The sequence below is a fragment of the Pituophis catenifer genome, unplaced genomic scaffold, assembly GCF_029215685.1.
Source record: "Pituophis catenifer annectens isolate HBS135680 unplaced genomic scaffold, rPitCat1.0.hap2 SCAF_4, whole genome shotgun sequence".
NCBI classification, from domain to species: Eukaryota; Metazoa; Chordata; class Lepidosauria; order Squamata; family Colubridae; genus Pituophis; species Pituophis catenifer.
The window spans coordinates 37,514,516-37,658,694 of record NW_027256884.1 but is presented as its reverse complement, the minus strand read 5'-3'; the positions used below and the strand labels follow the sequence as shown (position 1 = coordinate 37,658,694).

The window sequence follows — 144,179 nt, the reverse complement described above, 5'->3', positions numbered from 1 at the left end:
ATAAAATTGTCCCATGATGGATCAAGTGAGTTGATAATAACACTTTTCATTGTTTGGTCTGAAATCACCTCCCCCCTCAAATGCAGCTCAGCTCTTATTTTGTTTAAAGATATTAAATGCTCACTTATGGAAACCCCTGGTTTTACCCTAGATGAAAAGAAATCTTTAGACATCCTTGTGGTGGTAGCTACACTGTCACTGTGAAACAAATTAAACATGCATTGAATAATTTCTGAAACAGTCAGATTTGGCTTAATGCTATGATACATTGCAGTAGACACACTAGATATTATTAAGAAAAATGCTCTATGGTGTAAACAATCTATTTTTAGAGTCCAAGGTCTTTCTGGGGGACTAGTGATAAAAAACAGTAAGTTTTCCTTCATAAAGACAACCTGGAGCTGTTGATACCACTCTTGCAAATTAACGCCATCAACCCTTAGCTTTGGGAAGTCACTGGGTAAATTTCCGACATTATTGGATCCATTACTTACAACCTGAGGTAGTCCGTGGTCTCGTAAATGTAGAAAATTGCAAAACGGCGTGGGGATGCTCGCAACGAGTCTGCATGGTCTTCTTGCCAGTTCATGTCTTCCCGGACCGTCTGCGTAGTTTTGCGCATGCGCGTTGTCCATTTCTTCTTTGGAGTCGTCGTGGAAGGTTCTCCCCATTGCGGCTCGCTCGTTCTGCTCCTCTTCAGACGAATCAGTCTCTGGTTCGGTTTTGGGAGTCCTGACGACGGCGGCTGCTCTTCCTCTTCTTTTGAGGGCGTTGGTGCTTGCTTCGGTCTGTGGCGTAGGGCGGTACCGGCAGGGCTCTCTGGGTTCGGGCGTCGGCGCTTTCGTAGTCAGGATGGGAGCGGGCAGATCGTGAGGCATCGGCTTGCTTGCTCGCTTCTTCGGTAGTTTTTTAGCAATTTTTAGTTTTGGCCCAAATGCAGCAAAAAGCGTTTTCATTGCTGATTTTATTTGGTAGTTTGTTGAATCATCTTCACTTTCTGATTCTGATTCTTCTGAGGTGTTTGAATCTTCTTTTTCATTTTCGTTGTCTGATAATGTTTTTCGCGCCAGAAATTTTGAATTGAGCATTTTGATTGGCTCTGCTTCGCTCACCTTGGAGGCCTGTTGAAACCAAGATGGCTGCCATTCAAAATTTCGCGCGGGATCACCGTTTTTCTTCTTCGTAACGACTTTCTCTACAGTCATATCACTCACTATTTTTGGATCTTTAGACTTTTCATTAGTGATGTTTTTCCCTCTCGCTGATCCGCTGTTCTTCAGCATATCTTGGAGTTTCGCGATGAGGCTTTCATCATTCTTCTGGCTCTTTAATAGTTTTAATATCTCTGACCTGAGTTCGTTATTCTCTATTTCGATTTCTTCCTGGTCATCATTTTCATTTATTATTTCTTCGTCTTCAGTGGTGTATTCTTCGGATTCTCTCGAAATTGCGTTTGTGGATTCGTTGATTATTTCTTGTTCTGTTTCCATTTCTTTGCAGTAGGCCCTGGTGTTGGGCCTGTCTTTCTTAGACATTTTTAAGTTTTTATTGAGTCAATTAACCATCCTCTGCTACCAGCTTGTTGCAATATTTTCAGGATCAGACTCAATAATATTAGTAAGAGTAAAGGTTTAAATATATTTCCTTTTATTTACAATAGGCATTCTATATTCACTGAATATTCACAGATAGAAGCCTGGAAAATGGTACAGGCAGCTCCTTATATACACAATGGGAGGAGCTATATGTGGGAGTGGTGAATTATGAATACATTAATAAATGAAGAATAAGTTAACCCCTGATACCCCGTTCATATACTATTTACACATTAGAGAATAAGGCATTTACATCTGACAGAGCGGTAATTCATCACAACTTTCTCTTTTGGGAGATAACACCACAGTGCCCATTAAAACATCTGGCAAACTAACTTTATGTTGAGAAGTCTGGAAAGATGGTATTCTTCTCTCCCACCCACCCACCCACCCCAAGACTTTCCTTATATAATATTTTTTATATATAACGGCAGAAGTGGGGAAAACTAGTTCATACTTTTGCCATTCTAGCACAGACGTTTGCTTTATTCTTCTTTATTGACAAGACCCAACAATAACAGATTTTACTTGACTGGGCAGCACAGTATTAGTCTTGTAAATACTATGGTAGTATTTAAGCAGAAAAGAAGAGCAAGTAGAGTTAAGTAGGAACCTGCATGAAGATCCAAGCTCTTTTCATTTGATTTTTCCTAGAGCTGTCTCAAAACAAGGTCTTTGGTGGGAAGGTTCCTTCCTAATTAGCCAGGCTAGAACTGATTAGTGTTCAGTCTAATCAGGGGAGAGGGCTTAAAGTATCTGTTCTCACTCCCCCACAAGTAACTTGTAAGTTACTACATAAAGAAAAAGAAAATGCACTTAGTATGGGCAAGGTTTTGGTGACCAAGGACTGCACATAACATTTTAGTAAGGATGCCATGGTCTGCAAAGTAGATGGGACTGCATGATACCTGTGGGTGATACTCAGTTTGGGAGTACATTTATTTAGCCTCTAATTTTCATCTGCTCACCCATCAGGAAGTTGGGTCATTAGTTCTGTGTCATTATGATCAAAGAGGTATCCAAAAAGACAATTCAAGCTTTGGGGCTATAAATTACCCCTCCCTGCACTGTCAAATTCAAACCACAGTGGTGTGGAATCTATAGCAAGATAAATCAGAGTGTATTCTGTTCTGGTTTTAATGTGCTATGTGAATCCTGCCTTTGAATCATGCTCCCATTAGGCCTAGAGCAAAATGTGTCACGGGGAGAATGCAATTAAAACCTTTCAACTCACAGAGTGACAAAGCACTGCCACAAATCTATGACATTTTCATATACTATTTGTCCATATTATATTGGGGGAAGGGTTTTGATCAGAAATAAATGGATCAACTGAGCATTACAGTTAACTAACAATATTATCAGATTCCTAGTGGTTTAACAGGAATGTCCGTTCTTCCTTCTAAACTGGGCTGCTAAGATGGAGAAAAGAAATGCAGGTAGATTTTTGTGTGATGGACAAAAATATAGAATACAGAATAATAGAGTTGGCAGAGTCCTTGGAGGTCTTCTAGTCCAACCCCCTGCTCAGTCCCTATATACCATTTCAAAGAAATGGCTATCCAGCCTCTTCTTAAAAGCCTTCAGAGATGAATCACCCAAAATTTCTGAAGGCAAGCCATTCTGCTACTCAATTGTTCTATTAGGAGATTTCTCCTTAATTCCAGGTTGCTTCTCTCCTTGATTAGTTTCCATTGTTTCTTGTCTTGCCTTCAGGTGCTTTGGTAAATAGGTTAATTCCCCCCTTCTTTGTGGGACCCCTCAAATATTGGAACACTGCTATCATGTCACTCCTAGTCCTTCTTTTCTCCACACTAACCATACCCAATTCCTCAAACCGTTCTTCATATGTTTTAGTCTCCAGGCCCTTAATTGTCTTAGTTGCTCTTCTCTGCGCTCTTTCCACAGTTTCAACATCTTTTTTTATAATGTGATGATCAAAACTGGATACACTATTCCAGATGTGGTCTTACTAAGGTTTTATATAGCGATACTAACACTTCACATGATCTTGACTCTATCCCTGTGTTTATGTAACCGAGGAGTGTATACTGCTGGCTAATATTTAAGTGATTGTCCATTGGGATTCCAAGATCCCTCTCCAGTTACTGCTTTTGAGCCAGGTTTCATCTACATTGTACTTGTACATTTGGTTTTTCCTGCCTAAGTGTAAAACCTTAGTTTTTTCTACATTAAATTTTATTTTGTTGGATAAGGTAAAAGGTAAAGGTTCCCCTCATACATATGTGCTAGTCATTCCTGACTCTAGGGGGCGGTGCTCATCTCCATTTCAAAGCCGAAGAGCCAGCACTGACTGAAGACATCTCCGTGGCCATGTGGCCGGCATGACTAAACGCCAAAGGCGCATGGAACGCTGTTACCAACCCACCAAAGGTGGTCCTTATTTTTCTACTTGCATTTTTTACGTGCTTTTGAACTGCTAGGTTGGCAGTAGCTGGGACAAGTAATGGGAGTTCACCCCGTTAAGCGGCACTAGGGATTTGAACCGCTGAACTGCTGACCTTTCGATCGATAAGCTCAGCATCTTAGCCACTGAGCCATCATGTCCCAATTTTGTTGGATAGGGCCCAGCAAAACAAAATTCTGGTACTGCAAAACTAATGCAAGAGTGAGCATGTTCCATAACATTTAGAGTATGTCTCATTGGTCATTAACCAATTTTTTATCCAGCTGCACTTGGTGAAAACTTGACATAGATCATCATTTCAGCATTGTTTTTCTGAAATTTACATTATTTGGCCATTGCAAAAGTTACTGGGAGAGAATGCTGTTTCATGAATGTAGTACTATCAGCAGAAGTACCAGTTAAGACTGAGGCCTCACCCGAATCTTTTACCAGCCTTAAACTAAAAAAACCATTCCCCCCACCTCTTTTAAATTGGAATAACAAATATAAAAGCTTTTCTCATCACCAAGGATATTGTCATTGCAGAGGGCAAAGATCAAACTATCTAAGATATCAAATTATCTCTGCTTCAACCAGGCTCTGAATTCACAAGGCTGGGAATTGCAGGATCTGAGAATCAAAGCTGATGTATATTTTAATTTAGATATGAAAATAAGAGACTGGAGACCACAATAATAGATTTTTATTAGAAAAAGTAGTTGTTCCTTGCTAGAAATGAACTTCATGGCTATGGGTATTTCCAACTCATCCTTTTCACAATCCATTGTTTATTGGCATGTGTTCATCGTGTATGAATCTGTTGCTGTTTAACCACTAAGATATTCTGAATGAGTTATGTAGAATTAAAATGCAAATAGAAAATGGTACAATGCCTACAAATTACACTAAAGCAGTAAGAGAATGATGCAAGAATGTAGACATAATTTATTACATACACATAGAAAAGAATTATATCTTTGAATCACCTGGTGACTTCATGGACATACAGTATGTCTACAGTCTATAATTTGCTTTATTGCACCATGGAGTAGATTCCTAAAGGCTTCTTCCAGAATTATTTTTTGACTTTCCAGGCTTACCTACAGCCTAGAGGTCTCTATGCTTGTCCTTGCTTAGCTTCTTGATTCAGACACTTCTGTATAAATAATAGGATAGTTGCCTGAAATCAACAGCCCTATAATCAAAAGTAGATTAAAATAACCTCCTAAACTAGAGAATGAGTTACCAAGATGATGTACCGTGAAATGATAGCACATTTTTATTTCCAGGCATAATCTTTTTGGAGACGAGACTGACCTTAATGCAGGAAGTAAGTTTAAACTGGGAAAAGGGATCCTTTAGAAACCAATCATTTAAATAACATTTAAGTAAGCGCATAGAAATAAGTCATCCACTCTCTTGTATATTTCTCTTAGTTGAGCATCTGAATGTATAGTAATGCATTTACTTCCCAGGGCATGCGCGCCAGAAACCCGGAAGAGCAACAGGCGAGGCCACACATGCCAGGTAACATGGCTCTGCATGCCACTTCAGACACACGACACATGCCATAGGTTCACCATCATGGCTCTATGTGATTTTCACAGGCTATTCTATTTTGTATATCTTTGTATAGATTTTAAGCTTCTTGTATTTCATTAACATTTAATCCCCCATAATTTCTCTTTGTGCATGCTTAATGGCAGAATAAATGTGTTAATTCAAAATGGTGCAAAGTCTTTTGTTGCCCTCACTAACCAAGGCAACTTATTTGATTAAATAGTCTGACAACACTCATACTCAGCTGGTACTCACTTGATCAAATTGTAACAATGATAATTTATTCATTTAACTGTAAAGTATTTGTTCTTTGTATATCGTTGGGAGTGACTACTATGAGATTACTTTGTATTTGAAAATATACCATCATTTCTCTGGGTAGAGCACTACATAAATCTTTCAACACAGTTTCTAGAAACACAGAGAGGTTTCACACACACACACACACACACACACACACACACACACACACTTTGCTCTCTGAAAGGATAACATGCTGCTTGAACTGTCACGCTGAAGTAAACTGAGAATTTCACTCTAGGAGTAGGAGGCATTATTGATCGGTGCTAAAATTAAAAATGATGTCACCTTCATTATTCCACAGGTAAAGGTAAAGAAGTAACAGATATTGGCATCAGGTGGACCACTGATCTCCAAAAAACTAAGTTCCTAGTTAGATGGAAGACAATTAAAACATCCCAGAGCTATAGGCTAGATTGAAAAATTAAAAAATAAAAGCCCAACCTGGAGGGAAGCAATGGCAAACCAGTTCTGTACCGTTACTAAGAAAACAGCATAAATATTCATGTAGTCTGTAAGACTTGATTGAGGCTTAGTGCCTTGTGGAAACTTAAGTATGATTGATGGGTTAGAATAATGTGGGAATCCAGTTGCAAATAGGAACAAGTGTGTTTCTCTCAGTGACACATCCTTTTTGGACACAACTGTCAATTATCTTTATGACAGAAATCATATCTGAACACCTTTTTGGTGATCCATGAGAAGAAACAATGAGGAAACTACCTCAAGCATATGTACAGTTTTGGCATTTCCTATTGAATCACCAGTCACAAAGTGCCTAGGATGAATTTCCAGATTAGTGAATCTGACAATTCCAGATACCTGTTGCTTTTTTATGTGCCTGTATATTGCTACACAGTGTTGTTTCTCTGAAAGTTTTATTATAATTGTCGTTAAACAGTTAAAGGGTTTTCCCCCAATTTTTTAGCTTGCAAGTCTTAAGAGATATTTCACATCTGCTTGTTGCTCCTTTATTTGGAAGAGAGACAAGAAAAGAAAGAGAAGAACAGAAGGGAAAAAAAAGATTTTTGAAATTAGAATAGAATAGAATTTTTTATTGGTCAAGTGTGATTGGACACACAAGGAATTTGTCCTGGTGCATATGCTCTCAGTATACATAAAAGAAGAAAGAAGAAAAATAGGAGGAAGGAAGAAACATATGAATAGAAGAAGTGATAAATTGCGGAGGTAAAAAAGACCTACTGTATCTAAAATTTACTGTGGTTGATGTCCCACTGCCTCCTGCAAAAATCTTCTTCAGAAAGGGAATATTGGACACTTTCAAGAAGTTATTAAAAATGACTTGATCAAAAGCCCAACCCTTTATTCGGGTAAAATCTCCCGTTGACTACATATCTATGTAGCAATAATCTGAATGCATGTTCATGACTGTATTACAAATATGATTACCATTGTCTTCACCTGGGATGTTTTCCCCTTATTCCACTGTAGCTTCCAGTCCACAGATGTTCTGATGGTCTTCTTCCCAAATGCTAATTGGATCCAACCCTGCTTTGCATTTTGAATGCAGCTAAGGTTCAAAACCCTGCTCTAAATCTCAATCCGTGAATCCATGTAAAGACATTCCAGACACATACCTCATCTTTGTTGTATGTTGTGAATGAGATAATTGATTTCATTGTCAAACTGCTCAGGAATTGGATTCAGGCAGGATCTACCTTCCTATAACTTCAATTGACTAATGTCTGAAATGATAGTTGTGGCCTTATTTTATGTGACTCCATTTCAGATTCATGAAAAATGCTATCCTACAACCCTTTTAATCATGCCTTGTCAAATTTAAGATGAATTAAACCTAAGGAAGACTATCTTCCTCACTTATATCCCAAATATGATGAAGTTTTAAGTCCATTTCTCTATAGTGTTATCATTGCTACCCTATGTATTAGCAATAAGGACAGGCTTATAATGGTCTGAATGAAAAAAATCTGCAACATCTCCCCAAAGTTAAATTGTTCATATGGAAAACATGTGCTTTTAAATTTCTTCTTTTGATTTTTCTTTTTTTGAGAAGTTAAGTTGACTGATGTTTAAGGAAATAACTATGAATAGCTAGCAGCAATAGGAGAAAAGATTGTTACTTGTGGATAAGGATTTGCAACCGAGTAGAGATTTTGCTAACCTGTATTGGCAAAGTCAGAGCCAGTTTGGTGTATTGATTAAGGCAGGGGTCCCCAACCTCTGGTCCGTGGCCTGATACCAGTCCGTTCAAGCAGCAGGCAAGCACGCAAGTGTGTGAAGCTCTATTGCCTTAAATGGCAGACAAGTATGCAAAACCATCCCCCCTCCCCACCATCATCATCACCATGGAGCTGGAAAGGTTGGGGACTGCTGGGTTAAGGCATCAGGCTAGAAATTGAGAGACCACGAGTCCTACTCTTGTCTTGGCCATGAAGCCAATTGGGTGATCTTAGCAGGTCCCTTTTTCTCAGCTCTAGGAAATAGACAATGGCAAACCACTTTTGTAAAATTGTGCCCCAAAAATTGCAGGGACTTGTTCAGGCAGTCTCCAAGAATTGGAGTTACCCCCCAAAAAACTTGGTAAAATAATTCTTGTTATCACCTTATTTACTTTAGAAATGAAGCTAAAACAGCAATTATCTCAGACAAGTCTCTATAAATTTTAATAATTGATAATAGCATCTTCAGCAAATCTGCTTCTAACTTTGAATAATTTATAATAGCATCTTCTAGCATCCCATTTATTCTTTCATTTTTCTGATACAAAGCCAGTTTCTGGGGAAAGCAAATCTCGCTGAAAGCTACTTTTTAATTTGTTTGTTTGTTTCATGAAAAATTATGTTACTGTGAAGAAATGCTTGTTTCATGTTTTTTAACTTATTCAGAAAATGGGCAAAATGGTTCCTTTAATTCTGAAATTTGTCTTAAATTGTTTCCAGTTGCATCTTTCTCTCTTACATAACTTAGCTTAATATATTTTTTTTCATTAATGTCTTTATTTGACTTTTAACATTTCATAGCAGCTAATGAGAGAGCAAGTACTTTAATACACACACAGGCAAGATTTTTGTAGAGAGCAATCACACAGCACAAAGCAGCAGCAGAAGCAGCAGCTGTGTAAGAAACACAGTATTGTGTGAAGGAATGCCACAGAATAAGCAAAAGAACGTGGAGCTGCCACCCAGAAATTCCATATATGAAAGCATTGTAATTCACTGAATGTGAGTAACTCCCCATGTACAGATCAGCATAAGCATCAACTGGCTGAAGGTTGTATTCATGTGAATAATAGTCAAAACTATCCTTCTGGCCTAACAACTTCCAAGTGCAGCCTTTAATGCTGGAAAAGAAGTAGGATGTTCATTTTTAAAAAAGAAACCAGTACCCTTTCACACTCTCAGAGGGGTCATATAACAGAGCTATGGATTTGCCAAGTAATTTCACTGTGGAAGCAGAAACATTCACTGTAATTTTCCAGGGATTTCTGTTCAGCTGGGTGCCAGAGTTTACCCTTTAGATGTGAATAGAAAACAATGTTCAAAAGAAGTAAGCTATGCACACAGCACTGTCCCTACTTCTGTTCAACATTGTTTTCTATTCACATCCAAAGGATAAACTCTTTGAAGGAATGGATCCATCACAAACTTACTTATTGTGCAAATTATGTTGGTGCTCTATACAAGTTCAGTTAAGATAAATGAAATACTAATCTATTTATTGGGATTACTATCATTAGGTATGAATATAGAGGAAGTAGTATTGAAGTCTGCAATGCAAAGAAAATAGTGTTGAAATTGGTTACCTACTTTAATTTATTCAACAAGTTATAACAAATCATTATCACTGTAGTGTGTAAACTCAGCTAATTCTGATGCCCAAATGCTTGAACATTAAAAGTTGCATGCTGTAATTGTTTTTGTATTTCCTCTCCTCCATAATTGCCTTTTTACAAAAAAAAAAAAATGATGCATATTTTACAGCTGAAAGCAGGACTTGATCTTATGATATTATCCAAAAATACTATGCCTCAGGTAGGAAAAGCATATCTGTAATAATTATCATTACATCAAATTTGTCTAATTACCTTAGGAATGATTAGCATTTTTTCAGGGCCCTCATGCCATCAAGGACAATCTGTTGTGGTTATTCACGATGACTGAGCTTCTATAATCATGGAAAATTATATGATGTTATAGTTGACAGTTCAGGGGATCAGACTCAACAAACTATGTAATCATTTCACCAAAGAATGGCTGTATAGTGATGGTTTTCAACTTGAAAATTGGAATATCGTGTTGAAAAAGGAAGATCATAAGCATTATCTAAGTCATTTCTAAACATTTTTTTCCATCGTATATCCTTTTCTTTGCTTGTCCCAATAAGATGATATCATACAGATTATGTTATGTGTAACTGTATGCTTATGCATTACATAATTACTTCTGGAACTAAAGAAGCATTTGCCCAAACATGTGCTCAGGCTAATGTCTCAGAGTCAGAAGTTGCAACTCCGGTTCTATAGCACCTTCCTGCATGAGTGGTAAATGAATCACTTTTGCAATAAACGATGACATTGGACATGGGCCTCATACCATAGCTAATAGACAAGTACCAGTGGAAGACTACATGGGAATTACAGAAGAGTTACTAGAAAACTCAAAAAAGATTTTGTTTTTTAATAACATTTACAAGATATTACTGCATTCTTTCTGATCTTTTGCCATTGTAGTCTAATACGATTATCCTCCTACGGTAGATAAAAAGAGACATGTATCTAGTGGGAGAGAGGAGAACAGAAATGAGAATTAAGGTTCAAATGCTTATTTTTATCATTTTGTATACCAAGATATATTCAAATTAAGTGATGAAATATTTTATAATCACCATTCTTACCATAGTAGTTCTTGCAATGGTAGTTCCTACTTGTACAATACCAATGGTCTTTAAAGAAGATTCTCTTTCTCAAGCTTAGGCTTGGCTTAGCAGGAATGCTAGTAACAAATGAGAGTTTACATTTTGTTTATTGAGTATAATCAAATGTCAAAAATATTTTCTGATCTTTTTACTGAGACTTTGAACTTATTGAGTATTTTGAATCCCAAATGGCCGTCATCTTGGACATTTCTAATCCAGAAGTTCTGTTTTAATATAAGTGGTATCCTATAGCTTCTAGAAAGGATGTGGTGGCTCAGTGGCTAAGACGTTGAGCTTGTCGATCAAAAGGTCAGCAGTTCAGCGATTCGAATCCCTAGTGCCGCATAATGGGGTGAGCTCCCTTTACTTGTCCCAGCTTCTGCCAACCTAGCAATTCGAAAGCAAGTAAAAAATGCAAGTAGAAAAATAGGGACCACCTTTGGTGGGTAGGTAACAGCATTCCGTGTGCCTTTGGCGTTTAGTCATGCCGGCCACATGACCACGGACAGCGCTGGCTCTTTGGCTTTGAAACAGAGATGAGCACTGCCCCCTAGAGTCATGAATAACAAGCACATATGTGTGAGGGGAACCTTTACCTTTACCTATAGCTTCTATTTAAAATGGGGTTTCTTAAATTTTTTGCCATCCAACCCACCTTTAATATAATCTTAATGTACATGCTTCCCTAGAAATCCAAACACCAAAATAAACATAAATGGATAACTACATTCATTCAATCTTTATTACGGTCACAGACCAGAACAAAAAATTAAACATTAAAAATAAAGTAAAACTGGATAGAACCAAAAGAACAAAGCATAGTAACATGTTACAATTGAGAATGAAATGATCAGTGGGTGCCTAATTTTACAGACAATATAACAAAACATAGCTACATTCAAAGAAACTGAATCATACTGATCTGACAATAGTTGTTGTACATCAAACAACTATTTGTTTCCAGAATATTTAATCAAGGAAGGTGTTAAACGGGTCCAAGATTATGACCAATTCAGATGCAAATGACACAGTAAATCTGAAATCTTCATTTAAAAACTCACCCATGGTTAACAGGTAAAAATCCTAAAGGAGAGTTCTTGCTGTATGAATATAGCAGCAAGGAGTAAAAGAGGCAAATGAAAAGATAGCTAGGAATAAATGTAGTTATAACATGTATTTAGATTTTGGATTTTAAAGGATTAACACTGCAATGCCATGTACTGTACATCTACTTTATTTCATATTGTAGATGGACAATAGGATAATCTATGGTACCTAAGGAAGTTTTTTTAAATATTTCAGTTGCCATCCTGTTTCCACTTCATATTCTGTCTCCTTTCCTCTATTCTTTTTACTTAGTACATTGCCTAGAACAAATCATTCTTGACTAAAGTGTGAATTTATCACTTGCAGAAATGAAGGAATGACAATAATGATAATGATGATGATGGTCATCACCATCATCCTGACAATCATCATGTCATTTTTCTCCCCAGATTGTCCACTCTTGCCTTAGAGGCTTGATGTACAATCAAAACCTGAGAGTGAATTCTGAAGAGTCTATATTCTCTGATGAGAGCATTCTAAAGATAGAAAAATGAGAATATAACATCCTTCAGAATGTGGAAGATCTTTGGATCAGTAAACATTAATCACAAATCATTTGAACTTCACTCCTGACTTCAGCACACATAAAATCACAATGATGTTGCAATTGTTATTTATTTCAAAGTGTCATTGTATGTCATATTATACAGCAGTCTGTAAAATATGCCAAAGAAACTACATTCTCTAACTAATGGGGCTAAATGAATAAAATAATTTTATCTATAGATTAAAGTTGCCACATTCTTCCTCCTTTTAAAAAGTGGCCTGCGTTCCCAAATACTATAGATATACACGTCCCCGTAATACACTAAACTAAAATGTGGTGTTTGTTCAGTTTGGCTCAGCATAAGATATAAATTTTGTCATTGTAGTTTGAAAATCATAGTTTGGTTTCTCATCCTGTGTAAACAGCCTTCTATGACATATTCAACAAACCATACCTAAGTGAATGGCTTAATCGTTTGGCACAATGTATGAAATCTTTTTCTGGGTGAGTGCTATTGTTCATTGAGCTCCTTAGAAAAAAAATATACCCTCTATCTTAGTTGTTTTGACAAGCTTAATGTGTTAATATGGTGATCATATTATGATATATGCTGGTCAGAGTCACTTGTTGAGATGGGTGGCTATAGAAATCAAATAAACAAACAAATAAAATTATATCTCCTGTTGAATAAAATACCTTACTAGTGGCAGAATAACTGTTTAGTGTGCATAAAGTATAGGACAGCTCTCCTCCATAAATCATTTTGAGCCCTTGAAGGAAAGGTGATATACTAATGTAAAGATGATGATGATGATGATGATGATGATGATGATGATGATGATGATGATGGGGAAGGGGAGGAGGAGGAGGAGGAGGAGGAGGAGGAGGAGGAGGAGGAGGAGGAGGAGGAGGAGGAGGAAGAGGAGGAGGAGGAGGAGGAAGAGGAGGAGGTCAGTCAGGAGGTCAGTCAGTCTTTGGCATCTCCAAAGCTGCCTGAAGCTATGGAGATTCCAGATGCAGAGTACTCACCTATATGTGTCAAACAAGACAATCTGCAGCAAAATTCTGTTTTAACACAAATATGCATATAAAAGATTTAATGGATCAGTGCTTGACCTCAAAGCAGATTGAGTTCATTGTAATTTTATTTGAATGCATTGTAGTTGAATAGGGCTGGGCTGAGCATGAGCTAAAGTTCAGAACCCTCCATCCTGGTGGTCTTTAGTAATAGTATCACATGGGTGTGGGTTTATAGCATAGTCCAGTAGATGGAAATGTTTTTAAAACAAAATAGTTTGTCGATTTCATTTGTTGGCTCTAATGTAACAGAAATGTAGAAACCAGTTACTGAAAGCATGAGATATGGAGGTAGTAGATGAGGAAAATATTATTTCTGTGTTTTCTAATGGAATAAATACCAATAAAGGAGAATATTTGTAGTTCAGGGTTGAAATGAGGGGTCCTTGGTGCTCTCCGAGCTTGATTGTTTTCATGCAGGCATTTCATTACCCAAACTAGGGAACATCCTTAATGCTAGATGATGTTACCTAATTTTGGTAATGAAATGTCTGCAAGAAAACAGCCAAGCCCAGAGAGCACCAAGTAATGGAAACCTAAGGGGGAGGGGAGCATAAGATAATTAACTTTGGAGGAAGTAAAACCATTATTAAGTTACAATCATTTTATCTACAGGAAGACTCTTGTTCTGTTGTGTATGGGGAAAAATAACAGAGATCTTGGAAAGGCTCCAATCAATATGAATCTGATATCCTCCAGGATCTGGTTTCTTCCAAATATGGAGTCATGCTAGACAGGCATTTTGAGAAGTGAAGTCTAATGTATTTGGAGGACTAGTTGGGAAATCTTGCTGTAGATACAGCAGTAGGCAGTTTGAAATGTTCATTTTCCAACTCCTGTAGCTACACTCTAGCTACAGTACTTTGAATTTATTTATTTATTTATTTATTTATTTATTTATTTATTTATTTTATTCAATTTGTATCCCGCCCTTCTCCTAGGACTCAGAGCGGTGCACAGCCAGAACTAAAACACATACCAATACAAAATTTAAAATTTTTAAAAGAATTATATGACTTTGGCCCAAAATTTAAAACATTCAAACTAAAACCCATTGACAATTTAAAAGGCTAAAAAGGGGGGGGGGGTGTTTCACGCCAGCCCTGCTTGATGGAAAAGAAAAGTTTTTAGGGCACAGCGAAAGACCCGGAGATCCGATATCCTTCGTATCTCCGGGGGCAAATCGTTCCAGAGGGCAGAAGCTGCCAAAGAGAAGGCCCTCCCCCCAGGGGTCGCCAGCTGATATTGCCTGGCTGACGGCATCCTGAGGAGTCCCTCTCTGTGGGAACGTACTGGTCGGTGGGAGGCTATCGGCGGCAGAAGGCGGTTACCTAGTTTGGGTAATGAATTAATGGAAGCACTGAGAGGTAAAGAAGGACAGTGTTTCTGTACCTATATAGTTGTAATAGAAATATATTAATTCAGTTGTAAAATTTAATAGATTCAGAAAAAGGAGATAAAAACCTACAGTAGAACTAGAAAGGGGCTTTAGGCCATCTAATACAATCCCTGCTCAGTGCAGGAATCCAGATTACAGCATTGTAGAGACATGGCTGTCAGCTTCAGTTTGACTACAGTTTGAAGTGGAGTTTATCAGCTTCCAGTCAAACTGTTCTTACTATTTGGAAATGTTTCTCTATAAAAACATCTAAAAGTCGGCTTTATTTGACAATGAATTGCACTGAGGAAGTGGCATTTCTTTTGGAATTAATTTGCTTTAGGATTGCACTGTATTAGGTGCATAGAAGAATGTCAGGGTATGTGACTTTTGTCATTCCTCCTTTGCAAGTAGTATGAGGCAACTACAAAGGATTACTACTTTTGCATAATAATTTATGGCTTTGTTTCTTCTCCACACTTTTAGGCTAACTTAACACCCTCTATTTTAAATTACTTTTCCTATTTGTGTGAGGTTTGTTTGGTTAATTTTGTTTTGTGACATGCTGCATATTCCAATACTGGGGAAAAAAACTATTAAAATCCATTTATAATTAGCTTAATTCTGACATTTAAAAATGGTTGAGATAACTGTGCAGATATTTCTAAAAAAACTGCATACACTTTGTCGTTTATTTGGCTCACAAGTGTCACCAGTTTTATAGCAAGCTTTCTGAATATAAGTATGTAAATTATATGGTAATCTGTCTGGTGACTACCAAATGTCTGTAATCCACAACATGTGCTTTGGAGCATGACTAAATATGGATGGTTGTCAAATGAATCATTTTATTGATTATTCTCTGCCAAACTGTTCACATTTAGATTAGATTATGTCAAAGATACCCAATCAAAAACAATCATGTAAAACTTTTTACAGTTTAAAATCATATGCACTTCAGTTTTATTTGCAATTCTTTGTGTTTTGTTTATTAATGAAATTTACATTTCATTAAAAAGGTCCCCTTTCAAAATGAGTAACATTTCATGGGATGAGAGAAAGTGTGCAGTTTATATCAACATTATACAAGTGCCATAAAATTGTCCTATCTTCTTATGAGGACGCGTTGTTAAGTAAATTTGCAAATTGTCTTTTATTTTTTGGATTTTTTCCCCATAAATTTCAAAAAGAAAGAAAGAGAAGAAAGAATTGACACTGGGAATTAGAAGAACCAGTGCTTTACACCTTACAGCACTCTTTCCTTCTTAATAATCCCTCAAAGAATTTCTCCATTTGCTGTTCCTATTTGTACAAAAAAACATATGGTTTTTTTTTCTAAACAATGATAGCAATTTTGAAAGCATGGTGAGTTTTCAGACTTTTGTGTTTAAAAGAGATGTCCAATTTTTGCAGTCTCTTAGTTGGGGAAAGAGGATTGTTCCCTTTTAACACAAGGCCATTAAACAATATCTACTTCAGCATTTTGTCTGATGAAATAAATATAAGGAAATTGTTTTAAAAGACATAAGCCCTATCTAGCCTAAGAATGCTACTCACAGTGATGTAGAAAATTGACATAACTTCGGCATGCAAACTGTTCTCAAGCAACAGAATCAGCTATGACTTTGATCAGCAAGTTTAAACCTGTTTGTCTGATAAACCGTCAACTCACTGCATAGCACATAACACTAGTCATGTGTGAAACAGAGATCTACTTTTTCATGTTGAGGACAGAATCAACCTAGTCCAGAAGGTCACAGGAAATGGAACAGAAAGGAGTAAAAATGAGCTGGATATATACAAGGGTCTATTATGCATAAATTCAAGAAGATATGATAGTAGGAAAGAGCAAATAAATAAAAATCAAACAAAAAGGAGCTTCCCCCCTCCCCGCCCCTAAAATCCCAGTATACAGTATGGGCATTTTATTGCAGGAAGTTTATGAACGTTTTGTAGCACCACTGGACTTCAACCAATTGTTGTAAGAGATTCCATGACACAGTCTCTCTGAGTTTGACAAAACAGAATGGCCTATTCTCAACACTAATTTCTGAGATTTATTTTTCATGGATGCTAGAGTTATCAAATCTTAGAAGGCTGAAAATTCATATACATGTTTCCAGATTTATTTCATATTTCAATAAAATGTTTAAATGTTGTGAAATACCATGTTATGCCACTTGAAGAGAAGAGCAGTGCACCTGTTCCTGAAGAAGTTATCTCTTCCAATCTTCCATTTTGGGGGAGGATTTAGGACAAGGTGGCATAGTGACAGTTGCAGACACTCCCAGATCAAGCAGCTTATCTGGATTCCTTTTACTCAGAATTAATATCTGAAGATGGGATGAAAACCACGTTAGTGTAAAACTATCGGGACCTGAATGGAGGCAATGCAACTAGATCTCTTGATGGCATTTCATACTTTTGACAATGGTATCCCCCCTGGACCACTTGTAAGGGTTAGGAGTGTATGTCACTGATTCATTGTTGCTTCATTTCTTCCTGACTGGGCTGCTCCAAATAATAGTTATGGGACAGAAGCAGTCAAAGAATGTGTGGCATGTTCCCTGTAATATTTAACACCTACATGAAATTGTTGGGAGGTTTTATATCCACCCTGGGCTGAGCTAGAGTTGGAACAGAGGATTTTATTCCATGTCTGGGGGCTATGAGAGTTTGCATTGGGGGGGGGAAGACGGACAGACAGAGGTTTGTCTATGCATAATTTGGCTTCCTTGCAACAACCTCTATATTAGATGTGGATGATGAAGTAACCATCCCCCAAAGAAACAAGTCCATGACTTGAGAGTCGACCTGGATCCACACCTTTTGCTTAATAAGCAAGTAGAGGCCATAGCTAAGGAGGCCTTTGCCAAACCTCAGCTGATGTGTCAGTTGCTGCCCTTTTTGGAGTGGGAAGACCAAGCAAAGTGATTCATGTTCATATCACATCAAAGTCAAGATACTGCACGAGATTCCAAATAATGTGATTTCTTTAAAAGATTAAGGGAATGCAGTAGATGCAGTATATCTTGATTTCAGTAAGGGATTTGACGAATACCCTGTGGGTATTGTGATTATCAAGGTTTGAGTTGGAGGAATACCAATTAAGTTAATCTATCTAAATTAGTCCTTAGGTCTTCATTCTTCAATATTTCTATAAAGACCAAGAAGAAAGGAGGCAATGATTATCACAGTTTCAGATGATGCATCTGAAAGTAACTAATATCCTAGAAGATAAAAAGAATATTCAAAATCATCTTGACAGGATAGAGAAATGGGCTGAAAAACAGAATGAAATTTAACACAAACAAGCATAGGGAATATTACCCTTTGTATTGTGATAAAGATCTTAGAAAAGGATGCATAATAATAAAAGACTGAATATGAGTTGACTGTGATCTGGCTGAAAAAAACATTAAATGTAATTTAGATCTTGTTAATAGTTTCCAAATCATAGCAAGTTGTTTTTCTCCTTGGTCACACCATACTTTGAATACTGTGTTTGGTAAGGGGCAACATCCTTTAAGAAAGTTTTAGACAAACTGGAACAATTTGAAGAATTGAAAATGGAATGATCTTGGAAGAAGTTCAGGGAACAAGCAACTATGAGGAAACATTGAAAGAGTTGATAGAAGGACCTGATTCCTTTGTTTAAAAAGCTGAAAGAATGTCACACATAAGGATGGAATGCATTTCTACGTCCATTACAGTTGTTTATTAGAAAGTATGTTCTATTGGTCTGGTTTAAAAGATAAGAAAGATTGAGAAAGAAGCTTAAGGACTTTGAAAACAGAGAGCACACCTATTTTGCAGAGTGAATAGATACCAATCACCCATGCAGCATGCCAAAGATGATATAAGTATATATCATGGACAATTACGTTACTGGTGACAAAAGACATGTTGTCTTTTCTGTTTCTCCAAGAGCTGTTCTGGCTCCTGTTCGCCTTCTTAATCTCACAGCCAATCTCTTCACAGATAGGATGCTGCAACCATGGGTAACAGACAAGGTTTCATCTGCCTGTCTGTTGGTTTCTTGTAATTTGAGGAAACATCCTGATGTAATGTAACCATGTTTCTAAAATCAAACCCTGCTTTTGTTTTCCCAACCTACTTGCCAGAAAAATACAATCTGAAAGCTCATATTTTTTTTTGTGTGTGTGTGTGTGTGTGTGTGTGTGTGTGAGAGAGAGAGAGAGAGAGAGAGAGAGACTTTGACTGGTTCTGCTTAAAGTATTGCCCAGTTGTGGACTTTCTTTTAGATAGATCAATTTGGGCAAGATTGCTTTTAAGGTGCAATGCACTGAAAAGTTCCTCATCAGCATTATAAAGCATGCAAGAGTAAGTGCCCTTCCCTTAGACATTTTGCCCAGAGCAATTTGGGCTTACTCATACATAGGGTTTGGTCCCATTAGGAGATCTTGATCTGCTTTTATGTTCTTCTCCCATAGCCCTCTACAGCAGACTGTTGTTAGCTGTATATGACTCAGATGAAACTCAGATGAAGAACTGTCAGAAATGAACTGTTCTTGATTTCCATTAAAAAATGACTTGCCCAAGACATACTTAAAAATTATATACACTGTAACTATATACTATATAGTTACATATATTATATACTGTATATAACTATATACATACTTAAAAGTTTATACACTGCTCAAACAACTAAAGGGAACACAAAACTACTGCATGTAACGAACAAAGTATTTAATAAGGCTATTTCATTCATTCAGATCTCGGATGTCTTCTGCTTGTGTTCCCTTTATTTTTTTGAGCAGTGTACTAAAATGTCAGATGATGTACATTTTCACATACAATTTGTAGCTTTTCTTTTTTTTAATGCAAATAGCATTAGGGAAAATCTACACTGGAATAGATGTGTGTGTGTGGGGGGAGTTAACCTTGACTTACAACCATTCATTTACTGACCATTCAACAACACTGAAAAAAAAGTGACTTACGACCATTTTTCACACTTATAACCATTGCACCTATAACCCACAGTCACGTGATCAGAATTTGGACACTTGGTAACCAGTTCATGTTTATGACCGTTGCAATGTTCCTGGGTCATGTGATTACCTCTTTTGACCTTCTCACAAAACAAAGTTAATGGGGAAGCCAAATTCACTTACCAACCGTGTTACTAACTTAGCAACTGCAGTGATTCACTTAACAATCTGGGCAAGAAAGGTCATAAAATGGGGTGAAAACTCGTTTAACAACTCTTGTCAGCAACAGAAATTTTAGATTGAATTATGCTGGTAAATTGAGGATTATCTGTATTTCTTCTACTGATGCAGTCTGAAGGAAAATCTCATTTCTGAAACTGATAGATCTTTGTAAGAAAAGGAAGATTTGAACCCAGAAAAAGTTGCAATTGATATGTTTCCTAGCATCACTTATCCATATACTTGTGCCAAGCAGAGAATGACACATGTACTGTGATGGTAACTGGTTCTTCTTCTGGGAGATTGCTTTAGTCTGTTTTCAGGTCTTGCAGCCACTTTGCACTGGTGTTACGTGTTCTCTTTCTCCCATGTGTTCTTCCAGTACTGCTCAATTTCTGCTGTTAGTGACTCTGCTGTCTTATTGTGCTGCAGTTGAAATGTACTTTGAATGGGATTTTTTTTAGAGGCCAGGGCAATAGCACTTAGACTTATATACCACTTCATAGTGCTTTGCAGCCCACTCTAAATGGTTTACAGAGTCAGCATATTGCCCCCAACAATCTGTGTCCTCATTTCCCTGACCTCGGAAGGGTGGAAGGCTGAGTCAACCTTGAACTGGTCAGGATCAAACTGGCTGAGACACAGGGGTGGGTTCTACTTACTTTTACTACTGGTTTGCAATGGGGCTATGTGCTCGCTTTGCTCGCGCATGCGCAGAAGCATTCTGATGAAGTCGGGGTCAGTGGGCAGAGCCTCCCACCGGTTTTACTACCGGTTCTGTAGAACCAGTGCGAACTGGGGGCAACCCACCACTGCTGAGACAGAGTCAGCCTGCAATAATGCATTCTAACAACTGCGCAACCACAAGTCTTCAATAGCCAAATCTTATTTTTAATTTCCACACCCTTATGTAATTCTACCAGTTTACTAATCTCTAAGTTTCCTTGATAATTTCATTTTCCAGAAGTAGGGGGTACATACTGATATACCGTGTTTTCCTGAAAATAAGACCCTGTCTTATATTTTTTTGAACCCTGAAATAAGGGCTTGGACTTATTATCGGGGGGGTCTTATTTTGGGGGTGCAGGAGGTGGTGAGCATGGCCACCTCATGGCTGCTGCTGTGTTGCGCTGCCACTCGTCAGCTGTTCGCTGGGGCAACCAAAGATGGAAATTTCCTCGGCATTCTTGGCACTCGCCCGCCTCCCATCCATCCATCCCTCTCGCCTGCAAACTCCTGCCCCGCTCCCACCTCTCCGTCAGGTGACCCCTGGCAGTCCCAGACGCCTAAAGCCTGCGCCCACCCAGTTCCCTTTTCCATAGCACCCGGCTCTTTATCAAAGGGGGTGGCATGTGGGGCAGGGGTGCAGCAAGATGTGTGGAGCGAGACGAGGCTCGCTCCTCTTGCTGTCTCTTCTCCCCCCCTCACCAGGGGCCAGGGAGAAGCAAGACATGTGTCTTACCTGCCTTGCAGCTCTGTCGCGTGTCTTGCTGTTGCCTGCAGGCAAACACGTTGTAGGGTAAAACCAAACTTCTTGTGAGTTCAAGAAGTTTGATTGAACTCACGAGGTTTTTTTTAACCCTACAACGTGTTTGCCTGCAGACAACAGTGAGACACACGACAGAGCTGCAAGGCAAGTAAGACGCGTGTCTCGTGTCTCCCCAGCCCCACCTCTCCCCACCTGCCACCCCAAATTTCATCCAATTTGGGCAGGGATGTGAAGCCCTGCCATGCCCGGCGAGAGAGGAAGGAGATGGCAAGAGGACCGAGCCCTGTCTCACTCCATGCGTCTCGCTTCTCCCCCATCCCACCTGCCATTGCCCTCGATAAAGAGCCGGGTGTTGTGGAAAAGGGAGCCAGGCGGGCATAGGCTTAGGGCATCTGGGGCTGCCAGGAGTCGCCCAGTAGAGAGGCGGAAGAGGGGCGGGAGTTTGCAAGCGATCGCTCCCCCTTTGCCTTCTTTCCCAAAAGTGCTGGCCACGCCCACTCCATCACTAAGGCTTATTTTCAGGGGAGGGCATATATTTATGCCCACCCCAAAAATCAGGCTTGGCCTTATTTTCGGGACATGTCCTATTTTCGGGGAAACATGGTACTACTGTTCTTGATCATATAGCCAAGCATTTCGAGGGCTAGAGCAGCTGTAGCATATATGTTCATTGGTTTGAGTTATGGTGCTTATAGGGATTGTCGTGAAGGTTCTATTGGCATCTTCTAGCATATAATCTGATATTTGTCCACTGATCTTGGTAATCGGTCTTAAGGTAGCTAGTTTATCCATGATCTTATACCTCACATCAGCTGCTGGTCTCTGTAATAGAGGAGGTGGCAGAGACATTCCATCTTGAGGTGTTGGCTGCACATCCAGTTGTTTTTCTGGGTCTTCTTGAGTCCAGAATGTAATGTGTAATTGGTCTATCTCAAGTTGTGAGAACACCTTCCTTTTCACTATGTTGAATTGTTGGGTAACTAGCCATTTCTCAGTCAGTGTGAATGTAGGTCTTCTGTCCATCCATAGTTCCCTCATAAGTTTCATATATCTCCTCTCACTAGTTATACTGTTGTAGTAGTATTCCATCAATACTAGTCTCCCCCGTCTCATTTGTGTATGATTTGTTCCAGTAGCTTACTTATCATCATATCGTTCTGATTGCTCAACATTTGATGTGGACATTGTTAATGATCAGGTAAGTATCAGCCACAATTTGAACTTCATCTCCCATGACAAAGGTACATTCTTACACCATGCTATCCAACCAGTTGCTATACACACAGGTTTACAAACAAGCATAAATATGTAATACCAGTAACAGTAATAATAAAAGCAATAAGTGCCTTGGGTGCAATTCCAAAACATCTGGAGGACCATTTGAACACCATTGACTTCAACAAAATCACCATCAGTCAATTGCAAAAGGCAGTTTTATTTGGAACAGCTTACATCCTGCCATGATCCCTCCTATGATACCTTTAGCATCATAAAAAAAAATTGGCTTGATTGTATTTGCTTATTGTTTTGTTTATCTGAAGTTTTTGCCTGACCCAGGCTTTCTGAATGGATTACCAAATCTGCATTTCTATCAGCTGGCCGCCTTAGTTGCTACTTAGGGCAGGAAAATGGGCCAGTTTCTGCCTCCCTTAAGTCCCCCCTCCCCATTTCTCCTTTAGGGGAAATATTCTATCCTGCCTTTTTAATATTCCCCCAAATATTTCATTCTTGGGAGGGGGGGCTTCCCACACCATGGTCTGAAATAGTTTTATATTTCACAAAGAGCAGTTTGCCTATTATACGTGATTTAATGTTCTTCCCATATCTATTCCAATTTCTCTTCATCAATTGCCATTCAGGATGTAAATTACATTTCTGCATACAGTAACATACACCGCAACACACATGCAAGTCACACACAAAATACCTTGTTTGATTTCAGCTTAGTGGTCCTCTAAACTCAGCCATTATGGATTTTAAGGGCTTTAAAAGGGTCTAAAGTTTATGCCTTAATTTACGGAAATCCCTTTTACTTTTACGGGGGTCTTACAATTTACTCTGAAACAAAGTCATGAAAGATAATTCCAGTGAATTCCTTGTACTTATTTTTCCAAATACATATATTCAGCAGCCTTCCCAATCAGTCTATTATCCAGGATGGGGACAATGGCAGTTGTAGTCCATTCCAATTCAAGGGCAAGAGTGAGATGCTGTACAACTGTGCGTGCTTTTTCTTTCGAGACGAGCGTGCAGAAAAGGCATCAGAGCGGGAGGAGGGGCGTTAGGGAAAGCTCAAGTATTAACCCAAATAGTTAATTGCACAAGGATTGAAAAGTGAGCATCTGGATTAGAAGTGAAGCGACTATGCCTGGCACGATGGATAAAACGGCTGGAGTGAAGTTATTAGAGAAGTATCGTGATGATTGCTAGTCGATTAGGCGTGTAAATAAAAGACCCCAAAACTCCCATTTTAAAACGACTGAACTTCTGAACTTCCATGCTTGCAAATATCGCGCACTTTATGAGAACTCGAAAGGAATGTTACAGGCAGAGATGTTTTTTCGGAAGCTTAACCAACTGGAAACGCTATCTTTAAATAGAAAATCCATGCTCTTACAAAACATAACGAGAATTTACTTCCGGAGCACGTCCTTTTTTTTTTTTTTTAATGGTTTCAGAGGCATCCACTTGCAGCCATCTGCCCTTTCTAAAGATGATGGAATGGCTACCAGCCCGTCCCTGGCCTGTGGAGCTCTTTGTAAAATACTGTATGGGTTAGTAGTGCTTTGCCCTTATCCAAGATGGCAACCCTTCCGTTCCCATTTTTTTATTTTATTATTTTGGTCCGTCCCGGAGGGGCGGAGCCGATCTCGAAGCACGCCCTCCGGCCCTCCTGCTTACTGATGAGCGCGGAGCCAAGGGTGTGTCTGCGTGTGTCATGTGCGCGCGCCGAATGCTCGCGCCTCGGTCGCGGCTGCCTCCGGCACGCGCCCAACGACAGAGGGAGGAGTGAGCGAGCGAGCGAGTGAGAGACGCGGCAAGAACCGCCTCGCGCACCCTACGGGCCAAAGAAGGGCCCGCAGACAGACGCGGAATTCTCAGGCGCTGAGGCGGCAAAGAGCGTGATGGCGGCGACGGCAACGACGGCGGCAACAAGGCTGAAATGGGAAGCGACTCCGCGCTCCACCGGGTCTTCCTCTCTTCCCGCGGTGACCGAGAGCCTAGCGGCGACCACGGCAGTCCCCTGGCTAGGAGTAGCGCTGCGGTTATTGGTCGCGCTGCTTCTCAACGCGGCCCGGGCCGACAAAGAAGGTGAGGAAGAAGCTGCCGATGGATATAACCTCCTTCTGGGGCGTTTATTAACCGAAGCATCGTCCCCTTAGCTAGAGTGGCCCCGGGGGAATCCGAGGGACGCGGGCGATGCCTTCGGAGTCTCTCTCCCTCCTCCTTCCCCAGGTGCTTATAAACATCCAGGATTTCAGCGGGTTTCTTCCTTTTTATTGCCTGGCCGCCTCTCTTGTTGGATGGTCCTGTGCGGTTGTTATTTGCGGGTCCTCCCCAACGATTTCCGTAACATCGCGTCAACGTTGTTGGCAGGAATTACAACAATACTGTTTTTACGCCCCCTCCCCTCCCCTCCCAAAGTTTCTGCGTCTTGGGTGCTGCCGTTCCCTAAACCGCTTGTCTCTGCTTTTCCACCCTTCTCGGAGGTCCCTTACGATTTCTTCTCGGAAATCATTTACTTCGTTTTCTTCTTCCTTGGCGCTGTAAGTTCTCTCTCGTCCCCTCCCAGCCGGGCTGCCAACTCACTGCCCGGCCCTCTTAGTTGCTCCACCCGGCTGGGGACCTGCCTCCCCTGGGCTTGACTTTCCCCACTTTATAGCCGGGCCCGTAGTAGCTGAAGCTGTGCTTGTTTGGTAATAAAAAATGAAGTTGCTGTTTTTTTTATTCTTTATGTTTTATATCGGCGATGGGAATGGAAGAGGAATTGCTCTTAGCCTCTCGACTAAATTCTAAAAACTGAAACAGTTACTGCACCATTTACAGCCAACCTTAGACTTGGCTTGCTTGTTTAAAATTACTCTAAATTATTTCTTCAGGCCACCCGAAGCTTTCTTTACCTCACTGACTAGCTCTCCTTCCTGTCCCCCCAATCGAGATATTTGTGAAAGTATAAATTGTGTAATACTTACTACCTTTGCTGCTTGGTTTATGATGGGTGGGAGTGATACCTGGTTATTGTAATGAAGCACGTATTCAGGTTGTGAAGAAATTTCTAGGCTAGAGGGTATAGAAAGAGTCTTATCATATAATATTTGGTCTTGGCTTTAGTGGTTGATACCAATGCAAGAGGAACATGAAATGAGGGAAATGTCCCCTCAAGCGTCCATTCCATTTTTTTTAATTATTTAATTATTTAATTTTTTTTTTAATTTGATTTATGTGCCGCCCTTCTCCGGAGACTCAGGGCGGCTTACAATGTGCTCAGCAATAGCCTTCATCCTTTTGTATATTAGCATATATTAACATGTATAATAAGCATATATTAACATGTGTGGACATTCGTAACTTGGAACTTCTAATTTGTTTTAGTGTTTATATTTTGCAGCTGCTTATGTGTAAAATATAAATTATTGTTTAAGGCTTTATCACAACTCAGGAAGAGTTTTGGCCCTGTTATCAGTTTGTTTGTCAGCTGATTTTTGCAGCAACCATAGAAGTGACTTTAAGCCAGGAGTTTTTGTCCCAGAAAGTAAATCATAGGTACTCTTGGAGAAGGTGCATATCAAACAAATTGCTACATGTGAGCATTTTTCTACATGTGAGCATTTTTGATAACAATCTTTAAACACATTATGAAGATGAATCAAAATAAAATATTTAAAAATCTATTGAGAAGTCTATATTTTAAATCTATTGAGTAGTCTAAATTTTAACTTAGTCAGGGAAACTTTAATTAAGGAACTAGAACCTGTATTGTTTACTGATTAAAAATTGTCAGAAAAATAAAATGTTGATTATATTTCTACTTTCTGATTCTATAGCTGATTTTGCAGAATAGTAGTTGTCTTGTGAATGGCTTGTGTAGATTCTGTTTGAATAAGTTGCTGCTTCATTCTGTCTTAATAACGTGCCCTCACGCTGCCTTCATGTGTTGCCTGGAACTTGCAAAGTCAGCAGTTAGCTCATTGTTCATTTCCTGCCTTCTGATTATTTATTTATTTATTTATTTATTTATTTATTTATTTAAAGCATTTATATTGGTGCCCAATTCAAACATGTAATTTTGGGATGCATACAATAAATAGATAAACAATGCATACAATAAATAGATAAACAAAAATATAAAATAGTATATACAATCAGATATAAACAACTGGCAGCCAGAAACTCAGATTTATTGCCTTCTTTTTTTTATAAGAGCTCTAATCATTCTTACCCAAATGCTCAAGGAAAGGTTTTCACTGCCTTTGTAAAGGCCTAAAGAACTGGGACCCACCATAGGGTTGAGTGGAAATAACTCTAGAAGGCAGGCACTGCCCTGGGAATGGTATCCCCTTAGGTCTCGTCAGATGACATTATTTTAAGAATGTGCCTACCCCAAAGTGTGCCTACCATATGGGAGCATTTGGAATGGGTAGATGCCATCAGGAGAAAATGGTGCTGCAAATAATAAGGCCCTATGCCAGTCTTATAGGTGATAACCAGCTTCTTAAATCCCATTTAAGCTTCTGGATAGTTTTCTGGGCAATCCTATATAGAGCTTATTGCAGCAGACCAATGAGGAGATGACTCAGGTATGAGTGACTGCAAGTGGAACTTTGGCATGTTGGTGTACAAGATGAAGTTATGAAAATGTCTCTAGTAGTTTATAGTAGTTTCCAGGCATACTATTTGAAATTGGTATTTTATTGTACCAAAAGCTGGCATATCATTGTTCAGAAGTCTTGACATGATATTTAATATTTCATAGCTACTGTGAACAAATATTTCTACTTCTGCATATCCATTTGAATAGTTCTATGGTTCCAATATCTTTATTTAAGGCATTTTGGATCCTCTATTCTGTATTCTTTAATGAAATTTATAAGGCATTTCCATCAGTTCGCTTATTTCTTTTAAAAGGGTACAGAAGATATTCTTAATGCTGGTACACTTTTTCAAGCTATCTGACTTTAACTGGATTATTTATCAGTCTTGGCAGTTCATTACTTTTAATTTTGAGTTGTAATGTCTGCTATTGATAAATGTGTAGGCAATTAGGCAATTACTTGCACATTGATTTAGATTTTTACATCAAATTTTAAATACAAGTTTTAGTAAAAAGGGAAAAACGTATTTAGAATGATATATCTTGAATTTGAATTCTTTTAATTCTTTTAATATAAAGGTAAAGGATTCCCTGTCCAGTCTAAGATGCGGTGCTCATCTCTGCTACTTGGCTGAGGGAGCCAGCATTGTCTGAATACATTTTCTGTGGCCATGTGACCAGCATGGCTATACATCAGAGTTGCATGGAATGCTGTTATTGAAGTGGTACCCGTTAATCTACTCGTGTTTGCATGCTTTCAAACTGCTAGGTGGACAGGAGCTGGGGCAGGAATGAGAGTTCATCCCATTGTGTGGCGCTCAGGTCTCGAATCCAAGGTTCAGCTTTTCAGCTGACAAGCTCAGCGTCTTTAACTGGTGAGCCATTGCGCCCCCTTCTTTTAATGTAGATAGACAAATTGAAAGGTATATTGGTATTGCCTGTGACCTGACGAGATGCAGCACAAAGCAACTCACTGTACCTCTGAAAATGCCAGCCACCGCTGCTGGCAAGACGTTAGGACAAAAGAAAACTAGATCACAGCTATTCAGCCTGAAAGCTCATTACTGTTTCAAACTAAAACATACTTTGGAGATTGCGTTTAACTTTATCAATTAAACTGCTAAAAATATTAAGACAATAATGGCAGGATGGACATTTATCTGCTTTGTCTGAATAACAGGTTGTATTGCACTTGGAGGGAAGAAACCTGATTCAGTGATACATGTGTTGATAACCTCAAGGCTAGACTACTGCAATGTATATTTCATGCAACAGTTTTCAAAGATGGCCCAAAAATTGCAGTTGGTCCAGAATGCAGTGATAGAAGGCAAGTGTCATTTCTTGGAGATGCCACATTGCTCTTATGTTGGAAGAATTCACTATTACTATCGTAGTTGCCTATACCCATATTCTTTAATTGTTCCTCAGAGGATTTAGTTTCCAGTCTCCTGATAATCTTGGAGGCCATCTGAACAAACTCTGGTTGATTGATGATTTTTTAGATGTCTATGCTAGAATGGAATACTATCTTGCCCTCATTTTGGGCAATGTCAAAATCCTAGGGTTTCACAAGAACCTGATTGCATTTCTTGGAATGATAGTGTTAACTCAGTTTTCTTCATTATAGCTTTATCATTTAATAAGTGGTCCAGAATTATTTTTTTTTAAAAAAAAAACAACAGATTGTAAAATTTGAAAAAGTTTGAAAAACTATATTAGTGGGTGGGTGGGTGGGTGAAGAGAGGAAATACTTTAATTTAGATTCCTGAATTGAAGAACTAGGTGAGCTCCTAAATGGTCACTTCTAATTATTAAGATTCTATTAATTTATCCCTGTGGTTCACTCTCAGGCTTGCCATAATTTAACTCATGATACAGATTTAGATGTCATTCTGGATATAATTGTATTTTAAGCTGTGGTTATGAAACTGAATCCAGATTAGGTTAGAATTCCAGTTTAGATTGCATGTTAATTTGTTCATGTTTCCTCTCTCTTTCCTATTTTATCCTTTCAACAATACTGCTCATTCAGCATAAGTACTTGATGATTGTGTATAGTTTTGGAGTTGATCTTCCTTATCAAACTGTTAATGTTTTATTGCCATTGCTGGATATGGTATTACAGTATAACTTACTGTTTCTTTTATAACTGGTGTAGTAGTTAAGGCATCAGAACAGAAACCAGGTGACTGTGATTTCTAGTCCTGCCTTAGGCATGAAAGCCAGCTGAATGACTTTGGACCAGTCATTCTTTCTCAGTCCAACCCACCTTACAGGAGGTTGAGGGAAAATAGGAAGAGAAAGGAGTATTTGGTATGGTCCACGATTTATATCCCACTTTGTTTACAAAAATACTAAAGGTTAGATATAAATAAATAAAAATTGTTTTGTTATACACTCCTGCAATTAACTTCTGGCTCCTTTTAAATTAGATTTGGATAGATATCATATTTATATTCAAGTACTGTATCCAAATTTTGTCTTTTAAACAATTCTTTGTTTTTAAATTATACATGAAATAATATACAATATTGTTTTTTATTTTATCAAAATATTTTAATACAAAACCTATTACTCATGCATAAACATTGATATAATTGTTTTTTAAAATCCATTTCTCTACGAATTGTTAATAAGATAACAGAAAAATGGGGAAACTGATATGTCCATGCTAATTTACAGAAGGAAGAAATATAGCAAAAACAATGTAATGCAATTACTATTTTTCATCTTATCCCAGTACCTTCATGTGTTTCTTTGTTATTTAACAGCTGGGAACTGGCTCATAGATAATTCAAATATATCTTTTGGTTGGTTGAGGCCTTGTCTCGCTGTGAATACTGTATCTAGCTATTATACTGAAGTTTTTTGCATTGCCTGAGAAATAATTATTCTCTTTGGATAAGTGTTTAAAGTCTACCTGTCCCCCAATCCTCACATTTCTTGCCATTTTTCAGCTCTAAAATATTCTTAATACATAAATCCTCCTTATAAACAGTTTTCCCAAACAACAGCATTTCCTCACTATGGCCCTTCTTTCAATAATGGTTTATAGCAGGGGTGTCAAATTCACGTCATCACTGCATCGTCATGTGACGTATTGGGACTTTTTCCCCCTTCGCTAAACCAAACTGGGGCAGGGCCAGCATGTGACACATCTGGCCCGCAGGCTGTGAGTTTGACATCCCTGGTTTATAGGATTTCTTTTTCTACAGTACAAAATAAAGAATTAATGATGAGCAACAGAATAAGATACTGGCACTAGCAACAGGGCGTTAAGACATGAATAGTTATTTTAAGGATAGTTTGGTAGAACTTGAATGGATGATGGTTTGGGCAGGTCTTTTAAGACAAGCTGATCTGCTTAAACAGCAAATGGAAGCCATGGCCTACTTTAACTAAAATGCCTTGATGACAGTAACTCATGTTATAATCACCACTTGGTTGGATTGTTATAACATGCTCAAAGGGGCTACCTTTGGAGATACTCAGGCTTGCAGCTGGTATACAATGCAATTATTAGATTGCCAACTAGATAAGCTGGACAGGCAGGAATAATACCTATTTTGAAATTGCTGCATTAGTTGCCTGTAGTTTCTAGGCTTAAAACAGTGCAGGTTATTACCTTCAAAGGTATTTCTGGTGCAACATTAGGATATATCAGGAAATGCCTTGGCAGAATTGAACCTGACTTTCTAGTCCAATCATTAAGAGAGGATATATTGCAGGTCCCTCTGCTATATGAGATGCATGATCAGGTGCAAGCCTTCTCAGTGGCATCCCCCACTTTATGCAATACCCTTCTCCCAGTAGAACACAAAACCCCAAATCTGCTTAAACAAGAAAAATAATTGATTTGAGCATTTGTTCAGCCTTTAGATTAAAGGATTTAGGAAGTTTACTGATTGGTTTCTAGTATTTTTTTTTATTGTCTTATATATATATATATATATAGTATTTTTCGGTGTATAAAAGTGGGTGGAAATCTCTGTGCATCTTAAAGAGCAAATGTTGCTGAAACCCCTCCCACCCGCCGGCCCCCACCTTTAGCCTCTGCCTTCCAGCAGTTTGCCTTCTTGCAGCAAACAGCCTGGTCAGCTTCAGCACAGCCTGATTTAGAACGAGCAGCTGATTGGCGGTTGGATCGACCCCCTGATCAGCTGTTCCAGGCTGCGTGGATCGCCATAGCTGCCATCTCCACGCCCCCCATTTTCTGCCTCCATGCATCCGTTTTTGGGCTCCGCATGTCCCATTTTCTGCCTCTGCACGTCCCATTTTTGGCCCATTCCAGGCAGCAGGGATAGGCAGCAGGGATAGGCAGCGGTGGCAAAGAGACTGAAATTGGGATGCACGGAGACTGAAAATGGGGCACACAGAGGATGAAAATGGAGGCCGAAAATGGGGCGTGTGGTTGTCAAAAATGGGGTATGTGGAGGCTGACAATGGGATGCACGGAGGCCGAAAATGGGATGCATGGAGGTGGCGATTGGTGGCGGTGATATGGGCGAATGGGCAGTGACAATTCCCGCAGCCTGGAATAGCTGATAGGCGGTATTCCGGGAGGCCAATCCAACCGCCAATCAGCTGCTCATGCTAAATCAGGCTGTGCTGAAGCTGACTCGACTGTTTGCTGCAAGCAGGCAAATTGCTGGGAGGCAGAGGCAGATTTTTTTTTCTTGTTTTCCTCCCTAAAAGCTAGGTGCATCTTATAGTCCAGAGCGTCTTATAGTCCAAAAATACAGTAATTTACTACTTTATTAAATTTGTTTCACCCATCTCATAAGAGATGACGCTGGGCAGCTTAGAAACATTAAAACTAGTGCACATTAAAATAATAAAACAAAAACAATAAATAATAATACCAGTAAAAGATGGAGAGAAGGGGAACACAAAGGATACATGATGAGAAGTCTCTTTTCCTGAAAAGTGGAAAATTCTTGACTGATGGGGTCTGCAGCATGCTTCCTCTACTGATACAGGTTGGCCAATCCCAATGAGGTGAGATGGTTCTTCAGCTAACTTGGTCCCATGCCTTGAATTGTAGCCGGAAACAAATAGTAGCCAATAGCAATAGTACTTAGACTTATATACTGCTTCATAGTGCTTTTACAGCCCTCTCTAAGTGGTTTACAGAGTCAGCATATTGCCGCCAACATTTTACCCACCTCGGAAGGATGGAAGGCTGAGTCAACCTTGAGCTGGTGAGATTTGAACTGCCGAACTGCAGTTAGCAGTCAGCTGAAGTAGCCTGCAGTACTGCATTCTAGCCACTGCACCACCTCGGCTGTTAAAGCAACTTGCAGAACAGTGGTGTAACATGGGCCAACCTAGAGGCCCCAAGAACTGCCTATGTTGCTGCATTCTGCACTAGTTGTAGCTTCTGAATACTGAACCCTGACAGGAAGGGGTCCAAAAAATCAGTTTCTTCCTCTAAAACTGCCAAGCAACCATCTTCTCTAAAACGGGAAAGTTGGAAACTAGACAAAAATTGTCCAGACAAGTGGGGTGAAGAGCTGGGGTTTTCTAGGAGGGAACAAACCAGGACCTCCTTAAAAGACTGCAGGAATGTCCCTTCCTGCAGTGAAGAATTAATTTCACCAACAAGGAGGGCTAAAGATCTAATTGACAGGTGTTTGCACTGACAGTATTGAGGATCCTGTTCACTTCATCAAGATCGAACCATTTCCATATAACTGGGTAAGGCCTATCTCCAGGCATATCACATGTAGGAGCACCACACATAGGTTCCAACTGGGGATGAATCTGAACAGCTCTGTCAGGTGTTGAAGAAATTCCTCTGTGCCACCCTGAAGATGATCATCTGACCCCCCTGTCCCAGGAGGGACTAGGTAATCCTGAACAGGGCTTCCAGGCAACATTCTGTGGATGCAATAAGAGTGGAAAGATAATGATATCTTGCCACTTTTACCGCAACAAGATAGGCCTTAATGTCAGCTCATTTCCAGTCAGAGTTATCCCGCATGTGGCGACTATCCTGAATTCGACCTGAGATGATCTGAGATAGGCCCATGGCTGCCATGATAGTCATAAACACCTGGGTCACTTCTGAGACCAAACCCAGAAATGACAGATTGAAGTCTCCCAGAACCATAAGCCTGGGGAACTCCACTGACAGCCCCCATATTGTCTCCAACCATTCAAGTAGAAAGGTTGCAACACAGCAGGAAGGCTGGTTACAATAGTTTCATTTTTGTTTTGCCTTTGTTGTACTGCACCCACAATTGGTCAGAATTGGGCAAGTTTTAAATATTGTAAAATAAATAGGTTACAAAGTTCACTTGAATGAAATTTTTGTTTCTTTTTCTTACAGCTTTTATCCAATCAGATAGCATAATAGAAGTCTTACGCTTTGATGAAGGAGGCTTATTACAGGTAAATATTCATTGTTAAATAGAATTATATAGTAACATTTCTTCAAATAGCCTGCTTTACTAGTTGCATTATTTTCTTTAATAAAGAAAAAATAATGGTGGAACAACTGGTCAGACTTGATTTCCTTTTCAAATGGTCTCTTGCAAGTCCACTGTGTTATTTTGCCAATAAGTATATTTCAGCAAGTGTCTTTTTTGATGCCGAGATAAAATTTTAAGTGACTAGCTGGATTTTTGGTACAACGATTTTTTGGGTGAACTCCCAAATTATTACTCAGCTAACCATGGTTAAAACAAACCATAGCAAGTTATGTGAAGTTATCTGATATTTGTTAGTTTGTTTTCAGAGAGAATTGTTTTAAAAATTTGTATTTCACTTTTTATTTCAAATGATGCTATTATAAAAAGATTTAAAAGGTAGTCCTTTACTTACAACAGGGCTGTCAAACTTAAGGCCCAAGGGCCAGATCTGGGCTACAGGGTGCTTAGATCTGGCCCATGGGACCATTCTGGAAATAGCAAAGAATTGGCCCGTGGTTCCTCTGCCAGCGAAAATGGAGGCCACTACAGCTGAAAACAGAGCTCACGAGGGCTATGTGCGGCCCTTCTGGGCTCCATTTCTACTGGCAGAGAGTTGCAGGAGGCCATCGCATCTGGAAATGGAGCTCGGGAGCCTGTTTTCGCTGGCAGAGTGCTCAGGCCACCAAAGGCACCACCGACACAAGTGACGTCAACTGGCTATGCCCACTCTGGCCTTGCCCACCCTGGCCCCCCAAGGTCAAACACAACCCAGATGCGGCCCTCAATGAAATCAAGTTTGACAAGCATGACTTACAACAATTCATTTAGTGATTGTTTGAAGTTACAACGGCACTGAAAAAAATGAGTTATGACCGTTTTTTACAACCGTTGCAGTATCCCCATGCTCACGTGATCATTTGCTTGGCAAATCACTCATTTTTATGATGGTTGCAATATCCTGGGATTATGTGACCTTCTGAAGTCAATGGAGAAGTCAGTTTCACTTAACCATTTTATTAATTTAAGAACTATAGGGATTCACTTAACAGTGGCAAGAAAAGACATATAATAGAGCAAAACTCACTTTACAAATTTTTTGCTTCGCAACAGAAATGCTGGGCTCAATTGTGATTGTATTTGATTTCAAAATAGTTTTTAAAATTAATTTATCCTGGCTCATGAAAAGGAGATGATTCTTTTTTATATTTAATGAGTGCATTTTTGGCAAGATTTTATATAGCAGTGTTTCTCATTGAGCTTGAGCTTCTTCATTTACCATTTTTGGTGGCTGTTTTCCACTTTCTTTTTCAGTTTTTTCTCCTGTCAGAAAACTAGCATTATAATGGATGAAAGAGGCTTGAGTGTGCATGAGGGAGGGGGGGGGGAATGTGTCTCACAGCATACAGGTAGCTCTCAAGTTCATTTAGTGCCTGTCCAAAGTTACAATGGCACGGAAAAAAGTGACTTATGGCTGTTTTTAACACGTACGACCAATGCAGCATCCCCGAGAATGGAGGCTTAGAGCGGTGCATGCGTCCCTCCGGGCCTCCGTTTACAGTGGCAAAGGGCTTTCCTTAAAGCCTTTGCCAGTGAAAATGGAGGCCCGGAGGGACGCATGCACTCCTCCCAGCCTCCGCTCTTGGCGGCAAAGGCTTTTTGCAACAACAGTAAAGGCTTTGCAAATGGAGGGAAGGCTTCGTCGTTTCAGGCCTTTCCTCTGTTTGCAAAGCCTTTTACCACAGTTCTCATCTTACAACATGCGGGGCCATGTTGTAAGTACTTGGGGGTGGGTGGGTTATTTCATAATTTCGAATGGTCGCTAAGTGAACTGTCATAACTCAAGGATTACCTGTACTCAAAAAATTATTTTTATGTGAATATGTTATATGAACAGCAAAATTATTAAACACCATATTTATTCAAAGGAAAGGTGTTTTTTTCCCTGTAAAGCGTGACCTTTGAAAAAAGGTTGGTTGTCTTTCTCAGAATACTGGCAGATATTGAAAGGAAAAGTTTGCTTGTGATTGAGATTTTGTCCATGCATCTGCACATTTTTTTGAGTCTTCAATTTCAGTAGGGGAAAAACAATTTAAATGGCTTCCCTCTTTCTTCTGCTTATCTCTTACATCTTTCAAATAGCATAACTTTATTCAAGTATTACCAAAAGGTTAAACCTCACTACTGTAACTCTAATATTGAAGATAAGTCAGCCCCACCCTAGTAAAATGTTAACTCTTTTTATAATTCCTGACAAGCACTTTCCTCTACTTTCTCTTTCAGTTACCTCATTTTTATTTAATCAGTTCATTTTCCCCTCAGTGCAGCTATCCTTTATAATTTCCTACTCTCTTTCTACTAAGAGGGAAAGAAATTTGCTTCTAATTCCAAATATATATATATAACAATCTAATCCATCAGTGGGTTTTAATGTTATATCATTAAAAATTATAATACTTATTTCATGGAGATTTCATATCCATTTTGTAATCAGGACATGATTATTAAACTTTAAGTATACTTGGTTAAAATAATCAAGTCTATATAAAAAAAGAAAATAGTGAAACTATAACTGATAAACAGTGCATAAGTAATACTCTAAATTATATGTAGATCATATCTCAAGTTAAAAAATAAACTCTAAAATCTGAATGTTTTAAATGTGAAACAATTTCTGTATAAAATTTATGCTATACTTGTTCCTAATACATCCTCCTATGACGCCCTTATATGTAGGATGAGCATTGTTCTTTTTTCTCCTATTTTCTCTTTTCCATTTTCTAACCAAAAACTTGTATTTTTATCCCAGTACTGCTGAGTTAGCTTAAAATGGGTGAAGGGCCCGTTTGTAGTGGTTAATATGCTTGCCTAGAAACCAGGAGACTATGAGTTCTAGTCGTGTCTTAAGCAGGAAAGCTGGCTGGGTAACTTTGGGCCAGTCACTCTTTGGCAGCCTAACCCACCACACAGGACTGTTGTTTGAGGAAACGAAGAGAAAGTAGTATTATATATGTTCACCGCCTGGAGTTACTTATAAGGTAATAAAGACAGGATAAAAATATAAATAAATAGCTTTTGATGAGGAATTTTGTCAAAAGATTTTAAAAGTAAAAATATGCAGCATTTATTGTTCATCTACTAGTTTAATAGTATGTGAGATTAGACATTCTCTAGTTACAAGTGCTCCTCAATTTACACTTTTGTTCAGTGACCGTTTGAAATTGTGACAGGACTAAACAGAGGGACTTATGTACCCAAAGTTACAGCCACTGCAATGTCCCCATGGTCACATAAACAAAATTCAGGTCATTTTGGGAGTAGTCACAATTCTCAGACCACATATGAGTTGGGAAAGTTCAGTATGTGCCTGGGCCTGCACCAAGCCTTCCAGGGTCTCCCCCACCCCATGCTTTACTTAACAACCACAACATGGAGAGCAGGGATTGTGGTCATCAAGTGAGGCAATCATTTTGGTGCCTTGCTTAACAACTGCAGGTTCCATTACAGTCGCAAGTTGAAGACGTCCTGTAGTGGGATAGACAGCTGATATTTAGTTTTAAATAATTGGAATATTTAGAAGTAATTTCTTTAAAAAATGCTTTTCAATTGAAGTTTTCTATTCTTTTTTAGACTGAGACAGCTATTGGTCTCAATTCATATCAACAGAAAAGGTAAGTTGTTTGCTATAATAGAATATTTGATTTAGTTAAGCAGTTTTTTCAATATCTTTTTGTAATTTGAATTATTTTGACAGTTTGATAAATCTACCACGTTGTCTCCATTACTCTTATTATTTTTCTAAATCTATTTATGATAATGGTGGCTAAGATTGCCTTTTATAAGTTTTAAATTGATGCTTTTGTGCAGACATATTGCAATATTGTTTATAGGTGCTTTGTAACCATTCACTTGAATTACGGCAAACACAGTATGATGGACTACTTTTCAAAGTAGTTTCTAAACTTCAGTTCATCAAAATGAAAGTTTCAAAGTTTGTAATGGGATTAGCTAATTTAATCATATCACACTTATTTTTGGTAGTTGAATTAGCTGCCAATAAATAATCTATTTCCAGGACCTAAAAAAGGATTTGGAGACTAATTTTTAAAGTTCTGAATGGCTTACAGCTAGAGATATGCAGGTATTCATGCTTGTGAAAAGGTGCTCTGAAGGGTCTGTGAGCATTCCTCCTTAACCAAGATCTCCCTTTTTTCAGCTCTCACTACAGGCACATAGTGCCAGGAAAATACATATTTCAATTAAGGAACTGAGAACAGAGTATTACATTGTGCAACAGTTCCTAAACACAAGTGCATTTCTTCTCAGAATCACAGAAATTTTAAAATTAATTATGTTTTATTAGCAATTAAAATTTACCTCATAGCAAGCAAGGTTTTCATTTTTTTAAAGTTATGTGTTCAGTGACGTTGAACTAGCTAAAGAAGAAGATACAAAGAAAAAAGTAGCAAATTATAATTAAATGACTTCTGATTGAATATGGCAAAATATTTTCTACACACATACACAAACGTTTTGAATTTTTTTGCATAAAGTTATTTTTTTAACATGTCAAAGTTTCATTGTCAATTAAACAGTGTGTTGTCTGGGTATAAATAGTTTGAAAGATAGTAATGATGTTTACAACAATATTTGTTACATTGATATTAATTCTGTAATAATAAAAATAGTAACCATATTTACTTCTCTGTTTTAATAAATCTCTCCTATTTCATTAATCTTTTTCTTATATTTCCATGTTTCTAACTTCTGTTGTTGTTAGAGATAAAATAAATCCCATATCATAAAATATGCAGTTTGTTCCTTTTCCTTAATTGCAAGTGTTAATCTATTCATTTCTGCATATTCTAATATTTTTTTAATCACATTTTCATCTGTAGGGATCTTTTCACTTTTCCATTGTTGTGCAAATACAATTCTGGCTGCAGTTAATACATGTAGGCTCAAATACGTATTTCCCTTATTATAATTATCCGGTAGACTACCCAACAGAAATATTTCTGGTTTTAAATCAGTATGTTGCTTTATCATTTTTTCCAACCATGTATATATTTTTTTTTGCTTATGGGCATGTCCACCACATATGATAGTACAAACCAGGTATCTGATAGCATTTCCAGCATTTAACCAACATATCCTTAAACATATTTGCCAATCTTGAGGATGAGAAGTGCCATCTATAAAACATTTTATATAAGTTTTCTTTATACCGTGTTTCCCTGAAAATAGGACCCTGTCTTATTTTTATTTTTTTTTGAACACTGAAATAAGCCTTATTGCCATGTGCTTAAAAGCCTGATTGGGCTTATTATCAGGGGATGTCTTATTTTGGAGGAAACAGGGTAATTAATGAGGGAGTAGTAAATAGCTTGACAATGGTTTTTTATCAAATATGAGTACAAACAGAAGTGGTTGAATCTGTTGCCTATCATCACCTCCCACATTAAGGTCTTATAACTCATAACAGACTTCCCCTCACGATAATGAAACCAAATATAACCTCAAATAATGAGATAATGAGATGGGTCTCACTGGCTCATCGTTCTTGGGAGAATGGAGTATGGGTCCTTGAAACTTGTATTTTCCAAAGCTGTTTGGGTACAATGTAGAAGAAATGAAAAAATATGTCTCCCATTGTGGAAGGGTTTACTAAATCTGGAGAAATATTAAGTTGTGTAAATGTTGCTAGGAATGGATATTATGTGGTCTATAACTTGTTGAAAGTGGCAGAAATAGTGAAAAGTTCACTTTGGTGAGGGTATATCATAGGTAATTGATTCAAGAACTTGAATCTGGTAGGGATTACTCAAGATATGTAAGTGGGGATGGGGACAAGAATGAATGAGCAATTAATAAGTGTAATTGGGTATTGTAACAATAGCATAATATTCATAATTGCATGCAGAAATGTGCAGTTGGTATAAAATCTATTAGAGTGGTTTGGTCATATAGAGAGAAATCTGATAGCAATCCCGTAATATTTTGCAGCTGTAATGCTATAAAAGCTAGTCTGTGCTACAAAAAAATTTAGATCAACAAATGTGCATTGTGTACAAACTTGTACAAATTGTGGTTAAAATAATTTACAGTCCATTAAAATATTTTAACAAAATATCTATTTCTGAAGCTTATATTTAAAAAGTTGAACAAAAACTAAAACCACAAAAAATGAAGTTCAAACAAAGTCTCTTAATAGACATAGGTGCTTGCTAATTTCACTTCCTGTTTATTTTTGAAATGTCAGACTTGCAATTTTCAAAAATGCATAAGAACAGTTACAATAAAGAAATCAGCTATGTTCAACTACTTGGTATTAGGGCAGTTTAATACTCCTTCTTTTGTAACAAATAATATTTTACAGATTGCATTTGTCTTCAGTTATGTTCACTTCATAATCGCTAAGTATAAAAATATAAGTAAAATCAGATGATAGAATGGTTGGAGCTTTTTAAGCAACTTGTTACTTAAATGCATTTGTAAGGAAATTCTTTAGTTTTAAATATTTAATTGTAATTGTAATTGATCTAAGATTTTACACTTGCATTCCTATTACTCTCATACCAGGGAGTACAGTGGGGCTTATTTCTGAATGCTGAGAGATAACTATAGTTTAGTGTAATATTTATTTAATTTATATGTCTGCCCATCTCAACAGTGGCTACTAATCTCCTTTATGAGGAGTTTTTAATCTTTCTAGCTCAGGGTCCTTTTGCGAGAACTGATCATAACTATGGGATGGCAGTACAAGAAAGGAGCCTGTCACAAAATGGTACTAGACACATTTTGTATGGTCCTCAGATAGTTATTACTTAATACTATTAAATACTTAGATATTATTTTACATTGGTACACAATCTTTTTTGAAATTAGTAAATTCTTCACTGTAGAGATTTCTTATAGCAAGAGTTTCCATACTTCAGTTTCCCTAAATTAACTAACAACATTGACTGGAAGTGTCATTGCTGAGCTTTTTTATTTCAAGCATACTTTATTTTACTTACTAATCAAATTTATATAATTGCCTATCTCCCCCAAATAAGCAACAATCACATGGATTCCCAAAGAAAATTCCGATTTGACTTATATTAAAAATTATAGGCCGATATCCCTACTAAATTCGGATTATAAAATCTTCATGACAATTATGGCAGACAGACTAAAGAAAAATTTAGCGAATTTCATTCATACTGATCAAAACGGTTTTCTTCCCGGATGGTATATAAGGAACAACATTAGGATTATCTTGGGTATGATAGAATACTATGAAGTCCACAATGAAAAACAGATGGTGTTGATATCAATGCGCAAAAAGCATTCGATAACATCAAATGGGACTTCATACTAGAACAATTAAAATATATGGATTTGGGGGGAAATTTATAAATATGTTTAAAACAATCTACTCCAGACAAGAAGTCAGAGTGGTGAGAAACAGGGACTTGACAAAGAACTTTTTAATCCAAAAAGGCACAAGGCAAGGTTGTCTGTTATCACCACTGCTTTTTATTTTATCACTAGAGACTTTAATTAGAACAATTCGAGAAGACGAACAAATCAAAGGCTTAAAAGTAAGAAAATAAAGTTTTAAGGTACAGGCATTAGCGGATGACCTTGTATTTATTATTGAAGAGCCTGTACAATCTGGTCTTTGGCTGATGGAAGTGCTGGAGAACTATGGGGAAGTAGCAGGCCTGAAAATAAACAAGGATAAAACAAAAATGATAGTTAAAAACATGACACAAGAGCAAAAAAAAAGAAAAAAAAGAAAAAAGAATTGGAGGGAAAGATAAATATTCAGACTACGAAAAAAATAAGATATTTGGGAAGTCAATTGACAGCGAGATGCATTACACTTAAAGAAGGCAACTATGACAAATTAATGGTACAAATTAGGTCTGATTGGAAAAAATGAGGAAAATTACAGCTATCTCTAATGGGCAGGCTAGCCACCATCAAAATGAATGTTCTTCCGAAAATGTTGTTTTTATTTCAATGTATACCAATTCGACTCAAAAAAGATTTTTTTACAAATTTCGATAGACTCATTTCAAAATTTATACGACCGAGAATCAGATTCAAATTATTACAAGATGCTAGAGAAAGAGGAGGATTTTGCCTACCAGACTGGACAAAGTGTTATCAGGCAGCGGCGTTGGTTTGGCTAAGTGAATGGATGCATCTTAAAAACACAAGATTATTGGCACTAGAAGGTCATGACTTACAGACAGGTTGGCATGCTATTCTATGGGACGAAAAACATTTAGTCCATCAGTACTTCCAGAGGCATTATATTAGGAGAGCACTATTGGATATTTGGAAAAAAACAAAAAGAAATAATTATATGGAAATTCCTAATTGGGTGTCAACATTAGAAACATCCAAATTTGACAAAACAAGGGGGAGCTGTCACCTATAAAGATATTTTGAATGAGAAAGGAGAATTAAAAGCAAGAAATACTTTAAAGGAAGAAGGAATCGAATTGGAATGGTGGGTGTATCTCCAAATTCAATCTAAATTTAGCAAAGATAAAAAGGAATGGGGCATAAAGCAAGAATCATGAGAATTAGATAAAATTTTATTTAGCATGAAAGACAAGACCATAAGTAAACTATATCGATATTTATTAGAACAAGATATGATTGAGGAACAGGTGAAAGAAACGATAATTTGGTGTAAGTATTTTGGGCACAGTATCGACTTGGACAATTGGCAAAGTTTATGGGAATTTTTTTTTTAAATCATACTAGCAACTTCCTCTATAAGGAAAACCTCTATAAGATGTTCTATAGTGGCACCTCCCCCCCCCAAGATTAACACGAATGAATAAGGGGAAATCCTTGATATGCTGGAAGTGTGGAGAGACCGTTGGGAATTACTACCACATGTGGTGGGAAGGCCCAAAGGCGCAAAAATTTTGGAATTTGCTAAAGAACTGGCTAGAAGAAATTTTGCTAATAGATATAGAAGTCAAACCGGAATATTTCTTATTGGGAATTATAGAAAGAAAATATAAGAAAGATACAAATTATTTATTACTGCATATACTCACAGTGGCACGAATAACCTTCACTTAAAAATGGAAAGAGAAAGATATTCCAACTGAAGAGGAAATATTACTGAAAATCTTTAACTGCACAGAAATGGACAGACTCATTTTGGAACTCAAGGATAAAAGCAAAACTAAGAACTACAAAATCTGGGAACAATTTTATGATTGGACAGATAACAAGAGGGTAGGCAAGACAAATGTATAGTGTTAGAACAAAAATATAGATGTTATTATAGATAAATGTATGTTTAAGAGATAAATAAATATACAGAAATAAGGGGGAAAGTATTAATATCATATTATTCTTAAATTGTGAACAAAGCTGAAGAACTATATGTTTATATGAGTACTAATATTATTGTAAAGTGACAGAAGATGTTTGGAACCAGTGATGTCATATCTATGTCCAATGTCTTTTTTAAATTTTGTATTAATAAAAAACTTTTTAAAAATTAAAAAAAAATACATAAATCAGCCAATATAAAGCAGATAAAAAAATCTAAAAGCTACAGTAATAAATAACATAAAAACCCACATACTGACGCTGGGCAAAGGGAAGACAAAAATGACCCTCTCAGCAGTGGAACCATTAGACAAATCTACAGTTTCTTGGAAGCTCCAGGCCTAGCAGTATAACCAAATTTGACTTTATTTATTTACTTTATATAATATATGTGTTTGTTGCATTTATATCGTACTGCAATAAAAATGACACAGAGGGATTTGCTGATAATAAAATTATTTTATACTCTGCTTCCCAAACATGGTTCTCAATATTTTACCCATTATATATGCATTATACATGCATACATGCATTTGCATTATACATGATCTTTTCAAATATCAGATCTTTTCAGCCTTTCCTCCTTTTATACTGGGGGAGGAAAATACAATTACAACAGATTAATTCTCTCAATATCCTCTAGCTTTTGCTTGCCATTTCAGGGAGGACCAAGGCAAATATAACTAGAGATTCAGAATTGTCCAGCCAGTTATCCAGGATAAAAACTGGGTAGGCTTTTTATCTGTGAAGAAATCCTGCATGCTTATTTTTCTATTCACTGTTTAATATTTAGTGAATATTAAAAATATTAACATTACTTCAGTCTAGATCAGTGATGGCTAACATTTTTGCCATTGCGTGCCAAAAGCGAGGGGAGCGCAGGGGGATCACACGCACGTGTGCCCCATAATTCTATGTGCCCCGTCCCCCCATGCTCCCCCTGCTTTTGGCACATGACAGCACATGGGCCCGGTAGGCCCATTTTTCGCTTTCCCCACGGCCTTCCCCACCCCCCACAGAGGCCCTCCGGAGGCCGGAAACAGCATGTTTTCTGACTTCTGGTGGGCCTAGAAGACCCGAAAATCAACTGGCTGGCGCACACATGTGTGCCAGAGCTGAGCTCACGTGCCCACCAATATGGCTCCATGTGGCACCTGTGCCATAGGTTCGCCATCACGGGTCTAGATTCATCAGGGCAATTTGGAGTTGTCTTATCTGAATACAAGATCCCTTGCAGTCTTTTCCTTTGTAACAGGAATGCATAATCTGCAGATTTAAAATCATATGCAGCTCTTCAAATCAGTAGTGGGTTTCAAAATCCGTCGCTACCGGTTTGCTCATGGGCGCGCTTGCGCACACATGCAACACTTCTGTGCATGCACAGAAGTGGGCAGGTGGGCAGAGCCTCCTGCTGCCGCTGCTACTGGTCCGCCCGATCCAGGGCGAACTGGTAGCAACTCACCACTGCTTCAGATGCTTCATGTAAACCTCTGCAAAAGCTGCCAGTCTGATGTTTAAATTTTATTTTTGTCTTGGCCCTTAGTACTATTTGATAGTATGGAATGTACTGCTACAACTGTGGCTCTTGGCCTTAAAAGTGTTATGTACCCTTCTTGCATGATTGTTCAGGAAGCATTGCTGTTTCAAAGAAACAGGGCTGATAAGCAAAAATTACTTTCCAGATAAAAGAGGAAAATGTGTGTGATTATTACTTATCTCTTTTATGCATTTAATTGATACACGTCATTTTTCTCAAAATCTCAAAGTGGCAAACATAAAATCCTGATTTTTCACAAAACAATCCTCTTGTAAGGTAAATAGGATTAAAGGATCATGACTTGGCCCAATAAACTTCCATTACTAAAAGTAGTCTTGAATCTGGATCTCACTAGATTTGGTTAAAACCAAGGTACTGATGGCCGTTCCTGGCTGGATCTATTCTAATCACCACATAGCTGAGCAGTGCACAAGCAAATCTTTATCTGATTTAGATCTGGGATTTTCTGGAATTGGTAACAATCAATCCAAGTTATTATTAATCAAGGCAAATACATGAGGACGTTCTTAAAGATTCAGGGCAGGAAACAGATCAATTTCTTGGGTATTGAATTGCAATGAAAACCCCTTAAGTTCATATTTGATAACTAGATTAATTTCTGGATTTACCCATGATAAATCCTAGCTATATGAAAATTCTTGGTCTTCAAAAATATCAATTGTTTAACATTTACAGTTTAATTAGTATCTTAGGTTTAATTTTCCCTGATTCTGTCATTTGATCAAGTTGTTTCTGTCTATCCTACTTGGCCATTAATTTCTAGAATAGTTATCAGCCTTAAATAGCATCTTAGACTTGCCCAACATTCTAACGCTTTGCTCTTGTTCATCTGCAACCAATTTCTCTCAAGAGTGATTATTTCTCTCACAGCACATAAAGCAATTTTGCTTTTATGTTCAGTAATCTGATGTAACCTACAGGTGGCTGCTCATGGAAAATGCTGAGTCACCTAGATCCATCTAGGCTGTGGGTGGGAAATCCTTTTTGTAGCCTGAGGCTGACCTTTGTTTTATTTCATTTCAGTGGCTGATCTTTTATTTCATTTTAATGACTGATCTTTGTTTTGTTTTATTTTAATAGCCTGTTACCACACAGTTGGAGCAGTGATATTAATTGCGGTGTGGGTGTGGGGAAGATTTTTGAAGAATTATTGATGTAATATGTCCCTTTAAAAATTTATATTTTAGGATATTAATTTTAAATTACTTGTGTATAAATTACTTGTGTATAAATAGAAAATACTCTTTTCTATTTATACACAATAAATAAATAAATTGAAGCTCCGGGAGGTGGCAGCTTCTAAACTAATTTTCATTGATTTCAGAAAAGTTAAATAGGCTTGGAGCATATGAGAATGAGAGATTACCTGAAAATCTAGGGCTGCAGACTTTAAAGGTGAAAGTCTTAAAAAGATCCAGAAATAAACAGTAGAATTCACTTTTGTATAATTGCCACAGAAACTGCATAATTGTGTCTATGAAGTTCTGATTAATTGAATCCAACTTTAAAAAAAGTTTTTAATTTAAAAAAAATTAAAAAAATTTTTTATCTCCCATCTCAAATTTTCTGATGAATTCTGATGTCTCATATTTTTGTCTTTTAAGAAAAAACTTTTCAGTTTTACAATTTGAATAATAAAATGTTAGGCAAATAGAACTTAAATATAGTCAAGATATCAAGAAGACAGAGTACTAGATTTTTTTCATTTTTTCCAGGGGAAAATACCATATCCATGGTACCCTTTGAAAATGCCTTGTCTCATATATCTGCCAATCTTTTTTAAAGTAGAACAATTTTAGTGTTCAATGTCAGCATATACAATTTTCCATATATAAGGTTATTTGGATTTTATAGATCAATTATCACCTGCTTTAAAACAAAACTGTTTTAAACCTTCAAAACCATTTTCATGCTTGCGTATAACTAGTGATTCTTATTTTACAGCCAAATCAGTAAACCATTTTACTGACTAATATTCATGAATCATGAGCAAGAATGAATTGGTGGCCATTAAAGTTGGAAACAGTATGTTATCTCAAAAAATTCAAATTGCATATCAAGTTGCACCTCTGCCTCAGTAAGGCAGCCTTTCACACTCCTCAATTGGTAGGCTACCAGATCTCCTGTCTCTGAGGGAACTGGCAGAATGCTGTAAGCAAGACTATCTTATCAGTTAAAAACAAATTCTTGTTTTTTGCCAAGAGTCCTAAGTTGTGCTCATGGCACATAGATGCTGCCAAATTAAACAGGTTACCAGCTTTAAATGTTTGAGAGTGCTTTGGCTCAAAAAGGCCCATATTTGGTATACAACCACAATAGCACAGAAATCCTCAGATGCCATCGTTAAGTTTCCTCATGGGATGAGGAATATTTCATAGCACCAGTGATAAATCTCTCAGGCAAAATCAAAGGCAGAATTACTTTATGAGATTCCGGCAGGCTCTGCCTCCTCATTTTGCCCTTCTGGAACAAGTGCAGTCTCTTAGAGCAACTTTACAACTCTTGAAGTGCCCCAAATGTTATCCTTTGACTGGAGACAAATATGAATAAGGTGGAGGCAAGTGTGTATATTGTATCTTTAAAATTATGATATTAAAGTATTAAAATATTAAAATATTGCCCTAGAGGATTGCAACCCCCCCCCCTCCACAATGCCTATCAATCTTTCTGGATCAAGTCAATCCAACTGAAATTATTTCCTTCTGGATTTCTCCCCTAACAATGGATTAAGACAGGACTAAGATAGCAGTTAAATAAAGAATCTTTGACATAAAATGCCAGGAAAATTGAAAAGATACCAAGTTTGTTTAGCCTTAGAGTGGTTCAAATATTTAGTGATTCCTGCAAGGACACTTTCATAATTAGAAACACCAAGCCACAGAAAACCTTTTATACTGATAAGATGCTAAATCCTCCCCTCTGCTGTACTGAAGGGTAACTATAAACAGCACCCAGTAGTTTAATAGCTTTGTTCCTCTAATGCAGGAGAGGTAAAAACTTGGGGACATGCAATCTTCTGTTGCCCATTCTGTACAGATAAAAGGTTTCCTTGATTGACTGGAATCCTGATAAACTAGATTCAGCTTGTGTCCAGTTTCTATTAGAAGGCAGTAGCCCAGTGGTGTGCTGCAACTGGTTTAAGATTAAACGCACACGCTCATCAGTTCTGTTAGCGAGCGTGCCTAACGTGTTTGCACGTAGTGTTCAAAATACAACAATTTGAAGCTCAGCTGCTTATCTTCTAAGGCAGCCCCGGTAAATAGAACAGTAGAAGCGCAGAAATTAGCTGAGCCAGAAAGAAGGAAATATAAGACAGGATGGAGCAGGGGCTGGTGGGCGGGGTTAGCTGATCATCAGAACTACCGGTTTGCCCGAACTGGTCCGAACTGGCAGCAGCCCACCAGTGCAATAGTCCCTGCATCATCTCTATTTTAGCTTTGACTTAATGGGCAAATGAAATTTATTGTTTTTACTGCTGTTACAGCTTTTATTGTTTTATCTGTACTGGTATTAGGACCAGGGGTGAAATCCAGCAGGTTCTGACAGGTTCTGGAGAACCGGTAGCAGACATTTTGAGTAGTTCGGAGAATCGGCAAATACCACCTCTGGCTGGCCCCAGAGTGGGGTGGGAATAGAGATTGTGCAGTATTTTCCCCCCAGGAGTGGGGAGGGAATGGGGATTTTGCACTATCCTTCTCCTGGAGTGGGGTGGGAATGGAGATTTTGCAGTATCTTTCCCCCAGGAGTGGAGAGGGAATGGGGATTTTGCAGTATCCTTCCCCTGGAGTGGGGTGGGAATGGAGATTTTGCAATATCCTTCTTCCACACCCACCAAGCCACACCCACCAAGCCACGCCCACAGAACTGGTAGTAAAAAAATATAGATTTCACCACTGGTTAGTACCATAATAAAGATATACAATATACAGGTGAAACTCAAAAAATTAGAATATCGTGCAAAAGTTCATTTATTTCAGTAATGTAACTTAAAAGGTGAAACTAATATATGAGATAGACTCATTACATGCAAAGCGAGATAGTTCAAGCCTTGATTTGTCATACTTTTGATGATTATGGCTTATAGCTCATGAAAACCCCAAATTCACAATCTCAGAAAATTAGAATATTACATGAAATCAATAAAACAAGGATTGTACATAGAACAATATCGGACCTCTGAAAAGTATAAACATGCATATATACTCAGTACTTGGTTTGAGCCCCTTTTGCATCAATTACTGCCTCAATGCGGCGTGACAGCATTGTGCTATCAGCCTGTGGCACTGCTGAGGTGTTATGGAAGACCAGGATGCTTCAGTAGTGGCCTTCAGCTCTTCTGCATTGTTCGGTCTCATGTCTCTCATCTTTCTCTTGGCAATGCCCCATAGATCCTCTATGGGGTTCAGGTCAGGCGAGTTTGCTGGCCAATCAAGCACAGTAATCCCATGGTCATTGAACCAGGTTTTGGTACTTTTGGCAGTGTGGGCAGGTGCCAAGTCCTGCTGGAAAATGAAGTCAGCATCCCCATAAAGCTCGACTGCGGAAGGAAGCATGAAGTGCTCCAAAATCTCCTGGTAGATGGCTGCGTTGACCCTGGACTTAATGAAGTACAGTGGACCAACACCAGCAGATGACATGGCTCCCCAAATCAACACAGACCGTGGAAACTTCACACTGGACTTCAAGCATCTTGCAGTGTGTGCCTCTCCATTCTTCCTCCAGACTGTGGGTCTTTGGTTTCCAAATGAGATGCAAAAGTTGCTCTCATCAGAAAAGAGGACTTTGGACCACTGAGCAACAGACCAGTTCTTTTTTTCTTTAGCCCAGGTAAGATGCTTCTGACGTTTGTTGTTCAGGAGCGGCTTGACAAGAGGAATACGACATTTGAAGCCCATGTCCAGGATCCGTCTGTGTGTGGTGGCTCTTGATGCACTGACTCCAGCCTCAGTCCACTCCTTGTGAAAGTCCCCAACACTTTTGAATGGCCTTTTCCTGACAATCCTCTCCAGGCTGCGGTCATCCCTGCTGCTTGTGCACCTTTTTCTTCCACACTTTTCCCTTCCACATAACTGTCTATTAATGTGCTTTGATACAGCACTTTGGGAACATCCAACTTCTTTTGCAATTACCTTTTGAGGTTTTCCCTCGTTATGGAGGGTATCAATGATGGTTTTCTGCACAACTGTCAGGTCAGCAGTCTTTCCCATGATTGTGATTCCTACTGAACCAGTCTGAGAGACTATTTAAAGGCTCAGGAATCCTTTGCAGGTATTATGGTTTAATTAGCTGATTAGAGTGGGACACTTTGAGCCTAGAATATTGAACCTTTTCACAATATTTTAATTTTCTGAGATTGTGAATTTGGGGTTTTCATGAGCTGTAAGCCATAATCCTCAAAAGTATGACAAATCAAGGCTTGAACTATCTCGCTTTGCATGTAATGAGTCTATCTCATATATTAGTTTCACCTTTTAAGTTACATTACTGAAATAAATGAACTTTTGCACGATATTCTAATTTTTCAAGTTTCACCTGTATACATGCATTTTTATCAATAAAGATAACTCCATATGTGACATATGAGCCGAGGTGGCACAGTGGTTAGAGTGCAGTATAGCAGCTACTTCAGCTGACTGCTAGTTCAGCAGATCAGCGGATCAAATCTCACCGGCTCAAGGTTGACTCAGCCTTCCATCCTTCCGAGGTGGGTAAATGACCCAAATTGTTGGGAGCAATATGCTATTTAGTATACTGTCTTTGGTGTAAGCCACCCAGAGTCCTCGCAGAGTGGGCAGCATAGTAGTAGTAGTAGTAGTAGTAGTAGTAGTAGTAGTAGTAATAATAATAATAATAATAATAATAATAATAATAATAATAATAATAATCCTGTCAGAACTGCGTCCAAGTAAGCATTCAAGTTTTCACCGCATCACTTTAAATAAGAATTACATCTAGTCTTGATTAAGGTTATATTATATTGAATAAAATAAAATTCATTGTCATATTTTATTGCAACTTTTGTAATGAATGTCTTGTTGGAAGTTGTCTGAATAAATAGTATAATATATAATTATAATAAGATTTGCACGGTTGTGATACTTAAGCTAAATTCCCTGATGGTTCTTTTCACTAATTTCATATGAATGTTCAAAGCAGGTAGGAAATTATGAATGGAACCATTTTGCCTTAAAGAACAAATATCATTGGTATAGTATCTCAGCATTACATTCATGAACATTCCTGCAGATTCCAGGAGTTGTATTAAAATTTAAAGATTTAAGATTTAAAAGAGCTCTGGTGGCTCAGCAGACTATTTAACATCCACTTACATCTGCTGCCTGCAATTACTGCAAGTTCAAATCTCACCAGGCTCAAGGTTGACTCAGCCTTCCATCCTTTCTAAGGTAGGTAAAATGAGGACCCAGATTATGGGGGCAATAAGCTGACTTTGTATAAATATACAAAAGTATGAAGGCTATTGCTTAACGCATTGTAAACCAACCTGAGTCTCCGGAGAAGGGCGGCATATAAATCAATTTTTTTAAAAAAAAATACTACTGTGGCAAGTTGATCCAATTGAATATTATAGTAAATAATAGCAACTGAAAGAAGTCTGTTCCTTTTATGTCTGTAATTAGAAGTCCAACCAAGACTTTTTCTGTCTCCAAATCAGGATATTAGCTAAACTAAAATTGATCGAAATAATCTGTGTCATCCAAAGCTACCTGGAAGTGAAAACTAACCATTCTTGATAGGAATGTTAGGAGAGATTTTCTTTTAGCACAGAATACTCAAAGGCCCACACTCGTCCCATTAATGCAACATATTTTATTATAAGCAAGATCTTAAATTATCCGTAATCTGTATACTAAAATTCTCATATCTATAACTTTTAACTGGGTGAAATAGTGCATCATAGGGCAACAACTTTTGAACCACGATACCTCAAATGGATTAATTTACAGAATACATCCAAAATCTGGGACCAATGACTCATGGAGTTGAAATTTAGTAAATAGGTGGTTGCTTCAGTGCTCCTGTACTACATGCTGCCACCCAAGATAAAAAAAAAAGTACTTCATAATGTGAGCCATAGCCTTTTTTCAACCAGATTTCTGAATGTAAATTGTTTTAAAGTGTTTTGTACGGTCTGTATATGGCACATGTGTTTTTATGTAAAAAAATGACTCCATTATAAACATAGAATTTTTTAGTTATTGTTAAAGTTGGATTATAAGACTTTTAGCTATATATCTGAGTGTCTTTTCTTTTTGTGTAACAGTGTATCTATGTATCGAGGAAATTGCAGACCTATTCGGTTTGAACCACCAATGCTGGATTTTCATGAACAGTAAGTTGGGAATATTTTAGTTAATATACTAAACAATGCCTTCAGAAAAACATTGTACAAGGTTTCGGTTCCAGAAACTATTGTGTAAGCTTATTTTTCATTATGTCAAATTGCACATTGTATACATGTGCAAAACAACAGTTGCCATTTTTGCATCCCTTGAATAGAAGGCCTGAAATAAATCAGGGGTTATATAAAGGTAAAGTGTTAAAGATGTTGAACTGTAAGCCAGGAGACCATGATATCCAATTCTTCCTTTGGCATAAAGGTCAACTTGGTGACTTTGGGCCAGCCTAACCCATTTTACAAGGTTGTTGTTGTGGGGAAATTGGAGGAGGAAGCACTATGTGCACATATTGAGTTGCAGTAAAATAACAGATAATAAATCAAACAGTTGTAGTAGCAGTTACAGCAAGTGATGTTAAAAGACCAAAAATGATAATAACATGATGTCAGATATCCAGGATTGCTGCTTAGTACTGCAAATGATATGTACAGTACATTTGAATCCTATTTAAGTGAAAGGTGTATTTATTTGTTCTTTGGATTTAAGTTCCATATTTTTACAGGAATGCAAAATGGCTTATATGGAAATGCCTCTTCATGTTACCACAACAATATCCTGTAAGCTACATTACACTGAGAATAACTAGTCATTTTGAAAAATTTTGCAGTTTCAGCACCAATACCATCTGTAGTGAATGTGTTTGTATTTGGCAACCTGAATGAAGAAGAAATCAATATAGAGGGATTATAACATATTACAATCCATGAATTCTAAATTTGTGACAGAGGATTTAAAATCAGAAGTAAACTTATTTAGTAGCAGGCAGGAAGAGGTTATTTTATGTTCCCCATTTTTCCTATCTTCTTTTTTTATCATCAACGAACACTACAGCTAGAAACATATATTGACTGTAGATATTTTCTATAATTAAAGAAAAACATTTCATAGAGATGTCTCTCCTGCAATAATCTGGCAGCTTAAAAACTAAAAAAAGACAGTTCATGCATGGGTCCTTCATTCTAGCTCTTGAATTCCTAAGTTTATGATGTATAATAATGTACATGTTCAAGTGTGTAGCACAGATGTAAAATGAGAAGAATTTTGACTGTCTTTCAGTCTTTACAATTCACAATTGTATTTTAACACAAGCATAATTGAAACAAAATTATATTCTAAAGTTTGTGGGGAATCTGTTTTGTGAGTTTTTCTTCAAGGAAAGTAGAAAAGGTCTGAGTACTTTGTTGAGCTATTATAGAATTGAAATAAGATTCAAGACTCTTTTCTTCCCTATTATTAAACATTGCCACAAGTATATGGCTACCCTTATTCTCTGGTTATATAGCATATTCACTTATACATGTTTGTAGTATTTTCCTGTTCCTAATGTTGGGTAAAGGCACATGCTGAATATTTTGTTTGAGTCAATTGCTGTAAAAGTAGTATGCAAGTAGCAACTCAGGCTTTCTGAATGTGAGAAACCTCTATAGCAGCAACTCAAATGAACCAATGAGAGCCCTAATTAAATAAGGGAATGAGGAAAGAGTTGTATTAAGTAATGCTCTATTACTTTGGTGTTATTTAATTATACAGTATATTTTTATTATTATTTTAATAATAATAAAATAATTATTTTATTATTAAAATAGTAAAATAGTAATAGTAAAATAGTAAAATAGTATTTTATTTGCATGGGCAGGATGGCTCAGTGGTTACGATGCTGGATTTGTTGGCTGGAAAGCCAACAGCCTGGATTCAAGACCTGAGCATCACGCAATGGGGTGAACTCCCATCTTCGCCTAGCTCCTGCCCACCTAGCAATTTGAAAGCATGCAAATATGAATAGGTACTACTTTGGTGGGGAGGAAACAGCATTCCATGACATCATGCTGGCCATATGACTGCAGAAATATCTTCGGATAGCACTGGCTCATGGCCCTTGAAACGGAGATAAGCGCCACCTTCAGTAGTGGATTCCTCCCGGTTCAGCCAAGCCGGTAGCGGTGACGATATGACGTCACCGAACCGGTTCTCTCTCCCCCCCCCGCCCTCCCACCCCCCCCCACATTATTCTTACCTTTTATTTGGTCCCACCCCCAATCTATTGCTGCCTCCTGAGTCCCAGCTGATGACTAGAGGGAAAAAAACTGTTTAAACTCTTGCCGCGGGGCTTCAAAGGGCCGTCCTACACCTGATCAGTGTTAAAACAAACAAATGAGTTGGGTCGTAAGTGCGAGGACTGGTCGTAAGTGCGAGGACCTTCCAGAAATGACTCTGACCAGCTAGCCACGCCCACCTAGTCACATGACCTGTAAAAAAAATTAGAACCCACCCCTGGCCACCTTGTATAGTTGCTTACAACTAGCAGGCTCCTTTCCTTCCTTTCCTTTATTTGCATACCACCCAATTCGGGAATGCATCTGGCCAGCATCAACCAATGGAAAAAGAAATGTCTGAAATAATAAATCCAATGTCTGAAAAAATAAACCAAATGCAATATCAAAATATTACACTCACACACACAAAATGTGCAACAGCATGCAACAATCTTCAATCATACCATGCTCTTTTCCTGCACTTGATGAACTATTCAATCATGACTACTCTCCTGAGACCCAAAAGGAAGACTTTTTCTCTAAGAAAGGGAATTCCAAGGTATGGGAAAAATTATGAGGCCCAAGACAGATGTCATTCTTCTGTAGACAGGATCTGGAGGGTAGTTGACCCTATTCAACTTGATTAGGTAGTCTCCAGCATTAGATGGATAATGGAGAAGACGCCCCCCGATAATCCATCTATGGTCTTAAAGGTTGCAACAAGCACCTTGAATTACATCCAGAAGCCTACTGGCAATCATTGCAGCTCCCAAAGCAGTGGGTAAATCTTCACTGTGCAGGCTTGTTACCAACCATAGCTTCTGAATGCTTTCCATGGCTATTTTCATCTAGAGTTTACAATAATCTGTGTGGGAGGTGACTAGGGGATTGGCTGTGAACAGGGTTTCCTGATCCATGGAATTGGTGGTGCAAAAGATGTGACTATGCAAATGTTTTGTAAGTTGTATTGGTTACTAGTTTGTTTATTTATTTATTTATTTGTTTCCATTTCTATACCGCCCTTCTCCAAATAGGACTCAGGGCTGTGAACAGCCAAAGTAAAAAACAGAACATACAAAATTTAAAAACAGTTTAAAATAATTAAATATTTTGGCCGTAAATTAAAACAACCCAATTTAAAATCAATTTAAAATTTAACTCAAGCCAGCCCAGCTAGTTGAAATAAATAGGTTTTCAGGGCCCGATGAAAAATCCGGAGGTCTGTTATTGTACGTATCTCTGGGGGGAGGTTGTTCCAGAGGGTGGGTGCCGCCACAGAGAAGGCTCTCCCCCTGAGGGTCGCCAGCCGACATTGTCTGGCGGACGGCACCCTGAGGAGGCCCACTCTGTGCGAGCGTACTGGCCGGTGGGAGGCTATTGGTGGCAGAAGGCGGTCTCGTAAGTACCCCGGCCCTAAGCCATGGAGCGCTTTAAAGGTGATCACCAATACCTTGAAGCGCACCCGGAAGAACACCGGGAGCCAGTGCAGCTCGCGCAGGAGAGGTGTCACATGGGAGCGCCTCGTCGCCCCCATAATCCCCGCGCGGCCGCGTTCTGGACCAGCTGGAGCCTCCGGATGCACCCCAGGGGGAGCCCCATGTAGAGAGCGTTGCAGTAGTCCAGGCGGGAAGTGACGAGTGCCTGAGTGACTGTGCGTAGGGAGTCCCGATCTAGAAAGGGGCATAACTGGTGTATCAGGTGAACCTGATAAAAAGCCCCCCTGGCCACGGCCGTCAAATGATCTTCTAAAGACAGTCGTGCGTCCAGGAGGACGCCCAAGTTACAAGCCCTCTCCGTGGGGGCGAGTGATTCGCCCCCAATAGCCAGCGATGGCGTCATCTGGCTATATCGGGACGCCAGAAGCCACAGCCACTCGGTCTTGGAGGGGTTGAGTCGGAGCCTGTTTCTCCCCATCCAGGCCCGCACGGCCTCCAGGCACTGGGACATCACTTCAAGGGCATCGTTGGGGTGGCCTGGGGTGGAGATGTACAGCTGGGTGTCATCAGCGTACTGATGGAACTCCACCCCGAAGCCACGGATGATCTCACCCAGCGGCTTTACATAAATGTTGAACAGAAGGGGCGAGAGGACCGACCCTTGTGGCCTTGTTTCCAGGTCTAGTTCAAGGTGGTGGTGTTGAACTTTAAAGCCCTGTATGGCGTGGGATCAGGTTATTTGAGAGATTACCTCTCCCCAATTTCATCTTCTCATATCATTAGATCCAATAAAGTGGGCATGTTTTAAGTTCTCTGATTTAAGGAGCTATATCTGGTAGTCCCCAGGTAGTGGGCCTTTTCTGTTATAGCAGAATCTTTTCTCCCGTCCCTTCCAAGATGAAGTCAACTTTATAATTTCTGAGGATTGGAAAGTCCCTCTGGTTATGCCAGCAGGCCTGAGGACCCAGGGATGGGTGAACAAATGAAGTTTGTTATTTCAGTGAAGATATTCATCACAATTAATTGCTTGAAAACAAGATTGTATAGTAGTCAAACCATGAAAGGCTATTGAATATTAATTTAGTTAACCATGTTAACATCAATAAAAAAGGATTGTAATAATACTTTTGGAGTCTGTTTTCTGATCTAACTTACTTCAAAGGGCTGATAGTTCCAAAGACTGTCCCTAACCCTAAACATAAACCCTCTTTGAGAATTATAATTGCAGTGCTATATTTTTTTTAGAACAAAAATGTATCAGTACTTTAAAGACTGCATATGTGCTTGTTGTCTTAATTACTAATAGAAGAAATAATGTTAATTGGAATATTAATTGACTCCATTCTCAACTGAAGCTTCAAAACAGCATGCCAACAATTTTATAAATAAAATTATTTATAGTCCCTGCCTGTTTAAATAATCTTACTTGCTTACTGCAGTAACTCGCATTGTAGAATTAGCATAGTGATAACCTATGATTATTATGGAATAATACCTTAAGCTTTCATTTATTGGTATAATTCCGTTTGTATACAGCTTTTCTCTCATGTAAAAACTTTGTTTTTATTTCTTTGCATATGTTAAAGTTAGTAATTCTTTAATATGCTTTTCAGTGTCGCTGCATTATGCAACTTGTTTACTTTCAGATAAAGAGTTAAATACTGCTTGTACCATTTGCATTTCTTTGTTTTGTTAAGTTATACTAGATACCACCTGTAACACCTATAGAAACGAATAAGACAGACATTCATAATGATAATTTGTATACCAGATTTTTTTTTCATGATGTATTATGTATTATTATACATTATGACCTGCAAATATAAATTAACTGTGGTAACATAAAAGATAAACAATTCTAAATGCTTTTTCTGGTCTTTCTTTTTATACAGGCCAGTTGGGATGCCGAAAATGGAAAAGGTTTACTTGCATAATCCCAGTTCAGAAGAGACTATTATATTAGTTTCAATATCTGCAACAACGTCACACTTTCATGCTTCTTTTTTTCAAAATAGGGTGAGCTAGTTTTGCTTTATAAAGTTGTTGTTATTGTGGAATCTTTTTATCCTATGATAAGAAACTGTACTTTAAACAAAATCCTAAATATGGGATATTGTAAACTATAAACTAAAATATGTTTATATCATTCTTCCAGTGAGGAATGGTTCAGTAAAAATGAGAGATCAATTCCTCTGGGGATTACATTTGCAAATGTATTAAGTATTGCAAAGGAAAAACCTAATGACTTCAGTTTTATTATGCTACTGTAGTACTAATTCTGATAGTACTAGTACTATTATTAGTACTGATAACTGAGGAAGGACAATTTTTTTTGTTAGATTTATATGCTGCCTTTTTTCCCTCAGGATCTAAGGTGTGCTACATTGCACTTCGTCCTTCCATTTTTCTGCACAACAATACTGGGAGGTAGAATGAGATGAAAGAAGCAATTGGTCCAAAGTTACTTTCCATGACTCAGGGTGAACTTCAATCTGGATTTTTGCAATCCTAGTCCAGGGATCTTAATAGATAGCTTGCATATATCAGTTCTTCTTTTGCATATTTAATACACTGCTTTTGAATCAATAGCATGGCATATCTTCTGACTTTTTTTCTTTTTCAGAAAATTATCCCAGGAGGAAATACATCATTTGATGTAGTTTTTCTTGCAAGAGTTGTGGGAAATGTAGAAAACACATTATTTATTAACACATCTAATCATGGGGTGTTTACTTACCAGGTAAGAACAATGTGACATTGCTTCCTAGTACAGTGTACATTAAAATAACACTGTACAGTTGAAACTAACAACAATTTATATTATTTAAGTCCTTTTTCATAGAACTGGAGTCTTGAAAGCAGGCATTTTGCTCAGAGTGCAAACCATTTGCTCAAATCCAAAGTAAAGCAACTTGCTGCTTAGGCTTTTCTTGAATAGGTTGAACACCAATAAATGGGAGTTTCTATCTTTCTGGGAATTGGTTTCACTATCTAACTGATATTTGAAAGATGTCGCCCTCATTTTCCATGTGTGGACCTGTTGGGTTTTGAATCTTTCCTAAAGTACAGGCTCCAGGAATAAATACTCTACTTACATATCCTGGAGATTGACTGACTAAAGTTAAAATAAATATTTCCCATGATTCAGAAACGTATGTCCATTGATGCACTCCCACACAACTTTTTTTTTTCTTTTGCAGCCACATCATGATGTTGAACATTTTTTCATTTTGTTAACTATTCTACAGTCTTTTTGATAAGAATTATTACAATATATTTTATTTCTCATTCTAGGCACTGTTTCCCAGTGTGTTTCTCTTGAATTTTATTTTATTTTCAGAGGCCCATCAGGATAGTTTTGAGTTTATTTTAGGATATTGGCTGTATTACTCTGGATTCTCTTACCTGTAGATTTAATATGCATTCTCTTATCTCTTCATCCAAGTCACTAATAAAAATGTTGAAGAATACAGACCCCAAGACGATGGCATCCTACTTGATACCTCCCTCCAGTTTTATAAGGATACATTGATATGCACTGTTTGAATATATTTCTTGGAAAGCTGAGATTAGGCAGGCTTGCTTCCTTGTAGATATTGAAATAATTAAAGCCATTCATCACTAGTTCTTTATGTTTTTTTGGAAAGTATCAAACATGTCTTCTGCTTGTTTAGATGAGTGAAAGTAAGCAACAACAGTTCTTGATTTATTTATTCCTCCTTTATATTAACTAGATGCTCTTAGGAATAAATTCTTTTAGGAGTTCAAGTCCTTCTTCTTTTCTATTACCTATGTTCCTTTTGAACAAATTGTATTCTTCAATACAATAGCAGGAGTCATGTCACCAGATCTAAGGCAGAATTCTATTTGTTTTTGTTATTCCCAGTAATTATTATTACAGAGGATAGATAACAAAGTCTATAAATATAGACTTTGGTATTCTTCTTTGTTTGTTTTATTAAGAGATGTACAAGATCCCATTTTAGCAACTTTTGTACCATCCTATATAAGAGTAACCTTTTAACTTCTGAATTTTCATCTCCAGGTTATACAGGATTCATTTTATAGGCCTGTCTTCTTCAGGAATCCACCACTATTTGTTCTGTTTTGCAGTTTCTCTTTTTCTTCTTCAAAGCCTGTTTGTTTTGAAGGGCTTGAAAGCTGTAGAAATTGTTGTCCCCCCCCCCCCCCAAATGTCTTGTTTTTGGTTGTCATTCTTGTCCAGAAGCTTGCTCCTTTGGTTCATTTTCTTCATTAAGTAGAATTGATTTCTCTGTCAGTCATCTTGAAATGTCTAATTTTTTTTATTGGATAAATCTTCATTTCATATTATGAATTAAAGGAACCACTTATTGCTCCCAGTCTGTGACTTTTCCTTCAAGTACTGTTACAGCATCGTACTTGCTGAAAATATGTGCCAGATTGTTGGTGGATAGAAATGCAAACACATCAGAAGCAATGCTGCTTACCGTTAATGTTTTCTATTCATGTATGCTTTTATTTCTACTGCACTACTCACAGAAGATTTTGTTGTTGCTGTTCACTTCTTAGGCTCTCAGAAACAAAGTCAGAGAAAAAAATGTTAGGAACTCTTCTTTAAATACTCTTTATAAATCTATTGTTAAACTCCTGTTTGCTCATTCAATGAACTTGTTCCCTGGAAAATTACCGTTTTATATACCTCTCATAGACTCTGCGAATGCAATTACCCAATCATTCCCAGTGAGCAATCAACAAATGTTCAATCTGTGTGGGAAGATTACTTTTTCCCCTTATATCTGAACACATAGCCCTCAGAGGAAAGAAATACTATGGTCATTCTCTTATTGAATTCTACTGGAAAACTTTAATTTGTGATTCCTTAGTGATCATTCTTTTCTCAAATAAAAATTATTCATGGGGAAAAAACATTCCAACATGGTAATGTCTAGAAGTTTTGAACTACAAATGTATCCCAGCCGGTGTAGCAAATAATTATTTTGCCTAAAACTACTGGGATTTGTACTTCAACACATTAGATGAGGAAGACTGGAAATATGGTCAGTAGTGCAATGCAACAGAACACCCACAAAATGTTCTTTGAACTTTGCAAAGTTTGTGCATTAAACAATATAAAAACTTGTTTTAAAAAGTGTAGTGAATTATTGTTGAACGTTCTGTGATACTAATGATTCTAATGATAAAAATATAAGAGAAAGATACTTGAATGTCAAAGTAAGTTTTTCAAAAAAATATTTTTCAGTGTATGAAAAGAAATTATCAAAAAGTCTTACAATTCATTTTATGTAAATATGGGCATAATTTAACTTCAGAATTTTAAATGATGGAATCAGGAGATAATAAAATATCAACAAATCAAACATTTTTACTATTACTGCATTAGATGATGTTAGAGAATAACATAAAACTCTCATTTGTACTGAGGGTAAAAGGCAGAAAAAATTATATACTTGAATTTTATATGATTAGGAAATTAAGTAATGCCTGAGGCTTTTAAACCTTGCAATAATGAACTTCAGATTCAGAGACCAATGTGGGAGTTTCTTTAGTGCTGAGAATTGGGTGAATTTTAAAACTAGGAGCAACAAAATAACCATATTAATTACTAAAAAAATTTTCTTCCTAAACAGGTGTTTGGAGTAGGAGTACCAAACCCTTACAGACTGCGGCCTTTTATAGGAGCAAAAGTTCCAGTGAACAGCAGTTTTTCTCCTATTATAAATATACATAATCCCCATAGTGAACCTTTGCAGGCAAGTAATAGCATTTTCATATTTATACGTATGTTAAAGAATTGTAATATATTATGTCTTTGGTCTTTGACTTACGGCCAAAGTAAGGGATGGAGCATTTATCAATATTCAGTGAACTCATTAGTGAGGTATCACATGACCACACTGGATTTTATGAGCCTTTTTGCCACCATCATTAAACAGTTGTTAAACAAGACATCATGACCATGACTTAGAACCTCATTCTAGCTTCCCCATTATCTTTGCTTGTCAAAAGTCATCTGGGAAGGTTCCAAATGGCAATAATGTGACTGCAGAATGCTATGACTCTCATAATTGCCTGACAGTTGCCAAGGCCCTAAATCATAGTTGTGACTGTAAGGATGCTGCAATGATTGTAAGTGCTAGAGCTGATTGTAAATCACTTTTTTCAGCACCATCATAACTTCAGTCACTAAATGGTTATTATGTGAGGACTACCTGCATTTCATGCAGTTCTTGAAATATTTGATCTTATCTGTTTATTTATTTTCAGGCTGGGTTATTATCTCTAACTACCCTGTTTCCCCCAAAATAAGACATCCCCTGATAATAAGCCCAGTTGGGCTTTTGAGCGCATGGCAATAAGGCCAAGCACTTATTTCAGGGTTAAAAAAATATAAGACGGGCTTATTCTCAGAGGTCCAGTGCTTTGCTGGCAATTGACTGACAGAGTACAAAAAATTGAAGCACATTCTATCCTACTATGAGCTAGCCTATTTTTTTCCTGGCAGGGTAGTATGGAAGATTGCTAGGGTTTAGGAACATTTGACAGGTCCTTCTAATGTTCCTATTCCCAAATTTTACATGGTTCCTTCTACTTTTCTAAGTTTAGGATTTCTTAATATCTGGAAAGCTAAACTTGGAAATTAACTAGAAAGCAAAAGGAGAATCCAATATTATAGACAGAACTCTCACTAGACTAATTGTGGTGATTTCTCACTTCAAAATTGGGTATTTTTAAAAGAGTTATTTCACAAATATTGTATCTAAACATGTCGCCACCTTGAGACATCTAGTTTGAATTTGGATTCAAGTTTTATTAACGCTTTTAACAACTTTTTTTCTTCTATTTTTCCCCCCCTTTTTTGCATTTTCTCTCAGGTAGTAGAAATGTATTCAAGTGGGGGTGATCTTCATCTAGAGCTTCCAACTGGCCAACAAGGAGGAACAAAAAAACTGTGGGTAAGTGATAATTCATTGATGTTATTATCTGCTTTTGATGACAAGCAAAATTAAATACGGCATAAGCTTTTATGGATCAAAGCACTGGAGCTTCTTTAGATCAGGGGTGTCAAACTCAATTTCATTGAGGGCTGCATCAGGGTTGTGTTTGACCTCCAGGGGCTGGGGGTGGGCGTGGCCAGGATGGGTATGGCCAGCTCAACATCACTCATGTCGGGGGCACCTGTGGTGGCCAACTGCTAAGGCAGGACTTCCCTCAGATCCTCCCTCACTCTCATTATAATCTTCCTTCCTTCCTTCTTTTTCTTCTTTTTCCTTCCCTCTTCTTTCTTTCCCTCTTTCCTTATTTTTCCTTCCTTGCTCTCTTCCCATCTTCCCTTCTTTTTCTTTGTCTTTCCTCTTTCCCTTCTCTTTTCCTGTCGCTTCTTGCATGCTCAAATGCAAAAGGGGAAACATTTCTCCTTTTGTTTTGTTTTTAGTTTGTTTTGTTAGCCCTCTGCCAGCGAAAAGGGAGCCCAGGGGCCCCACGCACTCCCCGCATCCCATTTTCAGCCGCAATGGCCTCCTGCAGCCCTCTGCCAGCAAAAACGGAACTAGATTATCATTAATTATTGCTTTTGTGTGAATGAAGTACAGTTTTCAGAAATGTGAAAAGCATAGAGAAGGGAAACACAGATACATCCTCAAATTACCATCACAATTTAGTCCAACATTTTCATTGCTAAGCAAGGCAGTTGTTAAATGAGCTGTGCCCCATTTTATGACCTTTTTGCCACAGTAGTTAAGTGAATCACTCCAGCTGTTAAGTGAATCATGCGGTTGTTAAGGGAATCTGACTTCCTCCATTGATTTTGCTTGTCAGAAGCCAGTTGGGAAGGTTACAGATGGTGATCACATGACCCTGGAAAATTGCAACTGTCATAAATACATGACAGTTGCCAGATTTTGATCATGTGATCCTAGGGATGCTGCAATAGTTGTAAGTGTGAAAACTGGGCATACATCATTTTTCAGTGCCATTGTAACTTAAAACTGACACTAAACAAATGGTTCTAAGTCACAGCCTACTCTAGTACAAGTTGAAACCTCTTTATGTTTCTTTATTGTTATGATTAGAAGCATGGTTATGGGTTTTTATATAGTGATAATATAAAATATATTTCTACTAAATATATAATCAACAGATCAAAATATACTCAACATTATACTAAATGGATTTCTGAACCTTTAATTTTTTTGACTCACATTTTCCTCTATTGTCTATTCAACAGGAAATCCCTCCCTATGAAACTAAAGGAGTAATGAGAGCAAGTTTTTCTTCAAGAGAAGCAGATAATTACACAGCATTTATTCGAATAAAAACAAATGCCTCAGATACTACAGAGTTCATTATTCTTCCAGTAGAAGTAGAAGTTACAACAGGTTTGTGATATAATTTTTAATCAGTTCCATGTACTTTTCTTCTCTGGTGTAAAAGAAGCTAATTTTGATTATTTTCTTTTAAAGCTCCAGGAATTTATTCATCAACAGAAATGCTAGATTTTGGTACTTTAAGAACACAAGGTAAATCCTACATTTGAATATTTCTTATAATTATTATTGATTTAATTACACAATTGACATCCTTTCTGATTTCACACATTTATGATGGCACCTGTATATACGATAAACATGATCATTTAAAAGAAAACACATCTTTAAATCAGCAGCACATCAGTCATCTCAAGCCTAAAAGTTTGATGGGGAACAGCCACAACATTGCTACCAGTAAAATCTAAAATGTGGGAGGGCATCTGAACTGGGGAAAAGCGTATTCCAAAATGACAATTTTCTGTGCCACAAAAACCTGCGACTGAGCTTTGACTTTTCTAAACATCTGGAGAAAAGGAGACCAGCGTTCTGTGCAGTTTATAGAAGTAGCACTGTTGAAGTGCCTCTTAGCATGTTAGCATGCAGACAGTTACATTCTGTGCCTACTACAGCTTGCAGATATTCTTTAAAGACAGCCCCATGTAAAAGGTACTGCAGTAATTCAGTCTCAAGGTAATGAAGGCCTCAATGCCTCTCTTTCAAAATAGTAAAATTTGTGCACTAAAGCTTGAAAAAGTTGTCCTACTTACGTTCTCCACCAGCAGCTAAAGCAAAAGCTATAAATCCAGAAGTCCTTATGTCATGGGCTTCTTCTTTCAAACAGTGTGCAATCAAGGATTAGTATAAGGGACGCCTCCAAATCTGATTGTTTCTGGAGAAATAACTCAAATCTTGTTGTGATTCAGTTTCAGGGGTGTCAAACTGGCGGCCGGTGGGCCAAATTTGTCACACACAGGCCACGCCCATCCTAGCTCCACAAAGGAGAAAAACGTCACGATACATCATGTGACAGTGTGATGCTGCGAGTTTGATACCCGTGATCTACTTCAACTCCTATCTCTGGGTGTTTAACTGAAGTATTTAACAGTTTCATGCAGATCTTAAATGCCATGGAGAAAAGAATCAAGCCCTGGACAACCAATATGGAATTCCTAAAGGCCCAATTACATAGCTCTCATTAGTGCAAACCAGTGCTTCCCACCCTCAACCTTCTTATGCAGTCTAAAAGAAATGAGATACCATTATGGGATTAATGCATTTTTGTTCTGTTCTTTAGATTTGGTATGTAATAATTATCTCTCAGATAGACAGTGTATAGATACAGTGTATAGATATTTATCTATATACATGCTTTATTATGTTTTTGTAGTACAGATAAAGTAAAATTAAGTAAACGAAACTAAGATTTAGTATCTCCAGATTAATGTACAAATTTATTTGATTTCCTGTACACTATATTTGAATATACCAGCAATAACTTCCTGCCTTGGGCAGGGGGTTGGACTGGAAAATCTTCAAGGTCTTTTCCAGCCATGTGAGACTATGATTCTACACTGCGAGTTAAAGTTTCAGTTGCATTTTGTTTCTCTGGATTAACAGTGCTATACTGTTTTAAAAAGATTTGAAGACTTGTGTAATTGACTTCAAAAGCTTTCAGTTTGTTATAATTTCCTGTTCAAATATATAAGAAATATATAGGATTTGCATTTGACTTTTCAACCCGCAGTTACGCCCTTGGTCAATATTAATTGCTATATTAAAGAAAAAATGAGCATTTTAAATAATCTGTTTACCAATTAAAGATTACAATTTTCTAATTAGGAAAATAAAATGCTCTTGTCCTTGGAAAACCAAAATATATACTTACAGCTAAAATTAGTTAAGTTCTGACTTTGGGTAGTAAACTACTTACAATGCCTTCTATATGTCTCAACAGATCTGCCAAAAATTTTAAATCTACATTTGTTAAATTCAGGAACAAAAGATGTACCAATAACTGTAAGTATTGCCTGCATAATTTCACAGTTCATTACAACTTTCCTTTGTTTTGTACACTTAAATTCATATTAGTGACTTTGGGCCAATAACTTTCTCTCAGCCTACCCCCCCCCCCCCCCCACACACACACAGTTGTGGAGAAAACAGGAAGTAGTGTTAGGGATTGAGTTATTTATAAAAATAACAAGGGAGGGAGAGAGGGAGGGAGAGAGAGAGAGAGAGAGAGAGAGAGAGAGAGAGAGAGAGAGAGAGAGAGAGAGAGAGAGAGATAATTAGAAGTCAAAGCTTGGGCTCTGAAAGTTTAGTTCCCCTTTTCTTTTCTTTTCTTTTTTTTTTAATTTAAAAAGTTTTATTTTATAAACAAACAATACATCATCAATCATTCCATATATCTTCTGAATACATCTTTTGTGTCTTCTTTTTACTCTTCCAATATTTATCATATCTTAATATTATCATTTGCTCCCCTTTTCTTATGGCATGTGGTGGAATAATTTGGATTCCCAGGAGGGAGGGGCTACATTCCAGAGAGCAAAGAGGCATCAAAGCCATTGAAGTTTTGGTCTTTGGGAGAAAGACAGTTAAGGATTCATCCTTAACTATTCCCAATGAATATCTATAGTGATGCAAATGGTTGCTTTAGTTTGGCAAGTTTTTTGTCTCTAGGTGAGGAACAATAAGGAAAAATGCTCTAGGATAATTCCAGATGCCCGTCTTGTTTCTTGGGGCCTGACACACCATTTGCATTGTCACCTATCCTTTATGCATAGTATTTACTTTTTCCAAGTCAGTATCAACCTTTGCAAGATTATCAGCTTTTGGCACCACATCTTGCCAGAGATTTATGCTACCTGTTTATAATATAAATTAACAGTGCTTTATATAAGTAGGGTTACCCTGAAGGGAATGGACCTAGCAAGTTTCTAGACCATGAAAGTTTCTGGTTTACTAAGCATTTTGAGACTAAATTTGTATATAATATTCATTTTATCTTTGGGTTATGGTTGCAGAGAAGTCTGATTGTTGAAGGTTAACAATTTGTTTTTGAGAATGTGCCTCATTTGACTTAATGTTTCTTTGTCTATATGATTTAATACATTTAATAAGATAAGACTCATATACTTGCATCTAGGAAGTGATTAATATCCCACAGAATTATGATTGCCATAAAAATTATATAGTTTTGAGACCCGCCTAAAGAATCATGTCCCAAATTTTTTTGTTCAAACTGTAGCCAATCAAAATACAGGTAGTCCTCAACTTACGGCCACAATTGAGCCTAAAATTTCTGTTGCTAAACAAGACAGTTGTTAAGTGAATTTTGCCCCATTTTACGATCTTCCTTGCCAATGCAGTTAAGTGAATCATTGCAGTTGTTAAATTAGTAACACGATTGTTAAGTGAATCTGGCTTCCCCATTGACTTTGCTTGTCAGAAGGTTGCAAAAGGAGATTGCATGACCCAGGGACACTGCAATCATCATAAATCTCAGTTGCCACATGTGTGAATTTTAATCATGTGATCATGAGGTTGTAGGTGTGAAAAACAGTTGGAAGTCACTTTTTTCAGTGATGTAATATTGAATGGACACAATTGAACTATTGTAAATTGAGGATTACCTGTATTCACTTTTGGATCAAAGTTCTGGAGGTGATATTGGTGTACATTTTGTCTAAAGTTACCAGAGTGCTAAAAATAGAGTGTTGGTGCATTTGCAAAGGTAGCAGTGTTTCTTATAGTGTCCTAATCAGGTTTCTCATTTGTTGTTTTAATTAACAGAGTGGTAGAGCAGAATGTTTGTTTATACATATGCTTGTACACATACTTGAGTTGCTCTTTTAAATCTAATGTAGCTTTCTTTTTTCCTTATCTTCCACACAGAAAATTACATCATTGGGTTATGATTAGTTAGTAGTTTGCAGAGCCAGCAGTTGGCTGGTTTTGCCTCTCTAAATTGATAATAACGTTATCAAAAAGAAACCTTAATTGCTAGACTCAGATTTAGAAGCTTGAGAAATGTATTTATTAACATCTAGCATTGTAGAAATTCTCTTAAATAACATCTAGCATGTAGCAATTCTCTAAATAAGATAAAATATGCATAATCACATTGTTATAGAAGAGACTTACCGTATTTTTTGGTCTATAAGATGCACTTCCGCCCACCCCCACCCCCAAAGTGGGTGGAAATGTCTGTGTGTCTTATGGAGCGAATATTGCGGGGGGAGGGGTTTCGTTGTGACTCCGACCCCCGAGCCTGTCCTAACAGAGGGAGAGGACTCAGAAGGTGAAGGACAGGATTTGGCAAGGCCTCCCTCTCCAGGACCCTCCTCTCTGGCAATGCCTCAGGTTTCCTCCGAAGGCCAAGAAATATGCCAGGAGCAAGGCACTTCGGAGCAGCTGCAGATAGAGAACGAGGGGGATGAGTTTTGGCTGGATCCCAGACAGCGTCGGAAGGATAAGCGCGCACGCAGGGAAAGAGGCGTGGGCGGGCCAGAGATTGAGCTGAGTCACTGGACCACACCCCACAAGGGATAAAAGGGGGTGTGTCAGCTATTCAGGCCTTGTGACAGACAGATTGAAAAGCTCGGAAGTCATATCGTGTTTCTAGAACCCTATTAGAATCTCTTTTTGGATTTCTTCGGACTGGACTTTGACAATTCTTTGCTTTGTGGAATTAATTTGGTATATCGGACTGAAGAGAAGAAACCTTCCTTAGTGAGTAAAATCTCTTGGCAGGCAGTTCATGGGTTGCTGCCAAGTCTGTTATCTTAAAGGAATTCCTGGCTGTCTGTCTGTTTGTGTGTGTGCGTGCGACGGGGACAGAACAGGTTTGGTGCGGCGGTGGCATTCATCCCTGCCGGGAGACACTGGAGCCTTCGCTGCTAAGCAGCTGATTGGCGGTTGGATCGGCCTCCCGGAATACCGCCAATCAGCTGTTGTAGGTGGCGGTGATCACTGCCGCCTAGAACAGCTGATCCGCAGTATTCCGGGAGGCCAATCCAACCACCAATCAGCTGCTCGGCAGTGAAGGCTCCAGTGTTCCCAGCAGAGGCAGCAGACACGGTGGAGGCAGCAATTGCAGCGTTTCCAGTCGGTCAGCCCACTGATCGGCAGGGCTACAGGAGGCTGGAATCCAGCTGTCACTCAGCTGACCAGTGGTGAGCGCAACGGAGCGGAGCCCTGACGAGCCACGTGCTGGGGCCGCGATAATGTGCTGTAGCTGACCAGCTGTTTGCTGCAAGGACGCTAGCCAGATGAATACCGGATGGATGCTGGAAGGCAGAGGCAGATTTTTTTTCCTTGTTTTTCTCCTCTAAAGCTAATGTGCGTCTTATGGTCCAGTGTGTTTTATAGTGCGAAAAATACAGTAAATACATCTGACACAAGTTGGAGCCTAAGAAACATTTCACGAATCCCTGATCTGTTCCCCATCATGTGGCTTAAATGGTATCAATAAAAATATCCAGTATCCAAGTATCCAGAATTATCAATGGATACTTTCTAAACAATATACTATTGAGTTCCAGAAATAAATCTACACTAATTGAATACAAAACTGCTGTTGTTAATCATAATAGTAGAAAAATACAGATAATCCTGCTGGATAGAACCTGTTTCCATGTTCGTTGTTAAATTGTTTAGTTAATTCTCTTTGTTATTTGATAACCTTATTCACTGGTATTTTACTTTTGGCTATAAGGTGAGATAAAAATATAATGATAGTAATATCCTAATATGTAGAATCCTAATGGTTTGATCACTGACACTTTACAGCAAAATTGGTACATATATTTAAATTTACTCTAAAAGATAAAGTATTTTTCATATAATAGGGAAGCACAACTTTTTGGATCGTGGACATTGCTTCAGCACGGTTTGAGAGCAAAGAAGTCTATTTCAAACGTCATTCGAATGTCATGAGAAAGGCCAAGACTATATTTAGCTGAAATCTAATCTAGATAGTCCTAGGATTAAATTCTTTCAGTACTTTCTAACACTATAGCCAATTTCTATAGCATTTCTATAACCATTATTCTTTTATAATCATTTATCTCAAAGCTTATGGATTTCAGAAAAAAGGAAATGTTAATATTGAAGTAGCCAAAAAGTTGTAATTATTTGATTTCTATGCCAGAAACAATAAATCATGAATAAGTAATTCCATAACCTCCAAATATTTTGTACAACTGTATTTCTGCCAGTGATTATATTGGCTGAGCTTGATGAAAGTTCAAAACATTTGATGAATGCTACAATAATTTATTTATTTATTTATTTATTTATTTATTTATTCATTCATTCATTCATTCATTCATTCATTCATTCATTCATTCAATTTCTATACCGCCCTTTTCCCGAAGGACTCAGGGCGGTGAACAGTTAAAATAATATACATATAAAATGTGAATATAATGCCTTTTATTGTCTTATATTTACTTTTATATTGGCAGTTTTGCTTTATTTTTGAGTTCATAGGTGTGTCAAAAATGATGATATAACCCAACCAAAAACTTGTCCACCAGATTTATGGTTCTTCCAATAGCTCCATGCCAATGCTGGGGAAAACAGGTGATGATTATTGTTTTGAGACCTTAGTTGCACCAGAAGAATTGCCCCACAGGTGACTGGATGTAAGGGCCCTTAGGCCTTAGGAACAAGATAGACTGTAGCCTGTAAGGTTTTGTGATTAAAATAATTTTTCTGCAGTGGTTCCACTTCTTCATTAGTAGGAGGTTTCAATTGCTGTGCAAGGGGGAAAGTGGTATATCCATCAGTCAGGTTACTGTAACACATTCCACATCAGCTGCCTTTTAAGATGCCCTAAAAGCTTCAATTAATCTAAAATGCAATAGCCCATTTGCTAAAACTGAGCATAGTATTTCAGCCTATGCTACCATCACTATACTTGATATTGTTCAATTTCTGAATCCAGTTCAAAGTGCTAGTTAGGCTCACATGACTTGGCTCTTTTATATGTAGACAACCATCTTTAATAACAAGAATCTACTAAGTCACATGCATTGTAGAGATATGGGATATGGGATATCCTGAACCTCTCTGCCCTTTCAGAAATGCCAGTATGACAGGTTATATGGAGGTGAGGAAGCACAGGTAAAAGGAGCAATCATGTCCACTGATAATGCTCATTACATTTTTGGACCAACTCTGTTGGATGTTACCATAATATTTTAAATTCCTATTGCATGGCAACACCAAAAATAGGAAAATGATAAAACTATATCTGTGGTAGGATCCTATCATTTTAACCAATGCATGTTTTTATTTTTGAAGAAGTTTATTAAAGCACTTCAATCACATTAAAAAACAATGCTTAAAAGGCAGGATGGGAGGTGGTTTTATTGTCATTTTGCATGCTATAACTTAATATATTTTTAATTTCAACTCTATGAAAACAGATATTGGAGATTAAAACAAATTAAAATTGTGTGGGTTGTATATTTTCTTTCATCACATGCAATATGCCTAAGAGTTTAGTTTCTTTCTAATGTAATGTAGGAGGCTACCAAGTATTACTTTTATAAAAATCTAAAATGTAAGGGCTTTAGGTTTCTTTGTAATCCAGATTATTATGGATTGTTGTCATTCTAATATATTTTTGTGATAGCATACAGTTCTAGTCATCATATTTTCTAACCTAAGAAATAAAAGTTGAAAAAATACAATGAAATAAGTAAGTGTTTGGGAATTAAAATTAATGTGTGTTGCTACTGTGAACTGTGTTATTTTTTCCTGATATAATGCTCTAACGAATATTTTCAATAATGAATGGATGATCTGAGTTAATTATAAGTAAAAATAATAGTGGGTTGAATTGTTTATTAGTATGCAAAAACAATTTTACTTCTTTTTCAGAGTGTTAGACCCACACCACAAAATGAAGCTATCATGATCCATTTCAAGCCAATTACATTGAGAGCTTCTGAAAATAAATATACCAAAGTTGCAACTATTAGTTTTGATGGTATGTGATAATGTTGGTAATAGCATTCAGTGAAATCAAAATACATTTTTAAAATTTAGTTTTTATTCAAAGCTAAGAATATTTTAATGAATATAAATAAATGTATTACTATTTGCTTTTATTTTGAAAGTAGTCATTACTTAATATAATACATTTAGCAAATCTTTGTCTAGGGGACATAACTAATTACAATCAATACCTCGTGGATTTCAGCAGATTGTATGAATTAGTTTAAACGTAGTTAATTTAAAAGAGTCACTGAACATAATCAGGGATAAATTGATTTGTGATATGTATATGATTGGTTGTTCATCAGATTGCAGCAAACATAGCATACCTCAACTTCAGCAAAGAGGCTGAAGAGGCTTCCATGAGATTCTTATATAGAGGATGACAAAATATAGGATGGACTATGCTATCATTAAATGCTTAAAAAGCTGGCTAATGATTGTATTCAGTGAGTGTTCATCAGCAATCAGGTGTAACATTAGGTTTCATTCTGTGCCATTCAACGTATCTATGAATGGAACTGATGAGGAATTGCAGACAAAGTGAAGATAGGGTATTGGCAAACACTGTAAGGAATATTATCACAAGCTGAAAAAATTGGTAGTAAAGAAGATGGTTTTCAATAAGGACAGACAAGTCCCACATTTGAATAGAAAAAGACGAAGGCTTAGGATGGGAGAGATCACATCGAGTAGTAATACACATGAAAGGTATCTGGGTATGTTTTTGAATATCTGAACAGAAGACAATGTGATGCACCCTAGAATTGCATTTATTCTGTAGCTGTATCAGTAGAAGTGTAATGTCAAGTTCAATAGAAGTCATTGTTTTTCTACTTTGAATTTGTCAGACCAAATAGAATCTCAGATCCTGTTCTAGTTCTGCATTGTAGAAAGGATATTGGCAAACTCAAGCAAATCTATAGAAGAACAGTTGATGAGGCTAAAAGGAAAAACCATTTGAGGAACTTTGGGAGGAACTGAGTATGTTTAGCTTGGAGAAGAAAAGTCTGCTGAGTGACTGCTGTCTTCAAATTTTTGAAAGATGTAGAAGATAAAATAGATAAAATTGTTATTCCAGGAGAGAAGGGTTCTGTTCTGCTGCTTTAAATATTTCAGCAGATGCCATATAATGTAGTAATGGATTCAAGCAGTGGGCTGGAGTTTGGACTATACAGATTGTCTACATGGTCTATTCCAATCCTTAAATTTTACTGTGTATTAACTGATTCAATATACAGTAGTACACAAAACAATTCAAAGTGAAGAATCTGTTGAAGACTCTGTCTTCTCCTTTTGACTAAAAAAAATAAAGGAGTACTTCACTTTTAGTTAGTAGTTAGCCTTACGGTATTATGCTTAAATATCAAAATAAACAATTGCATTCTGATATGTGTAGTTAAAAATATACATAAAGTAACATTGATTCTTTCTATTTGTGTATGTGTATATATAGCATCAAAAGCAAAACGACCTGCACAATTTTCTGGAAAAATAACTGTGAAAGCAAAAGAGAAGACTTATTCAAAACTTGAAATTCCATATCAGGCAGAAGTATTGGATGGGTAAGATTACATTAGCATGTGTTTTTGAAAATTGCTTTGCATTTTTAACTTTGCACAACATTTTATAGACGTTAAACAATTGCATAGCTCCTGATAGTGATGTGAAATAACTTCATGATTGCAGGGTATAGTTTATTTGAACAGTGTCAAAGCAAGATTATGATTTTTCCATTGTTTTCCTGGATTTGGGGAAAGAGTGGTATATCCTTCACTGCTGAGTTCTATTAAATCCAATGTAATTAAACTGGGTAGCATGGAATAATTTATCAGAATCATATTATTGAAATTCAAATAGAGGGTACTGTATGTATGTATAGCAGCCCCCCCCCCCTTGGCTTTGGCCCAGTACTAGGCTGCGGCTAGTTCAGAACTGAGTCGTATGAGTGGAAGGCCGACACACGCAACTCAACTTGCGTGAGCAAGCAATGAGCCAGCGTGCACCAACCCACCAGTTGGAAGGGCCAGTTCCTCCCTCTCCTCCTCCCTCTCCTCCCCCCTCTCCGGGCTGCCAAACCACAAAGGTTGGGGACCACTGCTATATAGCCTTGGAGATGGAAGTTGCCTACTCGACTTGTATGTCTAATTTTGGCAGAATATTTATTTATTTATTTATTTATTTATTTATTTATTTATTTATTTATTTATTTATTTATTTGGGAATTTATATTGCCGCCTATTCGCACATGGTGACTCAAGGTGGCTTACAAGAATATAAAACCTCATATAAAAACAATAAAACTAATAAAAGAGAGAATCATAGCAGAAATTAATAATAATAATAAAATAACCCTCCTCCCCGACAACAACACTCCATGAGCCATCCAATGGGTTCTATCCCGCTCTGCATTCCCAAGGCCCGCTGACAGAACCATGTCTACAGCACCTTCCGGAAGAGAGAGTGGGGGGCCATTCTAATTTCTGGGGGAATGATGTTCCAGACAGAGGGAGCCACCATGGAGAAAGCCCTTCTTCTGGGTCCAACCAGGTGTATCTTCCTAGGGGATGGGACCCACAACATTCCTTGCCTCCAGGCTCTGCTGGGTTGGGTAGATGTGACAAGAGACGGTCTCTCAGATAACTTTAAAGGTCAAATCTGCAAACAATGCAGCTCCCGCAGGAGAGGTAATACACCGAAATGTGTACAAAACCATGTGGACCGCTCCATTTTGCACCAACTGGAGCTTCCAGATATTGTTCAAGGGCAGCCCCATGTAGAGCATGTTGCAATAGTCATGACAGGAAGTGACTAGGGCATGAGTAACCGTGAGTAGAGATTGTTGGTCCAGGAAAGGGCGTAACTGGCGCACAACCCGCAGCTGCATAAAGGTCCTCTGGGCTTTTTAATCTGGAAATGAAGAATAAATTTGGGTTTAAAACTCTTTATGCAGAAGTACTGTATTAAACTTTCCAAAACAATTATAATCCAATATTGTTAGAAAGAAATGTGTAATAACTACTATTCTCCCTCTCAATGTTCTTCTTTTGAAATAGATATTTGGGATTTGATCATGCAGCAACATTGTTTCATATTCGTGACAGTCCAACAGACTCTGTGGAAAGATCAATCTTTTTAACAAACACATTCAATTTTGCAGTCTTCATTCATGATATAATACTTCCAGAAGAAATCAAAGCAACATTTAAAGTAAGCTCCATTGTATATGGCATTATTTTATAACTATTTAATGTTACACAAATTGTATTTAAAGTTAACTGTTGCTTTATTTATTAAACTAGGTTCACAACTTCAGCAAACCAGTTTTAATTCCACCAAATGAATCCAGATATATTTTTACTCTTTATTTTGTGGCTTCTTTATCATCTTTCCACATTGATAACAATATTCTGCTCATTACCAATGCCTCTAAATTTCATCTACCTGTGAGAGCATATACTGGGTTTTTAGATGTGAGTACTACATTATTTGACTTTTTTTTCCTCCCTTGTTTTGAAAACCACCGAGTTTCATTGTAATTTTATATGTAGTGAAATGTTTTATCTGAACCCAAAATGAAACTTTAAATTTTAGTCTTTCCATTTTCTTAAATCCAAATTAAAGGATATGTACTAGCTGCAGAATTCACTTCTGCCCTAATTTGGTGCTTTGGAAAATAGCCTGATGAAATCAGAAGTTGCCAAATTTAGGAGGGATCTAAATCCAAAGCGAAACTCCTTCTCACATTGGCTAATGTCAGAAAAAGTGCAGGTATACATAACTTTTTTACTGTTAGATTTTTAGCAGAATACAATTAAATGTGCAAGCAGGGTAGACTTTTTTTTTGAAATTCACTAGTTTCACAGAAAGAGACGTGCATGGATCTAGGCTTTAAATATTTGTAATTTTCAAGTAAATACTTGAAATACGTCTCATGCAAAATGCAAATTTGGGATGGAAAATAAAAACCTTGATTAATTGGCTACATGTAAAGGAGAGGTTGAAAATATGCAGGTATCATTGAGCATCCTTTTGCAAGACAGCTATAGTTTCATAGAAACAGGTGCTCTATTCCTTTTTAAATTCTGTTTTTAAAAAGAATGTTTCTAGAGAAAATCAGATGATACTTGCAGGTATTTTGTTACCTGCTATGTAAATAAACCCTTCCATAATTCAAGAAAGTAGGTGAATAATGTAATATTTTGATTTGGTCTTCCATCATAAATAAATTTATCAGCCACATTTTGGATTTACCAATTTTTTTCAACCTCATTCTTCTCCCTTCTATCTCTCCTCATTTTAAGCAAATGAAATGCTATGGAAGAGATGGAGAGTTTTGTTTCAGCACCTTTTTCTTTTTTGAGGGGGGGAAATTAACAAGTCTGTCCCTGCCAGCTTTTTTGTTTCCTTTATTGAAGAAATCTGGGTTTCCAGGGAAGGGAGGGGATTAAGCAAGAGAAAAAATTTGGGAAGCTTTCTTTTTATGCAGGCAAAGGAGACTTCCCCAAAGCCTAAGAGAGGTTTGTAGTCTCCTGACAGTTAGCTAATCCATACAGAAGCCAACCCACAGGCATAGCTTCATTGGCTAAGTGTAGAAGCTTGTTTGGAAGCCTCTCTGACATTGAAATGCAGTGCTAGGCCCTAATCTAAATGGGGTTTTTCTTCCTCCTGGGCTATTTTTTAGTTTACAAACCTTTTTGCGGTTTGTCTGCTTCCTTTATGGACCCAGCTGGGTGGCATGTCTCCCAGGGCCTCCCCCATCCACAAGGTACCCCATGCTCACTTAACAACTTGTGCATTTGTTTAATGATGGCATCAGGGAGAACAGGGAGTGGGAATCGTTGAGCAAGGCTGTCTTACTTAATGGTTGTCACCACTTGCGACCATAACGGCAGACTGCATTATGGTTATAAATCAAGGACTATCTGTACAGTCCACAAAAGTTTCACACTAATATGTATATATAAGCATATTCAAAGTGAGTGGGATAGAAATGAACCTACATAATGGTTTTAGAACATAGGGTTTAGTTACTTATACTGCTACATTTAAATATCTTGACTTGGCATATTAGTGAATTCAGATACTGGCTTTTCTGTAGAGGTGTGATCTCTAGATAGGCCAGATAGCTGAAAGGCAAATACAATGTTATTACAATGATTATTTATATGTATCTAAATATTCTAGTGAATAAATAATATTTGGGTGGACAAGAAGATTTATTTTAGTCACTATACTAACAGATATATGAGGTATCCTTCTTTTAATGCAATTAATATTGTTATTATTTTTAGTATTTTATATTGCCCCAAAAACCTGATGAACAAATAATTGACTTTGGTATATTAAGTGCCACGGAAACTAGCACCATTATGTTTGCAGTGCTTAACAGTAACCCAATTCAGGTAAGATCCTTCCTTCCTTCCTTCCTTCCTTCCTTCCTTCCTTCCTTCCTTCCTTCCCATCAGTTTCGTATTTATGCTAATACTATCCTATTTTTCTAAGCTTTTCCTAAAAGGCTGGAATGTTATAGGTGATGGTTTGACCGTAGAACTCCTAGCTGCTGAAAAAGGCAATAGAACTACAATAATTGCTAGTCTTCCAGACTTGGAAAAGGCCAGGATATTGGATCAAACTTCGGTAAGTTACATATTTCTTGAAGTTCCTTATTACCTCTTGTATTTATTTTCTAGATAAAAAACATGTATTATGATTTGCATTTTTAATAAATAACATATTTGGTCCCAGTATATTTAATGTGTCTGATTTCACAACAAAAGAAGCAATTTCTGGTAGTCTTGGCTCTCCCACCTGTTAAAAAAAAGTAGAAAATTATTTCAAAGTGATAAAAATATAGATACCCTGATTTGATAATCTAACCTTGGCTAATCTTGGAAGATAAGCAGGGTTGTCTGATAATGTTTTGATGGGAGACTTCATGCTGCATCTAGCCTGAAGATCATTTTGTGAGTCTTTAGGTCAATCACTCCTAGAGAAGAATGATAAAAAGCAGGAAGGCAGCACATTTCCAATTTTTTTACTCTGATGATAAAGTGTGCCATGCGAAGATCTCAAACTGCAACTTGCCATAGGACAGACTAGGGGCAGCTAATTTCTACCATGACTGCTAAAGTTCCACCTTCCTATGACTTTAGAGTAGGAAGCACTGCTTTATTCCTAGAAAAGTAAGCTCAGGGATACCTGCACTCCTAACTCTACATCAAGGCTTCTTCACACCATTGCTAGGGCCATGCCAAGTTCATCACCATGCTTCTTAACTTAAAGCAAGGAAAAATGTTACAGTGGGAACAGGGAGCAGGAATTTCTTTATATGCAACTAAAGTGCAGTCACCCCTCAGCTTAACCTACCCAGATACAGAACCATACTTCTCATCCTGAAGCTATAGCAGTGAGAACTGTGGTAATGACAGGTGGGTCAAGTTCCTGCACTGGTCTAAGGCTTTTTCTGGTATCTTAGGCAAGAAACTCCTCATAAGAGAAGCAATAATAGGATTTGGCAATCCTCTGCATCCGTCAGGCCATTTAGGTTCACTATGTGGATGTTCGGTCATTCTCAGAAAGAATAAGCAGTTATGCTGGCATTGTGCTGATTATAGACCTCAATTAATATTATTGCTGCTGCAGTATTAAGAAATGCCTTGTTGCCAGAAAACTACAGAAAGAAATAGGAGGAATTGTACACTTCTTTGCAGCATTTGTTTTCATTACAAGAATTCAGATTCTTACCGGATTTCAATGTTGTGTCCATTGGGATAATAATAAATGTCATGCAGCCTTCAAGATAATTTGAGCTGAACACAGCTGTTCTAAAATATATTGTCTGATACAAATAACATTGATGGGCAATTTACACTTAAAACAATGAATAAAGCATAGTTCTTATTCTTTCAACATACAAATCACTCAGATGACTCTTAATTTGGGGGGTAGGGAATAGGAGACTAAGTTGGAGTACATAATTACTTTTATTTTTCAGGTAACATTGATGCCTGGTTCATATACTGTATTCAGAGTAAGATTATTACCAAAAGAACTCGAAGGGATCCATGATGGAGCTATACAAATCACAACAGATTACGAGGTACTTCTAAATTATAAATTATATTATATTAATTATATTGATCCTGAAAGTATTATGTATGAAAATAGAAACTAAACTAAAAGGAAAAACCCATGCACTTGCAGGTAGCTATTTTGATTTGCAATTACTGATCTTTTTTTGCTTGCCAATATATTAATTATTTGTTATAATCCTTGATTACTCCTTTATGGGTAACCCTCGATTTATGAATGGTCATTAACAATGGCCTCAAAAAGAGTGCTTCACAGCCCCTAAAACATCCCCGCACCACCACTGTTACTTGACTGCATTTTGGGTGCTTGGCAACCAGCTCATATTTATGACTGTTGCCAAGTTCCTCATGATCATGTGATGAACATTTGCAATCTTTTCTGCCAACTTCCAATGAGGAAGCCTGAAGGAGGTTACAGATGGAGGGGAACTGAAATTCTTCAGTAGGCTGCAGGAAAAGAAGCTCTGTATCTGCAGTCTGCTGTGCATCCTATGTGCAGCTTGCACGGAAATAAGATGGAATCCTTTGGTGGACTGCAGGAACATTTGAGAGTGAAAGGGCTGCCTGTGGTGAGGATTTGAGTTCCACTTAACCTTCCAGGAGATCATGTAACTGGGAGTGCCAAAACTGCAGTTGTTGAGTGAAGCAATTACATGGGCATCTTGCTTAGTGACTATGTTGCTCAGCGGCCAACATTTTGCTCCAGTTGTGGTTGTAAGATGAGAACTGCGTGTATGAACAACTTTTTTGGATATCAAAACCAGACATTTTACTTCTTTTTATAAGTTTGTTTTCTGAAAGTAAGCTACATTAATTTGATATTTTTGCAACTTGGTCAAGTACACAGGAAAAGTACTAAATTGCTATAAGATAAAAATGATCCAAACACTCCCCCCCACCCCCAAAATGCAAAGCACAGGGCAGTTTGATTTCTTTAAGAAGCACTAGCTTCTTAATCACAAATCTGATATAGAAAGGCATCATGAATTTCTTTTATTTCTGATTTTCAATTCTGGAGTAGTGGATCTTTGAAAATAATGGTGGATATTAATTCAATTTTTTAAGTAAACATAAGGATACATATGTTTTATAAAATAGATTTTCATAGTGCATAAAATATGGGTAGAAATGTGTTGATACAAAAATTAATCTAAGATTCAGGTTATTACATTTATATTGCTTCCTCACTTTTCTATAGATCCTAACAATTCCTGTGAAGGCTGTCGTTGCTGTGGGCTCCTTGACTTGCTCTCCAAAACACATTCTGCTCCCACCTTCCTTTCCAGTAAGCTTTTATTTGGAATTTTCAAAAGATTCTTCTTGGTTTTTGGCTTTCATGCTAGGTTAGAAGAAAGTTTTGCTAAATAAATGGTATGCTAATACTGCAGGAATTCATTGAATGCTTTGCATTATGAGGCAATTAGATATTGGATTGTCTTAATTTTTTTAGCAAACTTGGAGTGCTTTCCTAACTTGCTCATTCATAATTATAAAAGTAGGCTGAGTAACTCTAATCTCTAAGAAGCTAATATTAAGTGTTTCAATTACATTTCTGACTTAATAAGCAACTATTGTTAAAACACTTTTTTTGGCCTTATTTTTGATTCAAGGCAATTTCTTTTTATGTTCTTTAAGAATAAATACAAGTAATTCCCATGCTACTGCACATTCAAAAATATAAATGCTTATGCTCTGCCAGTTTAATTTTTGCATGAGTAGCATTTATAAACTTGAATTTGTGATATAAATACAGTGCCTGTTCAATAGCAAACAGACAGACACAAACACACACACACACACACACACACACACACACACACACACACACACACACCAGAAAGGGAACCTCCCATTATATGTATGACAAATCATTGTTTTTATTCTATTACAGTGGAATTTTTCTCAATGATATTGTTCCATTGTAGAATATTTTTTAAAATGAAACAAGAAAATAAGCTAAATTCAGTTTTATATCAGTAGACTTACCTTATTTAACTTCTTACACATCTCCAAGCCTTTGCTGGAAGATTTCTGAGCCTGAACCCAGAACATATTTGGAGAGATATACAGAAAAGAGATATCAATTTGGTCCACAAATAATGGCTTATTTTTTTGCATATAGGCACTCTGAAAGTTCACTCACTTTATACAATATAGCAACAAAGTATGTACCTAAACTTAGATGAATATCTTATATAAAACACACAACAAGTCAGTACTTTGTGACTAAAGCCTCAGTTGTATGTCATTCTTTTTATCCTAATTAGTTGTTATTTTCGGTTTATTGACCAAAAGATAAAAAGAAATACTGTAGTCATATAATTATCATGTTGTATATAGTCATTTTACGACTTTGTGATGAATCTGTGACCTTCTTAATGTTGGTGAGCTACAACTTCCTACTATCTCAGTATGCCCCGTTCCGAGGGATTCCTTATATAAATATCTGAACAAATATTTGGTTTCTGTTTCCACAAGCATTTCCATAAATAATTATGATTTTGCAACGCTAATTTCTTCATGTGTTTTTCTGTTCATGAATGTTAGGTTGAGTGCATCACAATAAATCAGGGTAATTAGAATAGCTTAGCTGTAATGTTGAAAGATTTTCTGAGTGTTTATCTATTTTTATAGTTTATTATCCTCTGACTGAACAGTTCAACCCTAAACACTTTAATAAATTGGCAGATTTTGAAACACTTGCATGAAAGCATTTCTTAACTTGTAATCATTTAAACTATATAGAAAATCATTCAACTGATGTGGCTTAAAATAGCCTAAATGAAATGTTATAGAGAATGTTTTTATAGTGGTCTCTGAACACTTCAAACAATTTAAATGTTTTGTCTGCTTTAATAAATGTATCAGAATGTTATTACCATGGACACAAGCATTAAAAGGAAAACATTTATATTTCTTTTTCTAGGGCAAGGTAGTTCATCAAAGTTTGAGTCTTATGAATTCTTTCTCACAGAAGGTAAAAATACAGCAGATCCGATCATTATCAGAAGATGTTCGGTTTTATTACAAGAGAATACGAAGTAACAAGGAAGATCTAGAACCAGGGAAAAAATCAAAGGTTTGAGCATTTGAATATGATTCATATTCAGAGTTATGTTTGGAATTGTCATCATTTATTAAGTCTGCTACAGACATGAAGGGAGATGGGGAAAGGAAAGGGTTTTGTTTTGTTTTTTCTCATTCCTTTAGTTTTCTGTCTGTATGGGAATTTTTTGTCCCTTTTTACTGGAATCAGTAAAAAGGAAATTATTGCATTGGTTAAAAGGCTGACATACTTTGAGTATATTTATTGGGGATCATATAGAAACAGGGCTTCTATATATCACAAACCCTTTCACAGATCTTTGAAATCCCCTATTCCATATATAAAACTACTAACAGTATTCTGAGATTCTCAAGTATACAAATGAGAAGTATTTCTCAGTTTTATCTTATAGTTTCAAGTAGCTTTCTGCCGGTATTGGGAGTGCACTAAAACGTTATATATTTGCTGTCCCAAGATACGTTGTTGTTATTCAGGGTGTTTCCATCTTGCTTATATTTTTCAGATAGCTAACATTTATTTTGATCCTGGTTTACAGTGTGGAAACCACTGCTATGTAGGTTTGCCTTTTCTGAGTAAATGTAAGTAATAATTTCTAGAATTAATTATTAAGTGCTGTTATTATTGAAAGCATTTTGGATGAAATATTTTATTGGTTGTTGTTTTTCCTAGCTGAATCAAAAGTACAGCACAGTGTATCAATGCAAGAAGATGCATGGGATTCAGATTGGGAGTTGCATGATAATTTATTCAGAGAATGGATTGGAATAAGAGATTATTCAAATAATCAGTGAGTTTATTTTAACATATAGTTACATTTGAGTTAAGTCTGGTTTTTTAAGATAGTTCACTTGCTTGTTAAAATGTTGTAAATGATATGTGTTAAGCAAATAAGAAACATAAAAGAAATTATTTTTTAATGAAATTGCAAGAATCAATTTAGAAACTATAAACTTAAGATAAACCATTCAAAAAATATGCTGGAGAATTTATCATAAAAGTGTTTTTCCTTAGTTATACAAGGCATGCCCATAAAGGTCAGCAAGTCAAGATAGAGATAAATGAGCAACAATGCTTCAACTTTATAAATGAGTGCTTAATGCAAAAATTAGCGGGGTTTTGATTGTACATTAACACTTGCTGTCTTGATCTTTTTGACACACAGAAATGTGCACATGTACAAAGATTATATTATATACAATTCTGATTATATTAGTCTTTTAAATAGTTCAAGGAATCAGAGTATGTGCTCGTCAGATAGTTGATTTTAGCAACTTGTGAATGCTTCTATTTAGCCATATTGTGGTTCATAAACTCTTTGATTCCATACTGTAGAAGCACCTGCCACTAATAATAGTTCCATTACTAATAATAGTTCCATTCATTAAATGTGTGAGCCATAGCTTAACTCTATGCACAGTAGACGCTTTAAACAAATCTTCCAATTTCCATATTTATTTATTTATTTGTTTATTTTCATTTATTTTTCACATTTTTGAACTCCCATCTCCCTCAGAGACAGACATATGCCAATTATATATAAAATTATTTCATCATTTCCCATGGAAAATGTTTTATGTCTTTCTCAGTATTATGTTCCTCCCTCTGCATCATTATATCTCTATAACTAGAGTTAATAATATATTTTAATAAAATATAATTGTGAAATTATGGTTTTTCTGTGTGAATTCCATGAACTACTGTTACTTTTTTGTTTGTTTAACATTTTTTTAATGACTAGGCTGAGTGCTGTATTTGAAGTGGACACAGATCTTCAAAAGGCTGTGACATCCAAAATCACAGCAGAATTGGCCTGGCCCTCTTTACTTGGCTCACAGCACCAATTGGATTTCTCACTTACCAATACAAATGGTTCTTCTGTAAGTCTTGGCATTGTTAATAGAGTAAAGCTTAATATTTTTTTTATCTTTTATACAATAAATCTGAATCTAAATTTGTTCCATTAGGAAGAAGAAATTGTTCTAGAAAATCCTGCAGATGTTCCCGTTTTTGCTCAGCTTCTTCCCATAGCACTGTACTCTAATCCATCAGTCTTTGTAGATAAACTACTTGACAGGTAAGGGTTGATACTAACAGGGTTGATAAGGAGATTAACTGTATACTCCATTGACTTGATGTCATTTATATTTTAATTATAAGTTCCTTGTGTGTTTTTCTGTCTGACTAATGCATAACCACATTTGAAAAGTGGATCTCCCCAGTGATATGAACGGGATGTCCTTAGTGATGGTCACTGGTTTCAAAATGAGAGGAGTGACCATGGGATCAAAGCCCTGCAACTGCTTGACGTGCATTGTACATGCATAAAAAGGGGTGTTTAGCTGCACCTGAAACTTTGAAACAAGCTTCTTTAAGCAAAAATATTTCACAGTTTTACTATGGACTGTTATTTATTTATTTATTTGTTTGTTTGTTTATTTATTTGTTTGTTTATTTATTTATTATATTTATATACCGCCCTTCTCCCGAAGGACTCAGGGCGGTGAACAGCCAAGATCAAATACATAAATATAAAAGTTAAAAACAATTTAAAACCAGATTAAATACTTTGGCCCACAATTAAAAACATCCCATTAAAATCCAATTTAAAATTTAAACCGTTAAAATTAGGCTAGCCCGGCTTGCTGGAATAACAAAGTCTTCAGGGCACGGTGGAAGGTGCGCAAGTCCGGGATCCTCCGTACCTCCGGGGGCAGCTCATTCCAGAGGGCAGAAGCCCCCACTGAGGAGGCTCTCCCCCGGGCCGCCAGTCGACATTGTCTGACCGATGGCACCCCAAGGAACCCCGCCCTGTGGAGCGTACTGGCCGGTGGGAGGCTGTCGGCAGCAGAAGGCGGTCCCGTAAGTACCCAGGTCCTAAGCCATGGAGCGCTTTAAAGATGTTAATCAACACCTTGAATCACACCCGGAAGACCACTGGGAGCCAATGCAGCTCACGCAGGAGAGATGTTACATGGGAGCGCCCCGCCGCTCCCATAATCACCTGCGCGGCCTCATTTTGGACCAGCTGGAGCCTCCGGGTGCTCTTCAAGGGGAGCCCCATGTAGAGAGCATTGCAGTAGTCCAGTCAGAAAGTGACGAGGGCATGAGTGACCGTGCGCAGGGAGTCCCGATCCAGAAAGGGACGCAACTGGCGGATCAGGCGAACCTGATAAAAAGCCCCCCTGGCCACGGCCGTCATATGCTCTTCTAAAGACAGCCACGCATCCAGGAGGACACCCAAGTTGCGAACCCTCTCTGTGGGGGCCAATGACTCACCCCCAATAGCCAGTGTTGGCACCAGCTGGCTATATCAGGACGCTGGGAGCCACAGCCACTCAATCTTGGAGGGGTTGAGTCAGAGTCTGTTTCTCCCCATCCAGACCCGCATGGCCTCCAGGCACCGGGACATCACTTCAAGGGCATCATTGGGGTGGTCTGGGGTGGAAATGTACAGCTGAGTGTCATCAGCGTACTGATGGAGCTGCACCCCAAAACCACGGATGATCTCACCCAGCGGCTTCACATAAATGTTGAACAGAAGGGGCGAGAGGACCGACCCCTGCGGCACACCACACATAAGGCGCCTCGAGGACGACCTCTGCCCCTCTGCCAACACAAACTGCGACCGGTCAGAGAGAAAGGAGGAGAACCACCGTAATACAGTACCCCCAGCCCCTCCCCTCCAGCTGGCGCAGCATGATACCATGGTCGATGGTATCAAAAGCCGCTGAGAGATCTAATAGAACCAGGACAGAGGAACAACCCTTGTCCTGAGCCCTCCAGAGATCATCAACCAATGCGACCAATGCCGTTTCCGTGCTGTACTCAGGCCTGAAACCGGACTGGAATGGATCTAGATAGACAGTGTCATCCACGTGCTGGGGAAGCTGTCGTGCAACCACACTCTCAACAACCTTCGACACAAAGCGTAGGTTGGAGACCGGACGGTAATACGCCAAAACAGCCGGATCCAGAGAAGGCTTGTTGAGGAGGGGCCTCACCACCGCCTCTTTCAAGGCGGAAGACAAGAAACCCTCACTCAATGAAGCATTAATGATCCTCTTGAGCCAACCTTGTGTAACCTCCCGGGAAGCCAGCACCAACCAGGAGGGAGACGGGTCCAATAAACATGTGGCCGCACTAAGCCTCCCCAGAATCCTGTCCACGGCCTCGGGAGCCACAGGGTCAAACTCCTCCCAGATAATATTCTCAAGACCCGCCTCAATCATCCCGTCTGGATCCACCCAGTCAGAGTCCAAGCCTTCCCGAATTTGAGCGATTTTGTCATGCAGATACTGTGCAAAATCCTCAGCTTGACCCTGCAAGGGGTTTTCCCGCGCTCCCAGATGGAGGAGGGAGCGGGTCACCCTAAACAGGGCGGCTGGGCGGTTATCTGCAGACACGATAAGAGCGGAAAAATAATTAAATTTTGCCATTTTTATCGCCACTAGGTAGGTCTTAATATGAGACCTCACCAGTGTCTGGTCGAATTCAGAACGGCTGGCCCTCCAACCGCTCTCCAGGCGTCTTTTTTGGCGCTTCATCTCCCTCAGCTCCTCGGAAAACCAAGGAGCCAAGTGAGTTTGGCGCCGGGTCAGAGGCCGCAAAGGCACGACACGGTCCAAAGCCCCAGCAGCCGCCCTATCCCAGGCGGCCACCAGGTCTTCAGTTGGGCCGTGAGCCAGAGCCTCAGGGAATGGCCTAAACTCCATCTGGAACCTGTCGGGATCCATCAGGCGCCTGGGGCGGAACCATCTAAGTGGTTCCGCCTCCCTGCGGCGGGGTGTAATGGTTAGAATGTCAAGCCGGAGGAGAGAATGATCTGACCATGACAAGGGCTCAATAACTATATCCCCTATATCTAGATTATTCATTCACTGACCAGAGACAAAAACCAAGTCCAAGGTGTGTCCCCCCCCATGTGAGTAGGGCCATGAACTAACTGGATCAGATCCATAGCCGTCATGGAAGCCATGAACTCCCGAGTTGCCTTAGATGTTTCCCCGATGGCAAGTTGAAGTCCCCCATGACCAAGAGCCTGGGGGTATCAACCGTCACCCTGGCAATAACGTTGAGCAGTTCGGGCAGGGCTGCCGTCACGCAGCAGGGAGCCAAGTACGCAATCAGCAGGCCCATCTGTGCCCTATGACCCCACTTCACAAACGGACTCACACCCGGCTATCTGAGGTACAGTGGTCTCCCTCGGAGCAAGTCCTTCCTTTACAAGAACTGTAGTAGTATAGTTTATTGAATAGCCCGAAGGCCTTTTCAAACAAAACAGAAAAGAAAAAGGGAAAAAGATAAAACAGTTACAAAAATAGCAATCTAAAAATATATGATAGATGACATTAAAATTTTACAATATCAAATTTCAATAACTAAGTTGCCAAGACTAGATAACCCAAATAGGATAGCTCCTCTCTAACTGAGCTCATCTTCCTTACAATCGATAACATGTTTTTTGATATAACTGGCTCGTATTGCCATCATTCTTTTAAGGTATCGAGTGATCGCTCTTACCAGGGGAGGAGAGTCAGCCCTCAACAGAAATGCTAATTTTTGGCTTATATTCCAGTGGGGAAATTTATTTATAATTGGGGACAGATATTGTTTTCTTACTTCTTGATAGAGACTACATTCGAATATTATATGCGCTGTGTCCTCCACGACGTTTACCCCACATATGCATATTCTTTTGTCATACGGGATTTTCCGATAACGGCCGAATCTAATGTTGGTATCTAGAAGTTCGAATCTAAACTTAACAAATAACTGTCTCTCCACTGATGGCATTTCTAAATGTAAATACTTTTCCAGAGTGAAAGTTGTTTTAACTGCTGTCAGCAGTTTAAGGGAATGATTAGTTGAAAGGGTTGCCATATCCATTTGCCCATGTATATCTTTAATCCGTTGTTTAACTTGGTTCAGTGTGTCACACGACGGGAACCCTACGCCATATCGGTTCAATATTTCTGACAGCCGGGTTAGCCAGGAATACCTTTGAGGATTTGAAATCTGCTGTTCCTCTAGACATATTTTAGGGAGTCTGCTGGCATCCATCTGGGTCATTTTTAGCCAGTAGGCTACCGCCCTAGTGATTGTATAGGTGTACAGTGAGAAATGTCCCAATTCAGCTCTGACAGCTGCAGCTGAGGTGGAATTGTTTACCCCAAGCATCCTCCTTAACAAATTCTTTTGAGTTCTCTCTAATATGGGGGCCACCCCCCCCACCCTACCCTGGGACCTTGGTCGATGGAATGCGCGGAAGCCTGGTGGGCACATTTTAACGAGGGGGACCCCCCTCCCCTTGGCCCAACCAGGTCTCCGTAATCCCCGCCAGGTCCGCTCCCCCCTCCTGAACAAGATCATAAATGAGGGGGGCTTTATTTGCCACGGACCTGGCGTTGCATAACATCAACCGAAGGCCCGGGCCCTGAGGGTCTATGCAACCTGGGGAATGGGAAGAGCATTGGGGGCTGGAGCGTGCCACCGCTCGAAGACAGCGAGTGCATAATTAACTTAGAATATATCAAATATATCTTTTAATATATCCTTTCAAAGGGATTTCTTCAAATAAATTTTATTTTTCTAAATTCATAAATGTGGCTAATAAAATATGTTTCTTTTAGATTTAATTTAAGTAAAACAGGAGACATCAATTTGAAGACATTAGAATTTCAAGTTTCTAGAAATTGTGTAAGTAACCCTCACTTCTTGATTTTCTTTAGATGTCAATCTTGGTATAATATAATAATTAAAAATAAGAACTGTATATTTAGAATTCCTGGTTCAAATTGTATTTCCATTATGCACTTAATGAATATCCCAAAGCAAAATGAGCAGCCCTTGGACCATGGACCGATTCCTCTTCCCGTTGTAGTAAACTTTTTTTGCCCAAAAAAGTTTACTTAAAGTTTACTTCACAAAAATAAGAACAAAATAAAAATTTCATTCTGCTAAATCACTGTATCGATGCCATGTTCTATACATCTTTCAGAAACCAAAGATACTTTATTTTTTAAAAAATGTAGCTCTGATACCAAAATTAGTCTTGCTGCTGAAAGAAGTCAGTAACAAACCAAAAGTAATATTGAATATGCACATCTACAAATTGTGCTTTGGTCGTTAGGACTCTCATGTATTTACTAAATATATAGATTTGCTTTTTATGTATTGAAACTTAAGATTTCTAATATATGTTGCATATATATATATATATGTTGCATATTGTATATATACAATTCTCTAACTTCTTAATTTTATTCTCTTTTCAAAGGGTCAGACATTGCAGAGCTCCACAGGATTTATAGAAGGGTTGTCTCGGCAGTCAGTTTTAAATGTAATTTTAAAACCTGGTGAGAGAAAATCTATTAAAATAAAATTCACTCCAATCCTTAATAAAACTGTTTCATCCCTAATAATTATCAGGTACAGTATGCGTTCTGAATATAATTAACACAAATATTACTTCTGAATTTTGACTATACTTTTTACAGGTTGATTATTCAAGATGACTTGCAATTATTTTGTAGCTGTATAAGAAATTAGGTGAAATGTTTTGTTACAAGTACCTGATCGAACTTACAGAACTTCTTGTCCTAAAAGTATATTTAATGTACATACATACATACATACATACCTATTCCTATACCTATACCTATACCTATACCTACACACACACACACACACACACACACACACACATTCATGCCATTAAATCAACTACAATATTCTTTTTCATAAATACTTTGCATTAGAGGAAAGATAATTAGCTAAGATTGTATTTTATTTATGTATTGATTATCATGTGGAAAACATATTTGCATGAAGAGACACAGCTGCATTTTTATCAGACATTTGACCCAATGATAAGCAATCATGGCTCTTTGTTTGTCCAGTTGACACATTTATTTCTTCAATGAGGCTATCAGAACATCATAGAGATGTCAACTAGCCTACAATGGTCTTAAATTTAATTCAGTTAGATTCTGTCCTGTCTAGGGTTAAATAACTATTAATTAGTCAGTTATGTTGTGGGTGAAACTACAGATAGTAATTTGCTTACTACCACTTCAATGATCATTCAAAGGTGCTTACAACTAGTCCTCAGAATTCCAGCCAGCACAACAGTCATGTATTTGTGACCTAGAGCCCCGGTACCTGGCTTGCAATTATGACATTGCAGTGAGCTGTGGTCACATAATTGCAATTTCCAGTGTTTCTTGCCAGCTTCCCACAAAGCAAAGTCAATGAGGAAGCCAGTAGGAAATTCAACATTGCTCTTGTTCCCTCTGCTTTTTTGCCTGCTGCTTTCTGGGGCATCTGCCCATGCATCCAGTTTTGGTCACCACATTACAAAAAAGATATTGAGACTTTGGAAAAAGTGCAAAGAAGAGCAACTAAGATGATTAAAGGCCTGGAGACAAAAACATATGAAGAATGGTTGCAGGAATTGGGTATTGCTAATCTAGAGAAAAGAAGGACCAGGGTGTGACATGATAGCAGTATTGCAGTATTGGAGGAGCTGCCACAAAGAAGAAGGGATCAACTTATTTTCCAAAGCACTAGAAGGCAGGACAAGAAACAATGGATGGAAACTAATCAAGGAGAGAAGCAACCTGGAATTAAGGAGAAACTTCCTAACAGTGAAAACAATTAACTAGTGGAACAACTTGCAGTCAGAAGTTGTAGGTGCTTCATCACTGGAGCTTTTTTAGAAGAGACTGGACAGCCACCTATTTGAAATGGTATAGGGTCTCCTGCTTGAGCAAGGAGTTGGACTAGAAGAACTCCAAGGTCCCTTCCAGCTCTATTCTGCTTGAAATTGAAGTTGTGGAATAGCTTAAAAATAATTAAACATTGTTATGTGGTTAATTTTATGATGATTCTATTGCTTTTGTTTTATAGAAATAATTTAACAGTAATAGATGTTATAATGGTTAAAGGACAAGGAACAACAGAAAGCATGAAGATTGCAGGAAAAGCACCCGGAGTAGCCAGTTCATTGAGATTCAAAATCACTGAAGCTTTATTAAAAGATTGTACAGAAAGTGAGTATTTTAATCACTAGAGTTAAAACAGTCCATTCCATGAAAAAGTGCTCAAGAAAGATAGTCAATAAAGTATTACTTTTTTCTCTTTTTTAAAAAAAAGACTAAATGAAACAAGGCCAATGATGGTTTTATTAAAAATAAAGAAAACAGATATAGACTAATACTTTTTTATGAAACAATTTATGGATTATAATATTAAATGTTTTGTTCTCTTTGTTACAGAAACAAAGTTAAAGGAGCCAAATTTTACTCTGAAAAGAACATTCAAAGTGGAAAATACAGGACAGCTTCAGCTTAACATAAAATCCATGGAAATCAGTGGATATTTATGTGAAGGATATGGATTTAAAATAGTTAATTGCCAAGAATTTGCACTAAGTGCCAATGCCTCTAAAGACATTGTCATATTGTAAGTGTCCTTGTGCTAAATACTGGCATCAATTTCAATTTACAGGATCACCCTAAATTATGTGTTCTTTGTATTATATATAAACAAACTCTTTACCAGGAATTTACACAAATCCAGGAATACATTTTGCATCAGACCTGAAATGAACTGTTGTATACCAGGTGTTCTGCCACACCACTTTAAATTGGCTGCCCTTCAACAGAAACAAAACCTACAATCTTTCAGTTTGTAACAAAATTGAGGGGATATAAGGCAAAGCTAGTGCCCATCACTCATTTCTTACCTCTTCTTTTACCCCTAACCCTATCCCCACAACTCCCCAGTTTTTCCTTCTCACTTCCACAAACACCCCTAGCAGCCTAAGAGACTGGCCTGCCGCTCCCTCTGAATTCTACATCATTGTTGCCTTCCCTCAGTCTCTCCCAGGCTTTTCATTCATAGCTGCTGCCAGTGCACTGGCCTGTGTGCCCTTAAACCTTTGCTACTAATGTTCATAAATGTTGCTAAGTAAATTCCTTGGGCTTTTTTCCCAGCCTTCCCTCATCCCTCTAATCCTTTCTGCCCAGATTGAACTCCATTTCAATTCTTATCCAGAACAAAGCAGTTGGTCCATACATGGAACATTTCGGTAATAAAATGCCTTGTACATCCCTACCTTTTATTATATAAAGACACCTATGTGTAGATGCAGGAGAAAATATAATGTTGGTTAGGACAAGAAAATGTTCCATCACCTAAATTATCTTCCCAGGAACTTGAGAAAAAATAATGTCTTGTCAGTTTAGCCAGAAAGCACTTAAAAGGCCAAAGGATGTTGATAAAACTGGAGGGAAATACTAGGAGGCCAGGAAAATGCTCTAGGAAGCAGGAGAAGTATAAGATAAACCCATGAAAACAACTTCAAAGAAAGTAATTAGCCGCCCTGAGTCTTCAGAGAGGGGCGGCATACAAATTGAATTAATAAATTTAATTGAATTAATAAATAATATTAATAAATAATAATTACCATATTAATAATACGGTAATACGGTAATAATTACTGTATTTTTCACACATTTTTTTTTTTTAATTTGATTTATATGCCGCCCTTCTCCGGAGACTCAGGGCGGCTTACAGTGCGTTAAGCAATAGCCTTCATACTTTTGTATATTTATACAAAGTCAGCTTATTGCCCCCACAAACTGGGTCCTCATTTAACCTACCTTAGAAAGGATGGAAGGCTGAGTCAACCTTGAGCCTTGGAGAGATTCGAACCAGCAGTAAATTGCAGGCAGCTGTGTTAATAACAGGGTGCTTTAAACCACTGTAGTACTAAGGCTCTTGACCATACATGACCATAAGACGCACCTAGGTTTAGAGGAGGAAAACAAACAAAATATCAGGCAGAGCCCGAGAGGACCACAGATCCTTTCAGATCCTCTCAGGTCCTTTCAAGTGCCAGCTCTGCCTATTGACTCCTGCACTGCGGAAAAGAGACAGAAGAGGCAGGCAATGACAAAAACAAAAGAGGCAGGGTTTAGCACTGTAAAAGGACCCCACCACCACAGCCCAGCTGCTATTCATCAAACGACTGACACTGTTTCCACTCATTTGTGGGGGGGGGGGAGTGCATCTTATGGAGCGAAAAATATGGTACTTTCATGAAATCCTGCTTGTATGTGCACCATTGTTCTTAGTTCCAGCCCATTACCTCAAAAGATTCCATCCTAATTACCTCACTGACCTTGTCACTTATCATCACATGCTGAATCCAGTCATATGCATATACAATATTAATTCTTACAACTCTATATAAAGAAGTGGCATCCTTGCCCCCTTTTTTAGGTTTGCTGCATCTGCCTCCAATACTAAAGTATTTGTGCTTCAGTAGAATATCATATGGGTCCATACTAAAAGCCCTGATACCTTCCTGATTTTGTAGGTCGTATAACATTTTTAATAACCAACTACTCCAGAGTCAAATTACATCAAATTTATTACAGCCCTAAGGCCAGATACAAGCAAAATATCTAATAAAAGTATTATATCATTCTATAAATACGTTTAACAGAAAAATGTATAATAGAATCCAAAAATAAATATGAACAAAGGTACTAAAATAAATCCAAATAAAATAGCATTATAAAATGTTGCAAACCTAAGTAATGTGGCATATCATACAAATGGTAACAGAAATTTGAGTGATGTGAGAAGTTATTTTCGAATTCTTGTCTGAAAGAAGTAATATTAAATAGAAATCACACTGATGTGATTTTGATTTGACTATTCCAGAATATATAATAAAAAGGTTAAATCATGGCAAGTAGACCAAAGTTTATTAAACTGAGACGTTTCGTTACTCATTCAAGTAACTTCTTCAGTCAAAATGGAATTTTTTGGTTAGGCATAGAGACAGAGAGCTATTAGAATGTACTAACTCTGCCATACTGACTGCAGACGGTTTCTCTCCAAAATGAAATGCAATATGTAAATGAAGACTCAATCATCCAGGCCAAAAATATCTAAAAAGGTTAAATTATGACAACTAGACCAGTTTATTAAATTGAGACATTTTGTTAATCATCCAAAATAAATAGATGAATAACGAAATGTCTCAGTTTAATAAACTTTGGCCCAGTTGCCATGATTTAACCTTTTTAGATATTTTTGGCCTGGATGATTGAATCTTCACTTACAGACTACTCCAGAGTTATTCATGTATCATAATGCCTTACTCTGGGGTCTTTCTGGATATTGTATGTACATGACTGAATGAAGCAGTCTTGGACTTAATATGCCACCTGAAACCAAGATAGAGGATAGCCTATACTTACCATAAATAGCCTAAATATCCAAGAACCTTGTGGATTATAGAATATGAAAATTCATTAAATATAACCTCACTATTCCTTTCCTTTATCTACAGTTGGAGCAGGAACAAATTATAGTGTATGTTCTGTTAAGTTTCTTGTATTTTTCAATAGTTTTATATGCTCCCATATTATTTTACTTACATATATCTTGCCATGAACACCCAAAAATGTTTCATAATGAAAAATGGCATTGCATAATGAAAGAAATAAAGCAAAATTCAAGCAGAACCCAAATGTGAAAGGATTTTCTCCTTTTTTAAAATAAAAACATTCACATGTTTCACTTTTTCAGTATTGCTGCATGGTTGCTTAACAAGAATGGAAGGAAGTTATTACATTGGTTACTGTTGGAACATCAAAAATGACATTGACCTTTAGAATAACTCTAGCTCTAACTTAATTTGAATTTGCAAAGTTGCTTTTTTATTGTTGTAAATGATATACGGTAACCTGGATAAGTAGAAAGCCTTTCTTTATTCCAACAGGTTTACACCAGATTTCACTACTTCCAGAGTCATTCGTGAACTGAAACTAACCACAGCAGGAGGCTCAGAATTTATATTTGTATTAAATGCATCTCTTCCCTATCATATGTTAGCAACTTGTGCAGAAGCTTTGCCAAGACCAAATTGGGAGTTGGCCCTGTACATAGTAGTCTCAGGAATAATGAGGTATTACACATTTTTTTTTTTTTAGTATTTTGTTTACTGGTGTTCTCTACTTGTTAAGAAAATAAGTCTTCATGCAGGTAGTCCCCAACTTATGCTCACAGTTGTGACAAGAATTTCCATCATAAGTTAATGTGGTAATAAGTCAAATCATCATGTAACCAGACCCAATTTTACAACCATTTTACCTTAGTCATTAAGTGATCATGTTGTTAAGTGAATCCAGCTTCCCCAATTGTGTATTTGTTGGGAACTGACTGGGAAAGTCACAAATCGTAATTAAGTGACTGTGGAATGTAGCAACCAGTCGTAAATGGATTACTACTGAAATACTTGCACTGGTTGCCATTTATTTATTTTTTATAAATTGAACCAGTAAAAATTAAAACAAATCCTGTCTGATTGGTTGAATCAATATTTAAGCTTATTTTGTATATTTTATAGTTTAGTAAATCAAGGAATTTTATAATTAGTATCAGTGCAAACAGACTAACATTGTATCTTTTGATTTTTAAGTATCAAAATAATAAAAACACTTACAATTCTCTTGCAGTGTGCTCTTCCTTTTGGTAATTGGAACAGCCTATTTAGAAGCTCAAGGAATTTGGGAACCATTTAGAAGGCGCCTTTCCTTTGAAGCTTCCAATCCTCCTTTTGATATGGGAAGGCCATTCGATCTCAGGAGAATACTTGGAATTTCATCTGATGGAAAGTATGGCTTTACTTAGAAATTGAATGCTTTCAAAGTGACAGTTTCATTAATGTATGTTGCCCTCAGAATGGATTTGTATTGGACTTGCAACATTTAAGCAGATCTGTGTTCATAAAGAATAATTATGGAATTAAAACTCACTGGGCAAATGTGTTGTTTATATTATCTTGCCTAATAAATGCCAATTAATATATTATTTCCCCAAAATTGGATGATCAATTTTAAGGGGGAAAAAATTAAAGATTATTTTAATCCTGGATGTATGTCAAATTAGTAAATCCATGGCATATTTTGTAGCAATAGAAGTAGAAAATAAATCAAAATGCAAAAATAAATACTAATGAACAGCTTTATCCTTATCCTAATATACAGATCCTTTGGTATGATTCTATCATGTTCTTGAATATATTATAAGTGATGCATGAGACCAGCCTTTAGATATTTGTAGAATTCTAAGGATAATATATGGTTGAAAGCAGTGGTGAAATCCAATTTTTTTTTTACTATCGGTTCTGTGGGCGTGGCTGGGAAAGGATACTGCAAAATCTCCATTTCCACCCCACTCTGGGGACAGCCAAAGGTGGTATTTGCCGGTTCTCCGAACTACTCAAAATTTCCGCTGCTGATTCTCTGAACTGCTCATAATTTCTGCTACTGGTTCTCCAGAACCTGTCAGAATCTGCTGGATTTCACCCCTGGTTGAAAGTCAGTTATAATATGTACATGAAGAAAGAATGGCAATGGAATCTTAAAAGGGAGGTTAGCAGTGATTACAGAATGGAAACTTATTTATATATTGAGCTTTTAAATCAAAATTAAGACCAGCCTTTAGATATTTAGATATCCACATAATTCCACATTATTTCCACATATTTCTTTACTGTATTAAAATTAAATTTAATAACTCATGCATTTTATAATATCTCATGCATTTTAGTAAGTAGGTCAAACCCCATATTCTAAATATTTGCATTGTGAGATTTAAAGGCGGTTATTTTTATTTCAGCTTGAATCCCCTTGGATCAGAGTCAAATCACAGTTCTTCCAGAGGAATCTATGGACCAGGAAATTCCTCATCACGATCCAGTGCAGGAAGTCATAAGCAATGTAACTCAGTGAATCTACACAGCAATAGAAATTCAGTTGAAGTCGATAATATGAGATTTAAAAACAGTTCTAATATTGCAAACAGAACTTCTGTGCAGGCAGGTTCTGCACAGTCTATGAACAGAGCAGGTTCTGTCTGCTTGGATTCTAATGCTGCAACTCAGAATCATGCAGCAGGCAGGAAATCTAGAAGTACAAAACAAAATTTGCAATCAAACCAGCAGCATGCATCAGTTTTACTAGACCAACATTTACCAGAGCTACCAGTGGTATCTCAGCAACAAGAGCAGCAGAATGAAAGTTCCTCATCACAAATGCAGCAGCCTGCACCTTCACATTCAGAATGTGCTAATAACACAAGGCACAGTTCAGAAGACTCTGATATTGCCACTCTCATGGAAACAATGGATAAAGACTTTGATCACCCAGAATCACCTTCTCCAGAGGTATTTACAGAACAACCACCTTCTCCAGTAGCAAAAAATAAAGGTAATAAATTCCTGATTAACTGTACTTTTAAGCAGTATATAAAGTTAAAATGGTTGTTGAAAGAAAATATTACTAAACAAGACAAGCCTGTTTCATACATTTCTTCTTTATGAGCAAAACAGTATAAGGTTTTAGTGATCTGAGTCACTAACCACTAATTTACAAGTAATTCTTGATTTATGACCACAATTGAACCCAAAAATTTATGTTACTAAACAAAACATTTATTAAGTAAGTTTTGTCCCATTTTACGACCTTTCTTGCCACACTTATTAAGTGAATCACTGTAGTTGTGAAGTTAGTAAAACAGTTGTTAAGTGAATCTGGCTTCCCCATTGACTGCTTCACAAAAGATGATCACATGACCCCAGACCATCATAAGTATTAACCGGTTGCCAAGCATCTGAATTTTGATCACATGACCATGGGGATGCTGCAGGGGTCATAAGTGTGAAAAATGGCCCTAAGTCACTTTTTCAGTGCCTGTAACTTCAAATTGTTGAAAATCAAGACCTACCTGTATTTCTGAGTTTATCAAGAGATTGGTGATTTGGAGGAGTATTGTTAGATAAGGGAGATGACAGAAGAGGCAATAACTTAAAATTCTAGCTGCTTATATTCCTTCCATAATTGGGGAGGGGAGGGGGAAGCAAGAAAACCACTGTTGCATATTTTGGAAATGGGCCAGAATTGTTTTTAGAGATAAAGAAGAATTTGGCAGCTGGTCTAGCATTTTAATATGTGCGCGTGTGTCTCTGTGCAGAAGAATCCTGGGAACCAAAACAAACTTTAGATTTTCAAGCTTTAAAAAATGTGAACATACACAAATGCTTGCTTGTATTCACACACACACACACTCCATGATTTTTGGATACACTACAGATCAAAAGGTCAACACTGTACAAGGTTTTGAAACTATTGTTATCCATCAAAATACATTACCCGTAAGTCTTTTTTTGTTAGTCTCAAAGACGGGCATTTTTCCCCAGCCTGAGAAATCTAATAGAATGCAAGGAAGCCAAATCTTTACCTATAACGTTATGTAAATGTGAATAAAATAATTTAGTCATAAACACTATGTCAGGAAGGGATACCATGGAAATAAGGAATCTGAAACATGGTTATATCGTATGTGGGATTTGAATGCACTTCCTTATATTTCAATTTTTATAATTTTACAGTTTTTAATTGTTTGATTTGAATAATTTTGTGTGCCATCCAGTCACATACATAAGATAGGTGGCTATATAAATTTTATAAATAAATAAATCTCATCTAAATTTTAATTTTCAGGTTAACTATATCCTGAAACCGCAAGGTTGCTTTAACTTAACTAAAACCAATAAAAATTTTACTCTTAAAATTATACCAACAAGGAATCCCGACCATAACATGAAAGTAATATTTATGTTAAAATTATTGCTAAATACTGTATTTTATTAATTTTATGCCATGATGTTTTTTTCGACTCCTAGTGACCACATAGCTTAAGTTTCTCCTCCATGATAAATCTATTCCTATCCTGTTTTTTCCCGTCCCAACGTTATACCCATCACCACCTTAGCTGAGTCCATTCATCTTGCTGCTGGACATCCTCTTTCCTTCCCTTCCTCCTGCATTAGAACCTTTTCTAGAGAATTGTGTCTTTGTATATAATCTGTCCAAAGTACAAGAATTTGAGCCTAATCATTTGTGCCTTTAGTGAGAGTTCTGGATTGATTTGAATTACCAAAGTTCAAAGGTGCAAATACTCTTCCTGTTCTGCTTCTTTTAAAGTCCAACTTCTGTTTCATATCACAATCTCCCCGGTCATTTACCCACCAATCCACATATTCTGGTAGCCAAACATCTCTGTAGTCACTTCGATGACTCAGTGACTAGCTCCAGCTCCATGACCTGATTTTTCACTTTGAGTGGGATTTTAGGGCAAAAGCAAGATATTTCTGCTAGATAACTGTTCCAGGGTTGTGCATCTATTGCTTTAGTCTGAAATCCCTCTGGAACAAAGAATAAAAATGGGTGATTGTAGGTCGTGCATCTTAAGTAAAGTTCACTTATCAGCCATATGAACTGATTAGTTCTATTTTTGCATTTGAGGGACTTAAGGTGGGAAAGTCCCATTTGTAGGTAAATAATATATGTGGCAAAATGGAGCAGGTCTCTCCCTAATATGTACATTAAGCTAACTCTGGAACTAATACACTCAGTTTGCAAAAGTAGCTGCGAGTGAATTAAATAAGGTTTTAATACACAGAGAGATTTTTCACAGAAGTTCAAATGGGCTGAGGAGAATTGTAACTAGAAAGCAAAATAGCACAAAGACAGCTGGCAGATCAAGTCAGTTTTTAGAAGTTTTAGGACCAAAAAATAAATTGAATACCTCTGGGCCCATTTTTGGGTGGAAGCAGTGGTGGGTTGCCCCCGGTTCGCACCAGTTCTATAGAACCGGTAGTAAAACCGGCGGGAGGCCCCGCCCACTGACCCTGACTTCATGAAAATGCTTCTGCGCATTCGCAGCGCATGGCCCCGTTGCGAACTGGTAGTAAAGGTAAGTAGAACCCACCCCTGGGTGGAAGGATCAATGTCCCTGGAGCAGATTTCCAGAGGAGAGGTCCCAAGAAGAGCCAATTAGAAGATCAACATTGTGCTAGCCACAAGAGTTTGCCAGTTAAGTTTTGTTCACAACACTTAAACTAAGAAGGGGAATGCATTTAATTAAAGATAAATCCTGAGTTTAAGATAAATACACTGATCTCTGAAGAAAACCACAAGTTTGCAGGCAACTGCTAAATAGCAGAGCAATTAGAATTATAACTGACTTGTTTCCTTTACTACATTCCAAACTTTTAATGGTAAACATGCAGGGCAGAGTAATGCAGGACAGTGTTAAGGCAGCGCAGAATAGCTGTTAACTACATGCAGTTTATAGAGCTACCAAGGTATAAAGACCAGGTTCAGAAGCATTTATCTTCCAATGTTACAAATATAAAGGAGAAAAGTGGACTGATTTAGAAAAAGAATCTTGTGTGCTATGATTTCACTCTTTAGAATACCTACATTCTCCCCTGACAATGTAAATAAAAAGTATTATAATGGAAAGCCCAATCTATTTTAAAATTTAATGTTAGGGCTAACTTCCATGAAATAATTTATATATATAAAGCAGTCCTTGGGTAATGATGGTAATTGGGAATGGAAATTCCATTGCTAAGCAATACAGTTATAAAGCAGAATATCACATGATCATACTGCTTGGCAATGGCAATTCCAGCAGTCCCCATTGCTGTCATTAAGCAAGAACCTCATTGCAACCACTTCATCATTTGCCACCCTTCCTGCTGGTTTTCAATATCCAGAGTAGCAAAGCTAGCAAGAAGCTGCAAGTCCCAACCAGTTCACAAATAGGCTGGTGAATAGGCAAGTGGCTGCTGCCAGGAAGGGGGAGGGTATGCAGTGGCCAGCATGGTGCTTTAACCAAGGGTGTCTGTCACCAAGTGGGAGACAAGGGTGTGTTTGTGTGGCCAGCATGATGGGGCTGTGGGGGCTGCTGTCAAGGTGCCGGAAACTTGCCAGACTAAATTGCTGTCTTTCCTGCTGGTTTCCCTATTGACTTTGCTTTTGGGAATCCAGTAGGAAGGATCACAAATGGTGAACACATGACTGTGGGACTAATTGCCAAGCACCCAAATCACTATAGGAAGAGTTATTTCCTCTGGACCTGTTGCTTTTCCAGTCTTTTGTCTGTGAAATAGACCTCACATCTCTTTTTCTAGGATAACCAGAGATGGGGGGCCCAAAGTGATGGCGTCACACATTTGCTGGTTCACTTGCTGAGAGCTGATTCCTCAGTTTTTCAGAGTACCTTTTCTTTGCTGCCCTGATCTCCCCTGTTAATATATTCCTGGCCTAATTGTACAGCATTGTATCTCCTTTCCTGTAGGCTTCCTCTTTGGTACAATGTCGCTGTGAATCAAGATTTATTGTTACTATCTATGCATACATTTTGGTCTGCACATATAACTCTTCATAAAAACTAATGTATGATGTCAAAGTATCAGTGATTTCATCCAGGTCTGCTGAGACAGCTTCGAAAAACAGTCTGTGCAGTCAAGGCAAGCCTGTAGCTTTAACTTTGCCTCATTGGTCAACGACTTCACTGTTTTAACTATCAATTTTATGGTTTTAAGTCTTTGTCTATAAATATGTATACAAGGTGAATCCTACAATGATCAGAGTGTTCCCAACTGCTCTTGATAGAGAGCAATAAGCATCTTTTAATGTTAGGTAGCAGTGGTATAAAATATTCTTGCCTCTAGTGAGACAGCTGACATGCTGAGTGTATCTTGATAGCTCCTGGCTTAGGTTAGCACTGTTAAAATCTCCTAAAATGATGAGTAGGGAGTCTGGCTATCTCTGTTCAGCCCAAAGGATTTGGTCAGTTAAGGTTTGCAATGCATTGTTTATGCAAGCTATACCCCAGCCAGTATAAATGAGGAGAACTCTCATGGGGCATAAAAGAGTTTGCAGTTAATGAATAGTATCTCTAGGTCCATATCACAAACTTTGTTGGTGTAATGACATTTTTACACCATCGGTTGTTAATATAAAACATATACCCTTTCCCTTTTTCCAGATGTTTCTGCAATTCTGTCAGCTCTATAATCGTGAAATCTAATAGAAACTAAACTTAAAGAAAAGATAGGGTAAAAGTGCAAGAAAGAAAAAAAACAAGTATGAATACAATAAGGAGAAAAGAAATATGTAAAAAAGTGACTCTCAACATTCATCACAACAAATATAAACAAATTAATGACTCTTCGCCTCCTATAAGTTTACAAACAGCTATATCTTCATCCCATATCCTATCTCTTATCCATAGCAAATCTATAAAACATCATGCTTTCAGTCCAGGTGTCAGCAGAAAGTCCACAAAGAATTGTCAGAAATAACAACTTCATTCTGTTGTTATTCTGATGTTCTCTACTAGCTGAAAAGTAAGTAATAACAATTTCCAAAAGTGATTAGAAAGTGAAGTTAGCAAACTTAATATCCTTTAAAAGGCTGCAATTGTGAACATGATGGCTGTTCCCTTCATCTCCAAGAAGTCAGACCTGCGTGAGACTATTGTGTTGCAGTCTTTTCTCACAAGGAGCAACGTTCTAGGGCACATGTAGGCAACCTTTAATCCTCTCCTTATTGAAAGAGCTTCCAAGGGGCCAGTCTACGTACCAGTTCTTTTTTCCTCATAGTCGGCAGCTCCACTTTCATAGACACATCTTCAGTCCACCATTCATCCCCTGAAAGCCTTCTTTCTTTGGTATTGTTATTTGGACTGATTTCTTGCAAATCTGTTGACCACTATGTCATTATCCAGGCTTCCAGTTTGGTTAGACTCTTTACTGATGGTTCCATGATTGCTTACCATATTTTGATAGATCAGATCTATCAGATCAAAGAACTTTCCATCAGTTCGTATCATCTCCTAATTTAGAAGCAGGCAAATGCTGATCTAGCAAAATTGTTATTTTATTTTTTTTAAATGCAGTTGATTGCACAAAACTGCTTAGCAGGCACCATGTTATATAGACTTGACTTAAAAAGTGTTATCCTTGAAAGAGTATCATAGAAATAATGAACAGTTGTTATCTTATTCACAAAACAATAAAGTCCTTCATAAATAGAAAATCAATAGCAATTGGATTTGAGCAAAGTTAGGCCACTATAAGCAGCAAATCTCTTTCTAGCCTCCAATTTACAAAAAGGCAATATAAAACTATTTCATTTTCTGCATAAAAATCTCCACTGCAATAATTTAATTTGCCAACCACCATGGAAATTAACGTTCCCGTTAACAATCGTTCTTTTTGCAGCAAAGTGCTGAGTCTCATACTTTATCATATACATATGTGTAATTGTAAAGATGAAAAAAAAATGAGGGCAATCCAAGCCAATCTCTTAAGACCAATGCTCACATGCATGCTTGACACTGGAATGTGATTATGCATTAGAGACTCAAAAATGAATTATCAGATGCTCAGAGATCTAGAAAGATGGAAAAATCTCCACCTATCAATTTTGGGAAGGGTGGCAACTATTAAGATGTGCTGGTTCCCCAAATGGTTATTTCTATTCCAAACAGCCCCGGTAAGGTTGAATAAAGAGTTTTTTACAAATTTGGATAGGAGTATATCTAAATTTATCTGGCAGGGAAAGAGGCCGCAGATTAGACTTAAAATGTTACAAGAACCCAAAAATAGAGGAGGATTTGGACTCCCAAATTGGGAGCTCTATCACCAAGCAGTGAACTTGATTTGGGTGAAAGAATGGATGATCCTACAAAAGAGATGACTTGACATTTGAAGGAGCCGGTCTTCAACATGGCTGGCACTATTTTCTATGGCTGGGAGCATCCAGCCGCCCTAGACATTTTGATGATCACTATTTACGTAGGACGCTTGGGTACACTTGGGAAAAGGTTAGAAGAAGAGTATATTCAAAAGTTCCATGTTGGATTTCAGCGCAGGAAGCTCAGATCTACCCGACATTGTATAAAGGGGAGAAAACCTTGATATATGAAGTTTTTTTGGATGTTCAGGGTAATTCGAAGTCACGAGAATTATTAACTCTTCAAGGATATAAGATAGACTGGTGGTCTTATTCTCAAGTGCACTCCAGGTATAAAAAAGTTTTACATAGTGAAGGAATCTACCGTAAAAGACAAGAATTGGATAAGATCTTATTAGAAGGAGGGAAAGGGATACTATCTAAATGTTATGCATATTTATTGTCTCTGCAGATAGGACAGGATGTAGTGAAGGATTGTTTGATAGCGTGGGGGCTTCCAGCAATGGGAACAGATTTGGTTGAAAAATATGAAATTAACCATGGCTTCTTCATACAAAGAAAACATATATAAAATGGTCTACCAGTGGCATCTCCCCCCTGCGAGACTAGCTAAAATGTTTCCTGGGACATCTGCCTACTGTTGGAAGTGCGGTTACAGTAATGGAACTTATTTTCACCAATGGTGGGCCTGCCCGCAGGCGGTTAAATATTGGAAAAAAATACGGCAATGGATTTTGGAAATTACACAGATTAATTTGGAATTAAGGCCCGAGATTTTCCTATTGGGGGCAAAACCTTTGAATGTTAAATCAGATATATGGTTCTTGTTGATTCACATTATTACTGCAGCAAGATTAGCGTATATTGGAAAAATCAATATTTACCAATGGATTTGAAAATAATATATAAAATTAATGAGTGTGCGGAATCAGATAGATTAACTAGATTGATCAATGGTAAAAAAGATTCAGAATTTTATAACAGTTGGAAACTATGGCACGATTGGGTCCAGAAAAGGTGGGATAGAATAGATATATGATGATGTATATATATGATGACAAATATGTATGTATAAAGGAATGACTTTATATTTATGGACAATGTAATCACATTATACCATGGTGGCAGGATTGTATATTTTATTGGTGTATTGGTGTATAGAATATATTAATAAAAATTATTTTAAAAAATGAATTACTGATTGAAATACAGGCAAAATTCTATCTCTAGCTCAGTTAATTCTTGTCAACAAGTTTGACTCATTGTGTGTGGGAAGGGGAAATATAGGCTCACACTTGACCTATTATGGATTCTCAGTGTTTTTTCCCCATTGATAATACTAGGGTCTCAGGACCTTATAAAATTTCAAGAAATATATCCTGGATTGAGACGAACAAAGATGTACAGGAGTAGAGAAGAATTTCTTACCTATATAACAGCCTGTGGAATAGGCCTTTTTAATGTACATTTATACAGAATTCTCTCTATCCCTTACAAAAGAGGTTGTTTTCCTAGGATTAATGCTTTGGGATCTGGAAGAGAGGTATAGCAACTTTCACTTCCAGAACCAAATCTGGTTCTGCAGGGAGGGCATCACTGAATCATCATCATATGTACTGTACTGCTGAGTTATCTACTGTATCATGTATGGCATTCTGAATTAATATTATCATTTTTTTAAACCACTTCAACCATCAAACTAAATTACCATAGAAGAGAATACATTTTTCCTATTAGTTATAATTCCTTAGAAATGTAGAAGAATACAGCAAAATACTGCTTTGTCATGGCCACTATAAGAACAGTCCAAAGCAGAAACTAGTTTATATCAGAATGTGTCATGTCAGAAAGCATCTAGCTATGATTTTCTCTTTTACTATTTTAGTTTGATATCTGTTCGCTTAATGTTTTATAAACAATGTTGATCTGTGAGGTTTAATAAATTTTGAAACAATGTAACTACTTTTATCATCCTAGGGAAAGGAAAACAATTTCAGCGAAAATCTAAGCCCCCAAAGAAGCGTGAAGAAAAGGAACACAGGGGAAAGGGTAGGCAACAAGAGGATGAATTAAGAGATGCTCTAGCAGATGATGACAGTTCTTCAACCACAACAGAAACTTCAAATCCAGATACAGAAGCTGTTCTGAAAGAGGTACAGAATTTTAATAGGAATAGCTTGGATAGCATTTTAAAAACTGGAATCTTGTCTATTCAATGCCTTCAATAGATTTTTTTTTAATTATCAACATCACTACAGTTTTTAAGTTTTATAAGCAGATATATTATTTGATATGGCGGTCCTCTTCCATCTGTTGTTGCTGTATTTTATAGTGTTAAAATATGAGGCAATCTTGTGCTGAACCTTTAGCAAAGTTCCTTCCTGTGCCCTAATTCACAATTAATTCACAAAACTATCAATTTGGAAGGAAAAATAGACTTACCACTGCTAAGGAGTGCCATTAGGGCCAATTGACAATGCAGGCAACATCCAGAGTTTTAGAGAAATACAAAACGTTCTTTGGACAAACCATCCATAGCTATAAGGCATAGCATTATGGAAAAGTGATTATTTAGTTAAAGATCTGTCCAAGTGCTCTTTAAAGTTTGATATAGCTTTTAGGAAGAATACTCAGAAAACAGATATAAGCAGGTTTCAAATTTCTAAATGCTAATTTTAGAATGAAAAACTAGATTATATGATTAAAGGGCTATTTCTGGAGGGTAGAATTATATTAATCCAACTTCTTAGATAAGAAGAGAATGAAGTCATGTAAGATTAATGCATAATGTTTAATAAGTATATGGTCATTTTTGTGAGACTGCTTGGAGAAAAAAAATGATGTTTAATAAAATTATTATTTCCTTTAAAAAATATGAAATCCAATTAAAATTTTATTTTGTTTTTGATTTAGAAACATAACCATAGAAAACTGATGGCAGAAAAAGAGCTATTTTCCCCCAAAATAAGCCCTAGCCTGGTTTTTAAAAGCATTGCCTAATGTAAGCCCTACCCCAAAAATAAGCCCCAGTGAAGGGGGGTGGGCATGGCCAGACAGGAGGTGGCAAGTGCACAGGCCGACAGTGTCCAACAGCAGCCACAGCCCGCACAGCACAGGTGAGTTGATTCCCTGGCCAAGCAGCAGGCAGGGGGAAGCATGTGATCTGGACGCGCCATGGAAAAGCCAAGAGTCGGTGGGCTGGAGCTGGCGGCTGGCTGTGGGAGGCTTGTCTTTGCGTCTCTCAGCGTGCCTACAGCCTGTGCAATGCATTGAGATCACCTGGCTTCTGTCCTGCACTTCTGCCTCCCTCTGCTACCAGTGCCACTGCATGAAGACAAGCCCCCCGCAACTGCTCCGGCCCACCGACTCTTAGCTTACCTGCAGCCCATACGGTGTGTCCAGATCACCTGCCTTCTCCAGTGCCTCTGCCTCCCGTCTGCTGCTTGGACAGGGAATAAACTCACCTGTGGGCTGCACAGTCCCAGAGTGTACCGACCAAGGGACTGGCTGTCTGCAGCTACTGCTGGATACCATCAATCCCCGCACACTTGCCGTCTCTTATGCGCATGCCAGGGCATGGGGTTCCTAGTCAGGCTTATCACCCTGAAATGGTGTTTCCCTGAAAACTTAGTGTTTATTTTGGAGCTCCCCAAAAATATAAGACCAGGTCTTATTTTCAGGGAAACGTGGTAGTAGTCCATCAAGTCTGCCCTTTGAGATTGTTTTTTGTTTCCTTTTTAATTAATTTATTGTTTTTAAATATTTTTATATTTTCTTAATTTTTCTTTTATTTTTCATTTTTGTCAGATGATAGACATGTTTATCCCAAGCATGTTTAAACTCAGTTACTAATGATTGACTCACTACTTCCATTGGAAATTGGTTCCAATCTTCCACTACTCCTTTTTGTGAAATAATACTTTCTAAGTATTATTTTTAAACTTTCCTTCTGTCAGTCTGAGGTTATGCCCACATACCTCCCGTGTTCTTGATTTTTGCTCAGTATTGAAAATACTGCTTTCTAGAACCTTATTCACAACTTGAATATATTTAAAGATTTCAGTCATGCCATTTCTACTTTCAGGAGCCAGAAAAACAAAAGGGAAAACAGTTAATACCAGAGAAACAGGAAAATGAAATACATGTAAAGCAGAAAAGCAAAAAATTATCAATGAGCAAGAAAGATGCTCCAACAGATTTAAAGCCAAGGTAACTACATACAATCATAATATAATCCAAATAGTTTTACATTCTTAACATATGGAAAATGATGTGGTCTTTGGTCTCAGTTGTTATATGATTTATAGAAATAAATCAGTGATTGTTGATGTGATGTCTTCTGTGCTAACGGGGCTCTGGAAAATGTGAAACATGGTTCTAATATAAACTGAGAAAAGGGGAATTATAATTAATGGAGTATTTTGCCCAACAGAAGTCTTTCTGCAAATAGAATGTAATCAGACATTTTTCTGCTGTTACAACAATTAAATCTAAGAATATCATATTGATGAAGATCAGAGAAATTGATAATCTGTTCTGCATTTTAGGAATGTAAGATTTTTTTCACCAGTCTACTACAAAGATTTTTTTTTTTTGTGTACTTTTGTGTACTTTTGCTTTAGTTCCTTCGAGGCATCTTGTTCATCACTTGAAAGTAAACAGCACAAAAACTTTTCATCAAAGCTATCTGCTCCGCATACATGCACGAATGGACTCAAATCAAGAAACTTCCAGAAAATGAAAGGTATGGTTTAACACTGCTAAAATAAGAATTTTTTGAAATAATTTGAAATGGACTTCAGTTCTCTTTTACTCTTTATTGATCTTACATGTGAGGCTAAAGAAGTTTCTATCTTAGCTTATAGCTTTTTTATTATTATTTCGCTGTAGGTACAAGCATGAAAATGATGGATAGCAGGCCATCATCATTAGCAAAGTTTTTCTCTAGTGGCTCTGGTCAAGAATTAGGCAATACCAGCAGTTCAGAAGGAGAAAAAGATTCACCACCACCAGAGTGGGATTCAGTACCAATTCACAAAGACGGCAGCTGTAAGTATCCGCCAAGTCATGGATATGCAAACATTTTGTACCCAGAACAGCTTGTTTTAACAGCCCTATGTGCAAATTGAAACATATGTGCTATATTTTAGATTTGACCTGCATAAAAAAGGGCTGTTTTGTTTCTGGTATAAATGAAAATAGGATTCTTCTCAATGGGTTGGATGGATTAAAAATTAGACCAAAAAGAATCCTGACGGTTTCTTTTAATATCCTGCAGGGGGGCCATCTGTGATGATAGTTGAGGAGAGAGGGGAGGTGCTGGGAAGTCCGGAGGCTGGCTGGGTCAGCACACAGCCCATGTGTAAGAGGAGGAGGTATCTCCCCAGCCTTAACCTCCTCCCCTTGTAAAATCACTATAGAATTCCTCTGGATTTTGTTTCATTCAAAGCAGAGAACAACCAAATGTTTCAAGTTTCATTTCTGCGAGACTGTAACCAATCTATAAAAATTCAGCAAAACTTTCCAAAACACTACATTTTGTTTCAGGTTTGAGAAAAAAAGGATATTTTCCATTTCATACATCTCTACCATGTGTCAGTTCAACTTTATGATGACACAGCCTAATTTTTTTTTCAAATAATTTTTTTTCAACAAAACAATAAAGGGAAAGTGAAGTAAAACCTATCTATTCTGAAGGTTATCTACATACTGCTAAAATTCTCATTGTGCTTATCTGTTTGTACCCTCAAGTTAACCTGTGCATTATACTGCTACAGTTTTTTGAATCAAGGTGCCTAAAATCCACTAACTTAAAGAATGTATAAAAAACTGGAATTCATTACTTCAGCGGAATTTGAATTTCCACAATACTTAGTCTAATTTTATTTGCAAGGTTGTGACCATTGCAGTATCTCCATGGTCACATGATTGTGATTTCCAATGCTTCCTGACAGCTTCCTGCAAGGAAAGACAACGGAGAAGCCAGCAGGAAGTTGGAAGTTGTTCCCACTCGCACTGCTTTTCTCTGAAACCATCATCCAAGGAGTCACAGGGTTCTCTAATTTAACTCAAAAGGTTACTTACACGAGAAATACTATTTTTCAAACCTTGCCATGTCTCTTTAGTAAATTCTTCTGCAGTGAGAGCTTGACAGAATTTCTGAAGCTCATATATATCAGACTTTCATTCTTTTGTTAGTGGAAGAAATAATTGGAATTTCTTTTGTACAGTTCAAGACCAAAAATAGTATTTTTCACTGAATAGGGAAAATGTCCAAACTTTTAAAATACCACAACACAATAACTTAGCATTTGATATCTCAATATTCAGAGATTTTTCTTTAAAATGAATGTAAAAGGGTGTTCACACAGTCCTTTAAGATACATTGAAACTAAGTTACATTGAAAGAATTATTTTTAACCACCACCACCCTGAACTATCCTAGGAAAAACTATTATAAAAATAGAGGGGAGGTGGGTGAGATTTTGAAACTATTTTTGCAAATTAGAAGTCCTGGGTTTCACCACCCTCCCTAGTTTGTCTTGAATAGCATGCAGCTTTAAGTAGCATATAGTATCTGGCTTAAAGGACATTCAGTTTGGTGCTCTACTAAATGTTTTTTAGGAAAATGAATATGAGGGACTTTAACAATTGTGTTCTTGTTCCAGCTTCTGACAACCTTTATAAGTTGTCTTTGCAAACAATTAGTGCAGATGCTTTTCTGAAGCAAAGACAGACCTCACCAACATCTGCCTCTCCATCTCCACCACCTGCGTCATTGGCCTATGCCACACGGAATAGTTATAGCAGCATTGTGAACAACTGCAAGTATGTTCAGATAAAAACTAAACACAAGAGTTTTGTACCCTTACTGTATCAAATGTATTTTAGTGTATGCCTTTTCTTTGTGGCTGAAAGTTCTGAAAACTTGTCTTCTCTTCCAAATGTACGAAGCAATTTATTCAGATATTTCCTTAAGATAAATGTTTCTATAGAAGATTGTGATATATTTGCATTCTTAACAATCAAGTCAGATTTCTAAATTTGACAAGTGTTAATTAAACAGTTAATTAAAAACAAATATGAAAGGAGTGGATTTGAACGAGAATACCATATACTAGGAGTATCAAAACTGCTTTTGTATATGATACTGCACCTTAACACCCATGTCACTTAGCAACAGAGTTCCCAATTCCTGTCAATAAACAAGGACTGCCTATACTTGTAATAGTTAGCTTTTATAATCATACTAACAGTTCACATTGTTTTGCTCTCTGCTCAGGATATAAATTGTCACCACAAATTCCAATATTAGTACATTGTAAGGAATAATATATGTCTTTCCACCTTTTGTAGAGACTCGAAAAGTAAACTACTTAGTGGTGCCAAGCATAAGGTGACAAAGGCAGCTTCTCTTCCCGGGAGGAATGGAAATCCTACTTTTGCTGCTGTAGCTGCTGGTTATGATAAAAGCCCAGGTAACACAGAAACTTGGAAAAGCAATTTTTGTGCTAGCCTGCAATTCCAATATCATCTTATTTGCTAATTAAAACTTCCAGGTGGCAGTGGCCTAGCAAAGTCTTCGCCAGTTAAAGCTGAGCCTTCTGGCTGTATGAGCATTTCACACACTGTGGACAGCGATGGCTCTGACAGGTAATCTTTTTGAAACAGAAAAAATTCTAAACCTATTAGGATATGTTTCAGAAGCTTACATCTCTGTTTTTCTATGTTTAAAAACTTGCCTTGTTTAAATTTTCTGAATCTGAAGGGCAAGCAAATATCATAGCAATGCATGTCTACAGGTTTTTATTAGAACACAGTGGTTCAAAAATCCAACATGATATTGAATGATAATGCCTTTCTGACTTTTATGGGTAAACCAAAAGTGACTTAATTCAGTTATATAATGATTTTGTAAATTATCTATTTTTTTTTTAAGTGCAGTTCTCATGGCATATACATATCAATAACTCAGAGCAGGAATAAAAAATAGTATTTTCACTAAATATGATTTTGAGTTGCTGAAATTGATAGTCCATATAATGTTTAATTGTATTTTGGGGGTTATCTTACAGAAATGATTTTTCCTAACAAAAATGCCCCTCTTTTCTCTTAGTTCTGGTTTGTGGAGTCCTCTTAGCAATCCTAGCAGCCCAGATTTTACACCTTTGAACTCTTTCTCAGCATTTGGAAACTCTTTTAATTTAACTGGAGGTAAGTGATATGAGTTGAACATATCTCAGAAAATACATCAGTAAACTAGAAACCAGGAGACAGTGAGTTCTAGTCCTGCATGAAAACCAGCTGAGTCACTCTCTCAGCCCAACTCACCTAACAGAGGAGGAGTTGTCAGAAAAATAGGAGCAGGAAGGTGTATTAGGTATGTTTTCTGCCTTGAATTATTTGTAAAAATAATAAAGGTAGAATTAAAAATCCAAAAATCAACTAATATACTTATGCACTGCTTCAAACAGTCGTTAATTATTCTGACTAATATTACATATATTAAATACTGATGTTTTTAAGTTTTGCATTTATATTCTAATGGAAGTATTAAGATTTTTCACTTATATTCCATATGGCTATTTTTGCTGGGAGGAGAGAACAGAATATGCAGGTTTTTGCCTTTGTGTGTTCCTGTGTATGAGACAAATGTTAGTTAGGAAACAAGTTTATTTAATAATGATACACAGATAGTCCTTTAAAGACCAAAATTAGGAGTGGCAACTCAATTGTTTAAAAAACAGTTGGTAAGTGAAGCCAGGACTGTCTCACTTCAGCTTTCCTTTGCTTTATGGACCTGTGAAGGTCATAATGCAAGTATTGATTACAAAGTTACTTTTTCATCCCTTTCATAACTGAATAATCGCTAAATGAGGCAGTCACTAAACAAGGAATACCGTATACATTTTATAACCAATCTATCTCTTTTATAATCAATCTATTTACCTTTTATTAGCCTGGCCCTTCCCTTTATTGCAGCATGACTTCAGAGGTGTATGCATACACAAATGTGAGACATGTACACATCTTATAGAGAAATTCTAGGATTATCTTTATTTAGACTTGGCATAGATTGGTAGGGTGAGAAGATAAGCATTCAAGTTTTTTTGTCTTAAGTTTATAAATAGTTTCTCATTTGTTTTTTGGTTTGGGGGGAATCATTTTAAATCCAGGATAATTTTCTTCTCTGCTAAGGTACTTAGCAAAATTGAAGTAATTAGGACAAATTTTTTAAAACAATAATTTAATAAGTAAAGTATATTCCCCCAAGCCAAAAAAACAAATGAGAAACTATAAACTTAAGACAAAAATCAGCAAAAGACTGATTTATAAAACAATCATAAAAAAACAAAATTCTGAATGTTTATATTGAATTGCTCTATGGCAGCTTCTTTGAGTGAGGGTGTCTTTCCCGCCGCCTTGAAAGAGGCGGTGGTGAGGCCCCTCCTCAAGAAGCCCTCCCTGGACCCAGCTGTGTTAGCAAATTATCGTCCTGTCTCCAACCTTCGCTTTGTTGCGAAGGTTGTTGAGAGTGTGGTTGCACGACAGCTGCCTCAGTACCTGGATGAATCGACTTATCTAGATCCGTTCCAGTCAGGCTTCAGGCCCGGGTACAGTACAGAGACGGCATTGGTCGCATTGGTTGATGATCTCTGGAGGGCTCGGGACAGGGGTTGCTCCTCTGTCCTGGTCCTATTAGACCTCTCAGCGGCTTTTGATACCATCGACCATGGTATCATGCTGCACCGGTTGGAAGGGTTGGGGGTGGGGGGCACTGTTTTACAGTGGTTCTCCTCCTTTCTCTCCGACCGGTCGCAGTCTGTGTTGACGGGGGCAGAGGTCGACCCCGAGGCCCCTTGTATGTGGGGTGCCGCAAGGATCAGTCCTCTCGCCCCTTCTGTTCAACATTTATGTGAAGTCGCTGGGTGAGATCATCCGTGGTTTTGGGGTGAAGTACCATCAGTACGCTGATGACACCCAGCTGTACATCTCCACCCCAGACCACCCCAATGATGCCCTCGAGGTGATGTCCCGGTGCCTGGAGGCCGTACGGATCTGGATGGGGAGGAACAGACTCAGGCTCAACCCATCCAAGACCAAGTGGCTGTGGTTTCCGACGTCCCGATATAGTCAGTTGGCGCCATCTCTGACTATTGGGGGCAAGTCGTTGGCCCCCACAGATGGGGTTCGCAACTTGGGTGTCCTCCTGGACTCGCGGCTGTCTTTAGAAGAGCATATGGCGGCCGTGGCCAGGAGGACTTTTTATCAGGTTCGCCTGATTCGCCAGTTGCGTCCCTTTCTGGATCGGGACTCGTTACACACGGTCACTCACACCCTTGTCACCTCACGCCTGGATGATTGCAATGCTCTCTACATGGGGCTCCCCTTGAGGAGCACCCGGAGGCTCCAATTGGTCCAGAATGCGGCCATGCGGGTGGTGACGGGAGCAATGTGGCGCTCCCATGTGACCCCCCCTCCTGCGCGAGCTGCACTGGCTCCCAGTGGTCTTCCGGGTGCGCTTCAAGGTTTTGGTTACCACCTTTAGAGCGCTCCATGGCTCAGGACCAGGGTACTTACGAGACCGCCTTCTGCCACCAGTAGCCTCTCACCGACCAGTTCGCTCTCATAGAGAGGGGCTCCTCAGGGTGCCGTCGGCCAAACAATGTCGACTGGCGGCCCCCAGGGGGAGAGCCTTCTCTGTGGGGGCACCTGCCATCTGGAACGAGCTCCCCCCGGAGATACGGAGGATCCAAGACGTACGCATCTTCCGCCGCGCCCTAAAAACGTTTTTATTCCAACAGGCTGGTCTGGCCTAACTCTCCCTTTTAAATTGGCTTTTAAATTGGCTTTTAAATGTTTTTTTAGATAAATTGGATGTTTTTAATTTGTTTTTTGAGCCTAAATTATTTAATCTGTTTTTAATAGTTTTTTAACTTTTGTATGTCTCTGTATTTTATTTTGGCTGTTCACCGCCCTGAGTCCTTCGGGAGTAGGGCGGTATACAAATATGATTGATAATAAATAAATAAATAAATAAATAAATAAATAAGTAAGTAAGTAAGTAAGTAAGTAAGTAAGTAAGTAAGTAAGTAAGTACTGCAGATACTGTTTGAGAAGACCAAAATGTCTTTGTTATAAATTATAGCAAAGACATTTTGGTCTTCTCAAACAGTACCTGCAGTACACTTATATAGCTAATATCTGAATTAGATTTAGCCTTGATGTGAAGGCTTCTGTTTCAGGATACCAATGTTTTGTTAATTTATTCAAAATCAAGGCCTTTTATTTAAAATAGAAGTTACATCTGCCTTACTTTTCTTGCCTTCTCTTAGAAGTTTTCAGCAAGCTTGGGGTGTCACAGTCTGTTTATGGTCAGGATGCTCAGCGAAACTGGAATGAGTTTAGCAATGTTCCCTCATCCATCTGGGATTCTTCAGCTACAGATTTTGTACCTTCCTGGCCCACAAGTTCAGGATCCCCAACTCACACAACTTCAGTAAGTACATGTTTCTCACAACACTGTCTTGAAGTGTTTTAAGATGATTTCTTCAATAACATGGACTGTTGGGGACATATTTATTTGACAATTCTAGGACATGGACTTAATTGTTCTATTTTCAATAATACTAAATTTTGACTGTACAGTAATACACAATAAGTTCTTAGATAATAAAGGAATAACGTAACTGGACACTGGAAATCTGGGTCTAAGGTTAATGCACCTAGATGGGTGCAATATGCACACAGCTCCTGTTTATATTTCAATTACAAGCCATGTCATTCATGTCTGATAAAGTGCAAATTGAATGTTCAAAATTAGATTCTTCGAAACTTCATTCTGAATATTAGCAAGTAAGACCTAGTTATAATACTATGCATCCATATAGACTATCTTTCTTACGTTGCAACTCTGCTTCACAACACTTGGATAGTGGAATTGTTTTTCAAGAGAAACCTCAGGTTTTGCTGTTCTTTACATACAGTACTGGGCAAAGTAAATTTGGATTATTTCATTTATGTATGCATTTATCTTACAGTTTTTATACCCTGCCCAATTTGAAGACTTGGATGGGTTATAACAGAGTAAAAAATGAAAAGACAATAATAAACCTTCACCATTGTTCCCCCAAGACAAACACTGCTTGTGATATTCATGTTTGATTTTAGTAAAAAGAGTAGTCTAGATTTTCTCAGGTTATAGAGATTTTATTTTCCACTCCACTGAAAAAGGGAAAAACTGGATAAAATACAGATTCAGTGGAGTCTGCTCAAGAATTCACCTAAATATTTGAGAGCTTGAATCTGCTTGTATGTAGATTATTGAATATAGCTGTAGATATAAGTAATTCTAGTGGGCTTTACACATCATGTTTATCCAGAGTCAGATGATAGTTTGGAAATTAAATAGCATGGGAAGTTCTTGATTCACTTCCAGAGGGGCAAGGGTCATTATGAGCAACGGGGGATTGATGTGAAACCTGACCTATTTTGAAGTGCTATGTAATTAAGTTTATTGAGCAGGATTAATGATTGTTGGCTACTGCCAACCCATATTGACCTCTATCAGTGGGCAATATCTTGATTATCAGTCTAGTGATACAGAAGTACTCCAGGGTATGAATCTGATCTTTGATGTCAGTTCTATGTCCTCTATGGACAGTTGCATTAACCAATAGCATATTTGAACTAAAAAGTATCTAGGTATACCTTGGTTTGATAGCAGGGTTTAAAAAAAAAAAAAGCCTTCATTTCTATTGTATGTTATAATATTTCTTATGGTAACTAGAGAAGAAATGCAAAAGCTATTAGCAAAACATGAATTAATCTGTCAGGCACTCAGTAACGATGTCAGTCCTTTGAGACAGGCCAGGTCAGGAAATAGTCTCCATAAGAAATCCTGGAACTCCACTTTACTGATAGACTATAATAACTGGATTTTGAATACCTGGAACCATTTTCCTTTCCAATTTCTTATAGCAAAGATAGCCAAGGCAAGTTTATTTCCTACACTCAGACTTAATTTGTGTTTTTCTAATAGCCTTTACATTTCTTCTCCAAGTCAATTCTGTGGTTCAAACTGTTGAGTAAGCAAATGAGTCCCGTATCTTAACATTCAATATATTGACATCTTTAAATCAAAATCCCCAAAAATAACATGTTTTAACCTGGTAGTTATGATGGTATGTATGATAAATATATTGTGTGTTGTTGTTTTTTTAAATAATGCAGTCTGTCCTTGGCAACCCAAGTGGCCTGTGGTCTACAACTACCACTCCATTCAGCAGTTCCATTTGGTCAAGCAATTTGAACAATTCCCTTCCTTTCAACACTCCAGCTCACCATTTGCCAGGGATCGACCTTGGGAGTGAAAACACCCCACCCTCCCCTGTTACTGCACCCACAGTAAACAATTCGGAAGAGTTGGGACAACCGTATAATCCTTGGCTAATTTGGAGTCCTGCAATTGGGAGAAGAAGCTCGGATCCTTGGCCTAATGTGCATTACCCATCTGAAAATTGAAATTAAGCAAAATAAAGTGACTGTAATTATTCAGATGCGATCATGGTAAATTCTGTAACATGCCTGAAACATAATTCACAAGCCATTTGTTCCTATTCTTTCTCTTTGTTCCTCCCAACAAAAACCATTAAAGTCTAATCATACATTCATCACTTGCTCCTCTTAAAGTCTGTCTCGCAATTATGGTAGTGTGAAATTGCTGATCTGATTGGTGAATCTTTATGTGCGGTCATTACTGCACTAGGACTGTTGTTCTGGCTTTTTACCATCTACTGTTTAAATTTTTAAACACTTGCTAAGTTTTTTTTAAAAATACAGTGATTTTCATCTACCAAGCTAGATTTAATTTTTTCCAGTATTATGCCCCAAACCTAATTTTAAGGAGCATCTTGTGCTAAAAATGCAGAGTATTTTTTTTAAAAAAACAAAGCTTTGTTAAAAGACTCTATGAATGTAAAAACATTAGGAGCAAAAATGGCTGAATCTAAGAGCATTCTGTTCAAACTACATTTTATGTGTCTGTTTGTACATTTGTAAACCTGAATGCATTTTTAAGTTGAACTGAAATGTGCATAGCCAATACTTGTGGATAACACAAGATTCCTTGTGCTTTTTTACCTATACAACTTTGAGTTGTACTTGAAAAATAAATAATGCTTTTTTCATTTTTGTGTTATGTCTTCCTTACGTACCTTTTGAAGTATGTTTAAATTTCAAACATTTGGCACAGTTTTGGTTAAGATTTACATAATAAATCATAGTTTAATCATAGAACAAGCTTTCCTTTAATCTAGAAGATTTTTTGTAGGCCATCTTAAATAGGTTTGCTGCCTGAGCAGTTGGACCATAGTGAACTCTCATCATTCTAAAAGTTCACAGCGGAGGAAAACATTGTATAAAAATAACTCTGCCATGTAAACATTTTTCTAAATGGCAGCTACAAGTGAGCTGGCTGGCAGTTTTGTGACAGCTGCTGTAGCTGAGTCACCAAAGAGCATATCATTTCTCATACAACCACCATGGAAGAAAGTCTATTTACCTTGGCTGTGAAACATTCTGCATGGGATACCATACTGATTACATACCAGGAGCAAAACGCTTGAACATATTTTCGGGGCTAGGAAAATAAGACTGATTGCTGAAAAAAAAGATTAATAGGTTTGGAGGGGGTATAAGGTCATATTGGCTATATGCAGGATAAAGAGTCTTCACACTAAAGTGATTTACCCTATCACCACCCAAAAATAATGCTTATGTGTCGTTATTCATTCAACCAATTTTGATCAAATAAGAAAGTCAAGCACCACTAATACTTGGAGTAGTTGCATGGGGAAGCCAGTTATCTAGTTTGATAATGAAATGTTTGCCAGCACACAACCAAGCTCAGAGAGCATCTGGACCAAGGGTGGGTTCTAATTTTTTTTACTACCGGTTCTGTGGGCGTGGCTTATTTTGTGGGCATGGCTTGATGGTCATGTGACAATTCTTTAGGATTTAGCAGAGGTACTGGTCTACCAGGCTGTACCGATCTACCCATTTATTTTTGCAGGCACCGGTCTACTCATTTGTTTTCTTTTAACACTGATCAGCTGTAGGGCGGCCCTTTGAAGCCCTGCGGCAAAAGTTTAAACAGTTTTTTCCCCTCTAGCCAATCAGGTGGGACTCAGGAGGCAGCAATAGATTGGGGGGTGGGGCCAAATAAAAGGTAAGAATAACGCGGGGGGCAGGGAGCGGGGGGGGCCCACAACTGGTTCAGTGATGTCATATCGTCACTGCTACCGGCTCGGCCGAACCAGGAGGAACCTACCACTGATCTGGACCCCACAGTTCAACTCTGAGCTACAAATATTCTTTAGGTTTTCTTATGGGTGGGTTACTTATAGGGAACTTAGGCGACTACAAGAGGTTAAACAAAACATACCCCTAAGTGCCTTGGGATACCATCTTCCTTTGTGTTTTAATACGCAACTAAGTTTTATGAACTATTGTAATACAATCGCAACTTGGTCCAGTTTATGACTGCTAAATCAAAAAAGATGATTGTATGTTATGCTACAATACAGAATAGGACAATTTTTTTTATTAATATTGAGACATTTTTATTTTGGTTATACATGACCATAGAACACCATTTCAATTGCATTAAAAATTTGTTAGTATTTCTATAATATTTGGTCATTTTACTTGGGCAAAATAAATATGTTTTCTTAAGTAAGTAAACATACTGAAAGATGGAGGAGGAAGGAGACCATCAAACAAGGAATAGCATTTAAAGAGGATCTGGCTGAAGGATCCAATTTCCCTTATACTACTTGGATTACCCTGAATAGGTTGAGAGTTGGAGTGCCTAAGTGTAAAACCAATATGCTGAAGGGGAGGCTCTTAGCAGCTAACAACATGCTGTGTGAATGTGGAAAGATGCAGAGTACAGCCCATCTGCTGGCATGTCAGCTATTACCAGAAACACATCCCAATGATGACTTATTTTTGGCTAACTACAAAGCCAAGAAGGTGGTTTTATTCCAGCAGTTTAAAGTTTGATCTAGGCACAAGAAGAAGGAAAAGAAGGGGGAGGAGAAGGAGATATCAAAAATAATAGATGCAAAAGCTACTTTAGATATCGTGTGTTTATTGCATTTACCCAAAATGCAATTCTGCATTTTGTATATATACATAGTGTATATTTGTATAGATGAGTGTAATTTGTTTAAACAATTAAAAAAGACTCATGGCAAACCCAACATCTTTTATGGTTATCATTATGTGTAGAAGTAACAGTACATTCATTCATACATGCAAGGGGAGGACAACATGTTTCTTCTGCCTTTATTTTATTATATTATTTATTATTTTTATGTCTTACACAGCTGCTCATATTATAACAAGAATCATGCACAAAACAGTAAAAACAACAGAATTCCCCAAACCATAAAATAAAATAAAAATCAATAAAATATTTTTTTCTGTGATTACTGAAAGGACTTCCAAGAGTATCTTTAAAAAGTTGAATTTTCCAATATGAGAGACTCCTGAAAATTCTTGTATAAGTCCTAGAATAGGCTTAAAATCTTTATTAATATCCCATCACTAAAAATGAAGAAAATGAAATCCTGGCACCATCATTTTTACCTCATTAGCCTGTCCATTGCAACTTTCATTTCTCCTAACTACTATTGTCTCCTCATTTATAAGGCATTTCTGTCCTTTCCAAAATCTGTTTTAAGTGCCTGAACGGACATGCTGTTTAATATTTCAAACATTTTTTCTGAACTGGCTGAAAACCTACAAGTAGATAACTCTTATTCTTGAAATCCATGCAATTTTTGTAAAGAGAGACTGCAGCCTACCTAAATTTTGCTTGCATATTTTCAAATTCATTCAATCTGTATTTAACTTTCAATGCCCCTGTTATTTTTTTAAAAAAGAAACATGCTACCTTAGGCACATTTGAACAGAAAGCTAACATTATGAATAAATAATAAGTGAGTCTCATAATTTGGGTGGATAGAAAGTGTACAGCGGTATTTTTCCTTGAAGGGGGTAAGGATGACATCACTGCCTTTGAAATAATTCTTTTAGGAAAGCGAAATATTGATAGAAATTTTATCAATGTCTTTTTTGTTTTAAAAAAATGGCTGAAGAACAATACATATAATAAAACTTCATTTCTAAAGTTTGTACTAAAAATGCTCCCTCAGAACTACTCCCTAATCAGAACTAAGTTGCTTTGGAGCCAAACAATCACAGGGCCCCCAAAATTAGGGGGCGGTAAAATAGGACCATAGGATTGTTGCTAATAAAAATAGTTAAATAAAAAAGAAAGGAAAGTCTTTTTGAATGTTTAGAATAATGTAAGAATCCTGCCCTCTTGAGAACTGTAGTTCTTGGTTAGAGGAATAAAAACTGAACAAATTGCAGGTGTCAAACAAGTTCTGAGCTTTTTGGAATACCCGTTTTATGGCCTGACTGTGCAATCTATCTATCTATCTTTCTTTCTTTCTTTCTTTCTTTCTTTCTTTCTTTCTTTCTTTCTTTCTTTCTTTTTTTTTCTTTTCTTTTTCTTTCTTTCTTTCTTTTTAAAAAGGAAAAGGCAAATAAAAAAATTAAAAATGGCATTGGTTCCTAAGGATCTCTCTCTTAAAAAAGAGTAATAGTATGTTTCTAATTACCATCTTTTGCACCTGAATCTTATCCTATTGAATGGCAGAACAATACTGCAAATCAAAAAAGTTTTCAGATTAAGATTCATTTGAAGGAAGGTGCAGGCAAAACCTCTCCTTCATCCACAGTCCTTCTACAAACTGATAGAAGCCAACTAATTGAGGGCACAGGCTCTATCAACAGGGATTCTTGGAATTTCATTTTCATATCTGCGTCTTAAGGACTTTACTATTAGCAATTAAATACCACCAGTGCCACCTTATGGCTATAAAAATGGTTACCTAATATTCTGCTATTCTTATTTTTCTATGCTTAAGAATGGATCCAAACTTAGTTCTACTGAGATTAAATTTCATTAGTTCCCTTGCTTGACTCTTGTCTTTTAGTTATTTATACATTTCAGTTATTTATTTAGTGCAGATTACTTTGCTCTTAATGCATATGTTTCCAGGGTTCCTCCCTTTGGGTACATAGTCTAATATACTAAATACTAAATGTTACTATTTATATATAGATATTTTTTATATTTTTATATACTTTTCATATTATACTATTTATATATAGATACTACATGTTGCCATTTGTGATGCGACCTAGGATGGTGTGGTGTATGTTAATGCATCTACAATGTGGAAATAAGAGATAAGAAATCATGATAAGTTGCTTATAGACCAAGATATAAATATATTAGGTAAAAACAAACATTTCTAGGATTTAGTAATATGGAAGGTATACCAAGTGTTTGGCCCCGTAGACAATTTTTTGCATGCATTACATTAAATGTTTCAATTGATTGCCATTTTCTTCTAAATACTTCCTTATTTGTTTGATACATGAGCTCTGAATGTTGCTAAACACAGTAAGATTTTCACTGGATCAAATAATTAATAAAGCATATTTTGAATGCGGCCTGATTTTTGCAACACCTTATAAATTTGGAGATTGAAGACAAGTTTCCACATCTAAAAAAATAAAAGGTCAACCTCTTCTTCCCTTTCATATTGTTTTCCCTTAATTATGTTCCTTTCTTTTCTTTGACCTCTGGATTTCTTTTTTTGACCACTGCTCCCGTCCCTAAAAATCTGTTGCTATTTTTTTTTCACCTTATGGAATCCTCCTGGTCTTGCTCTTATTCCAATCCTATCAATCCAGTTATAGCAAAAGCAATCACATTGGTTATTTTATTGCCTAGATAATTTAAAGCTGTAAGCATTTCCTTTCTTTTCTGTTAAATAATAGAGGAAGGGGGGGGGAGCTACTATGATGAGGTAATATTCCAAGCAAAGCTGCAAATAAAATTTTAAACACAAATTGGGAGTTAAACAGAAAATAGATATTGAAATATATTTCTCTGTTCTCTTTTTTTCCTCTAATGAAAGTCATACATGATGGATAAACAGATAGTATCCTATTCATTCAGCAATACAAACTCTAAAACAATTGATAGGTCTATGCCCAAAAAAGGCTTAATAATCTCCCACCCATCTACCCCCATTCAATTGTACAGGTAGTCCTCAACGTAGGACCACAACTGAGTCCATTTCCATTGCTAAGTTAAGTCAATTTTGCTCCATTTTGCAGTTGTTAAGTGAATCGCAGCAGTTTTTAAGTTAGTGACATGGTGGTTAAATGAATCTTGTTTCCCCATTGACTTTGCTTGTCGGAAGATTACAAAAGGTGGTCACACTGAAACTGTCATAAGTATGAGTCAGTTGCCAAGCGTTTGGATTTTGATCATGTGATCATGGGGATGTTGCAATGGTTGTGTGAAAAATTGTCATAAGTAACTTTTTTTCAGTGCCGTTGTAAGTTTGAACAGTCACTAAATTAAATAATGTAAGTCGAGGACTACTTGTATATAATTTTCAGAGGCTGCTTGGACAAATTCCCTGAAATTTTCTTGGTGAGATATTCAAAAGTGGTTTGCCATTGTCTCCTTCTTAAGGTTGAAAGAAAATGACTAGTCTAAGATCACTCAGATGGCTTCATGCTTAAGGTGGAACAAGAACTCAGTTTCTTGCCTGATGCCTTAACTATTACTATTACTGACTTTTTAAAATTATCTACCAAATGGTAAAAGGAGGATATACAGGTACAGGAGGAATATTTGAATTATGTATTAATTATTTATTTGACAGGACTGAAGTTCCGCTCTTTGCTTGAGAAGGGTTATTTGCCTGAATAAATAGAGTCCCATTTCTTACATTTTTAAATTCAAAGTCACTTTCCTTTTAGAAAAATGTGACTCTTAAATCTTTCCTACAAGAGTAGATATGGTGAATAGGTGCTTTTCTGAGACCTTCGGTCAGGTGCAAGAAATCAAGAACGACACAATGATTCGCTCAGAGTAGTTTCTTTACTATTGTTCTCCTTTAGACAGGAATCTTGCCAAACTAAAGCACAATCTGTATAACTATTAGATACTATTAGATACACCCTGTGAAAAGTTACTCTGGACCTCTTCCTGCATATCAAGAGTTCCAGGCTGATTTGCCTCTTAGTTCCTTGGGAAAGACCCAGTGGTGGGTTGCCCCCGGTTCACACCGGTTCTATAGAACCGGTAGTAAAACCAGTGGGAGGCCCCGCCCACTGACCCCGATGTCACCAAAACGCTTCTGCGCATGCGCAGAAGTGTGTCTGCATGAGCAAAAAGAGTGCATGCGCACGGTCCCACTGCAAACCAATAGTAAAGGTAAGTAGAACCCACCCCTGGAAAGACCTCTTCCTTTTGCCACTAGGTACCACATTCCACCACATTTTCTTGGATAAGGTGGGACTGGAAAGGATTTTGGTAAGGATTTCAATTGTAGTGCAAAGGAAGAGAAAAAGAAGTTCAATGTATATCTTTCATGCTGGCAAAAATGTTAAAAGATAATTTTATTCTTCAGAACAATTAGAAAGGAATTCAATTAGAACCTTTTGCATGGGCAGCTATTATAGTGTTTCAGGCAAATTTTGGTTTGCCCAGCAGCAGTAACTTAACATACATATTTGGAACAGAACTTCATAAGCCCATTTTATTTCAAAGCATCCATCATAAGTGCCTGGAATTTCCCTAAATCACAGTTTTTCATTACAAATGCTTTGTGTTCCTTTTTCAGATGGTCAGACCAATCCATTACCATCATTCCTCTAGTTAGAGAGCCACTGAGCTCAACACTTACACCAATTATTGTGACTTCCGTGACAAAGTTTTCATCAATGGCAGCAGCCATAGCATAAGAATCACAAGAAACAAAGCCCAAGTGAGGTTTTGCGATTTTTAAAGAATGAGCAAATATTTTCTTCATGAATCTGGCTTTCTCAGTATTCTGATTCACCCATTCATGGTAGAATTCCTAGGAAGGAAAAAACAATGTTGAACATTAAAAACTAGCCAAAGAGGGAATTATCGGGGGGGGAAAGGGGGGGAGACCAATGGGCAATCAGCCTGGGGGACTCACATCTACCTTGCTAGAAGACAAAAGAAGCAAACCCAATAATGTTATGTTGCTGGAACCAGTAGCCTTGGATTTTCTGCCCCCATTTTGTTATGGGGACTTTGAGGAAGGCCTAAGTCATCCATGTTGCCTTGTAAGCCTCCCAAACATGAAAAATAAGTTTACTACTACAGAGAGCATAAATCTAATAAAAGATGAACTGCTAACTTATTAATGAAATGTTCTGCCTTAGGAGAAGATTGATTTTAAAAAGATACCCTTTGCAGTCAGTACAAAACTGTTTCTATAGTGTACGCAGTGATGGGTTGCCCCCGGTTCGGACCGGTTTGCAAGAACCGGTAGTAAAACCAGGGGGAGGCTCCACCCCCCCGGATGTCATAATTGGTGATCTGCGCATGTGCAGAAGCAAGGCATGCGAGAGAATGAAGCAAGGCACGCGTGCGAGCAAAGCAAGTACGCGCGCGAGCGATCCCATTGCAAACCGGTAGTAAAGGTAAGTAGAACCCACCCCTGAGTTATGGGTATATGTACATATGCCTTAAACACATTTCATGGGGTCCCATAAGAATAGAAGTATTTTACTGCCTTTTTAAATTTTCAGTGAACCAATCCCAAGCATCAATCTGGTGGGAGTGGATTCTGAAGAACCAGAGCCAGGAAAGGAAAAGCTATTAACTAAGATAAGGATACTTTAGCATTTGGTAGGGAAACTAGCTGACCCAAGCCCCCTAACTGTATCAAATACAGAGATATACAAGACACCAGCAGATTTTTCAATTACTGTAACTGGCTATGCCTCTGTGCGGGACTTGATATCTCAGCCCATCAATTTATACTGTATCTTTCTTGAATTCCCAACCAATATTCCATCACTGAACTGAACATATCCAGTGGATGGATACAGACAATAAATGCAGTATCCAAGCCTGTATTATAACATTGCAATAGAAGCCAGAATGGTGTAGTCTTTAGGATTTAGGACTGAATTGGGAAGATCTAAGTTAAATTTCAGAAGCTCATTGGAAAACTTTAGAAAGTCACTGTCTCTCAGGCTATGATGTCTCACAAGCAGTGGTGGGATTCAGACAGTTCGCACCACTTCGGGAGAACCGGTTGTTAACTTTCTGAGCAGTTTGGTGAACTGGTTGTTGGAAGAAATCATTAGGGCAGAGAACCGGTTGTTAAATTATTTGAATCCCACCACTGTTCACAAGGCTGCCATGAAAGACAGAAAATACGTGCATTGCCTTAAATTCTTGGAGAGCAGACAGGAATTTGTGATACAGAAACTCTTAAAAGACTTGGGGAGAAAAAAAAAAGAAAAATGAAACAAAGCCCTAATATTCCAAACTAGAGGAGAAGATTGTAATATGCACTGATATCAACGTTTCTTAATTTCAATGCAGTAGATAAATCAATGTAGCATGTGTTCCTAAATAGCCAGTGAAGGTGTTGAGTGTGGAAAGGCAAATTACTTATGATGTAAAAAAGATGTTGAGACTCTAGAAAGAGTGCAGAGAAGAGCAACAAAGATGATTAGGGGACTGGAGGCTAAAACATATGAAGAATGTGTCATGATAAATGCCTAACTATTACTTCTCCCTGACCACCCGGTCCTTCAAGGGTTAACTAACCACATATCCCATAATCCCTGTAACCACTCCTTACCTCTTGACCCCTCCTCCTGGGTACAAAAGGGCCAACCACATGTTCCACAGTTGATTCCAGATGTATACCTGAAAGAGAAAGGTACAAGGTCAGTGACCTCCAGTACCAACAGACCAACAATAAAACTACTGAAAAGAATTGGGCTATGTCTTTGAGTTATTGGGCTAGATCCAGTTTCTAACAAAATGGTAGCAGAGGTCGGTTGCCCATAACTCCAGACAATGACTGAACCCAACACCTATCCTGAAGAAGCAAACAGAGCACAGACCAGAGCTCTTACCAAGAAGATGGCTGAGAAGCTTGCAACCGAAGCCACAGCCATGGAGGAGACAGAAGCTGGAAGCGAACAGGACTCCAGCCTGGACTCACAATCAGATGAAGAGGGGCCATCCAAGGAAATCATCGCCCCGGAAGAAGAAACAGCACAGAAAATGAATAAATTTAAACTCTCCATCCTGAAACTGATGGAGGGAAACAGCAACAAAGAAAACCTCATCGCGGACCTTCAAAGCCTCTTCGAGCAACAAGAAGCAGCGATCGAGGCCCCAAAGACCACAGAGAAAGAAAAGCCAGCAAAAAAGGGTAAGCCACCCCAACCCGATGACCCTGAGCCGGCAGAATCCATCTCCGCGCCCCCTTCCCGGCGGCCATCTTGGGACGAGCACCAGCCAATGGGAAGCCAGGATTTGAATCCCTTGGCGCGAAAATGCCCGAACCCCGAAACAGACGAGGGAGACTCAGAAAGTGACTACGAAGAGCCCAACTCTGAAAGCGACCACGAAGAGATCGCAATAACAAAAAGAAAAACGCCCACCGATCTCGAGTTGCAAAAGGCAATCGAGACCATCACCGCTGCCCTAGGCTCTGCTTTCGAGCCTCCCGCGGCACTCAATAAATCGAAGAAAAATCCCGGGGGGCACAAGAAGGCCAGGACAACCAACAGAGACCAGGCAACCGAGGCACAGCCCACAAAAAACTCCGCGCGCACCAGCAACCGGCACAAAAGACCGCCCGCCTGCAGGAAAGGTCAACCGCAGGACTCGAACCCACCACCCGCTACACCGACAACGCGAGGCCCGAGGCAGAAGAGAAGGACCGGCTACTCACCAACGCCACGACACCCATCAGGCCAGTCCACGCGACCAGGGACCAGCGACCACGAGGGAGGATCAGCCGCCGCCGCCGCCATTGCCGCCGAGCCGCCGGGAGCAGGAAGTCCTCAACCTACGACCTCCGCTGCTGCCGCGCCGCCGACCCGCGAAAGTCCTCGACTTACGACCGCGTCGCCCCCTCACCTTCTGCCCTTCTTCGCCGGGGATCCGGCCATCCAGCAGTGGTGTCCACCTCAGGGAGGGATCTTCGGACCCACCGGAGGCGGGTCCAGCCTCCCACCGACGGGCCTAGGCCTAGGCCTGGGAGCTCCAGCAACAGGAACCTCACCCGATGGACTCCAGCGCGGAATGAGCTTCGCGCATGCCCAGTACCTGCCTGTAATAAGAGAAGCAAGTTACATAGATCCAAGCAAGTACAGAATGGCCACAGACATCCCAAAGCCTTATTGTGAATTTAATCACAACTTGGACCATGGACAGCTCCCCCCAGTAAGTAACCTTACTAACATTTCTGGGGCAAATTATGCCAATTTGCCAAAACTGCAGTTAGATGGGGGTAATATTATAGAGTGGAGCCAACAATTAAGAGTTGCTCTCATGAGAGAGAATGCACTGTTCCTAGCTAACAAACCTCCCCAAAAGCCCTGGTCACTGGAAATTGACTGCATTCATCACAGGGCATTTTGCATCATGTTAACCTCCATTCCATCCGCTATGTATCCATCTATTGAGGACAATCTAACTGTTTATGATATTATGCAAAAATTATGTAACCTGTTTTATAGCCAAAGCAGAGCCACCACCACTAGACTATCCAGGGAGTTCCACTCCACCAAGCATAAGGCAGGGGTCCCCATGAGTGAGCACATCTTAAAGATGAATGCTGCAAGGACAGAACTCATGCAGAGGGGGGAAATCATCACTGAAGAGAGCATGATAAGCATAATCATAAACTCTCTTGATAGCAGCTGGGACATATTCATGACCCAACTAAATAGCCTCAACATGCAATACCTCACACTAGGCTCACTGACCAGTCAGCTTGTTGCAGAGGACACCCTGAGGAGGGAACGCCAACTAGCCAAAGGGGACCCCAGACCCACAAAGAGGGTGGATTTCCAGGATAGGGCCAGGGATACCTCAGAATGTTATGCTTGTGGATCGAGGAACCACTTAAAAAAGGATTGCCCCAGGAACCATAGGGATAGGGGGCAGCACGACAGTAGAGGGGGAAGGTCACCTGAACGCAGGTACCCAAAGGAAAGGGGGCGAGGATGGTCACCCAACCCCAAGAAACACCACGAGCGCAGAGACCACTCCAGGGAGAGTAGCTCTGGCTCCATGTACGGGATCAGGCACGATGACCCAGATGACAAACACAAGATAGAGAGAAACTCATGGCTTCTAGATTCAGGGGCCACAAGTCACACTACCTGTAACCCAGAGCTGCTAGACTCACTCACAAAAATAGACTCAGAGATAAAGGTGGCAAACCAAAGCAAGGTCAGAGTAGTGGGGAAAGGAAACGTACACATCACACAGCTAGGGGACTTAAAGGAGGTACTGTACATACCAGAGATTCCCCACAATGTGCTGGCCATCACGAGGCTAACACGAGACACAAATATAGAAATAAAGTTTAAAGATGGAAAGGCACACTTGATCAAGCAGGGGAAAGAGATAGGAAAGGTAACCATACACGAGGGACTCCCCTACTTCACACCCAATGCAAGAGAGGAAGAAGGCATTGATACCAGCACAAACCACAGGATAGATAAGTATCCAGAAACAGAGGGGGTGCAGCAGGAGGCAGGAAGTAGCCATGAGAAGACAAGCAAGTCCGTATCTATCGGCAAGCCACTGCATGATAACTGCGCCCATCTCCTCCACAGGAGACTGGGACACATAAGCTTCCCCATTGTAAAGAAAATGACGGAATGTACCGAGGGTCTCAAAGTAAAGAACTGCGAAAACTACTTGGAGTGTTCAGTTTGTAAGCGTTCTAAGATCAAGGTTAAGGCCATCCCCAGGGGATCCAAACGAACCACGGAATACCCCTTCCAATTGGTGCATATGGACTTGGTAGGGCCAATGAAACCCTCTGTAGGACATAGGAAGCGGTTCTTCCTCACGATTGTAGATGACTACACCAGGTACGGGTATGTCTACTCCCTGAGACACAAAAATGAAGTGTTCCAAAGGTTTAAAGAATTCCACAGGAGAGTAGACATGCAACACAACATGAGAATAAGGCAGATAATGACCGATAGGGGCTCAGAGTTCATGGCCAAAGAGTTCACAAGGTGGCTGAGGGAGCAGGGCATAGCGCATTACACCTCTTCACCTTTCTCCCCCTTCCAAAATGGAGTCTCAGAGAGAAAAAACGGGGTGTTGCAAACCATGATGAGATGCGCCCTGGAGGATGCTGAGATGGGGCAGCATTTCTGGTCAGAGGCATTACACTACGCCAATTACACCCTGAATAGACTGTGGTCAAGCTCTATCAATAAGACACCATACGAGATGCTATACAACAGAAAGCCCAACATTGCTCACTTACACATATTCGGCGCCCCAGCTGATGTCCACATTCCCAGGCAGCTAAGAAGAAAGGGGGAAAAATTATCAAAAAGGTTAAGGTTCGTGGGTTACGAACCGGGCACAAAGGGCTACAGATTTGTCGACAACAATAACCGTTTTGTGGTTTCCAGATCAGCCAGTTTCCACGAAAACGCAAACTGGTCGAGGGTACACTCCAATGACATCCCAACCAATAGGGTCACGTTCGAGCATGACCAAGGGGAAAGGGAGGTCAGAGAGGTCACAGGGCACAAAGCCAACCATCGCAAGGCAAGCGTCAAAGGTTGGAAAGAAGGGCACCCCTCACTGAAGATAGATGACCTAACGGATAATGAGGCAGACAACATGCAGGAAACCGAACCAACCCCCAGCAGGCCAATCAGAGGAACCAGAAACAAGCTACCAAAGAAGTTAGAGGACTACGTTATGACCATCCACAACACCCATTTCACGCCCAGCTCATATGAGGACATCCTCGGGCTCCCCCAGGAAGAAAAAGAAAAATGGATGTCTGCCATGGAGAAGGAGATGGAAAGCCTAAGGAACCTCCAGGTATACTCACCTGCCCAAGTTCCAGGGGACAAAAAACCAATAGGAACCAAATGGGTGTTCAGGGTCAAGACATTAGAGGACAACAAGGTCCTATACAAGGCAAGATTAGTCGCGCAGGGTTTCGCCCAAAGATACCCCGAAGACTATACAGACACCTACTCGCCAACCGTCAGGGCGGAGAGCGTCAAAAGCGCCCTGGTGATAGCCACCATCCTAGGCTTGGAGGTCTTCCAGTTCGACGTGCAAACAGCGTACCTGCACGCCGAGTTGGACAAAGAAATATACGTCAAGGCGCCGCCTGGATACAACAAAGGCGAGGACCAAACCTGGCTGCTGAACAAAAGCCTGTACGGACTCAAGCAGTCAGGCAAAAGGTGGTATGACTGCCTGGCCAAGGCCCTCAGATCCATGGGCTTCGAGGCCACCTCAGCCGACAAATGTTTCTTTACGAGGAGAGAAAACAACACATTCGAGGGTGTGCTCGTTTACGTGGACGACATCTTGTACATCAGCAAACACAAGGACAGATGTGACAAGTTCGCCACCGACCTGGGTAGCCACTTCTCCCTAAAGTCACTCGGGAAGATTGACAGGTACCTAGGGGTCCAAGTGATAAAAACCAACAAGGGCTTCCGCCTCTCCCAGAGAGAAAAGATCATCGAGCTGCTGTCCAAATGCAACATGTCCGAAGCAAAACCCAGCGAGACCCCCATGCAGCCTGAGTTCCTGAAGACCATGTATGAGGAATCTGAACCCTTCACAGACAACAAACTGTATAGATCAACGATAGGGTCACTGCTATACATATCCAACTGGACCAGGCCCGACATCGCCTTAGCCGTCAATCTACTGTCCAGGCATGTAAGCAAGCCCACGTTAATACACTGGAACGCCATCAAAAGACTACTCAGATACTTAAAATTCAGCGCGGATGCCCTACTCTGCCTAGAACCAGAAACATCCGAGAAACCAAAGCTAACCTGCTATGCTGACGCTGACTGGGCTGGGGACATAGGATGCAGAAAAAGCACCTCTGGCTACGTGCTACTACTCAACAATTGCCCCATCCATTGGTACACTGGAAAGCAAAAACTGGTGGCCACATCAACCACGGAAGCAGAATTTGTTTGCCTATCAAAGGCCGCAAACAATTTAGTATGGTTCGATGACCTGCTCTGCGACATCTGGGCTGAACCCTCATATCCAATAGTTATCCACGAAGACAACAAAGCAGCAATAGAGATCTCTAGGGCCGATGCCATAGGTCAGCGCTCTAGACACATTGACATTAAATACAAACACGTCAGGCAGTTTTCAGAGATAGGATTCATTAGAGCAGTACACTGTGACACAGAGGAGCAAACAGCAGATATTCTCACTAAACCCCTACCACATAAACAACATGCTTACCTAATGTCAAAAATGCGTGTTTGCTTGTAATTCATGTCTGTACTTGTGTATTTCCTGTATGTGCGCATACATTACCCCTGGTATCCAGTTAGGCATTTAGAGGGGGTTTTGTCATGATAAATGCCTAACTATTACTTCTCCCTGACCACCCGGTCCTTCAAGGGTTAACTAACCACATATCCCATAATCCCTGTAACCACTCCTTACCTCTTGACCCCTCCTCCTGGGTACAAAAGGGCCAACCACATGTTCCACAGTTGATTCCAGATGTATACCTGAAAGAGAAAGGTACAAGGTCAGTGACCTCCAGTACCAACAGACCAACAATAAAACTACTGAAAAGAATTGGGCTATGTCTTTGAGTTATTGGGCTAGATCCAGTTTCTAACAGAATGGTTGCAGGAACTGGGTAGATTTAGTTTAATGAAAAGAAGGACTAGGGGAGACATGATAGCAGTGTTCCAATATCTCAGGGGTTGCCACAAAGAAGAGGGAGTCAAACTATTCTCCAAAGCACCTGAGGGTAGAACAAGAAGCAATGGGTGGAAACTAATCAAGGAGAGAAGCAACATAGAACTAAGGAGAAATTTCCTGACAGTTTGAACAATTAATAAATGGAACAACTTGCCTGCAGAAGTTGTGAATGCTCCAACACTGGAAATTTTTAAGAAGATGTTGGATAACCATTTGTCTGAAGTGGTGTAGGGTTTCCTGCCTGGGCAGGGGGTTGGACTAGAAGACCTCCAAGGTCCCTTCCAACTCTGTTATTCTATTCTATTTTGGAATTGTGTCTGTTTGGGAATTCTTTAAATGTGCGTCTCTACGAGTTTTTGAAAAATGAATCTCAAAAAGGTGGGGATGCTTTTACAACAGGAGATTTCTTTTTCTGATAAATAATATGCAACAACAATTTTTTTTCAATTAATTGTTTTATAATTTTAATTATATTTTTATGGAAGCCAACCAGAGTTGATGAAATTGAACAAAATGCAAATTATGTAAATATTATCTATATCTATAAAGTATCAATTAATTTCATATTCCTAATAAGAAATTCCTAATATTTTCTACATTTTACTGCAATTTAAAAGCCAATAGAACAGCTGATCACAATAAAATAATTCAATGGGCGAATGTAAGGCTGTGATGAATGTTGACGATATTAGCCTAGAAATCTTCGATATGTTTCTTTGATGCACTTGAAAGAACAAGTAGTCCTTGACTTATGACCATTAATTCAGTGGTCATGTGAAAAAAAAATGGCACTTTGCAATCTACCTGCCCTTAGGATCAACTGCCTATTTCCTCCTTCTCATCCTGCTTTGGACTTGCTTTCCCACCCTATTGGGACTTACACCCTCCGCCCCATTCCCCGGCATGGATTGGTCACTTACCTTTTTTGTTAGATTTTTGGAAATCAGCTGCTCCTCTGCACAACCTTCCTACACAGCAGAGGCAGTATGGCGCCATTCCAGAAGCGAGTAGAGTGAGCCTATGCAACCTAGTTTAATTAACCTACCTATCTACACAGAACAAAACCCTATTGAAGTCAGTGAAACTGACTCCCAGTATAGACAAAAGAGTAGAGAAATCTCTTACCCAGGGCCGTGAGCAGGCACAGGTGAACTCCCAGGCTGCAATATACATTGGGCAGGTGTACTCATTTAAGACAATGTAAGCAGCTTCAGGATCAGTTGCAAAATTGAATTCTCCACACAATTTAATATTTCCTCTGGCTAAAGGAAACAAAGACGAAGTTTCTTTAGAAGAACCATTTCATTACTGAAGTAGATGAATTGGAATGAATCTATGTATAATTTCATATGTAAACATCATGCTCATATAAAAACATGTTTTATTGACAATGTGAAATTTTATGGCTACTGTAGCTGTAGCTGAGTTGCAAAAATCCAGTCACTTAGTTTAGAAATTTTATCACTTATATAAATTTCATTACACATTAAGTGCAGTTCATTCATCTAAATATGCAGGAATGTTCCCTACATTCACTAACATACTTATAATATTTAAGTCACAATCTATAAAATATACCTATAAATATGAACGTGGATACATGTAGCTTTGTTTGCATTGTGTGAGAAAAACTTTTTGCAAACATATTTTAAAACGGGAAGATGGATTTCCTTTTCAAACATATGGTCTTCTAATGACAATATTTCAAATGAAATGGCAAAATACATCTCTTGTGAAGGAGAGTTCACCTCTTCATATGCAGCTTATACCAGAAGCTGACAAGTTGTACAGTCAGGAAGTTCCTCTACATTTTAGCTGTTCTGGCCTAGGCTTCCCAAGAGCATGAAGCAGACTTCTCGTCCAGATAAAACCTCTTTTATTTAGGTTAAAGGGAATTTCTCTCCAGCAAAGTTCCAGCAAACAGTCTTTATTGAGATTTCACAACCACAGACCTTTATCAGGCTTGGAGAACTGCCAGGCTGCTATCTTCCAAACACCACGCTGTAGAATTACTTGGCAAGAAGTCAGGAACAGATCTTCACTCTAATGAATTGAACCAATTGTCTCCTGCAAACTCCCCTCCCAGCGGTGAAATCCTCTGAAGTCTGCTATTGGTTCGCGCGCATGCGCACCTGAGGCGCGCCCGCACACCACTAAAAAAGGAACATTTTGAAGCCTTCCGAGTCTGCAAAGGTAAGTAGAATAGCGAGGGAGAGGGAATCTGCTGTACCATGTGATTTAGATTAGCTAGAAAGCAGGAAATCCGACAATTCTAGCTAATATAAATTGTGCGTCACAGCTGATCGTTGCCCAGCTAATCATCGGAAATACCGGTTCACCCAAACCGGTAGCATTTTTTACAACCGGTTCACCCGAACCAGTCCAAACTGGTAGCATTTCACCCCTGTCCCCTCCCCTTTTGCTCCTCTTTATTCCCTATGGGAGGGGCCATTCATCGTCCACCTGTGCCTTTAGTCCCAATCAGCCCTTGTTCCTTAGCTGTTCTCTTCTCCTGTCAGCTCTGCGCATGCACAAATTTGGAACAGGCTCCAGCTGTTCTTCTGCCCCACTGATATCCAATTCCGATGCAGAGCCTTCCCCAGACTCCAGGTCTGGCCCATGTTCCTTCCCAACCTTCTCACTGACTGAGTCTGCCACCAGCTCCACTGGCCGCTGGCAGGCACAACATTAGCTTGGGAATCTTTCTTTCATATCATATAGACAAACTTAACCACAGTTTCAGTTAGGAAACTGTGACCATCCTAGACCAAGCCAAGTCCAAAAACATCAGGGAATTTCTAGAAGCCTGGCACTTTGACATATTAGCCATCAATAGACACATAGACATAAACAATATCTACAGTCCTCACAAAAGAAACAATCAACAATCCAAAAGGGAACAAAAAGACCTAAGCACCTCTCCACCAGCAATCAACACCCAGGTGAGCAGAGATTAACTCCAAAATTAACATCAGGCCAATTTATTTATTTATTTAGCCTATGGCACGTGTTAGCCAGGGATCACCGAAGAGGCTGCCTACCTCTGTGAAAGGAATCTTTTTGGGCAGTGTTATCTTACCCATGGGATGCCTGAATGCCAGTAGGCAATCGAGGGAGGCTCCTTTCCTGTCCCTATGTGGTTTATTCACTCAAGGGAATCGAACCACCGAGCTGCCGACCTCAGCCAAGTGCAAGCTCAGTGTCTTACCACTTGAGCCACTGTGGCCACTGTCAGACCAATAATCAAGGAGTAAGCATTACCCCAATCAAGGAACTGCCAAACTAGCAATAAACAGCCCAAACAAACAACCTCCAAGACCATTCCCACCAACACTGACAGGGCAAGCCACTAGTACTAGCATTGATGATGTTACCTAGTTTGGGTAATGAAATGCCTGCAAGAAAACAACCAAGCTCAGAGACTACGAAGGAATCCTCATTTCAATCCTGAGCTACAAATAATATTCTCCTTTATTGGAATCTTTCTTTGTATTTTAACTCACTGATTCTGGTATAGGCAATATAGAATAAATCCATACCATGTTCTATTGAGTTACATTTGAATATTTGAAGACCAACTTCATGTATTTTCTCCAAACATACTTAAATCCTTTATCCGTTCTTATAAGACTTGGTTTTCAGACTTGGTTAGCAACTCGGGAGCCTTAGTAGCCTTCTCTGAACAGGGCAAAGTTCTCCAAATAGGGTTTGACTGGCAGAATAGAACAATAACTTCGCATGGTCTGAACTCTATGCTCTTGTTCATGCACCCAAGATAGTATATGCCTTTTCAGCAATTGCATCACACTGTTAGTTTATATTTCTCTACCTTTATTTTCACCCTATTCATTTCAGTTTGCAAAGCTATCTAGCCCTTCTTGAATCGTCTTTCATCTAATGTTATTAAACTTTTCCAGCTTTGTGCAATTTGGTAAGAGTCCCCTGAACTCCCTCATCAAATTCATAGATTAAAAATGTTAAATAGCAGCACCCAAAACAGAATTCTATGGCATTCCATTCAATACTTCCCTAAAGGCTGAACTTGAGACATTGATGAATATTCTTTAAGTACAGTCATTATACAGTGTCCATTAAATAGTAGCATCTCCTAGCCATATTTTACTATTCCATGGAGGAGAATATCACAAGGCAAGTTCTCAAAAGCTTTGCTGAGGTCCAGATACACTATGGCTATAGCATTCCCCTAATGATGTAATTCTATCATGCCATAAAATGAAATTAAGCATAATTCAATTGTGATAGCCATGTGCATCATGAATAACTTCCATGGATAACTGCTATGATTATTTATTTCACTTTATCTCATTACTCATATGAGCTAAAATATTAAGCACACACACCCATGCATACACTTGGTAGAAATACACTTGAATTAAAGCAGTCAGACGTTATCTAAGCAGCCAGAATAAGGTAATATGATTAGTTTTTTTGCCATAAAAATGAACAAATAGGTTAAAATGAATTTTAAGCATGGACCTGCCAAATTAGGCAGATATAAACATGTCAAATAGGTCCTCTTGAGTTCACTTACATTCAGTATTTCCTCCCATGATGAACAAATTTTTAAGTTTCTTGGGAAGTGATGGGTCCATTTTCACTGCTAGTGCTATATTCGTCAGTGGACCAAGAGCAACCAGAGATACCTAAAGATAAATTTATTTATTGAATATTATTAAAAACACATAACTGTAAGACTATATTAATTTTTCTGTGGTTGATTAGGCCTCACTTCTTCAGATCAAACTGTTGTTATAGAGACAATATGTGATCATATATATATATTGGTCCAGTTGGAAATAGTATAATAAGTGAATCTTGAACTGAAAGTCAAAAAATATTTTGCTGTACTCATAAGGAATGTACTGTAACTCCATTTGGTACAGCCTAGTTCTGTCTTTGTTCAGATGCCTCTGTTTCTTCTTTCTAGGTTCCTTGTGTTAACAGTAGGGCTGCAAATTCTAGACAACCACAAGTTGTGAAAACAAAGAGATATATAAAAAAAATTGTTACATATATTGGCCATGTAGATTTTTGGAGCCCTATTAACAATGTTGTGCTGGAATTCAGATCCTGGGGAGCATGGAAGATGAAGCAAGACCTTATTTTATTCCAAATTTATGATAAATATTTATGGTACCTTTACCATCTCACCTGACCTGGCCGCTCATTGATTATTCTTAATATTGCAGTCACAGCATTTTCTTTCTGCAGAAGTTCTGTTCCTGGGGCATTAGGATCAGGAACATCGCCCAATCCATCTTTACCATGGAACTCTGCCCCTGTAACAGGTCCACCAAGTAGAGGAGCAGCAGCACCAGGATAAACTGGAATCTATATATAAAAAGATGCCAATATAATATGAATTTTAAAGAACTATTGATTCCCTAAAATTAAATAACAATGTCAAATAATTGAATTGCTCTATGAGACCAGCAATCCACTATTTTTATTTCAAGCATATTTTATCGCATTTAAAAACATTTGTCATATATATATGGCATGTGAGTGCTTTGTCTCTCTGGGCTCCTACACTTCCTCCCCTCTTTTGGACCATCCACTTCTTCTGAAGGGAAAACATCTTCTTTCATTTGGCTGCCATATTCTGTGTGCTGGCGACTGCAGAGGTCCAAAACACACATCTCCTCCATTCTCCTTCCATCATCTCCCAGACCTGGGTCAAGTTGTAGCTTTTTTTTTTTTTTTGAAACTCTGCCATGCTGTTGCTTGGGAAAAGGTCAAATGGGAGCGAAAGAAAGCAGCACAAGCACCTGTATTATTGCTAAGTAATAATTGTGTTCTTCCTCAATCTGGAAAACCATATATGGATTGGTATGAAACCAAGCAAATACATACGTTAAAGTTTCCACTTCAGACCAAAATTATAAAAACACATAGTATTCAATCATAGCGGTAATAGTTCCTAGGCAAACCATGAAGTTGGCTTAACCCCATCCAAGAAATCATATGTATAGTTAAAACAGCCACATCAATATTTTTTTATAAAAGGCAAGCAACAGCTTTTTGAAAATTAGTGGTGCAGTCACGTTTCTCTTATGTGTAAAGTGAATCTTACATTTAAGCAAATAAGCACCAGTCTCACATGCTAAGATCTGACTTTGTGAGTCCCACACACAATGCTATGCCAAATGTGTTGGATTGTTCAGTTGGGGGCAATTACCTCAAGCTTATTACAAACTTGCAACACACGGAGCACATTTCTAGATGTATTTTCCAACAGAGTGTTCCCATAAGTGCAAGTAATCCCCAGGACTTCTACACTGGGATTTGCAAGAGCCATCATGATAGCTTGAGCATCATCAACACCACAATCAGCATCAATCAACAGAAGTTTCTTCATATCAGAAATATCTATGGAAAAGAAACATCAATAATTTAAAAAATAACTTATGTATCAGCTGTAACCAATGTTGGAAGGGTACTTTGGATAGATAGGAACCAAATGCTGGATGAACCAGAGCAAGCCCAGCAGAATATAACTTCTTTGAAGGTTTGCCCATCAATAACTTTTACAAATGATCATGATGAATGTTGGGTTTGATCAGCCATATGATGTATATTCAAGTTTTATTAAAAATATATACACTCTATTTGAACTTACTGGCGCATAGAGAATACACCAGTATACTGTGGTAGACTGAAATAAGGATATACTGGAAATCAGATCAAAATATAACTGATGAAAGTAACAAGAACCAATCCCAAACTCTGACTTGAAGCTGCCCAGGAACAGCTAGACCCCTCCTAAATTGTTTCCTTTATTGTTGAATATCGTTTTGGTTTTTTTTAATTGAAAAGTTTTACAAAAAAAAATACAAAAAAATTTCCCCCCCCATGTTCCCCCCACCCTTCCCCCCCTCATCCCACCCTCCCCCCCAGACTTCCCAGAGCAAAATACAAGGTGTTTCATTTAATCAATCATAAACTAGATTAATCTACTTATCCTCAAAGTACTAACCCCCCCCGAAACCTTAACTCCACTATAGATAACCTAATACTTCTAATACTAACATTCATTCATAAGCTATTTGATATTTTCTTGTCTGATACTTATTTTGAATATAATCAATCCATCTTCTCCATTCCGATACGTATCTTTCTTGCGTGTGGTCCTTCAAGTACGCTGAGATTTTCGCCATTTCTGCTAGCTTTGTTACTTTCAATATCCACTCTTCAATAGTAGGCAAAGAGTCCTTCTTCCAATATTGAGCTACCAACAGCCTAGCTGCTGATATTAAGTTCAAAATCAATTTAGTCTCTGATACTGTGCAGTCCATAGTTATACCCAATGTTGAATATCGTTTTTAAACAACATTATGTGATATGATTGATGAAAACCGACTGTAAGAGTACAACAAATTAATGTTTGTATTTATACTTCTCCTTCTATGATCGGGGCCTTGATGAGGCAAAGGGGCTTGTGTGAATAAATGAAATCACAGGGTTATGTCGTCGGACATGTATATGTCCAGAAGGGTCTCCCAAAGCAAACAGGCCATGATGGATACCCCCAGACTGATCACATCTGCCAACCTGCATTGGACCAGCATGGCAGATTATGGTCTATTCTTTCCATATGCCAATACAACCCCCAAAACGGTCCTCAGTCCCTAGATCTCAGGACCGTATTCATTGGAAACATGTCGAAGAGGCCAAAACCCCGCAGTGGATAGACAATAGCTAAAATGAAGACAACAACAACAACGACGACGACGATGATGATGATGATGATGATTTATACCTATTGGATAGGAAGAGATTACAAGAGAGCACACAAGTACACTATGGGGAATACACATTGAAAGGAATGCTTTGGTACTACCTATTTGTGCTAATGTGCTTCTGGTGAGTTAGAAGACAAAGGGATGCCTTTTGGGTGAAATTCATTGGGATTATGCTAATTTCAGGTAGCAGTCAAGTGGGCCAAGGGTACTAATAACTACATATCAAGGCTACTACCTACCAAGGTACTAATAAGTACTAATAAGGATACTAAATGTGATTTATGATTGTTTCCATAGTAAGGACCTTTGTAGCATCCCCATGATTAGGTGATCAAAATTCAGATGCTTGGCAACTGGTTCATATTTTTGACCGTTGCTGTGTCCAAAGTCATGTGATGACTTTTGTGATCTTTTGACAAGTAAAGTCAATGGAGAAGCCAGATTCACTTAATAACTGGTTTACTAACTTAACTGCAGTGATTCACTTAACAACTGTGATAACAATGATCATAAAATGGGGCAAAATTCACTAAATAAATGTCTCAACAACATAAATTTTGGGCTCAATTGTGACCATAAGTTGAGGACTACCTGTAATCAGGTAATTGCATCCTGAGGCAAAAAAAAAGCAGTTTAAGAAGTGATCCATTGAATAAGGTATCTCCCCTTCTGCAAGTGAGGAAATTCTGTAGTTATGTAATCACAGACAGGATAGAAATCCTTTCTGATTCAGGGTTATTTTGACATGCTTTTAGGAGCTTTTCTGGAACATCCCAGTTTATGCCCCAAAGGCATTCTGTGAAGATGGTATCCTCCAGTGTTTCTTTCTCTCAATATCTTTTTTATAACATGGCAACCAAAACTGAATGCAATACACCACACTTGGAATACTGCATCCAGTTTTGGTTGCCACAATAACAGATATTGAGACTCTAGAAAGAATGTAGAGAACAACAACAAAGATAATTACGGGGATGTGAAGAACAGTTGCAGGAATTGGATATGTCTAGTTTAATGAAAAGAAGTCTAGGGGTGACATGATAGCAGTGTTCCAATATTTGAGAGGCTCCCACAAAGAAAACAGGGTCAACCTATTCTCCAAAGCATCCAAAGGCAGGACAAGAAGCAATGGATGGAAACAAAATCAAGGAGAGAACCAACCTAGAACTAAGGAGAAATTTCCTGACAATTAGAACAATTAATCAGTGGAACGACTTTTTTTTTTTTTAATTTTGATTTATATGTCGCCCTTCTCCGGAGACTCAGGGCGGCTTACAATGCGCTAAGCAATAGCCTTCATTCTTTTGTATATTTATACAAAGTCAGCTTATTGTCCCCACAACTGGGTCCTCAATTTACCTACTTTAGAAAGGATGGAAGGCTGAGTCAACCTTGAGCCTTGGCGAGGTTTGAACCTGCAGTAATTGCAGGCAGCTGGTCTTATTAACCAGCTTAATAACAGGGTGCCTTAGACTACTGTACTACCAAGGCTCTTTTGAGATTTGCCTTGCCTCCAGAATTTATGGGTGCTCCAACACTGCAGGTTTTGGACAACCATTTGCCTGAAATAGAATAGGGTTTTCTGCCTGAGCAGGGATTTGGACTAGAAGACTTCTAAAGTCCCTTTCAACTCTGTTTTTGTGTTATTCTTTTAGCCTCCTTTCCAGCATTGTTTGGCTTTTCTGGCCATGGAGTTGCCCTATGTCAAGCTTCGTTGTTATCTCCAAATAAATGAATTTCCAAACGCCCAATCTTTGAGGAAATTTTTCTCTTTATTGGGCATAACGAACTGACCCTGACTCAAAGCGTAGTTAGCACTTTGCCCCCCCCCCCCCAAACCTCCCTTTCCGGTTCCCAATTCTCTGCGTCTCATTGGCCATCTTCCAAGCCACTCTACTCATCCCATCTCTGTCATTTCACAGGAATGCCCCCCTCCCATCTCTATCTCCGTGGAGACAGTTCTTCAGGGGAAAAAGTAGGTGAAAGTTCAAGCCTCTCCTCCCTTCTTATGGCAGCTTGGAAGCTGACAACCTACTTCCCTCTATGAGACATGGGTTTTTAAACCACTCCTCTGAAGAGTTTCTACTATGACCCAGGTGAGTGTGGATCTTTCTGTCTTGCCCACACACGTTCTTAATCACTACATATGTGCTTATGAAGACAATGCCTCTGTGTCTGGAATTATCAAGATAGCTGGAGTGAATAAAGAGAGTGAAGGAAAGAAGGTGGAATGGTTACTGGTATAATGCAAGATGGAAAATATTAGCAAATTATACTTGTAATTTTAAAAGAAACAGTTAATGTCCTCATCGAATTTTATAAGCTAACATTTGAAGTAAGTCCAGGTTTGAAACAGGTACTAAAATCCAAGATGCTTTCTCAGTCAATCATTTCCTGCACTGCTCCCCTAACTCCTATCAATTCTCTCTCTCTCTCTTTTTGATCTTCTGTATTTTAAGTTCCAGATATATAATTATTATGTCTGATGGGGCAAAAACTAATCTCTAGTAACAGCATATTTCCAATATTACCTGGCTTCAGGGGTGAAATCCAGCAGGTTCTGACAGGTTCTGGACAACTAGTAGTGGAAATTTTGAGCAGTTCAGAGAATCGGCAAATACCACCTCTGGCTGGCCCCAGTGTGGGGTGGGAATGGAGATTTTGCAATATCCTTCCCCTGCCACGCCCACCAAGCTACACCATGTGCAAGCCATGCCCACAGAACCAGTAGTAAAAATATTTGGATTTCACCACTGCCTGGCTTCCCTTCATAGTGAGGATGATTCTGGAGAGAAAGCACCTAACTCAGTGTCCTACATCTTCCTTAGCAGGACAGCTGTCTGCTAGGAGGCCAGGGGGCTCCCTTGGGTGGTTGCTTGGCCACCATAAAAAAAGGCTATTGAACTAAATAGCTAGAATCCAATTCACCAGGACATTGCTTATAATTTTATGGGAGAGATTTGCACTTTATGACAGCTACTTAGGAAAATGCACTTGTCTGAGTTGTATTAAGAACTGGTAACAGAAGTGCTTCCTGAACTTCTACTTGCGGTGTAGTTGTTATTCTTGATATTAGAAGATAAGCAAAACAGAGTTTTAAATGCCTCAGGTCATTTTAGGAAACCTTTTGAATTTGGTCCAGTTTATAAACTTATTATACAAAGCAGTGAGGAGTCTGAGGGAAAGGAATGAGCAAGTTAAACTTGGAGCAGCTAGACTATTTAAGCGTATTTTGCCTAAAATCCAAGACGAGGAATTCGCTTCCTTAAAAAGAAACAAAGATACCACATCAATTCGCTTTTATCACTAACAGCCGCTATTAGGGACAGACGAAAGTAGTCTAAAAAGCGGGATAAAAAGGCGCCAATGAAAAACCAGCCAAGTGGACGAGCGAACCTGACGAAGCGACGTCAGCAAAGACCGAGCTCGAATCTTAAGCTTTCCGGCGGGCGGGGCTGAACAGAGAAGGAACGCCCAGAATCGGCCAATCGCAAGCTGCCCAACTGAATTCTTTTGGAGTAAATTCGGGTCGTTGTTATGGCAGCCGCCTTCCGATCGTTGCACGCCTGGACCCACGTCGAGAGACAGTCCGGTAGGGATGCCTTAATCGAGAACTGGATGCCAGCAAGAAGAGATGCTCGCTGGGCCTCGAGGCGGCTGAGCTACGAGCCCTTGGAAGCTCGACCTGCAAATACGCACGAAGATATTTTTAGCCATGAAAATCCTCCCGGCAGTTGCCTTGCTGCCTGCGGTGTAGCGCGAAGGTGCAATTTCTTCAAGGATAATCGGCTCAGCATCGAACGCCTTAACACCTTCGCTGTGGCTTTGCCAGACTTGGTTTCGAGAAATAACGGACCAAGAACCGATTCTCCAAGAAGAGGCGCCTATG

General features: G+C 38.3%; 2 protein-coding genes across 2 annotated transcripts; one reads left to right on the top strand and one right to left on the bottom strand.

The window, feature by feature from the left end:
- The first annotated feature begins 24,576 nt into the window (after positions 1 to 24,576).
- On the top strand, positions 24,577 to 117,795 carry TMEM131 (transmembrane protein 131). Its single transcript, XM_070943372.1, has 41 exons — positions 24,577 to 24,785; positions 33,617 to 33,678; positions 37,326 to 37,366; positions 51,887 to 51,955; positions 57,384 to 57,507; positions 58,115 to 58,231; positions 61,122 to 61,244; positions 62,367 to 62,447; positions 63,719 to 63,869; positions 63,954 to 64,010; positions 65,755 to 65,816; positions 71,694 to 71,802; positions 73,267 to 73,375; positions 74,867 to 75,020; positions 75,113 to 75,283; positions 77,105 to 77,215; positions 77,316 to 77,450; positions 78,808 to 78,912; positions 80,103 to 80,189; positions 81,831 to 81,983; positions 82,474 to 82,549; positions 82,641 to 82,758; positions 83,710 to 83,848; positions 83,936 to 84,045; positions 88,601 to 88,667; positions 89,248 to 89,399; positions 90,879 to 91,021; positions 91,247 to 91,433; positions 94,771 to 94,956; positions 95,507 to 95,665; positions 96,672 to 97,261; positions 105,584 to 105,759; positions 107,691 to 107,815; positions 108,229 to 108,350; positions 108,497 to 108,655; positions 110,275 to 110,434; positions 110,963 to 111,084; positions 111,166 to 111,259; positions 111,723 to 111,820; positions 114,943 to 115,106; positions 116,840 to 117,795. The coding sequence occupies exons 1-41, from the start codon at positions 24,599 to 24,601 to the stop codon at positions 117,128 to 117,130; spliced, it is 5,646 nt and encodes a 1,881-aa protein (XP_070799473.1). The 5' UTR covers positions 24,577 to 24,598; the 3' UTR covers positions 117,131 to 117,795.
- Positions 117,796 to 124,308: 6,513 nt separating this feature from the next.
- Positions 124,309 to 143,761, bottom strand: LOC139316571 (inosine-uridine preferring nucleoside hydrolase-like). The gene is made up of 6 exons (XM_070943371.1): positions 143,687 to 143,761; positions 138,727 to 138,917; positions 137,700 to 137,879; positions 137,080 to 137,191; positions 133,653 to 133,789; positions 124,309 to 124,629 (listed from the first exon to the last, which is right to left on the bottom strand). The coding sequence occupies exons 2-6, from the start codon at positions 138,904 to 138,906 to the stop codon at positions 124,309 to 124,311; spliced, it is 930 nt and encodes a 309-aa protein (XP_070799472.1). The 5' UTR covers positions 138,907 to 138,917; positions 143,687 to 143,761.
- Between the last annotated feature and the right edge of the window lie 418 nt (positions 143,762 to 144,179).

Coding starts and splice junctions, on each gene's coding strand:
- TMEM131 (XM_070943372.1), top strand. CDS start 24,599: ATGGCGGCGACGGCAACGACGGCGGCAACAAGGCTGAAATGGGAAGCG. Junction 77,451..78,807: donor GGATATTGGATCAAACTTCG/GTAAGTTACATA, acceptor TTTATTTTTCAG/GTAACATTGATGCCTGGTTC. Junction 108,656..110,274: donor AATTCACAAAGACGGCAGCT/GTAAGTATCCGC, acceptor TTCTTGTTCCAG/CTTCTGACAACCTTTATAAG.
- LOC139316571 (XM_070943371.1), bottom strand. CDS start 138,906: ATGAAGAAACTTCTGTTGATTGATGCTGATTGTGGTGTTGATGATGCT. Junction 133,790..137,079: donor CATGGGAGGAAATACTGAAT/GTAAGTGAACTC, acceptor TGTTTCCTTTAG/CCAGAGGAAATATTAAATTG. Junction 124,630..133,652: donor GTGCCTGCTCACGGCCCTGG/GTAAGAGATTTC, acceptor TTTCCTTCCTAG/GAATTCTACCATGAATGGGT.